We start from the raw sequence: 144,179 nt of genomic DNA, 5'->3' as shown, positions 1-144,179 counted from the left end.
TAAAGGGCATGGAGGTCTGAAAACAATCACATAAAAAGAACACATAAAATGAAGAGAAAATCCTAGGAATAAGGCTATGCTAAAAAAACTGTATATTTGGTGAAATGAAACTTAAAAAAGTAAACTTTTAAACAGTGTGACAGTGTGCTTGATTCATTTGCTCTAATTTAGTGCATGGTGCAAGACCTTAATAGTTTTTTTTATATACATGTCAACACCCTATGATTTTAATGTAAATATCTACTCAGTGTGCTACATCTCAGACATCCCTTAGCTGTTAGTACAGCTACAAGATATAACATTTCTATTAATCAGACAGACGACCGTCTATTCATTAACTTTCATGTCAAATGGCAGTTTTTCTATTTGGGCGATCCTGCTCTTCGTCCAGAGTGGGCAAGGCCTGGTGGGCATCATCAGTACCCGTTATGTCAGTTGTAACCAAACAAGTTTTCAATTGTGTAACTAAATGTCCATTCAATGGGAAATATTATTTTTTTTAATAAGTAACCTTTCACGATCCTGAGAAGTTTGTCAGAATAACGTTCATCACGGAAATTGGGACAAGCATAACGAAGGAGGGACTTGACCAGGGCGACAGCAAAACAAGATCCTAAAATACGTAAATGATTTCCATGTTAACTATCCACTACAGAACTGTATTTAAAGCTAAATTATCTTGTCAGTTCTTTAGTCATAAAAGTGGAGTCATCTGCACAAGGTCTGATATTTATCTAAAGTCTTTTTTGAAGTTTATCAGGTCTGCTGGCACCAACCAGGCCCATTTAATCAGGTAGTGTTGTTCAGAACAGCGAACTTCACCTCTTATATAGTTGAAAAAGTCCCAAATGTTTGACATGTAGCGCACAACTAAACTTTGATAACAATTCACAGTGTGCCAACTTTTTTATGTACAGAACATTTACCTTATTCCTGAAATCCTAAAAGATATGACGGGTTAAAATTGACACCAAAGAAAATAAGAGAAAAATACATAGAAAAGATAAATAGATAAATGTTCCATTGAGGTGAGGTGCAAAATGCTTTGTTCTGGGAAGTGGTCTCTTTGGAAGTGAGTAAATTAACTTGACTGGTCTCCTGGGGGACATCAGAAAAGAAACCGTCACACCACATTTCCTTTCATTTCCTTAACCATCTCATCTTGCTTGTCAAAAAAAAACAAAAAACACTCAATTCTCCTTCTGGCAGAAGACACTGACTAAGGCATTCCTAAGGTCTGTGGAGGTCAGGTCTTTTAAGAAGGACACATATTGAAGTGCACAAAAAAAAAAAAACGAACAATGTACTGTACAAGACGACTACATGACATGTAGGCCTAAATATAAACATTGTCCTTTAGATGAATTCCGGAGCATCATGGCATCTTCTTTTAAAGAAAAAAAACACACGCCCTTGTATAAAATTTGGTTGTCGCCGTCCCGCGGTGACTATTTTTCCTCCTTTCTTTCCTCCCTCAAACAGACCCGTGTTAGATTGGACAGTGCCTTCAGGAGTCCAGTTCGTCAAAACAGAGATGAAGACAAAGGATATAAGAGGAAGTTCCCCCTCACCTCCGTCCTGCTCCACCTCCTCCAGCAATAAACCCCCTATCAAACAGGAGGCTGAGAAGAGCTGCAGTCATGCGCCACCACAGCGGCCCCTGATTCCTTTGGTTTTGTTGATACTGAAAAATCAAACAGAAATAAAGCATTTAGCCATTAGTACAGTCTACAAACTTCAAAAGCAACACAAAGATTTGGTCTTTACTATTGCATTTGGTTTATATTGGGCTGTGAAATGATGCAATTGACAGGAGGCACAGTGAAGTAGGTCAACTAGGAAGACAGAACCAGACACTGGAACAGCGATGATATTTCCACAACAGTCTGCTTTTGTCCCCAACAGCATTTATTACTTGAGCCTTTATTTCTGTGTTGGGTCCACACAAATTCAGGCTTCCTAATAAACATTCCAAGCAATAAACACATGCATCATACAGTCACAGTTTTTTTCTAATCTGTCTGTTTGAGACCGGCAGCCAGCAACCAAAGACGAGACTCTTAGGTCTGCAAGCCAATTGGATTGTGTACGATTAGGGGGGATAATGCTATCTCGCTCATTGAGAACCTGAGATAAGATAATTACACCAAATGGGATTAGGGGGCTCCTGATGAGGGCCAGAGAGTCTCTGAAAGAAAATGCGTCTACATGACAGCTACAGTAGTCCAACAGCTCACCTGCTGATGAAAGACAGACTCTTTTATGGCTGATAATGATGAGACTATTTTCAGTCCATAGTAGTCCAATTAATAAAGCTAAATTTGCTTTAGCTAATAAAATTATGACTAATTTTATGTGGCAGACCAACACTGTGTAGTGTATATTGTGAAGTGGAGAGTCAGTTATATATGGTTTTAAATAAGTCTGAAAAGACTGGCATGCATATCTATTCAGTTCCATTGAGTAAACATTTTTTATAAAAACCTTTTACACTAAATGCAAGTCTAAGTCTTTTCTTAAGGTGTTATTGGCTCTAGTGGCCTTTATTTGATAGTGAATTGACAGGAAAGTGGGTAATGAGAGAAGGGGGAAGACATGCAGCAAAGGTCATCACAGCTGGGAATCGAACCTGTGACAGCCGAGTCAAAGACTAAGGCCTCCATATGTGGGTTGTGCTTAACCCCTGCACCACCACAGCACCCCACAAGTCTAAGTCTTTTGAGATATGCCTCAACCAGCTTTGCACATCTGGAGATTGAAACATTATCCTGAAGATGACATGCCTTACAGTTCCTTTTGGGCATTTATAATTCACAAGTGAAGTCGATACATTGCAAGACTGTTGTTTTTTAAAATAAAGTTGTTGGGGAGGATTGATAGGAGGTGTCATACCACAACAATGCTACACATAAAATCTACATCAGAAGTTTTCCCATGCTACTCTCTTGAAAATAATGGCTGACAAACTTAGTTTAGCGATCTTGTTGCATATGTTTCTAATTTAAATGATAAAACTTGCCTTCTTACTATTCTGCAGCTGTCTGGTCACACACAGCCTAAGTCTCAACTACAATTAACTGGTGACCAGATTCATACTTTTACAAAACCACTGTTGTACCTTAATCGCTGTTAAAGTGTTTTGTAAAAGAGGGTATTTTCTTCCTCTTCTTTTATGCAATGTTTCAAGTCCAGACCGACTGGACTGGATGGAGAGCTCACAAATGACCAGAGCACCTTCTTCCAAATTTTTGCATTTCCCCCTAAATTACTTTTGGTGAACTGCAAATTAAACTTCCTATAAATTTTGGTTTTCACAATGGGGTCTGGAGTGAGCAATTTATATAGTTGTTAGGTGACTTTTCCACCTAACATATGAACCTCTGCAGCTCCAGAGTTACCATGGACCTCTTGATTGCTTCTCTGATGAATGCTTTTCTTCCTTGGCCTGCTTATTGTTTTCCCATTCGCTTAAATTTTGATTAATAGACTGAATAGGTCTCGGTGAGATGTTCAAAGATTAGAATACTGTTTTGTAACAAAAATTTATGCTTTAAACTTGACCTGTCTGCTATGTTCTTTGGTCTTTATGATGATATTTGTTCACTAGTGTTCACTAACAAACCTCTGAGGCTTTCTGAGAACAGCTTTATTAATACTATCATTAATTGCTGGTGTGCAATTAATCACAAATTCTATTAACTAATTAGGAAACCGCTGAAGGTAGTTGGTAGAACTCCATGTTATGTAGGAGTATTAGAGCAAAGAAATGTGGTTACTTTTACACATACCTAATCTTCACATTTTCACACACAATTTTCTTTACACTTGCACAAAAGCTTTTTGGTCTTTCTAGTAAGATCCGAATAAAAACCACTTCAGTTTGAGGTTGTAACGAGACAAAATGTGGACATGTTTGTGCATGATTACTTTTGGAAGGCACTCATCATGATGTCCAGACCTTGAAACAGTTGAAAGACAGGAGCTGCCACTGTGATAAGACTGTTGGGTTTTCTCATTTTCTTATCAATCTGTGGTGAACATTGTATGGTGTTGCGTAAGCTTTACCATGTTCCAGCTAGCATGAGAGAATCTAGCTTTTCCACTCCCATACTCTTACTTGTGCTCCAAAGAAAAAAAATACAAAATAATGAAAAAGGAACAAAATTATGGCAACAGCACTTGGGAAGGTCTCTGTTACACATTGTATCTAAATCTTGCCTGGGGATATTATGATAGTGGAATAAAAGTAACAGAGTGGATTATCTCCTCACAAGCTAAAAGCTTAAACTTGAAAAACCACAAGGTAGATCTTCAGACTTTTTATTTAAAGCTTAATTATATGATTACACTGATAAATTAGATTTATTTGGTTGGCAAATATTGAGTATTTGTTAGCAAATGCAGCAATGCCAATGTGTCATGTTAGGAATTTATCATGTTTCGCTCTAAACTGCAAGAAGAGCAATTGATTTTCATCTCAAAAACAAAATGTTCTTGTGACCTTTTGCACTCACTTCTACCAAGTTAAGTTGCATGCACACAAATAAACAGGGAAAGAGAGTAAGCGTGACAACAAGAGGTGTGCACCAGCCTGTCACAGAGTACTCATGAGTCACGCCAGTAACTGCCAAAAGGCGTCTGCCCCTAAATTTAGCTGGCTGATAGAGCGCAAGAGTCTAGCCAGATTCTCTGTGTCGTCACTCTGACACTACCCTGATATGCTTTATCAGTTTCCAGAGCAGGCTGTCCGTCAGGCCAGCTGCTCAGAAGCACTGTCCTATCGCTTGAGTAAACAAACCGGCCTCCACAGCATGAAACTCTGGATTAGTCGTATCAGTAAAGAGAAAGAGCCCAAAGTAAAATACAAACATGCAACAAAGGTTAGTAGAACAGAAAAATCTTTACAGATTAATAATAAGATACTAGAACTTGTTTAGACATTAATCAAACCCTCTTCCCTCTTTTCTACAAGTGCTGAAAGGAGAGAGTGCAGAGATAAAGCCACAAACACAACATACATGCACACACAGTCACCGCACACACAGCCACATGCACAGACACAGAAGATATTCAACCCTCCTTTCAACACCTCCTATCCAAAGCACTGAGAGTCGTCTCTTAAAAAAACATGGGGATGAAACCTAACTCTGCTCCTTGCCCTGCGCAGGCTGGAGCCGTCTTCCTGCCATTGTGACTGTCATTACTGCCATGTCTCAAATAGCAGACCAGCTAATGTCAGCCATCCTCGGGGGACCTCAGCGTCCCCTCCAGCCCTCTGTGACTGAGGAGCAATTTATCTGTCAACATCCACCAGCACTCCTGCGCTGCCTAATCCCTTGTTTCGCCTGGGGCAAGGAGCTCCCATGGAGAACACTTGCAGCCACACTGCTAAGAAAACCCATCAATGTGATGGCAGTCAGAAGCACTTGAATTGCTCCAAGACAAGTGTCTGCACTGAATAATTGCTTAATAAGTCGGCTGTGGTCCAGAGCAACAGGGCAGAGATGAGATAAAAGTTGTTTGTACAATGGGACCTGAAACATTTATTTAATTTCCCAGAACCTTCTTTCACCCTAGTTGTCAGTTGTGTGTTTCTACTGTGAGTTTCAAAACCAGGCTGTTAAGTGAGCAGGTCTCTCCTACTGCAGGAGGAGAGCTGAAAAATATATCACATTGAAATTCCATCGTTATTTTAAAATGTGCACCACTGAAATCGGAAAGGGCTGTTTGGATGCAATATTTGGAAAATAATATCTTAAATGTCAAGAATTCAAACTCTTATTAGCAATAACCAGACTGGCAATAACCCTGCAGTGGAAACACTAGGAGTCAAATAAAACAGCAACAACACAAAATACAACCCTGGTTCCTTGAAAAGTTTTTGATTGCTGAAATGCATCTAAGCACCAATCGTTGTTATCCAGTGAAAGTTTTTGTCCTGATTCTCACAGAGAAAAAGTGAGAAGAGAGGGATGGCAAACAGCAGAAAAACAAGCATGGGTGTAGCCATGCATGCCGTGTGCATACACACACACAATACAAAAAGCTGCACAAGCAATACCAAAAATAGACACTGCAGAGGCACACACATCTAAGACTGTACATCATTTGTGTGTTTCAGCCTCAAAAACATGCCTCTGTAACAACATAGAAATAAACATAATTGAAAGATAGTTATAATTTATTTGCAAAATTCAGGCATTTCTTTTCCGACTTTAGTTAACTCAGTCATCATGGCAGAAGCACAAAAAAAATTCTCACATTAAGTCATTAGTATCACAATATGTGCATGCAGGATGTGACTGCACAAGGTTCGTTCTCACTCTGACTCTTTTGTTTGCTACAACAGTAAGAAGGGGCAAAAGCCACTTCCTCATCCCCTGACACAGTCCAGCCTAAGTTGTGCGTCAGTACATCCCCGGCCACAACTACACTTAACAGCAAACCTACCGTCTGACTGTCTGGTTCTGTGTGTGTTCTCCAGTGCACATGAGTCATGGTTTGCAGAGGTAGCATAAATAACCTTTACTTGATAAGCTCATGAGAAAATAAGAAACTATCTCACACTTCATTTTGTGAGGTTAAAAATTGGAGGTTTTAGACAGGCAGGACAGGGAGGAGCCCTTTTTCCAAAAGAGCTGAAGATGGTTGTCATCTGCATATTTTGTGGTTTAATTTCCAAACATCCACCCGGTCCCTTTTATGCATCATCATGGATTTAGCCCCCTATTATTCATATTGTGTTTAATTTTTGTTTTCAGTTTGTTGCTGAGTACAGGGGTGACTGAAGACTCCCCAGAACCACAGCTGTTCCCCTCTGGGCTCATTTGTTGAGCTTTGGGTTACAACATGTTTACCTACTTCTGAAACTTCTGCTTTTTTATGCACAGACTAAAATGTGTTTATATTTAATTGCATACGTGTTGTACATCTTGCATTTGACAGAAGTTATATGTATACTGTTCAGGTATGAAGATTTAATGCACCCCATGTAGAAGCAGCACACAAACTTTGTGGACAGGGTGTATTGTTTGAGTCAGGGATCCTTATGCCTCTTGCTTCTACAGCACACTGGGGAAATGCCCTAAAGAAAGGAGAGAGAAATAAACAGGAAGAGGAGGAAGGGTAAGGGACTGGTGTCGGTGGGCTATGTGGGGGATGGGCCATCCTGGGATCTGTGGGCTGAGGGAACAAGAGGCACCGGGCTGAAGTTGTGCCTGAACACAGCCTCTCCAAAACAAACATGGGGCAAACACAATAAACATGAGCAAACTTTTGACTCTACATGAAACTCTGTCTGGTTACATGATTAGGGGATCTTGTAAAATTAGATTCAAAAATTTTTAAATTACTTAGGTGGTGTTACTAATGCGTGGACTTTAGATTATGATAAGACACCTTAATGCATAATGAGTGATAATTTACTATTGGATTCAATTTCACTGCCTGTATCAATGAATATGCCATACATTTTTCTCTTTTTTTGTGTTATAATTCCTTGGAAAAGACAACTGGAAATCTCTAAAAGCCTGATAGGTGCATTTTTAGTTTATGATGTCCTTTCTGTCATATAAAAGTGATATGATGATGCGTTATTGTTGTAAAAGTTTCTGAAATACAGTTAGAATCTTTGAATTATTTTCATCTCTTCTGTTTCTGTGTTTTAACCATGATGGTGTAAAATGCAAAATAAAGTGACTCTTAGCAGTGATGGTGCATCATTCCCTCTCACCTGTTGTAAGTGTTCCCGGTGAAACTGGTCGCCTATCAGCTGAAGTTTCTGCCCGATGGAGGCCTCCAAGCTGAGTGCAGCCGGCTGGTGCAGGGGTAACTGCGCCATCCTGTTCTGCTCCTCTTGTTGCCTCGCGTCAAAATCCCCGACAAGTTCAAAATGCGCTGGGAAGTGCAATCGAAAACCTGCGTTACCTGTTGAGTGTCAAGGCCAATACTTATTATCTTGTAAACAGCCACATGGTCACTGAAGCGATGACACATATCAGACTTCCTTTAGGAAAAGAAACAAAGGTTTGCATAACACTGATCAGTGTCATTTAGCCTTAACACGTTTTTCCAGCTGCGGTTTTATTACACATAATAGTTTTATAAGTTACTCACATGTCAGGGTCAGTCAGTTGTTATGGAGCTACTTTGGAATGGCTGCTGTATATGATGCCTGTGTAACTTTGCTATCATTGATAATCAGTGGTATAAACAGCACAGGTGAACACCTCTGCCACTTCTCTTCAGTCATATTGGCGCCTTTTCAATAGAAAAGCAGCTGGGTAGAGTGCATACAGACCATAAAAGCTGGTGTAATGACGACTATCAGGCGCCAAGGGGTGAGATCAGTGCAGCAACACGGTTAGGCATTTCTCACAGTGAGTTCCACGTGATGATTTTGTGCTTCAGTTTTATAACACCGGTTCTCACACTCAAGGCGCTGTTCCCCTTTTTATTTTAAAATGCAGCATGTCACCAACTTACCGTAGAATAGTCGTCTGGGCTCCTCCACAACACCACAGGGCAGCATGCCGTTGTGTAGTGCCTGGCCAGGACCGGGCGTCTGCGTGCCCCGGTCTTCGCACTTTATCTCCCTGAAGGGTGTGCGCCAGCAGTTGGGATCTGGCTCAAACACATCATCCTCCTCATCCTCCATACGGGGGGCACTAGCAGAGGAGCAGCCTTGAATAGATTGTGAGAAGCCATGATTTAGTGGTGAGTGATATGGACTTTAAATTTTATCACGATACTTTGTGATACTATTGTGATAACAATAAAAGAGACAATAAGAACTATTTATTACTACTTTTGTGGTAAGTTTAGGCTGTGATTGCATGACACGAAAATCATTTCCTCAGTATTGTTATTAAAAAACATTGTATTTGTAATACACTTCTTTAAGGCATCAGTCATGTAAAGAATTGTGATTTGAGTCACAAAACTGCACACTCCATTTAATCAGTGATTCATCAATGATTAAAGAAAAATTAATTGGAATTTACTATGACATAGATGAGTCAAAATCTTTATCATTATAAGAAATGTATGATAGATAGATAGATAGATAGATAGATAGATAGATAGATAGATAGATAGATAGATAGATAGATAGATAGATAGATAGATAGATAGATAGATAGATAGATAGATAGATAGATATTTTTGAGGCTCCTTGATATTTTTGAGGCTGCTCCTAGGTCAGACTATGCTGGCCTAGGATCTATTATTAACATTAACCTGTTAACCCATTTTCTTCAGTCTACTAGAAGAAAATTGAGCCACAAAGGAGTTGGCATCATTTGTGGCTCAGGATTAAATTCAACAAATGACTGTGTTCAACTCACTGATGTAACCACAGTTCACTGCAGTTATCCAATCAGTTGAGGCATGGTTACACAAAATAAAAGTTTAGCGGTCTCTTTCGCTCGCTCTTGCCGGGCTTCTTAATTAACTGCCCTGTAAATAATTTTACTAAGATTCAGAATTTTTTGCACCATTGCACATATAAAGTGACATTTCAGCATGCAGGACCAAACTCTCACTAGAAGAAATTAAGCCAATTTTACCACAAGAGTGTGGAAAGAGTCTCAAAGAAAACTTGGCAACCTCTCCAAAGGCAATGATATGCTGCAAGTCAACCCTGAACCTTAAAGTGGGTCAAAGAGTTATCAAAATATGTCTCAAATTCAAGCCGCCTCTCGAGCAAAACCCAAATCCACAATCAAGTTGTAATACCGGGTTATGATACTACCACAATTCCAAATTAGGGTCCAAAGCAAAAACGTAATGACAGTCCTTGAGGAAAACCCTGAGCCACTTTCCCTGACCTGGTCTCCGCAAGAAGGAGGGGGTTTGATTTCTTCAGCACAAGCAGAAAGTCCTGCCTGTCTGCTGCATGAGCACAGCTTAATGCTTTGTTTTGACAAACACAGAGTAAGAACAGCCTACAAGGGCTTTGTAAAAGAAAAACAAAAATATTAAAAAAACACTTCCAGATGAACTCTATTGTTTTGCTTTGCTCCACTGCCCAGGCAGAGATCCGTGTGTTTCTGTCAAGCAGTGGCTCCCCCTGCTGCAGACACCACAAGTGGAGGCTGGCTGGTGGTCGTAAGCACTGAAGCAGCTCTGTTATTGTCACAGTTTTTATACAACACAGCCTCACATCACCCCACTTCAATTTTATGTAATACTGCACATAAGACCTCAGGAGGTACAGAATGTGAAAGGGGAAAAAAAAGTTTGGAGTTATACAAACAATTTTTAAAACTTCTAATTGCTTATAAATACTGTATAAATACTGTTTAGATTATAAAAGTGTTAACCGCAATCTGAAATTTATCGTTTAGTGTCAAAGCGGAAGTTGACTGATATGAGGGAGTTTCAATAACCCCGATTATTGAAAAAAAAACCCTCATAAATTATAAAATAATGTGTGAAAATGCATTTTAAACATATCAAGCGGGAGATGAATCGCTTCAATGTTAGACATATAAAGTGGAACATGTGCCATTTCACGTTTACAGATGTTTAATATTGTCATTTTAAGACTGCTGAAGCTTTCTGCGGCGCAGAGCTCATTCACCGGCCGGACATGTGTGTGAAAGCCGGGAGAAGCCGGTTTAATTTAACTCCACTAAAACAATGACAGCCTGCGTTATTTAAAGTTCTGCTTTTAACGGAGACGTACCGAAGTGCCTTAACATCCTTCATGTTTCGAGACAAATTAGTTTCTGTTATTCTAACAGCGACGGCGGATTGTTTGTTTGCGTCTTTCTCGGGGTGATCAGCTGGCTGAAAGCGTTATGCAGGTTATACTTGTTTTTCATGTACTTACCGCAAAGCCAGGCTTCGTTTTAATAACTATCTCACCAGCACACAAAAGGGGGCTTGAAAAAAGCGAAGGAAAGTTCAATATCCTGCCAAGATTAAGCGAGTTTAATCCGTTTCACTTCCACGGCTACTTCCATTCTGCGAGAAAGAACTGCTACAAGTCCATTTGACGTCAGTTTTAATATGGGTCCGCCAGCGGGATGTGCACGCAGCCAATGGTTGCATTTGTTTATATCCCGCCCTCTCTGTCGTGTATTCAGACACGTGGATGGGAAATTCCCCCGAGCACAAGACGGCTTTCACGCTACTACTGAAATCATGTGGTTAGAGAGCCTTGTCGAGCTGCTGTCATCTGGAGGGTGTATTTACACACGCATAGCGTATGTAGCCCTGCTTTACACTGACAGATGCGAACGTAATGTGGATGCATTGCCCTCAGAACTGTGCAAAATCTTCAAACCACTTTGCTTCCAAGTAATGAAACTTTGTTACAGTGATCTTAATCAGTATTAAAGTCCTTTAAAACAAAAGTGGAATGACTCAAGACTTAAAAATGCTGTAAATAAAGGTTTCTGAAAGGGTGTGCATAAGACTGACATGACACTTTCATAAATATGACATAATACAGGAACATCATTGAGTCTTCATGAATATTTATAACTTGTCATGAAGTGTCATTTGGTAAATAATGCCACTATAAATACAAAGTTGCATTAGAACTTGCATTAAAAGTCCATTAAAAGTGTCAACTGCATTTTGTTTTTGTAAAAAATGACATTTTAATGCAAAGCTGCATTGAAATTTGCATTAAACATTCACAAAATGTGCCAACTTTGCATTAAGTGTAATTATTTGTTGAATGATACTTCATGAGAACAATCATAAAAATTCATGAAAACTCCTTCATGCTCATGACAGATGTTATGTTTATGACACAGTCATGTCAGTCTTATACACACCCCTTGAAATAAATTGTTACCAACATTTCATTGCATCCTAACATGAAAGGTAAATCCCTTGCAAAAATATTTAAACCCCATTTTCACATTTTTTCACCTTACGATCACAAACCTGTGTGAATATGTTGGTAATTTATGTGATATGCTAACAGAGAGTATATGAAAGGAACAAAAATCAAATTTCCAATAGTTTTCCAAAGAAAGGTCTGAAAAGTGTGGTGTTCATTTGTATTTAGACCCATTTACTCTCATACCTCTAAATAATATTCAGTGTGTGTGTGTTTATGTAATTTAATTTCAATATAACCACAGCTCTTCTGTGTTGTTAGTATTGTCTGGCCAATCCTTTCTCCAGGACCTTTTACATATCCACACTCCAGAACCTGAAGGTCAAATAACTTAACGTTATTTCTGTTTTTCGAGATCTAAATTAAAAAGCAGAGGTGACAATGCATTTGCAGTGGCTACTTCTATTCTGCAAATATCCACAACTTATGAGTAGAAAGGCACCACGGCACCAAACTGTCGTGGAAAAAAAACTATTTCCAAGCACTGCTCAGGTGAAATCACTCAATCCGGTTTATTCATATATTGTGCACAATACAGAGAGCTTTCATCCAGACCTGCTTCATTACTGATTGTCCTACAAGCTCTCTGTATTGTGCACAATATATGAATAAACCGGATTGAGTGATTTCACCTGAGCAGTGCTTGGAAATAGTTTTTTTTCCACGACACTATTTACAAGATAATATGTAGTTGTGCACAAATCCAGGTTTGAGGTTTTTAATTTATGAAACATTATGAAACCAATGTTTCATTGTCACATTAATTTATAATTTTATACACTGAAATATGTGGTGTAACATGACACTGTATTCAATAATCCTTTCTTTTTGTTGCTAGTGAAAATGACCTAAATTAATCTGGGACAGACCTAGATCTTGATCAGTATAAATAGGCACCTGCAGTAGAACTCATATCTGTCACAGGTTTGTGACACAGATACAGGTGATATAAGTTACAGTTTGAGTTATAAGCATGCTGAGGTTTTATAACAACCAATTCAGAAAAGTTGACTGGATCCCAAAAACACTGCAACAAACATCTAACGTATTGCATTACAATAATACATTACTGGCAGGGTAAATGCTGAGGTTCTGTTTTTGTGAATGTTATTAAAACCCATGACAGGTAAATGAAGCATTTGTCATCTTGCTGACACAAGGCTCTGCAGAGAAATCCTTCCTGTAAAGGCAAACCTCTGTTGTCATCATTTGTCATTTAGCAAATCATTTATTTTTGCAAACCGGTCACAACAACGGCAACATCCATCCATCTGCTCAAGAAATAAAGTTTCAGCTTGCACATAAATTAACAAATCACTTATTGGAAAACTACTTTTAACTCTTATAATATATCACAATAATGTATGAGAGTCAAAAAACAGGGAATCTATTCATGTTTCCTCTGCTTGCACACACCCAGATGTTCTTTGTCCACACTGATGAGACAGGTTATGTAGTGCTAAATGTGGAACCTATTTGATATTATGCAATAGTTTTAAAGTTAAGGCTAATTTGTGGATAAAACTAGCATACAATGAGAAACATTTTAGTGTAAGTTAAACTTTACAAACAGTTGGTATGTTTCTTTTAAATACTAAACTGTTTCTTAAAGTTCATGCTGCAATGAGCCCAATGTGAGTTATAGTCCATCCTGGCTTGATTGTAGCAGACATGTTGTTATGGAGTGCAGATGTTGGTAATCTTCCCCTCTGTCAGTGCTGGAGTACTGATCAATAAACCCGAGAACAGCTGGAGCAGAGGCCGTCGACTCTTTTGCATTCTCACACATCAACCCTGCCCCCCAACTGTGCTTTCCTCTCTCCATGTGGTTCAACAGGGAGATGATGTCCCACCATTCAGCTGTGTGACAAGTCAGAGCTCCCTGCCCCCTACTCTTTCACCAGTTAATTAGATGGACAGCTAACTTTGGGCTTTGTCCCACCTGCAGCCTCTTTAAAGACATGGGGATGCACAGTGATAGAAAGACTGATATTCTATAAATTTAAGGTAATTCTATAGAATATCTTGACAAAAGACCAGAGACTAGAGGAGAGCTTCAATTTTCATCAAGACAACAACTTTAAACATGTAGCCAGAGCTACAATGGGATTTAGATGAAATGGCCCAGTCAAAGTCAAGACCAAAATCTCAATCAGAATCTATGACAGTTCTAGAAAATTGACTTTCTCCATACAGTCCAAAAGAGCTTTTATTTCACAAAGAAGGATGGGCATTTCATTATTCATCTCTAGATGCACAGTTGAAGGTTTTAGGATAGACAAATACCCTAAAACCTTCAACTGTCTGAAGTGAGAGGTGGTTCGGCAAAGTGTTGACACTGGGGGCTAGGCTACAAATGCCAGCAACACATTTGAAGATTTTTATTTGTAAAACAAAGCGAGAAATTCAGTTGTCATTTTTCCTCTACTTCCAAAATCTGGTTAGGTCTACAAAAGCTCCATAAAATTCCTTCATGTTTAAGTTGTAATGTGACAAATTTTGAAAACACTATACAAGATATATTCAACATGCAGTTAAAATGTAAAAAAAAAAAAAAAAAAAAAAGGTAGCTTCAGGGAAAAATGGGTGGAATCACTTTCTCTCTCTAGTGCTTGAAACTATAACCATTGATGTGTGTTTGGTCTGTGTAATCAACTGGTCATAAACAAATTCCCAAAGATGCCTGAGAGCCCCAGGAGAGGCAGGCAGACATCGGTTAATGTTACATCAGAAAGCTGTTGCGGCAGACTGATATATGCACACTCCACACAGAAGCAGGCATTCACATACACACCCGGCTGCACAATCACATGCCCTACTTGCTCTGTAACCTCAAAAGCCAAATCCTCCCCTTTGATATCTCCTGCTCAATACAGTTGCTCACGTCACACGCAGATCTCCTTCTACTACACACATACTGTCTGAACACCGGAGCATTCTCTGTGTGTAAACCCTGCCTGGAAACTGGAAAGGAGGGGTTTCATTTGCTCCAACTGGACCTGTTCCATGGCAACTGTGTCCTTATAGCTAAACAGTTAGTGGAGCCTGCATGGCTGGAATCATACTGGAGCACCGACATGTCGACTAATGGAAGATTACTTTAAGAATTTCTTATTTCTGTTTGTAACATGAGTTTAATTCTGAAAATGTTTGTTGATTCTGATTTGGAAATTTTAAAATACATTAAGCAATTTTTAGTCTTTCTACTTTCTTTGAGTTAATAGACAAAACAGTGTCTCCAATATTTAACGTACTGATTCCATGAAGCATTAGCCATCTTTACCCATTTATCAGTTGTTTTTAAGCCATATTTGAAAATAAATATGATCTTCGTCTAGTGTGTGTCGTCTAATAGGTTAGATGAGAACACATTGAATAATGTAGCATTTGTGAGGTGGCGGTGAGGGGTGATTTTGTGCCTCTTTTAGGTATGGTGGAGGAGGGGCTAGTTATGAAGCAATGACATTTGATCTGGCTCTCGTAACTGAGAGTGCAGATACAAATGGCCACCTTTTGTCAGGGTTGTCTGGTAATCATACATCTCTGTCTGTCTGCAGACTGCAGACCAATCTCAGTAAAATATAAAGCCTCCTGTTATTGAGGGTGATTAGAACATTCATGAAATATATTATGTGTAAGACTACCAATATTTAAACATTTCTTTTCTCTTTGTCATCATGTTTTATAGGGCTGGTTTCTCAGGAAACGTAAGTTGAGTGAAGAAGGTTACTGTTTTGCAATTTAAACTATGACTGTGGAGGACAAAAACTGTATATTCTAATAAAAAAAAAAACTTTTGTTTGATCTGATCATTTTGTAATAAAACCCTTGCAAGATTGAATTGCTTATACTGCTAACTGCTTCCTTATGCTTTTACATTCAATCAACGTTAAAAAAAATCTAAATCCAAAATCCATAATTCCTAATTTGCTTTGCTACTTTGGCAGCACGACATGTTTATAGAAAAGGCAACAGTTGAAAACCTGTTTATGCTCATCTTGAATTAATACAGGTAGACAACAGCAGCGTCCCGAGGATAAAAAAAGATGTGAGAGCAAGATGAAATGTTAAAGAAAAGTTAAATACTGTTATCTACTAACAACCTATGTAACAAAACTCTGGATTCAGCATTTAAACTTGAATGTATTTTACTTATATTTTTAGAGTGGAGTAACAGAAAGTAGTGCATAATTGTGAAGAAATTAAATGCAAAAAGGGGTGACTGAAGGAAAAACTAAGCTTGCCCTGCTTTCTGAAAACACCATAAATGTGATGGAGGCAGCATTGTATTTTGGGAATGATCGGAATGGGCTTGGGGTTTGAGAAGTATGAATACTGTACCTCGAGACTAGGCAGACTAAGAATCTTTAGGAAGCTTAATTTCTTCTTCATTTGGAGAAAGATGTTGTAGATCTGTTGTGAAGAGTGCAGTGTCCTCTGTCATCATTTGTTGGGTAGCAACATCCAAACTAGAGCAGTTGAACCAAAACTTTTGAAGATTTTGGTTATAAAACCACAAAAAGGGAAAATGTAGGATACTTTTGTAAGGCACTACAAAGAAAAGGACAATAGTCCACTTTTTCATAATAATTATTATAAAATATTTCAAAAGAAGTCTATCTTATAATACTTTCACCAGAATAAAACATGGTGGTTGAAGAAACAACAAACTGCGGATCTGATCGGAATCAATTTTTTATTTTTACCTAAATCTGTTGTTTAGCAGATTTGGGTTAAATCTAACTAAAATATGGCATAAAACAAGCATTTTAACACAGCTACTGAATTGCTTCTTTTGATTACATTTCAGCCCATTTGTTGCCGCCAGTTTCTCCATACTGAAGAGGTAAAACATGTTTGTGCCTATTAACTAAAAAATCTCTGTGTGTCAATATTAATTTGAGCTGGTGTGTGAAGCTGCTTTATTAACTAAGGAAGATAAGGGCACATGTATAGCAGCTATCGAAACACTCATGCACAAACACGCAGTCTGCAGATAAGACTGTAGAACTGCGTGGGAGAGCAGACTGGTTATCCAGCCTTTACAAAGGCCCCCCTGTTTAATCTGCTGCACACATTAAACCCCGGCAGCTCAAAGCAGACATGTCTTTACAGCTGTGGACATGACTCTCTGAAGTGCACCAGCACAGCGGTGTCCACAGCCTCGCAGCACAGAGGCAGATGATGAAGACCGCTCACCATGAATGAGTCGATCTCACACCAGGGATATGACAATCCAAAGAGCCCTCAAAACCAAACACAGGCCTTGAGGCACTGCACAAAGGGCTTTTCTCCACCATAAAAGGCATCACACTGGTCTTTCAACACTTTGAAATGCTGATATTGTTTTCCACAGGATTTTCATCATGCTTTCAACATGAAATCCCTAAAAAAATAATAGATCAAATAAAAGTAACAAATGGCTTAATATTTAACCACTGTTGATCATTAAACAATTAGAAAAAAGAAACCCTGATTATAATTTCTGCTCCGGCTTTTATGACGCTGAAGGTTCTCTACATTTGTGGCTTGATTTATTCCCTTGCAACTTAATTAACTGTGGATGGCTCAAATCCAACCTGCCACTGCATGGAGGTCTAGCTTAAAGACCTGCAAGCGGCATCTGCAAAAGCAACATTAATGGCATCTATCAGCAGCTACTAATTATGCTGCCTGTGGGCCCTGGATCTGGTTTCAGCTTTGGGCTGCCGCCACCAAACACTTAGCATTCATATTTAATCACACCTCATTATCCAGCAACAATACAGCGAGAAGACAGAAACCTTACCTGATATGCCAGGCAGTCACATACAGACAGGAAAAAAACATCTCCCACACACAACCACTGACATCTGCGAGGACAAACAGCAGCGACATATTATAGCACCCCCTGTCAATGGGAGTTTGAGAGAAGTGCTTGAAGTGGCTCAACCTCTTTGAAGAGAAGTAGCGCCTCATTTCTGTGCTTTCTCAGCAAGTTGGAGCTTTTATGTGAGATCCTCTTTTTCAGCATTTTCTGGTTCAAAGACGAGCAAAAGCAAACAGAAGCTAATCCTTTATCCTCATAACAACCGCTGGTTTGTTGCTGGGTGATCAGCTTAGAGTCATCATGATGTCACACTCCTCAGGTGTAGGTAGTCTGGTGTTGGACATCAAATAGGACTTTAGGCTGCTCAAGACACCTGTCCTTGTTAACTGTAATTCCAGTGAAAGCAAATCTAACAAATCATGTTATTCTTACATCTGTAAGCTCCAGCAGTAAAATTACTTTTGATTTTAATTTATTTTTCAAGTTTGTGGACTTACATTTGTGTTAGTATAATTTATTGGCTCCCTGTGGAGTTCCTGTATTTGATCTGCTTCAACAAGTCTTTTCAAGGGTTTGCACTGCCCAATTTGTACTTAACACTAGTGAAGATAATTATCCAGCACTTGTTTGTCGAGTTCTAGGACTCCCGCCAAGTGAAACACGAGATGCCCCTTAAAAATTCAGGAGCTATTAAAAAACAAAAATAAAACATTGTGATATTTTGTTTCTTCAAGCTGTGAAATCAGCATGATTACGGTTTGATTTACACATTCAAAGTCCTTTATGCTTCTATATAGGACTTTTGTCCTTTTTGTGACATTGTTTTATGCTTATGATCACTGTAAAAATTGTTTTGTATTATAGGAAATCACTGCATTTTGCTGTTTTAACAATCCATTTGAGTAACGTTGTGAAAAAGTATTTTCCCCACATACAAACAAAGAACAATATTTAAATGGCAAAAATCTTAAAGGCAAAAATTTATCCAAAACTACCTGGAATTCTGTGAAAATGCAAGTTCCTTTGTTGCAAAGTTGTAAATTAAATGTGGGCAACCACACCCTCGTCAGGGGGTTGAGTTACATTTTTTACTAAACCAAAGCCATACTTGATTATTGCCTGCTGTGTACAATCAAGAAATCATTCAACTAGAACATGTCTGACTAAAGAAGTAGACTAAAATATCTCAAAAAGCAACACACCATGTCCTAATTTAAATAAATTCAACAATAGATAACAAAGTCACTGGCATAAACCATAAAGTTATTTTGATTGCTTTCTCCATAAATGGAAAAAGCAAAAAGCAGAGGCTAGCCAACCTAAATTAATCTTAGATGGCATCAATAACTTATCCAAGAAGCCAGAACTACAGAAATTTCTTGCCTTTGATAAGGTCAGTGTTCATGTTTTAACAATGAATGATTTAGGAAAAATGACTTCAGTGGCAGAATTCCATGGCAATTCCACTGTTGACCAAAAATAACACAAGATAATTTGAAAATATTGCAATAAATACAATGTTTAGTGCAATATTTTGAAATTATCTCCAACGCTCTATGCCCAGATACATCTGAGAGAAAACTAACATTTCAGAAAAAAAGAACATCATGTCAACATTGTGATGGTAGTGAGATGGACTGGGTCTGGTGTTTCACTGCCTGGATGACTGGCCATAATTGATGGAAACCTCTAGATGGTAAACTAAGAAATATTGGAGTGAGTATCAGTGCTATAATTTACTTATTATAGAAAAATATATGTGAAAACGCATTTTTTATTATTGTATTTTTGTTCTGTTTGTGTGTGTTATGTTGTGCTTGTAGTTTTCAATAAAAGCTATGAATAAAGATGAAATCTTTAAATGTTTTTCTCAATCATTCATTTGTCTTGCATTATATAACATGTTAGAAATAGATCCAGAAATAAAAGTTCAGTTTTTCATAGTTCTGAGAGATCTTCAGGTCTCTCTACATGGTAGAAATGTAAACAAGAAATAAAATGAAGTAATTTGATTCTAAGTGGGGACAGGTAATGACTGTGTGACCTCAGACACTGCTGTCTCCTATTTCTCGTCACAGAGAGAAGACCACGAGAGAAAGCCACTTCAGACACGTACACATGCCTCTCAACCTCCCAGATTAAATATAATAAATGTCAAATAAGCTCCTTTAACTTGCAAATATTCACAATACCACTGACATGGTAAGTCATTAAAACCAAGCCTTTAACTTTTTGAATTTTTACTATTCTGCTATATTGTTTTTAAAAAATCATGTGAAACCTTGTGATGTAACATGTAACATGAGTTAGACGTCTCACAAGCTATTACTCTTAATTATTCATTCAAGAAAAGCAGTGCTTTTGGAAAATCAATTGTTGCGTTTGGATCTTATGGACTTTGTTGAAATATTAGCTGTTGGAAAACATATCAGTCCATGAACAGTCCTTAATGTATATTTCATTAAAAATTTACACTCTGGTCTGAGATTGTGTCATGCATGTGCTCATATATGTTTGTGTGTTTCGTGCAGAGATGTTTGTGTGATTCAATTAAGGGCAGAGTGGTGGTGGTCTCAGTCTGCAGTGCTTCGTGGCCCATCTCTTGGATGGCCTGTGGACAGAGGTGTGTGTAAGGGGGTGACCTCCAGTCAGTGATACGTGAACCCCCTTATGGACCTTGATGAAGTCAGATTGGCTAATCCACGGAAAACAAAGGTGCTGTCAGTCAGACTTAGCAAAACATCAAGAACAGCAGCAGCACCGCCACCAGGCTGGGTTTTTATGCCGGTATTCACCTTTGAGATGTTGATGATAACTGAGTTTGAAAATACTGAAACTAATTGTCTCTAAGCGCTCACTAATATAAATTGACTATGTTTCTGTTTGGATGTATAGAACCTGCTCATTATTGCAACTTCTTGTGTAATGTTGTAGTGAATGTGTCAGACATCAATATACCACTCAACCAATGTACCTGTAGGGACTGGAACTTCATTTGAAACTTTAACATATTAAATGAATTTAGATTTAGATAAATCTTAAATAATTGATATATACAAACTGTCAGATAAATTTACCCCAAGATTTACCTGGATTACCTTCAAGTCCCTTTTCCATTGTCAAGTTTTACCTTAGCCACTTAATGTCTGGTTTGGTTCTAGCCATGTTGGGTGTGTCTCCAGTAGCTGTGTGTTCCTCACTACGTGAACATGAATATGAGCAAGTGTCAACCTCAGCTCCTGAAGTTGACACTCAGATGATGTCATTTGTGATTGTACCCTTGGACTGACCATTTCTCAAAAATCTATTGGTATAGCTGCAGGTTACCCTGCCCAGTAGATGTGATATGCGCTCTTCCCCCAAAATTGTTAAAAAGGTTTTGACCTCAAAGTTTGACCGTAGAAATATTGATTTGCTACTCGGCATCTCAGCGACAACAGGCATATTGTGAAATGAAAATGGTGGTTTAGATTTTGCTTTTGCTCATCCAGTGATGTAAATCCATGGACCAGTCAATGAATGTAGTCCCCGTGGTGGTTTCAAAAGACGACGGAGTACCATATCTGCAAATGGGGACAAATCTGGACGGTACTTACGGGAGAAGAACCAGTTAAAGCCACGCCCATGGAGAAGAGGCTTTATAATGCTCAGAATAAAGTTTGGTACCAATCATTTTTAAGATCAATACAAAGCTCAATAATGGTTACAGCAGAGTTAATAATCAGCCAATAATAATTTGCCAAATAAAATCAGTTGCTCAGCAACACTATTTTTTTTCTTTTAAAAAAATCTACACCTATTCAAAATAAAGTAAACTGAACTGGACAACAGTGAACAGTCACAAATAGCAAAACTACAATATATAACAAAAACACTTCATAAGCAATTACTAGGGGGATAAGAAAGTAAAAGAGCAGTATTTTCAAGAGCATGAATTTGTGCAACAATTTTTTTATACACACACATATAATAAATAAATAATAAATAAATTATATATATATATATATATATATATATATATATATATATATATATATACAAACATACATGGTGTATGGCCAACTGTGCTAGTGCAAATATGCTTATTTGTGTCCAAATGAGTTCTTAACTACTCTGGCTGTGAGGTATTCATTGAGTTCGGCAAAGAGATGGCCTGGAGATAGAAACTGTCTCTGTGTTGGCAAGTTTTTGACATTAGTACTCTGCAGCGCCGACCTGAGAGTAAAGTCCTAAATAACCTCTGTCCGGGATGTGATGGGATGTGTTAGAATATGTTAGCTACCCTTTAGGTGAACCTAGACTTATACAGGTTATGAAAAGAGAGAATGTCCACCCTGATGGTCCTCAACATAATTGTTGATTGCAGTTTGGACTTGTCCTGTTTGGTAGATGAGCCAAACCACACAGAAATGACAAACATATGACAGACTGTATGACGGTACTGTAGAAGATGATCAGCAGCTCATGAGGAAGTCTGAGAGTTATATAATCCTTGTCATTATAAAAGGATAATGTTTACCAACTCCCCAAAAAAGAAAGAAAACAATTAAGCCTTTTCCCCATTTTTTGTTTGTGACTAATGCAGTTTCACTTATGGCTAAGCTTCTAAAAGGGAATTCCCACTCCTCGTGATTTCCATTCACAATATTTTGTATGTATTTCATCCACAGACATCGCTGCATTATGAGGTCATCCTCCACTGTAATCTTCACCCAGAAGATGAGACTGAGCAGACAATGAAGAAAAGCCAGTCCATCAAGCAATACCAGCCAATCCTGTTAGTGGACCTCCATCCCCTTTGCCAGCATGCCCTCCTCCAATCTTGTTTACATCTCGTCCCTCCACTTGAGATGATGTCATTTGAACAGCTTTGTTATTCTTGTGAATATTTAACCGAAACAGGCAGCGTGCAAGCGGGATGAACCAAATATAATCAGTGGTAAATGGGATGTGGAGAGAGATGTGACAGTGAGAGTGAGCTGGAGAAACCACATTCCAGGAGTATGAGGTGACCCAGTGTTGACTGCCCCACGAGGAATTCCTTTGATAGTCCTTCTATCTGTCCAGCAATCAATACACAGTACTGGACTGATAAAACAACACGGCTCACATCAAAGCACACGCCTGCCACAATGAGGAGGATCAGTAATAAAATGTCAATTATTAATAGAGGGGAAGGGTCCCCTTTCAAGTGGAAGGGAATTTAGATAATGAAATTCAAACAGAATGTAAAGTCCTCAGATGCTTTCCTCAAGGCATTAAAATCCTTCATAAAAGGACATTTAATTGCATGTAGACAATGCAGCTTCACCTAAAAAAAGTCAATTTTGACACATCAAAAAAAAAAAGAAAGAAAAAAATCAAAGATGTAGCCTTCCAGTAACCTTCAGACAACTTTTTGCAGCTGCTGTTAGTCTGAACCTATAACCCTTCACCTCTAAATAACCTGCACATCTGTCCCAGCAAAGTACAGATTCACAGATCCATATTCACATGCACCTGAACTCTTCACACCTCACCGTGGCTTTCAATCAATACTTTTCTCCCTTGTTGTTTCATGTTTTGATTCAGACGGCCAGCGTATTTCTTTCTTCTTGTTCGGTTTGGCTCCAGCCCAGCTGACTACAAATTTTATACCTTTTGATGCAGCAGCACGTCTGACACTATGATTTATTAATTAGCATGTCTCTGATAACTATAGTTCTTAGAGAACGCATAGCATTGTGCTCTATAGTTCAATATGTCCATAGTATTAAATATTCATGGGAAGTTGAACATACACACCCATATATACTGTATATATACAGGTATATCTTGTTGGTATTCCCATATGGAAAGAAACATACTGTAAAGCACCAGGATCCTTCAATAAAAAAATCTTTATTGTCTGTTTTTCCTCTCATTTCACCCCCAGGCATCAGGGTGTTTTCTCTTCCCTTTTGTAGTGATCGAACAAGTATAAACACTAATGAACATGTGAGTGTTTCTGAGCTGTTCCTTCCCATGAAGTTCACATAAAAACAGGATTATTGATTTCGCACTCCAGACAAATATATAGTGAAGTTTTCAATCTGTTCCCACCTCAACTCTTATTCTTCTCATCTCTGCTGGATAAAATTTGAGCTCAATGAGGGGTCTGGTTTGTTTGCTTCCATCTGCTTGATCAAAAAAAAATAAAAAGAAGTCCCTTCAGTGAAGATTGCTTTATAAAGGGCTTCCTTTTGTTCTTTGAATATTTATTTCAGTCTCCTAGGGAGATTATAAATCCTGCATACATAATTGAGCGCTTTATTAGTCTGAAAGTTCATTCATTGAAATGCTCTTATAGTCTATGTTGCATATTTAGGTGCATGTGCGTCTCAATAATAGATTAGTTCAACAACGAAAACTTGTATTATAAAGATTCATTTCACAGCACACTAGCTTTCAAGTGTTTTCGTATATTTTAACAGGCTTAGTGTCATGATCCACAGCTGTTTTTGTTTTCTGCTCACTTCTGGGTTTATTATTCTTAGTGAGATCTTGCCATATTCACTTAATCTGTCTGTTGTGCATTACTGTTTTTAGAGTGTTACCATGTAGGTTCATTCATTGGTGTTTAACTTCTTACTTTTTTGGGCTTCTTTCCTCTGTGCATTTTGCTTTATTCTCTTATTTTAGTGTTAGACTTATTTCCATTTTGATATGTGGATTCTTTTATGTCTAAGTTCAGTCTTCTCTGCGTTATCTGTGCTAATTAGTGTCCTTCCTTCAGTCCCCCTGCTTTGTACTCTCCCTTAGCTCTTCATCATTCCCCTAATTACACTCACCTGGTTTTCATGTTACTAATCACACCTCTGTATTTAAGATCCCTGTTTTTTTTTTATTGGATTCTTCTGTTATTCTTACCCCAGTTGGATGTCCTGTTCCCTTTGTGCAATTTCTGTCAACCTTGTTTTTCATTAAACCTTTTGTATTCCATTTCTGCTTTTGGCCTGCCTGTGCTGTAGTTCCAGCCAAGCAACCATGACACATTGGACATTTTCACAAACTGGTTCTACTAGCTGATGTTAGAGACAGTTTTTAAAGGGGAATATTATGTCAAATTTACTTTTTTGAGCTTTATATTATGGTACAATGTTATTCTCTCATCACAAATATATGTAGAGTGTTACTTTGTTTTTGATTTGGTGAAGTATGTTTGAGGAATCCTTTTAATATACCGGTATATATTTTTTAAATATTTTAATTGGTTTTTAAATTATATTTAAATTTTTAGAGTAATTGATTGTTCACTCTTCATATTAAATTTAAGACAAAGGTTTGCTGAAATACACCTGGCATACATTCCTGTGTTTGTAATGAATCTATATAAGTATCATGTTTTGAATTCTATTACTTAAATGATATTTTTGACAATATTTAACTTTATTGAGGTTTTTACCCAAAGTAGTTGGTGTATGTATGATATACACACGTATTAGCAATTTGAATGCAAGGGATTTACAGTTTCAAACTGGTTTGACGAGGAGAGGCAGTAACTCAGTAGGGTATCAGGCATTTTTACCTTTTCCAGCTTTCGTCTTATCTGCTTCTTTTGTTGGGCTAATGTGGTGACTCAGGATACTCCAGTGCTCAGCAGGAAGCTCCTGGCCTCCTGCAGGGCGAAGATGGCCAAGAGTGAAAACACCATGTTTAACAAACAGACCTCTATAAAGTCAAGCTGGGATGTCAATGTGGGTCCCCGAAAAAGAGGACAGAAGCAAAGGAATGACACAAACTATTAGTTTGCATGGCAATCAAGCCATCATCCCTATTACATTTAAATAGAAGTACACCTTTTCACAAATGCCAGAGGGCAAAAAAGTGATGAATGAAAATTAATGTAAAGGGTAAGTACTCCTTTTTTCAGTTGTCAGGCCAGACAGTTTCTTTTTTGAAAGCAAAAAAGAAACTGAACTTGTAATTTTCCATTTGTTGCTCATCTGTAAATCCTGTTGGAGGAGTTCAGGCATCTTCTGTAAAGATCAACTTAAACAAGAAAAGCTTGCTGAAAGGACTCTTACAGCATCACATTTAGGATTTGAACTCTGCCCTTGCTTTTGGTTTAACTTTAGCCTTCTTAAACAACTCTTTGATAGAACAGCTTCCTCTCTTATTTTATTAGAAAGGAAGTGAAAGACTTTAATGTTCCTGCAAAGTCATTGTAATTCAAAATGCTAAATGTTCCACCAGTAACTGAAGCCTCCCTGATTCACAGTGTCAAAAACAGGCCCACACCAAAATACCACCAGTAACACAAAGTCTGTGTGAAAACAGAGCGGTTAAGATTGCTAAATTAAAATCGTTCCATTGCCTTTCAAAGCACTTTTACTCCCTAGAAGGTTGAGCTTTGCCTTGTCCTCCCACAAGATATATAAAATTATATTTTGTATAATGAAAATGTTGAGAAAAAAAATTCCTAATGTCTTCTTATGTTTATCTCAATGTTATTGGCATCTTTTCATGTTAAATGTAGCTCTATTTTGGGTTGAAACATTCATAAGATGAGTCTACATAACACTAGAAACTAAAATAGTGCTTTAGCTTATTTGGTACTAATTTATTCCCATATATAAATTTGGGAGTCTTGGCTTTTAGCTTTGGAAGTATAGTGTTAGTTTTGCCCTTCAAATGAGAAGTATATTGATAATAAATTTAAGTATACTTTTGTTGAAGTACAGATTATTGCTTCAACTAAGCTTTGAGCTGTTATTCATAGTAAACTATGTATGTAGATCTAGTTTAAAGTACATTGCATGACTAAAGTTCTTCCACTTCTTGAACTTTTGTCACATTTGCAGATTTTATTTGTAATAACTCTAGAAAACTATGCACAAATTTCCTTTCACTTTAAAATCCATAATTCACAGTAAATATGTAACACTAACTACTTTGAAGTATGTGGTTGTGATGAAATGTAAAATGTTTCAAGGCTTACAAATACTTTGCCAGGAACTGCAACTCAATATTTCCTGTGCAGGCCTGACAGTCATTGATAATCTTCTGCAATTTTAGTTATACAGTAAGCTTTCATCTACTGTGGGAGTGGTTTCTGTGAAATAACCTTGATATCATAGTCAATAACAACACTTGCTGGTCTCTGTCTATTTAAATTGCCAGGCAGAAATTACAAACAAACAGATTCTCAGATTTATGACAGCAATATCACCAGATTTATACCCCGAGACAAAAGGATGGTGTCATCTTGTGTTTTGCTTGCCAGCAGTGAGATTTGCCAGAGTGTTTCTGACAATTATGATGCAGTTATCTGAACATGCCAACAGAACACAGCACACAAAAAATAAAGGCTTTGTAAAGAAATGTTGTAGCACAAAAAATAAATATATAAATAAATAATAATAATACAAATATTTAGTCCGCTGTATGTAACTGTTTCTTTTTTCAATGAAATTGTCAATTCATGAAGTTGATCTGCGACTTTGCCAAAGTGAGCTCATTCCTTCCTTTCTTGTTCTTCAGATTTACCCCTGGAATTATGTGGTGAAGAGTGCTAGAGCAACTTTGTAAAAGGAGTAAAGAATAGCTTATTTCTTCCATTTATTTTTTTATCTTCATCTTCACCATCCATTTAAAACAAAATTTGTAGTTGTTTCCAACATCCTTTGAGGAGTAGTCAAGAATGTGAGCTCTGATTTTTTTTTTAACATCACACCTTCTTCCTAATTGCAAAGGACTTCACTATGATCCCTTATCATCAGCTGTTTAGCTTAACTTCCATCAACTCTTCCTTTTATTCTCCCACATTTTCTCACAGTAGTGTGACTCATCTTCACAGTTAGGCCTTCATTGTTACATAGGCCCATGGTCTATAATCTGTTTGGTCCTCTGATTCCCACCCAGATTCTTCACACCTCAGTGTGACTCTGTTTCCCCCGCCCCCCACATCTAAAAGCAGAATAACTGACCATTACCACATACTTTGCTCTACACCACTTCCCTTCTCTCACTTTGCTTCACTGTGTCTAGTCAACTTGCATCTGTTTCAAGGTCCAGGATAAGGTTTCTGTTCTGAGGTCAGTGACCCACAAGAAGGACTGAGTTAATGGGTCACAGGAACAAGGGAGACACCCCCCACCTGGCAGCAGGCGCTGATGTCATGGCAGGATGCCTCAGGGATGGGCTGCACGCTGGTGATATCATAGCATGCTTGAATACGTGATGGATGAGTGACAGATTGGAATGGGGGTGTGAATGCATTCAGAGATACATGGATGGCAGCGACATGGTAATGCAATGTGATGAAATTTAGAAACATCCGAGATAATTAGCTTTTATCATGAATATCTTAACATAAAGAAATTTTAAACAAAAGTAGCAAAGATCTTCCCTTTTAATGTAATCTGAGGTGATTGCTTTGTTTTCCTGGGTTTAAAACTCCAGAGTCGACCTCTTAGCTGGTTCTCTGATTAAGACACTCTTGATTTATGGTAAACAAACTATTATTTGAATAGTATCCACATTTTTATTGCTTCTTTAAATACAAAATTCCAAACCAAATAAATGCAAAGAATGGAACTGGTGGGATTACAGGCTGAAACATGCAAATTCAATAAAAACAGGTGCTTTGGACAAGAAGACGCCATCGGAGATCCCACATTCCAACACAAGGCTAAACCTGCTCCTCCTTCTTCTCCTCATATTCTTCATCTGAAACTCTTAAGACTCGCAAACACTTTGATTACAAGATCATTTTACTCTGCCCGGCCAAGAGTGAAACATTACTCTAAGTGACGTCTCTGCTAGATAGTTATAGATTGTGCCTTATGGAGGATGAGGTCATCCAGCAAATGTGTAACTGCAATGCCTCAATGTCACTTTTTTTAATTGGAAAGACTAGCAAGGTCTAATCTCTTGTGTGCTAAGATTGCAATCTCTTCAACAGGATTAGACATGACATTCATACCTAGTTTATATAAATATAGAAATATCTAGCTGATTTTTTGGTGCGTATGTAGTCAAGGCCTGACCTTAGATCAATTGACCTTAGAAATTATAAGTTCAAGGAAAGGGTTAGGGAGCTCGGTTTTAAAGTTTGTGTGCACACAAAACTACTGTGTTCTACCATGAAGTGCCAGAATTTCCACCAGTTGTCTTCTTGGGAATCTCCATGGCTGGAACAGCAGCAGCTGCCGAGCCGCCAGACAAACAACAAAATTCATTGGGGAAGTTTTCCAAAACAAATGCTGACCAGACAGCTCTCCAATGCTCCAGCTTGACAGAAAAAGATCCATTAAAGGACATCAAATATTCATCTGTCATACGGCACAGAGTATGTGGCTTTCTATCCGCAGTGCTTTGTAGCTGCTATATAAAACAACAAAAAAGCCTGAGAACAATAAAATATCTTTGGCTGTGCCTGATATAACCCCTGGAAACAAATGTGTATTTTTTTTATTTAGAAGCAAAAATACACATATTACTCAAATGACTCACAATAACAATCATAGTCTTTATTACCAGGGTAATTCATTAAATATTTTGATTCTTTAATGACAAAAATAACTGCTTAATGGTCAGAAATCTTGATTTTTTCCCCTTGTGTCCACATTAACCCATCAATATTAAGCTCATTGTGAGAAGCTAATGATGAAGACAACAATGACATCACCACATGGCTCACTGACTCCAAACTGTCAATAAAAACTCCATCAATTAATTAAACCTGGACAACTCAGACCATGACCATATCTTAAATTTCTATTTTTCTGCTTGCGAGCTGCTAATTGGCTTTGCAGCCTCCAGGCTCAATCTTAAGACTTGTTCAACTTGTTCACATCAACAAGAAGGTTGTGTTGTTTTAAATGATCAGACACAGTGAGTTTATCTATACTTGATCAGATTTACAATTTCTAATAAATATTGAAACATTTATAATTTCTTAGACCCAAATTTGTCAGACCAACAATAGCCTTTGTAATATTTAAGCCTATGCTGTGTTAAATATTTCATCATCTGTACTGGTAGCACCAGCTGTCAAATCTTCACCAGGAGGCAGCATTAGCACATTTTTCACACTGCAGGTTCATATGAAGTTCATCTTCTGTAATCCACCTCTCCCTGTGCCGACCCTTTCTGCATGTTTATCGAGTGGCCTTGAGGTATAAAACCCATTTCACACTTCTGTCAAAACTGGTCAGTGATACTTCATATATACAAACACCTGCCAATAAGCTAATATGGTCACTGTTGACTGGGAACCTTATGATATTTAACAAAATGAAATAGTCTCCTGAAATCATAAGAAAGAAATGTTATAAAATACACTATTCTTGATTTCAAGATATAAAAGTCTTTTAATTATTACAAACCTTGTAAAAAAAATACATAAAAAGGCTTTTTTCCAACAACTTAAAACAAGAAATTTGACCAGTGATTCACCATGTGACTATATATTTCAAATGTACAGTATAGATTTATTAGAAATACCTGTGCTAATGTATTCACACGGTTTCACCAAGAATCAAAGCCATTGCTGTAAAAGCAAACATATAGCATGAAGGGCCAAAGGGCCGCAGTCCAGTACATTAATAAATAATTTATCTATTTATTCAGTATATGTCATCATTTTAATAAAATATCTCTTACTCTTCAGCAGTCAATCATGATCTGTAATCTGTTTCTTATAAACAGATTACATATTGTTTTAAAGTTATAAAGATTTTTTTCTACTGCAATTCATAACATTTCAAATTAACATCTGATATAGTTATTTTAATTAAGTTCAGTTCAATACTTTATTAATCTCAGAAGGGAATAAAATAACTCATACCATCCAAGCTTCTTTAAAGATTCAATGTAAATGGTGGTTGTGGGCAAGCAAGAAGCATATCCTGTATTTTTCTATTATTTCACATATGAAAAAGCCTCTGACTAAAGATACTCCACTGATGGAATACAGTCTCATTAAGACATAGTCAGTGTTCTCCATTATGTTCTTCATGTTATGAAGCATTCATTTTGGAACAATCATCTCTAGAGGCTTCAGAGCAATCCTTGGAACAGAACCGACCTTTGTCAGCATGTTGGATCTTTTTGGAGTCAGTGACTCTGAGGCTGCTTGTGCTCTCCACAAAAGAAGTTTAGCAGACTTTTTCAAAGATATATAGCAGAGATTTAAGGTTTTAGTCTCCCACTTGAAACACATAAAAAAATAAAATACTTCAGACTTGTCTTAGACTAGTGCTCAAAAGTCTTGGGGCATGACTTGCCTGAGACTTGGGTCTTATTAACTGTCTTTATGGAAGATAGTGTGTGAGCAACAAACTGCTACTGTATGCCATGTAAATGCACTTGATTACTGTCTAGTGATATTGGTAAATTATAGGCTACTAATGGCTCATATAAATCAGTTAATGTTAACTGTAGCCTTATAAAAATGGCAACATCAATGTGTCATGAGTGACAGGTGTTTGTGTTTTCCATTTACTTTTGGGTTTGTCTTTAGTACTTCTGAGTTCCTTATTATTGTACTTTGCATGTGTTAGTATTCTCCCTGGTTCAACACACCTGAATCAAATGATGGCTTGTCCAGGCCCTTTGCAGAACACACGCTGAGGATATTTGGCTCCTTGGTCAAGGAGCCAAATAAAGCTGCTTCACCAATGGCAAATCTCACTAACCGGAGTATGTCTGGTTCAGTTCTCATTTGGAAAAAAATACTTGTAAACATCACTGATATGTAGCACCTGGGTGTGAGTAGTGAAATAGCAAAATTTCTTCAAGGACAGTCTGAACTGTGCTTTCTTACAGTATATGTGGCATCATGGTTCCATCCCCATTACAGTCCGGTGTTTAGGTGAAGCCCGAGGCATCAATACTCCTCTATCCCATCCACTTTGAAATATGAAGTTTCTCATAAAATCTATAGATATCTGCTTTGCTTTGTCAAAATTTAAGATTAAATCATTGTTCTGACACCATGTCACAAAGTGACAGAACTCTGTCTTGTACTGGAGGCTGGAAGGCTAAGATGTATAGAGTGAATAGTGATACTGGGAGGAGATTTCCTCTGGTTCTAATGTGCACAAGCCTTAAGCCTCACAAACTGTTCAGTCATTTGTGCTGTGGTGACGAAAGAGGATGACAACTGCGACACAAATGTGGTAGATACTGGGCTGAGCTGAAACGACCTAACAACACATCAGCATATCACCTAGGAAAAGTAAATATAACTTCACACGCATGCCAAAGTCCTATGCAACCAAGCCCGAAATATTCCACAGAGAAAGACATAAAAGATAAAGTTTCATCTATAATATAGATGGCATGGGTTTTAGAAGGACAACTTTTGATAAATACTTTGGTTTTTAGAATTAACAAGTAATTTAATTATTATTCTGACCTAAAATTAATTTAGACTTTTTAACAAGGTGTGCAATTAGATGAAAATAAATGCACTATATGTTATACAAATAGAATATTTACACAACCAGCTTTTTAAAATTTGGGTTTTTTTTTTTTTTTAGAAATGTTGGAATTTTCTGTGTTTTTTTAATCATTTCCAGTGTACTCCTCATTTGTTAGGAGCACAAATGGACAACTGTCACCATGTTCAGCTATGAATCAAGCCTTTCTCTTTCAAAATACTGTTGAACTTTGGCAGCTATTTGTTTACTTCATTTGCATCACATCGCTCACAGAGATCCGGGGAATGTTTAATCATGTAAAACTATCCGGCACAGTGGACATACTTTTTAGATTTCTGTTACAAAAACAAGTGCGTACATTTAGATTGATTGCAGAGAGGAGTGATGATATTTGTTAGCAACATATTGCTTCATACAACAGCAGTTAAATGCAATGCAGTGAAACAGCATTTCTCCCCCAGATTTCTTGTTTTTTTACTTTTTTGTCACACGTACAGTACAGACCAAAAGTTTGGACACACCTGTCTAATTCAATGGGTTTTCTTTATTTTCATGACTATTTATAAGGCAAGAAATCCCACTTATTAACCTGACAGGGCACAGCTATGAAGTGAAAACCATTTCAGGTGACTACCTCTTGAAGCTCATCAAGAAAATGCAGAGTGTGTGCAAAGCAGTAATCACAACAAAAAGTTGCTACTTTGAAGAAACTAGAATATAAGGGGTATTTTCAGTTGTTTTACACTTTTTTGTTTAGTGCATATTTCCACATGTGTTATTCATAGTTTTGATGCCTTCAGTGTGAATCTACAATGTCAATAGTCATGAAAATAAAGGAAACTCATTGAATTAAAAGGTGTGTCCAAACTTTTGGTCTGTACTGTATATGTCGCAGGACATAAAACCAGACCACTAAGAAATTCAAAACAAGGGGTTTTCAAATTACAATTTCATCTATTGGGGGAAAAAATTTAAACTTATCAGACAATAAGTGAGAAGCAGTTACATTTCAGTCACACTGAAAGTCTTTGGAGCATGAACAGCTGATTCCTGCAATTATGCTAAGTCTTCCAAGTCTTGAAGCATTAAAAGAGCCACCTTTAAAAAAAGATAGAAACACAGGTATTACTTTAATATGTTTTTAAGCATGCCTCTTGTAAAAAGCATGAACTCCAGTACCATTCCAATCGACCTTTTTCAGATATATACAGTATATACAGTATATATATATATATATATATATATATATATATATATATACTGTATATACTGTATATGTGTGTGTGTGTGTGTGTGGGGGGGGGGGGGGGGGGTGTCAAGGAGGGAGTTTAAACAGATGGGGAAACAGGTCATAAAGTTGGGACAAATTATTGTTATTCAGCTGAACTAACATGGCCATGGCACACAGAAATGTGTTTCTATAGTGTAAATCTACTTTAAAAAAAAGAAAAAAGATTCCTTCACTATAAAGAGAAACAAGCTAGAAAAAGATGCTTAGTTCCAATAAAATTTGTTATTAATTCTTGTAAGCAATGTTTAGCCCTGCTAGATTGGCATTACAACGCAAAATTAAAAGCTTGGGCGCTATAATACTCCTTGGAAAACAGATAACTGATAGGTCAAACTAACAGAGGCTGCCTTTCATCTCCACTTTACAAAAATAGGCACCGAAAAAAAAATACTCTTGTGGAACACTGACGCATCATTTGCAAGTGAAATAGTATTTTTATGACACCACATAGGTGTCTACACTTGGTAGAAAAAGGCAATGCACATTTCATCTGAATCATGTAACAAACACAGCTGTTCATTAAAGCAGGACTTAAACTTATATTATCTGCCTTTGACCAAATTAATTTCTTCTGTATTTGACCAAATTAATTTCTTCTGTATGCTCTGAAAATGTCACCACTGGTTGATCAACATCGCTGGATGTTGGTTTTAAAGATATTTATCTTCTTTTTGGGGTTTGTGTTCCAGAACTTCTTTTGCGAAGCCACAGGTAAGTGATGAAAGGATACTGCTGATGGATATGTATTGTTTAGCGTTATTGGTTCATTGATTCAGCTGGTGTTTCTTACAGATGGAAATTGGATCAAAGACATGCTGTTTATCAGCCCTGATACTCCAGCAGAGATATACACCTATCATGCGAGTTTCCCATCAAGTAAGTTTGGCTATACAAATATGAAATTCTGTCCTTCTTAAAGTAAATATAACAAACACAAGCAAATACACTGTGGTTTTGTGTGTGTATGTTTTTTTAAGACGTCATCTTTAAGGAGAAGAATAAAACTAACCTGTGTTTTAACATCCAGGCAAACAAAACATACTCAGGTACAGTTTTCCTGGTCCATTTTGGAAATAACCATGACATTTTTCATCTTGGTGACTAAATGTTTCTGGTTGAATGTATTTTCAGACTGTTGCGAGAATTTCAACTGCAACACAACAGTAATTCGGCACAACAGCACCCATTACCATCTGAAACTATCTGAAACGTCTCTACAAAAGCATGACGTTGTATTGCTGCTGAACACGTCTTACAATTTCTCATGTTTTCCATCAATGTTGTACAATTCAAGAGGCAAGTCATTTGTTTATGAACAGCAGGGCAAGGTTGCCCCCTATTGGTGATAAAGTGTATATTGCTCCTTTCATCATTATGTGAATTCATTTTAAAATAAACCATCTTTATTTCACCTTCAGGTTTAATTCTAAGTCTTCACAAGTGCTTAAAACCAGGTAAGTCTGTCCATCAGCATAAAGTTTGTTAGCAACAATATTGCTCCTAACAAGGTCTTATGTTTTGCTTTAAGGTTTCAAGAATATCAGACTGAGTAATGAGGGCCTTTGTGTACAAAATCTGACCAGTGAAGAAAAACAATGTCACGGTAATGTTTGCATTTATAAGTGAATTTAAAGCAAATTTCTAACACATATTATTAACAAGCTGTGCATGTATGTGTGTGTGTGCGCCTGCAGGTTCAAAAGAGACTGAATATATTGTTAAAATAAAACAATGCACAAAAAATGTAACTTGTACGCTACCAGGGAAGCAGGCAGAGAAAACCTTAAACTTCATTGTTTCAGGCACACCTATAAATGCAGCGAAAGCAGCGTAAGTCAATTTTTAATCTCAATAATGCAAGGATGACAAGCAAACTACAGGCTCTATGTGTCACTACGTCAGGAATATTACTGTCGACTAATGTTAAATTATTATTTTCAGGAATGTCATGAATAATCTTGAATCCACACTGAGTCTGATGGGCAATGCAAGCACAGCAGAGATCAAAATGGGAAATGTCACTGGGGTGATTGCTAAGTTGCCAAAACAGAATCAAACAAGCATGAACTTTGGTTTCACATCAGATGGGAATGTAAATGTAAGTAGTGCTTGTTGACACGAGAAAATAGAGAAATAATCACAAATATATATCTATCATCTGAGTTCTTCTAAACAAGCTCTGCCTGTAACAGATTCTCCAGGAAAATGATGTGGTGATGGGCTTCTCTAGAAGTGTTTACCTTCCTAAAGAAGCCAGTGAAATGGCAGTTGAAAACAATGGATCATTTGCTGGAGTTTTGCTTTTTCCAGATATTCCTGAGGTAAAAACCAAAGATGACCTTGCTTTGCTAAAAGTCAGACATAGTAATTTAATATCAACTACATTTCATTCTCAACAGATTGACCAGAATCGTTCCCTTTTCCAAAACGAAATGATGGGAATTGAAATGGGAGCAAACATATCTAATCTCTCACAAACCATCAACATTCAGTTCACTAATGTGAACACGGTAAATATGTTAACAAGTTTCATACTAACTTTTAGTTAAACAAATTAAGACTGAATTTTTTTTTTTTTACCCTGATGCAGACTGGATTTAATGCCACTTGTGTATCATGGGATGGAGAAAATAATAATGGTAGGTTGATTCAATTTATGCAAATTTAAAAAGTGTCTTATGAAGTTTTGAACTGCAGGCTCAGGAATGGTATTGAAAGATATCAGTTGATTTAACTCAACTTCATTTTAATGTCTCAAAATATGTAGACTGGAGATACTGTAGACTTTAGTTTTACTAGTTGACTTAAGTGAAAAAGAAAATCAGTCCTGTGATCTTTTAATTATAGTCTGAGCTATTTTTTCAATTTGAATGAAAGAAATCTTACCTTTTTACTTAATGCAAAGTTTCATAATGTTTTGTCATTGACTGCTCACTTGCATGTGAATGTAATGGCAGAAGAAATAAAATTTAGGTCAGTGTCAAATTTTATCCCATATTGTTCTCACCTATGAAAATCCAATAATGTCTTTTCTTTGTGTTCCTATTGTCCTTCAGGGACTGAAGCAAACTGGACCACAGAGGGCTGTCTGACAACAGAAGTCAATGGCAGAATTACATGCAACTGCACTCATCTCACATTTTTTGCTATTCTCATGGTAAGAAGATTCTATACAATATTTTAAAGTCACTTTTGACATTTTTGTGATTTATTAAATACACTTCTTTATTTCGAACCAGTCATCGTTACCTGTTGGCAGAGATGGTAATAATTCTAATGGAATTATAAGTTCATCTGACTTGAAAACCCTGACCCAAATCACAAAGGCTGGCTGTGGCATATCCTTGTTCTTCCTGGGCGTGGCTCTCTTCATGCATTTTTTGGTCAGGTAAAAATATCAAAAAGTCTGCTTTTTGATATTAATTATTCCTCTCTGAACCATGTTGTTAACACAAACCAATTCGCTTCACAGGAAAAATAAAGCCAGTGAGGCTGTAAAGATCCTCATGAATCTCTTTGTCGCCCTGTTCCTCCTGAACCTTTGCTTCTTGGTAAATGAGTCAATCGCTAAACTGAAGATCTTAGCAGCTTGTGTGGCGATGGCAGCGACTCTGCACTACAGCATGCTGGCCACATTCACATGGTTCTTCATGCAGGCCTTGCACCTGTACTTCAATCTACGCCAGATCTCCACAGACATCAAATATTACATGTGCAAGATTTGCAGCACAGGATGGGGTAAGAGATCCGAGGATAAAACATCAGCTTGAGTAAACGCTATAAAATCAAGAAGAAAAATATTTGTATTTTTCAGTAATAGATAATATTTGTTCAGTTGTTCCAGCTGTGGTGGTTGTTGGACTTCTCGCTTCGAGCAAATATGATCTCATTGAAGTTTTTGGTGACAATGGAACCTCAGTGTCAATGTAAGGAAACATTAAATATATACTGGATTTTAAATTTGATTGTCTTTCTCTAGAATAATTGCATTTCTGTCATGACTTTCAGGTGCTGGATCCCTGATTCTACAATCCACACAGGAGTGAACATTGGTTTCTATAGCATTGTGTTTGTCTTCACCTTAACAGTTTTTGTAGTAACTGTTGTGCAGATCAAACACTTTTCATCCAAAAAAGCAAAAACCCAAGACATCTCCACCAAGAAAAGATTTTTCTCTCTTCTGGGTCTTTTCTGCCTCTTGGGCATCACCTGGGGATTTGCTTTTTTCAGCTACGGCCCTCTGCTCCTTCCCTCCTACTACATCTTCACCATCCTTAACTCCTTTCAAGGTAGGATGAAACGTGACTATTAATATTTTTGAATTTCACAGTAAATAAAACTGGAAAATGAGTAAAACAACCCATTCTGTGTTTGCAGGATTTTTCCTGTTCGTCTACTACTACTTTTCAAGCAGGGTGATTATAGACGATGCTAAACAATCTAAAAGCAGCAGTGGGACCACCGAAAATGTGTACACATCATCTTCCCATGGATAAGTTACTCAGTCCTTGGTTTCTCTCACTAATATTGACTTATTGTATATAGAAAACTGGAGTTGTCATTTGAAAAGTTAAAGAGAACTTGTTGAGTCAATTGGGATTTAATCACAGTTCTAGAAATAAAACTTCAAAACATTTTCTGCTGGACTTTGGGTGTTGAGTTAAATGCAGTAGATGTGAAGTATCTCCTTTGGTTGCACTTTTAAAATAGCCCAGACTGAAAATCTTTGGGTTGAGCTAAAAAGATCTGTGAGCAAAGATTCTCTCAAAATCTGAGGGGATTTTGGCAAAGGAGAGTGAACAGATATTTCCAGCTCAAGGTGTCCCAATAAACTTTGACCTTAAAGACTCAGAATATTTCTTTGTAAGGGATGTTATCTTGTCTTTCAAGTGAGTTGTACAGGTTGTAAAAAAGGTTGTTTATATGGAACCTCTGAAGACACTAAAAAAGACAAATTAAGCATGCCTAATATTTGTTTAAGTCACCAACAAGTAGTTTGGGAGACAAATAATGGTCTTGAAAATGTATTCACCGGGTTACAGATTGTTGGAATCTAAATGTCATTTTCAATAAACTGCTTACTATATTTGTTTTGTTTCTGGCTTCTATTTTTATTTTAACATTTTAACTATGATCTGCTAGCATGTAATGTCTTTGGATTTTGATTAAGTGTGTAAACATGTAAACATCAGTAATACTTTTATAACAAATTTATGTCAGATCATAATTTCTTGATTAATGTTAAGCTTGTCATAACAAAGATATTTTTGTTTAGGTTAATGACAAGTTGTCATAAAGTACGGGGCAATCCAGGGGACATAGGACATTTTTTTTCTTTTGCATTCCCTTGCAAAACTTTTGCGTTCCCTCGCAATACTTTTGCATTCCCTCGTAATACTTTTGCGTCCCCTCGCAAAAGGTTTTGCGTTCCCTCGCAATAATCTACTGATCAGTTATGCGGCATAATTGAATACTGTAAGCCCTTCTTACAGTGGTCGCCGTACTTTCTGCCTTAATACAAGGTTATGTGAGGTTTTTCCATGTATGTTAATATCTCCTTGTGAAATATCTGACATTTTATATCTTTTTCTTTAGTATAGAAAGGCACCACAAGCCTATGATATAAACAGAAACTTTACGTAGGAAAGAAATAAAAATACATCCAAACTATTTGGACTTCTGAGTTATTATTGAGGGGTAATAAGTCATCTGACAGTTTTAATTGTGTCGCTGTTGTGTTTGTAGTCTGAATGGTTTAAAGGGCTGCTTTCAGTGCCGCTCCATCTTAGACTTAACAGACATAAACATGCAGTAAAAAAATCGATTTTCAATCAGTTTTTTGCACCCAACAGTTAATAATAATAAATAAGTTTTCACTGAGGTTCTGTAAGAGCCATATGAATGAAATAAGTAATTATTGATATGACAGGAGCACGCGACTTTGACATTTGGGTGGTGGGTGTGTCGATGTGGGCGTGGCTGTCATCAAGTATGAATGGGAAGGTTACTGGCGTGCTGGTTTTGTTTTGTATGAGGAAGCGGGTGAGCGGGGTGGTCAGTTCTTGCAAAGTTTGGAGCATGATAATCAAAATGGAATAAATAGATAATTGTGACAGAACAAAGAAGTGGTTTGGAGTTGATTGATACATGGACAGATGAGATTCCCCAAGTTAACCCAGTGCGGCCCTCTACCACCATTAGTTTGCCGTGTTTTATAATAATAAAAATGTTTTATTGCCCCTCAAGGGCTCCGTAACAAAGACATTTTGAATAATGGCAACTTTGTATTAAAAGTGTCATTATTTACTGAATGACACTTTATGACAACAGTTCATGACAGGTGTTATGTCATGCTTATGATGACGGGTCTTATTCACAACTCGTGAAATAAAGTGTTACCGACAGTTGCCTGTTTGTGTTTTGATATCAACTTTTTGGAAAGAGTTGCAAAGTAAAACCAAAAAAAACTATCAAGGACTGGATTATTTTCTGATGTTGGTTAGCTTTATAAGAACAACACATCGCGAGGGCAGCATTTAACTTCCTCTTACTATAGTTCAGTCATTTTAGGAGTATTTTAAGGACTTCAACAGAAGTCCTCTTGTAACACAAAACACAAACAGGCAACTGTTGCCATGTACAGTTATAAATAAAGTCTTTCTGCTCAGCAAGATCCAAATGCAAATAGATGTTAATGCACTGCGGCAACTATATTTGTTTACGCCATTTCATTCACACCACTTTTTAAGGAAGTAGTTAATGCTTGACCAAATGAACCTTTAGCAGCAAAATGGTTGAATTGTATGTTTCGATTGTAAACGCCAGTTCAGGCATTAAAACAACATAAATTATTTATGGTTGTTAATTAAATTAAACAATTACTTTTGATAACTTCCAGATTGCACAGCTTTTTACATGACAGACATGAAACACTCAAAGGTCAAAATGGAAGGAAATGGAAACTGTGGATCATACCTAATTTGCATGTCACTTTTAAAACATACTATAGTTTATTCAGTCTGTAGTTTTCCACTCTGTCATCATGTTTATTTGCATGTTAAATAATACAAAAGGATAATGACGCCACAGAAGATGTGTTGTGGTAGTGATTAACTATTCAGACTCAATATGTGTCATACAACAGAAGCAACCGCAAACTGAGGTGAATTTAAAAATTACATATATTTTCAATTTGTGATTTATCTTCATGCTCCTGCTCATTTTTTTAAAATGTCACCATTGGCTGTAAATCATCGCTGGATGCTTGTTTTGAAGATTTTTGTTCTCTTTGTAATTTTGCTTCTGAACCACTTTTGTAAAGCTTCTGGTAAGTAACAGCAGGTTTTAAAGATTATTCTGTCAGTACTTATGTGTTTGATTTGTAAAGTTATTTTATTTTATTTATTTATTTATTTTACAGGCACCAAAAAAAAACACAGTCTCAAAAACATACTTTTTCTCAGTGTGGAAGAAATTCCAATTGATCCTCATTTTCCATCAGGTGAGATTGGACCCTATGCAAAAAAGGACTGCGGACATAACAATTTCCAAGGAAAAAATTTGTATATCTTATTTTGTTAATGTTTTTTTAGTTGTTTTTTTTTTTTTAATTATTTGTCTGTTCTTTTTTCTGTTTTTCAGATGTTGTCTTTAAAGAAGAAAACGGAACTCACCTTTGTTTTAACATTCAGGCAAACCAGTCTAATGCGGGTACAGTTTTCTTATGTCTGACCTATCATCAGCTTCCTGCAAGTCAGTTTTCCATTTTCACCGGTAAATGATGAGGATTTTTTAAATTTTCTTCAGGTTGTTGTGGCATTGAAGATTTCGTCTGTAGCACCAATATAGTTCGGCTCAATGTCAGCACTTACAGCCTGACTGTCAGTAGAGAAATTCTACTCAAGCACGACATTGTTGTGTTACTGAACCCAATGAGCAATTTTTCATGCATGCTCTCAAAGCTCCACAACTCAACAGGTACAAACGATGGCCTCAGTATCAAAACTAAATCTCCAAGTGATTAAAACTTTAGATGCTCATATTCCCTCATACACTGAGTGCCTCAACTTCTAATCTATTTTGTTTGAATGTTTTACCACTTAGAATTCATTCTCGATCTTCATACTTGTTTGAAGCCAGGTAACTACATCCTGTTGCTACATTCTAAACTTTGTAGTAGAATAGCTCTTAACTTGTTTTTTTCTGATCTCAGGTGGCAGGAACATTAGAATCACTCTGGATCATCTATACCAAAATCAATATAATGATGCACAGACTTGTGAAGGTATTCTAGATTTTAAGTTCCAATAATATTTTAGTAAACATTTTGTTCACAAAATGTGGTCACTTGTGTTTGTGTTTGTGCATGTGCTTTAATTCACAGATAGTGATAAGTACATGTTCAAGTTTGGATCTAAAATAACATCCATTGTGAAAATCATATCTTGTGAAACGTCAGACTCAGCTGGGATTCAGCAGCCGCTGAATCTAACTTTTCCGTACTCAAACAATGTCATGACTCTACAGGAAGCAGTGTAAATATCTCTTATTAATGGGAAAAATGCAAGGATGGCATGCACACTAATGGAGCTGCTTTGCATTAGTGCAAGATAGTTGAGTAATGTGAGAGGTCACTAATCAATTTTGTTTTTTATTACAGAACTATTATGAATAATTTCAGTTTCTACCAGGATCAGATGGGAGCTTTCAGAACAGCTTTCATCAAAATAGGCAATGTCACTGGGGCAATCACTAAACTGCAACCACAAGATCAAAGCCAAACTGCGTTCAACTTTGGCTTCACAGCAAGTGGGGATGTGGAAGTATGCAGCTTCTGTTGATTCAAGAACTGAAAGAGAAAAAACAAGAGTTTATAAGAGTTCTAGTTAATTCTAATGTCTCTTTGGCCAAGATTCTGAAGGAAAGGAACAATGTGGATATGGACCTTGATGTACAGATTCAGTTCTCTAATAATGCCAGTGAAATGGCAGTAAATAAAAATAGCACGTACGTTGGAGTTCTACTTTTTCCAGGAATGACCAATGTAAGAGCAAATTGGTTCTGAGTATGTAATTATTTATTTGAATAGAAATATAAATTTTAAATATTTACTATATTTGTCTTGTAACAGGTGGACCATGATGGATACTTTTTCAATAAAAAAGTGCTTGGAATTGAAATGGGAGCAAACATACTCAAATATTTGCTAAGCATCAACATTCACTTCAACAATGTGAACCTGGTAAATATATATTTGATATTAATAATAAACTTTATTCTGACCAAAAAAAGAAGTTAACTCTCTTTTTATCTTTTCTATTCTCCCTTCATTTTTATCCTTTTCAGAGTGGCACAAACATGTCTTGCATGTCATGGGATGGTAAAGGTAAGAACATTGTTTAGAATTGATTTAGAATTTCACATCAACTGTGTCTAGTGAAAGGACAAAAAAGTAAAGTTATGTCCTTCCCAGCACATCCTGGATTGTGGTAAGCTACAAACCAGTAGCTCAGCAAATGTGTGTGTGAATGGGTAAATGACTGGATGTAGTGTGAAGTGCTTTGGGGTTCTCTGGACATGATAAAGTGCTACACATGCCATATAATGATATAATTAGGTGGATAGAGCAGTGCAAGGCAAATAATGCTTGTTAATGCTGGTGTACCCTCATGTTGTATTGCACGTCATTGTATCTCATGTACAGCTATGGTTTCTATGCAGGCTAACTCATTTGATGAAAAACACAGTTTTACCTTGTATTAAGCTCATTTAGGGCTTAATCTAATATGTGGACTCTGTGGAGTCTTAGTTGTTATATATTTTTTTTGTTTTAAATTTGATCTTTTTCTAATTTCATGGTCATGTATGTGTCTTCAAAAAGTCTACTAACTAACTAACTAACTAACTAGTGCCTTAGCAAAATAACTCAGCTTGTGTGGGTTGTTCACTGTGAAATCAAAGTCTTCTCTGGGTATGACCAATGTCTTTATCAACCCACAAGCTTTGATTAATGCATTTTTAATGGATGGAAACATTGTATGCGCCCCTGTTCTAGAACCTGGGATGAAAATTTGGAAGTTTTAAAGTATAAGTGCCTTGTGAAAAAGTTGTAGTGAAGATTATTTTCAGTATGACATGTTGGCACGGATTGACAACTTTTACACAGCTATCTAGCTTAATAGTGGGATGAAGTCTACTTTTATCTTCTCTTGCTGTTTTATTGCTGTACACCAGGGGATGATCAAATCTGGAGCACAAATAACTGCAGAACAAACCAGGTTAATGGCAGCATCACCTGCCAATGCTCCCATCAAGCATTTTTTGCAATTGGCATGGTAAGGTTTATCTGTAATTTCAGTTTATTGAAGCTACTGTTGTACTGCTGACATTTGGTGCAATGGGATTAATGAAATCTCTTTTTTTGTAAATCAGACAGTTACACTTAAGAAGATGGATACTTTTTCGTGGATCATACCAGAGATAAGCCTTAATGGCACCTTAAGTAGTCCTTTGAACCCAGCGCAAGCAGTGTAAATATCTTTTATTGCTATTGTATAGTTTAGAAAATATACTCTGCATGTAGTATATTTTAGGAATTATACTATATAACTGGATCTGTGATATTGTCATTAAGTGGAAATGTAGGTAATTGAAAATACTTTTGTTTCCATTACAGGACAATAATGAAGAAATTAGACATATACTTTGCAGAGATGAACCAATCCAAGACGGCAAAAGTACAAATAGCCAATATAACTGGAGTGATTGCTAAGCTAGAAGATAATTCAACTGAAATGAAATTTGGTTTCAAGTCAAACGGAGATGTAAATTTACACACCTTCAAATTTAGAAAATATCCAAGAATTATATGTCACTTGAGTTTCTCTGTTTATTTGTTTACTAATGTTTATTTGATATAGATTACAGGTGGTGAAAGCAACGGAAATGATAATGGCGTTATGACAGAAATTCACCTTCCTCAGGAAGCCATTGCAATGGCAATTAAAAACAAAAGAAAATATGTTGGAGTCCTCCGTTTTCCAGAAATGCCTATGGTGAGACCAGATTTCATCTATCTCTTTCTCTCTCTCTCTCTCTCTCTCTCTCTTACATACACACACTTATATATATACTGTATATATACTGTATATATATACTGTATATATATACTGTATATATACTGTATATATATACTGTGTGTATATATATATATATATATATATACTGCGTATATATATATATACACAGTATATACACAGTGTATATATATATATATATATATATACACTGTGTATATATATATATATCACAAGAGTATTTTTCTCTTAACAGAATCAGAATAACACAAATGAACTTTATAATAATGAAGTGATTGGAATTGAAATGGGAGAAAACATAAAAGATCTGAATCAAACCGTCAACATCCACTACAGTAATTTAAAAAAGGTAAATCGAGAAACATTTTTCTGAGATCTGTTAACAATTGTTTTACACAGTTATCAACAATTATTAATAGTTCAGGATTTTTTTGTTGTTGTAAAGTTGTTGCTGAAATTATGACATTGACTATTAACTACTACTATTATTACTCTGACATAATAATATTTAAAAAATATTATTTTTTAAATATTTAATTATTATCATTTTTTAATCCAAAAGGATGGATCTGAAGCTGTTTGTGTATCATGGGATGGCACAAATGAAACAGGTTATAAACTTTTCTGTTTGACTCATTCTAAACCTTTTAGATAATTTTTCTACAGATTTCAAAACCTTGGCCATTTCTTTGGACTGTTAGCTTTTTGCTTTTGCATATTTTAATGGGGACTGTTTAGGATTTATAAGGTGCATAAAGGATGGATCACTTTCCAATCAATTATATTTAGGTAAACATCCAAAGAAATGATTATATGCTGTATGTTTCTTGGAAATAAAATTTATTTAATAGTAAAATATGCTAAAGGTCGAGATTCCAGGAGCAGTTAGAGTTCTAAGGAACAATTTTATTATTAGACCAATGTGGTTGGGCCTGCGGCTTTTATAAGTGTAATTTCAAAACACCAGGCAGTTTTTGTAAAAAAAAAAAAAAAAAAAAAAAGTTGATTTTTGATCATCTTCATGCACCTTGGGAATCAGGAACGTTGTGCCATTAACATCTTAGATTTTAGCAATAAAGTAAAAAGAAATATAAGAACTATTCAATAATTCTACTATATTGATACTGGAGAAAATGAGCTTTGTAAACAAGCAATGAAAATTCATACCTACACTAAGTAAGCTGAAACCTTTACTCAAGATTTATTTGTCTCACAAGAGTTTTAAGAAAGAGGTTTCATTGCTTGAAATTCTGAGTTGTACTTCTGAGCGCTACTTTTAGGAGCAGAGTCTTCAACAGGAATTTTATTCAATAGAAAGACAAATTCATCCATATGATCTTATACCTGTTTGCCCTCACAGTTTAATAATTGAATAGCAAGACAAATTCATATTCAGAATCTGACTTATATTGAGCTTAATATTAAAATCATAGAAACACTAATAAACTGATTTGTACACTATGGGGTATGAAGTTGCTTTGACTATTCTAAAACGGACACTTTGAGGTGATATTGTATAAATGCAGTTGTACAAGAAAAGTCATATTTGAGGTATTTTATGCTACAGCAGAAAGCAGCAGGATGCATCTTTCAAAAAATCCACGCTGTGCCAGTTTGTTGTTTATTGGATGTAATGATGCTATATATCATGTTTACAGGCTAAAATTACATTTGATAATTTTAAAAACAAATTTTTGTCATTACATGGGCACTCCAATTTGTCAAAACAGAGCTATTACTTAGACATGTCTCAGTTATAAATGTCATTAAGTGTGATCGTAAACCTGTGTGTCCCTGCTGTCAACGAGGGAACCATACAGACTGGATCATTGAGGGTTGTAAAACAAAGATCAATAATGGAATCACATGTGAATGCAGTCATCTCACATTCTTTACCTATCGGATGGTAAGATGATTCATGTAGTATCTGTTTTTTTATGAGTAAATGTGACATTTCACACTTTTGACTAAAAATGTTGTATTTGCTCAAAATCAGAAACGTTCAACTGCCAAAAGTACCGATTCAAACAAAGAGGAAGAAAAAACATCAGGAAAAACACCTGAAAAAACCCTATCCTTTCCAGCTCCAGCCAATCCACTGAATTCAGATGAAGCAGCGTAAATATTTAAATTATTAATGCCATTGATGCAAAAATGAGACAAACATCCACAGATACCAGTTCACGTCATTTTAACATGGTTAGTTTTTTTACAGTTTACTGAAAATATGTGTGTTTCCTCCTAAGAAATTTCATGAAGAATCTGAACTCCTTACTGGAACAGATGGGAAATGTCAGCACAGCAGCCATTCAAATGGGCGGCATTTCTGGGGTCATTTCTAAACTGCCACAACAAAACCAGACAAAGATGGACTTTGGCTTCACCTCAGCTGGTGATGTAAAGGTACACAGCTTTCATGCAAGACTGGTGGTAACAAATTTATAAAAGCTACAAATGACTTTATTTTCTCATAATACTTGTTTGTGACAGATTCTCGAGGAAAGCAATAACACTGGCTTTGCTCGGGCAGTTCACTTTCCAAAAGAAGCCAGTGAAAAGGCTGTAAATAGAAATGGATCATTTTCTGGAGTGCTGCTTTTTCCAGATATTCCTGAGGTGAATTCAAAAGTTTATCTTATTATTGTAAAATATAGTTATTATTAATCACACTGTTTTATCTTTCAACAGCTTAACAAAACTAGTTACTTTTTCAACAATGAAATGATGGGGATTGAAATGGGAGTAAACATATCTAACCTCTCTGAAACCATTGACATTCACTTCAGTAATGTGAACACGGTAAAAAAGAAAAGAAAAAGAAAGGTGGTTTCATAATTACCTATAGTTGGATAGAATAAATGTTCTGATTTTTCTGTTTTTCTGTCTTGATGCAGACTGGATTCAATGTTTCTTGTGTATCATGGGATGGGAGAAGTAAAGATGGTATGTTAGTTCAGCTTAAATTAAGTTTATTTTATAAATGCATTTTTAATCTGACTCAGCAAGATGGTGTCAAGAATTCAAGTTCAAAAGTTCAATAAAACATTGTCATTTTGTTGGAACAAGGTCTTAAAATGTTTAAAGAGAAATAGAAATTAATGACCTGTACCTTCCAGGAAAACCTAATCTCCTTTAACTGAACAGCAACCAACTTGCTGTTTTGAAATTGAAGTTACGTTTACACAAGGAAACTGACATTATTTTCAAATATTGATTGGCAAAAAAGACAACTTAGAGTTAACTGCAGCTAACATGCCAGGCCATGCACATGTACTTTTGATGCTTAGCTTCCATTTCACCACCTTACACCTTAATCCATGTCCGTCTCCCATGATCAAAGTGCTCATGTAATACATAACTCATCAGAAATTGTACTAACCAGGTTAAGTAGTACAACACAACACTATACTGTCTTTATTTTTTTGTTGTTAATTGGCTGTGCATGCATAGAATAATCCCAACAGACGGGCATTCTGCACATGTGCTCTTTTACACCTGCAGAATACTCCACACCTCTGCGGGGGTGGTACAGAAAAATTTCACTCTGAGACCTGGTTTCAAAAATTGCCATTATGAGAGACTCCAGTCACTGATGACTAGTGTCAACAAGTGACTGTAATTTTTTTTTTACAAACAAAACTGTTATGGTTTAACTGAAGAATGGCTCTGTGTAATTGGAGCATTCATAAATTGGAGCTTTATGGTTAAACTTTAAGTCTTCCATTGAATACAAACCAGTAAGCACAATCTAGGCATCAAAATATCTGTTTAAAACTACTTTAAAAACTGTGTTTTGCCATATGTGTCATTTGTGTGTAACTAAGTCTAGTCTCATGCTTTGTCTTTTTCTTGTTTATTAGGTGGTATAGCCAAGTGGATCACAGATGGCTGCCTAACAAATGAGGAAAACGGCAGCATCACATGCCAGTGCTCTCATCTTACATTTTTTGCCATTCTCATGGTAAAATAATGAATATGCAACTTCTTCAAAGCAATTTGATATATTTGTGTTTTTTGTTCTTGTGAAGTACAGCTCAAAATCATTCATCTGGCAGATTTTAGCTTTGAGGTTGGAAGGTATCCTTGCCATCACCCTAGTCTTTAGGTTCCTCCATAAAATCTCAATGGATTCAAGTTGGGACTTTGGCAAGGCATTCCAAATGTTAGATTACTTCATGCCAGAAGAATTATGTCTGTCAAATTAAAGAATTCTGAATATTTATATATTATACCAAAATCTGCTTGTGTGAACACAAATTAATGTAATACTTTAGGGCTTAGCTTTACCTCCTGTTTGAAACCAATTATCAGACACCAGTGGTAATACTGACAAAATAAGCTATTCTAATTTAAAAGCACACATTTCTATGCAATTTTTAAGCTATTTTTGACTTGTTTTCCTGTTGAGTAATTATGTTTTCCTGTTTGAAACCAGTCAGGTACCGAGAAGATCAGCTCCTCTGACTTAAAAGCCCTGACCCAAATCACAAAAGCTGGCTGTGGTATATCCTTGTTCTTCCTGGGTGTGGCTCTCTTCATGCATTTTCTGACAAGGTAAAAATATAAAGAGGTCTGCTTTTGATTTGAATACTCCTCCTATGATGTGTGTGTGTTTTACCACAAACCAATATGCCTTACAGGAAAACTAAAGCCAGCCAAGCCATAAAGATCCTCATGAATCTTTTCATAGCCCTTTTTCTCCTGAACCTTTGCTTCTTGGTAAATGAGTCAATTGCTAAACTGAAGATCTTAGCAGCATGCGTGGCGATGGCATCAGTTCTGCACTACAGTATGCTGGCCACATTCACATGGTTTTTCATGCAGGCTTTGCATTTGTACTTCTACGTGTTCAGAATCCCTACAGACACCAAATATTACATGTACAAGATTTGCATCACAGGATGGGGTAAGAGAAATACACATAAAACTTTAATTGGTTTGTCTGTAGATTATTATAACTAAAAGACATATGGTTCAGTTATTCCAGTTGTGGTGGTTGTCGGACTTCTTGCTTCAAGCAAATATGGTTACATTGACATTTCTGATGACAATGGAACATCAGTAACTATGTAAGTAAATATTTAAAATACATTAGATTTTATGTCTGATTATTGTGTGACAAAATAATTGCTTTTCTTTCATAACTTCCAGGTGCTGGATTCCTGATTCTGCAATCTACTTAAGTGTAAACATTGGTTATTATGGCATTGTGTTCATCTTCACTTTACCCATATTTGTGGCAACCATAGTGCAGATCAAACAGTTTGTACCTAAAGAAGCAAAAGCCCAGGAATCTACCAAGAAAAGGTTGTTCTCTCTTCTTGGTCTTTTCTGCCTTTTGGGCATCACCTGGGGATTCGCTTTTTTTAGCTACGGCCCTCTGCTCCTTCCCTCCTACTACATCTTCACCATCCTTAACTCCTTTCAAGGTAGGCCTAAAAGTGACATTTTAGGCTAAATGCCTAAGAAGTAACAGAAACAAAATAACCAATGCATTCTGTGCTTGTAGGATTCTTCCTGTTTGTTTACTACTACTTCTCCAGCAAGGATCCTTCCAGAGGACAGCAAGCAAACCAAGAGCAGTAACCTTGCCACACAGAATGTGTACACATCTCCTTATGGATAAGTTACACGTTATTTCCTCCCTTTCTCCTATTTGCTTTCACCAAAAATAACTTTCATTTACCTATGTTCAATAACTATAGTGAGCTGACAACTTGGACAGTACATGTATTTAATCATATTCCCAAATGAACTTCTAAGTCTTTGCTTGTGGAGCTTTATTACCAAGGCACCATTTCAATGTCTGATATAAGAGACACCATGTTCGGAAGTTGTACGGACATCAGAGGACAGCGTTTCATTTCTGAGGTTGCTAAAATGGTCTAAAGAGTTTTCTCTCTCTGTCAGACTCTTTGCAAAAAGTAAAAATAGCGACTGTTTCCTGTAAGGCAGTTCTTAGTCGCTTCTGAGATTAAATTAGGGTTTTCTTCCTTTGGATACACTCCTGGAAGTTGTCAGTTTGGAAGATTCCATGATTCACAAAAAGCCCTATTTTATATTGTACGTGAAACCTCAAAGCTTCAGTGGAATGCAAAGTGTGACTGATCAGTATGTTAAATGTGACCCTTTTACAACTGGCTGAAAGATGCTAGGATGCAAAGAGGGAATCAAGCTGAAGGTGTGTGCACAGTGTCATTGACCAACCTCAAATCAGTTAGTTTGTTGCATGACTGCAAATAATTAACTTGAGCTGAAAGACAAGAAATTCCTCACCATTACCTGCAGTATAGCTAAGAGAATGTTACATACTTAAAGTTATTCTCCAAAATGCAACTGCTTATTTATTCAGATTTTACTGATAGTAAGTAACATGTTCACATTTAAAATAGGACTCTGGTTTTATGAAACAAAAACATTAGTAATGGGTACAGTGCCTTGTAAAAGTATCCTTACCCCTTGAACTCCTCTACATTTGTCACATTACAACTACAAACTTCAAAAAAGGTTTGTCAAGCAGCAAGAGTATCTACATATTTACATATAAACAATATACATTGTATATTTTTAATACTATTATATTAAAAACAGACAAAGAAAAAGTGGCACAAACTGATGATATTTAGTTTTTTGATAAGCAAATCTCTTAACAATGTAAGTCTGAAAAGTGTGGCATGCATTTCAGACTTGCATCACAGGATGGGGTAAGAGAAATACACATAAAACTTTAATTGGTTTGTCTGTAGATTATTATAACTAAAAGACATGTGGCCTCTTTTACTCTGAAGATCTCTACTAAGAATTTTCTCCTGGCTCTCATTGGTTGTCTGGGAGAAGGTGGAAGAGTCTGATTTTTAATAACAATGTGATGACAGTTTTAACAAATATGTAAAAAAAAAAAAAAAAAACATTTTTTGTAAAATTACACATTCCTGTTTTAACACCAAAGTGTAAGTAAAAACATCTATCATCTAACTATAAATTCAGCTAGACAAATTAGATTATGGCCATGTATTAGATGTATTTATTTCTGCTTGTGGGTTGGTTATTATCTTTGCAGTCTCACAGGCTAAGCTGTAAAAATCCATTGAGGATCTTTAAATGGGCTAAGTCACCCACCAATATATGGTCAAAAGAAGCGTAGTTTAATTAACTTTGATCATGTCACTAAATATTTAAAATAGTTGAAATACAAAGACCATAAAAAACCAAAACAGCACTAGACATTATAATATTCAGTCTGAGACAAATATTGAATCTTACTTGTAGCTGCAGCTCTCAAATTTTCACCAGGAGGCACCATTGGCACATTTTTCACACTTCAGGTTCATGCAAAGCTCATGTTAGGTAATCCTCTCCCTCTGGCAGCACTTTCTGTTTGCAGACTCAGTAGCCCTGAGGGAGAAAACCCATTTTACATTGGTGTTACCTTATGTATGTAAACACCTACTAATGAGTTTATATGGTTGCTGAAAGACTTCTTATATTACAAAAGATTAAACAGCGCTGTAAAATTACTAGACAATTTTAACAAAATACACCAGTCTTGATTCAAATATTCATTGGTTTTAATCATACACTGCCTGGCCAAAAAAAAAGTTGCCACCTGGATTTAACTAAGCAAATAGGTACAAGCCTCCTATTGGATAAGTACTGCATAGGCGATTATCTTTCAGCTGGCAACAAGTTATTTAACCCCAGCTGAAGCAATGAGTAACTCCTCATTTCTTAAACAACCATGGCAAAAGACACATCCTGTGGTTGTGGAAAAGACGTTAGTCTGTTTAAGAAGGGTCAAATCATTGGCATGCATCAAGCAGAGAAAACATCTAAGGAGATTGCAGAAACTACTAGAATTGGGTTAAGAACTGTCCAACGCATCATTAAAAACTGGAAGGATGGTGGGGAACCATCGTCTTCCAGGAAGAAATGTGGTCGGAAAAAAATCCTGAATGATCGTGATCGGCGATTACTTAAACGTTTGGTCAAATCAAATCGAAGAAAAACAACAGCAGAACTCAGGAGTATGTTTAATTGTGAACGCAAAAGCATTTCCACATGCACAATGCGAAGGGAACTCAAGGGGTTGGGATTGAACAGCTGTGTAGCCGTAAGAAAACCTCTAATCAGTAAGGCTAACCAGAAAAAAAGGCTTCAGTTTGCTAGGGAGCATAAAGATTGGACTCTGGAGGAATGGAAGAGGGTCATGTGGTCTGATGAGTCCAGATTTACCCTGTTCCAGAGTGATGGGCGCATCAGGGTAAGAAGAGAGGCAGGCGAAGTGATGCACCCATCATGCCTAGTGCCTACTGTACAAGCCTGTGGGGGCAGTGCTATGATCTGGGGTTGCTGCAGTTGGTCAGGTCTAGGTTCAGCAACATTGTGTGCCCAAAGAATGAGGTCAGCTGACTACCTGAATATACTGAATGACCAGGTTATTCCATCAGTGGATTTTGTCTTCCCAAATGGAACGGGCATATTCCAAGATGACAATGCCAGGATTCATCGGGCTCACATTGTGAAAGAGTGGTTCAGGGAGCATGAGACATCTTTTTCACACATGGATTGGCCACCACAGAGTCCAGACCTTAACCCCATTGAGAATCTTTGGGATGTGCTGGAGAAGGCTTTGCGCAGTGGTCAGACTCTCCCATCATCAATACAAGATCTTGGTGAAAGATTAATGCAACACTGGATGGAAATAAATCTTGTGACACTGCAGAAGCTTATTGAAACAATGCCACAGCGAATGCGGGCTGTAATCAAAGCTAAAGGCGGTCCAACAAAATATTAGAGAGTGTGACCATTTTTTGGTGGCGACTTTTTTTTTGGCCAGGCAGTGTATTATATAAATTCTGACCACAAACAATATACTTTGGGATTTCTGTTTTAGACATGCACGGTAGGTGTATTAGAAATACTTGCCTTAATGTCTTTTTCCACATCCAACCAGCATCAAAAATTGTTTTTTTGAGGAGCATAATTGTTAATAGTTCATCTCTTTTTTATTAAAAAGATCAAAGAACCAATAATATGGTAGTAAAAATGGATGCAGGAGATGCTTGTAACAACAGAGTGCCAGGTAAACTGCTTTTGCTACCATTTCTACTACAGTATTAACAAAATACATTACTACAGTATTTTATTAATACTGTAGTAATGTAAGGATAATATTACCCAAACATATTACCCTTTGCAGGTAAAACAGGTAAAGTTGTAAGCCACACCCTTTTGGTTTCATAATTCCAGCTATCTGTTCTGAAAGCGCTCAAGGCTCAGGATCTCAGTGGAGTGGATGAACTTGTACAATGTGAAATGACGAAGGGATATACGATAGGAGAGTTTGTTTTTGCATGTTTGTTGCACAATTAACATCTGTAAGAGGCTCACCACTTGCATACATTTTAGCCCACCTGTTTACTTCCTATGTTTTGTTACCTGTATGCATTTCTTTATTTAAATGTATTTATAGATTTGAATTTAAATTTTTATTACACACTACTTGTATAGACCAGTTTGTGAATGCAATGTTTGACAGAAGCCAATGTAAATTAATGGGCTGCATTTTGTTTGTATCTGTGCTTTCAGTTTCACCCTGTCTAAACAAATAAATGGATAAAAAAAATTCCTGTCCTCAGCTACTGATTGGAGATAGGTGTTATCCTTCATATGTAGAAAAAAAGACAAAAGTCAAACATGTGAAGAGAAAAAAATCCTCAGACCATCGACTGTCAATATGAGTTAAGTTTAGTAGCATTCATCTGATCAGGGCACATAGGTTTTGTGTATTCAGCGGGGTACCAGTGCTACAGACTGCAAAATGGAGGCATCATTGTTGAAAGGTATGTAACTTGTAGTTGCCAATAGAGTTACAGTCAAGAAGAGACAAAAACACAGGACATCAGTTCTCTGAAGAGGGAGGAATCATGTCAAAAGGAAGTGGTAGCCAAGTTAGACCAGAAAGTTTAGGATTACAAATTTGCTTTCAGGGAGCAGATGTAAATTAAGTGGCCACATTTTGATTGGGCTTTTTGTTAGCTCCTGTGTCATGTACTTTTCCAAATAAAAAAAAAAAAACTGCAGAAAGTTTCCACAAACATCCAACTGTAGCTGTTGTTGGGAGTCAGAATTATGGAAACCAAAACTGCTGTAGCAACCTCACATGTTGACATAAAAATGATTGGGAATCAGATCTCATGGAATTATAATTAATAATAATTGTAATCAATAATTTACTATGAATTAAATTATTACTAAAATTTAAATTATTTAGTTTAACCAGGGCACCAATTCCAGTATCTCTTAGGCAGGGAAGGGTTACACTGGTTTTAAGGTACAGATAGAGCCATTAACCCCATATGATAAAACAAACAACAAATAAACACAACAGTGGTGAACCTATCTAGTTTGATGCTTTATGTCTAATTTCCCAAATAAATGTCCAGCCACCAGTTTATAACCCTTAGCTCTAGTGAACTCTGTTCTATGGCAGAACAATAATCTAAAGCTTACCAGCAAGTCCACCTCTAAATGGCTCAGAAAAGAAAAAAAAAAGAAAGCTTTGTTGTTCAGTGAATGCCCAAACTTAAATCCATTGAGATGCTACTGCACATCCTTAAAAACACTGTATAAAGAAATCTAAAATGTCGGTGAATAAAAACATTTTTCAAAAAAGAGAGGGACAAAATTAATCTACTGCAATGGTATTGACTGATTGATAGTTATCACAACTTTGTGATGGCAGTTGTTACTGCCTACAATGGCACAGCCAGATTTATGGCCCACTTACTTTTTCCACTTAGTGCCAGACTGGATTGGAAAGTTTTATTGCCTTAATAAATGCAACCAGAATTTACTCAGGGCATCGTTTCCTGATGTAAAGAAATGTTTCATTATCTGAAACATTGAAATGTGACCACCTTTTAAAAAAAATGGGCAAATAACTATGGCAATGTGAATTATATGCATGTCATGAGTGAATATACCGTTAATGCATTTATCATGCTTTTTAGCAGGTCAGGGAGACATTGCTGTTTTCACAACTGATTCCACTGTAATTCACATGTTACTCCAAACACAACTGTCCTCTTGTTCAATTATGAATTAAGCCTTTCTCTGCAGCGAGATCCAAAATGCAAACAGGTGCTCTCAAACTTTGGCAGAAATTTGCTTACTTCATTTGCATTGCACCACATCTAAGGAAACTCGGAAAATGTGATCACGCAAGGCTCAAGCTGTGGCATGGATGTGCTGAGTAGATTTATTCTGTCAATGAAAGTTAGTAAATTCAGATCACCTGCAGTGGGTTAAATGGATCTCTAACAAGTGGATTTGTTAGAGATCAATTACTTTTAATATAATGTGCAAGGTAGATGGCATTATTATATAAATGAAACAAAAAATGCCATCTATGTGCTAAAAAAATACATGTTTGACTTGTATTACTCATCACATCGTTTTTTAGAAAACAGCATATTTTGGCAGTCCAATCTTTATATTCAAATCTTAAAATATGTTTGTGCCCTACAGAAACGGGGGTTCTGCCAGATTCCTAGATCAGCAGAATAAATGATGAATGGGTAATGCAATTATATTTATTGCCAGTGCAAGGATGTGAACAATGCTTTTATTTTAATATAAAAATAAGGCCACCTATTAAAGCCCAAGGATAGAAAGATTGGATGGCAATTCAAGCTTAATCAATTTAGAGACCACTTCCATAAAATGTACATGTTTGTGGTAAGAAAAAAGAGCTTATACAAACTTCTCTTGCGGTACGACAACTTCCAAAGTATTTATGGCATGGTTGGCTTTAATATATATGCAGATTGGTACAATGCAATAAAAACAATTTAAGTGACCATTGTGCAACCATCAAAGCAATGTCTTTTTCTGCTAGATTTATTAATGCTCCATCACAACCCCAGTGCAAATTTACATAGAGTATAGACCTGTCTACTGTGGAAATCTATTTCTTTTAAAAAAGCTTATTTTACTATGACAAGGAACAGATAAGGAACATAAGCAGCACTACAAACAATTATGTGCAATAGAAAAACTGGATTTGTTAGAGGCGGATCCTAGGATAAAAGAAATGAAATGAGGTCCTTGATGATGGATCCAAAACATTTGCATTGCAATCCTGGCATCTGCGAGACACAAAAAAAAACCCAAAAACAGACAACAGACACTCTGTAGTCATGCTTAAATTTGCAAATTAAAACAGACTGAATGGCAATGATGCCACAACAGGTTTCTGTTTTGATAACGCCAGACAATCCATATTTGATCTAAGCCATGTCGCAGAAGCAGCTACACACTTAAGTGGGACTTAAAATATATAAAGTCAAGCTGTAGTCAAGTTATTTGTTAATGCAATCTTGCCTACTTACTTTGAATTATGACAGAGTTGGCTGTAAACACTCGATGGATGTTTGCTGTTGTGAAACTTTCTCTACTTTATGCAACTTTGCTCCAGGACTATTTTTGTGAAGCTTCATGTAAGTAATAAAAGTTGAATTGAGATCATATAATTTTTTTACATTTACAATTATTTTCTTTCAACAGATACTTTTTAATTACTAATTAATTAAAAAGTTTAATTAATTACTAATTAAAAAGTATTTGGTACTATGTTTTTAAGTGTTGTTTCTTTGCAGGCACCAATACAGGAACCAGGATGAAAAACATACTGTTTATTTCTCCTCAAAATATTACGCTCAATACTACTTTCCCAACAGGTGAGCTTGGATTTACAGTGACAATAGTGTTTACAAGAACAGTTACGGTGAAAAACCAAATTAAATGTTTTGCACTTGGTATTTTTCTATATTGCAGATGCTGTCTATATAAATGAGAATGGAAATAGGCTGTGTTTCAACCTCCAGCAAAATAATACAGGTGCAGTAGCCGAATATTATTATTTTCTTCAATGTGATCATGAATGTATCCATCTTCTTAAATAAGTGTTTGTGTCTGTCCATGTTGTTGAATGTCTTCATGAATTGAGATAACGTTTTTTGAGAACTAGTTGATGATGGTTTTACAGTGCCAACTTTGAATTTAGGAACTGGAGATTGCTTGTCCCCTTGCATTAAACTAAACTCTAGTGTCATCAGCCCGGCTTTAATACAGTACAATAATACAAGTTGAGAAGCTGTAGATATGTATTTGTATATACCAGAATGTCGTGGTGGCGAGTTATCAACTTGAGCCAATCCATTTTAACTGGATAAACCTAATTCAGTTTCTGGTCAGCAATTAGCAGGCACAGCATTGCTGACAGATATGTTATTGTATTTTCAGGTTGTTGTTTAAGTAAAGATTTCGACTGCAGTCCCAAAATAAGTTTGGCTGGTGATTGTTACAGACTAACGCTGAGTGAAGCAGCATTACGCAACCAAGATGTTGTTGTGTTACAGAATCCAACATATAATTTTTCATGTATGCCATCAACGTTCTACAACTCAAAAGGTACTGTTTATGAAGTTCTTTTTGAACTAAAGCAGGGAGAGTGTCCCTTGAAAATAATTACATGTCTTTGCTGTTTTCAATGTCAATGTTCTCTCTTTATGCAAAGGGTCTTTCTTATACTTTGTTTCAGGTTTAATGCTGAACATTCACAACTGCTTAAAAATGGGTAAAGTTACGAACACAGATTTGGCACAAACAATGCTTGAAGTATCCATACCCCTTGAACTATCAAAAATGTTTGTTACCACCATAAACCTTTTCTATTTTACTAAGCTGCAAATTAAAATTGTATTTTACTGAGATTTTGTGTGGTAAGCCACAGGAAGTATACAACTGTTGGAATAAAGTGATGCGGTTTTCAATTTTATTTAAACAAAAATTTAAAAAGTCTGCTTTGACTGCAATTATAGTGAAAAAAATTGCATTCTGGATTTTGATCAGTATATTCCTACATATGAATATGATCGGACCTTGATTCCATGTTTAGGGCTGTTGTTCTGCTGAAAGGTGAACCTCTGTCCCAGAGGTTGCATTCTTACCACGAATTTAAGAAGGCATTCTTAAAGTCGCATTCTTACCACAACTTTACAGATTAGAATACTTTACAGATGGTTGCATTGTTTTCCTCAATAAAAGAACTTAAATATTTTTGAATCCTGGTCTCCCTGCACTTTTGCTATTGTTAAAATCTTCATTTTTTTAGCTGTGCCATACTATATCTTCACATGACATAACATCGCTGAACAATGCTCTGTGAAATTTTCAAAGTCTGAGGTTCTATTTTAGACTTAATAATGCTTTTAAACTTCTCTGCTACTTTTACTTTGACCTGTCTATCTGCTTTGTTCTATGGTCTCTGAGAAGAAGTTTGTCCATCAGCATTTTTGTTTTTCTGAGGCCTTCACATAACAATTGGATTTATGCTAAGATACATGGGTGGACACTTTTTACTAATTAGGTAAATGTCAGGTTCTGTGTTTTCTGTGTGTATTTAGAGTTCTCTGTGTCCTTAAGTCTCTTCGTTGTCCTGTCCTCCCCTTGATTGTTCCCAGGTGTGTCTCGTTCTGTGATTACCCTCCCGTGTATTTAACTCCACCTGTGTTCCTTGTTCCTCGTCGGGTCCTCGTCAATGTTAGCTTCTGTGTCGTCAGTGTTTCCATGTGCCTGCTGTTCGTAGTTTTGCCTGGTTTTCTTCATTAAATCTTCATATTCTTCATACCTGGGTCTGCTGCCTCTGCCTCACCACCAACGCCGCATCGTTTCATGACAGAAGGACCCGACCAGACCGAAAGGTGAGGCTACTATGATGGACCCAGCTGGAGTGAGGTTACCGCCTAAACGGCAGAGCGGCCCGTGGCGGAGGTCCGGCAGGGAGGACAGGGAGCTGGCGGAGGCTCTCGCCGACTTGCAGCGGGAGCTTTTCCGGGGGACGAGACTGGTGTTGGCACCCCCCGGATACGGCCCCCGTCGATTCCTCCGTCCGGGAGGTCAGCGACGTGAGCCGCCGGCAGATCCGGCCCCTCGTCGCTTTCCTGAACCGCCACCTCCGCGACCAGCTCACAGACGGCGACGTGAGCCGCCGGCAGATCCGGCCCCTCGTCACTTTCCTGAGCCGCCACCTCCGCTACCAGCTCACAGACGGCGACGTGAGCCGCCGGCAGATCCGGCCCCTCGTCACTTTCCTGAGCCGCCACCTCCGCTACCAGCTCACAGACGGCGACGTGAGCCGCCGGCAGATCCGGCCCCTCGTCACTTTCCTGAGCCGCCACCTCCGCTGCCCGCTCGGAGACAGCGACGTGAGCCGCCGGTGCACCCGGCCCCTCGTCGCCTTCCGGAGCCGCAGCCGGTCCCAAGGCTTCGCTCCGGCTCGCCTCCGCAGCCGGTTCCCAGGCTTCGCTGCGGCTCGCCTCCGCAGCCGGTTCCAAGGCTTCGCTGCGGCTCGCCCCCGCAGCCGGTTCCAAGGCTTCGCTGCGGCTCGCCCCCGCAGCCGGTTCCAAGGCTTCGCTGCGGCTGGCCTCCGCAGCCGGTTCCAAGGCTTCGCTGCGGCTCGCCTCCGCAGCCGGTTCCAAGGCTTCGCTGCGGCTCGCCCCCGCAGCCGGTTCCAAGGCTTCGCTGCGGCTCGCCCCCGCAGCCGGTTCCAAGGCTTCGCTGCGGCTCGCCCCCGCAGCCGGTTCCAAGGCTTCGCTGCGGCTGGCCTCCGCAGCCGGTTCCAAGGCTTCGCTGCGGCTCGCCTCCGCAGCCGGTTCCAAGGCTTCGCTGCGGCTCGCCCCCGCAGCCGGTTCCAAGGCTTCGCTGCGGCTCGCCCCCGCAGCCGGTTCCAAGGCTTCGCTGCGGCTGGCCTCCGCAGCCGGTTCCAAGGCTTCGCTGCGGCTCGCCCCCGCAGCCGGTTCCAAGGCTTCGCTGCGGCTGGCCTCCGCAGCCGGTTCCAAGGCTTCGCTGCGGCTCGCCTCCGCAGCCGGTTCCAAGGCTTCGCTCCGGCGCACCCGAGGCCGAATCAGCCGGCGTTCCAGCCGGCGCACCGGAGGCCGAATCAGCCGGCGTTCCAGCCGGCGCACCAGAGGCCGAATCAGCCGGCGTTCCAGCCGGCGTTCCTTCCGAGACTCCCAGTGTTCCTTCCGAGACTCCCAGTGTTCCTTCCGAGACTCCCAGCGTTCCGACTCTGACCCTCTGCGTTCCTCCTGAGACCCTGGCCCTCTGCGTTCCTCCCGAGACCCTGACCCTCTGCGTTCCACCCGAGACCCTGACCCTCTGCATTCCACCCGAGACCGAGACCCTCTGCGTTCCACCCGAGACCGAGACCCCCAGTGTTCCACCCGAGACCGAGACCCCCAGTGTTCCGACCGAGACCCCCTGTGCTCCGACCGAGACCCCCTGCGCTCCAACCGAGACCCCCTGCGCTCCGACCGAGACCCAGTCCCTATCTGTTCCTCCCGAGACCCAGATCCCCTGTGTTCCAACTGAGACCCCCTGTTCTCCACCAGAGACCCTGCCTCGGGGGGCTCGTCGTCGCCGTCTGTGGGCGGCCCCCGGAGCCCCTCGTCGCCACCTCCAGCGCCGCGGACGGCCGCCGGACCTCCTCCGGGGTTCCCGCCCCCAGCGTCGCGGACGGCCGCCGGACCGCCTCCGTGGTTCCCGCCCCCAGCGCCGCGGACGGCCGCCGGACCGCCTCCGTGGTTCCCGCCTCCGGGGTTCCCGCCTCCAGCGCCGCGGACGGCCGCCGGACCGCCTCCGTGGTTCCCGCCGCCGCGGACGACCGCCAGACCACCTCCGTGGTTCCCGCCTCCTTTGCCTCCGCCCACCCTGTGGGTAGTTTTTTGTTTGTTTATGGACTCTTGGCCCTTCTTGTGTTTCCGCCCACGATGGTGGGTTGTTTTTTGTTTTTCTGGACTCTGGCCCCCCGTCCAGCGCCCCTCCGCCCCCCCTTGTTGTGTTTTTTTTTTGTGGGCGTCTGGTAGCCGCCCTTGAGGGGGGGGTACTGTCAGGTTCTGTGTTTTCTGTGTTTATTTAGAGTTCTCTGTGTCCTTAAGTCTCTTCGTTGTCCTGTCCTCCCCTTGATTGTTCCCAGGTGTGTCTCGTTCTGTGATTACCCTCCCGTGTATTTAACTCCACCTGTGTTCCTTGTTCCTCGTCGGGTCCTCGTCAATGTTAGCTTCTGTGTCGTCAGTGTTTCCATGTGCCTGCTGTTCGTAGTTTTGCCTGGTTTTCTTCATTAAATCTTCATATTCTTCATACCTGGGTCTGCTGCCTCTGCCTCACCACCAACGCCGCACCATTTCATGACAGTAAAGCCATTTGAACTGTACAGGACTTTATTTAAGAATATTATAGTGAAGGGGGATGCATGTGCAAACAGCACTTTGGATTTCATTATTTATCAAGTTTATAAACCACACATCATTTTTGTCCACTTTAACAACCCAGTAAACTTACATTTGGGTCTGAAGAGAGAGAATTTTCAAGGGGTATGAAGACTTATATGCAAGGCACTTTCTCTTCATGTACATTTGCATGCAAAGTTACTTTACATATACTGTATTTTGTAAAGTTTATAACTTTATTTTTTCTTGCATTTTTAAGGTGGACCGACCATTAGACTTGGCCTGGATCAGCTGTTTGGAAATTCAACATCTGAGAAACCGTTATGTGAAGGTATTTTATATCAATGCCTTTGAAGAATTCTCTAGTAAGCCTTTGATAAATGTTTACTAGAAACATTTATTAATGTTTTCATATAAATAGATACATGGCCAAGATTCAGGATCAAATCTTGTCGAAACAACAAGGAAACTACTACTGCATCTTGGAGCACCATAAGCAATTTGGTTTCTCTAACAACTAATGTGGTAAGATGACCTTGGTCATTTTTATTTCTAGAAGACAACTAGTATTTCACACATAAAATTATTTTTAAAAATAAGTATAAAAAATTTTTTATACTCTAGAGCAGGGGTGGGCAATCCTGGTCCTCGAGGGCCGGTGTCCTGCAACTCTTAGATGTCTCCCTGGTCCAACACACCTGAATCCAACAGCTGAATCACCTCCTAAGTGCAGTCAAGTTCTCCAGAGTCCTGCTAACGACTTCATTATTTGACTCAGGTGTGTTGAAGTAGAGATGCATCTAAAAGTTGCAGGACACCGGCCCTCGAGGACCAGGAGTGCCCACCCCTGCTCTACAGTCTAGACATTACCACCTACAAACAATAGCACTTCATCAGGAATTGCACAACCGGAAAGTTCTAACACAACCTCAAATTTCAGCACCTCAAGAAGTTCAGTTTCTCAAACAAGTGATATGGAAAGATTTTGATAATTTTTATTTTTGAAAGAACTAGTATTTCACACATCAAAGTATAAGTATAGAAAAACTTTTATACTTAGATATTACCACCTACAAACAATAGCACTTCATCAGGGACTACACAACCAGAAAGTGCTAACACAACCTCAAATTTCAGCACCTCAAGCAGTTCAGTTTCTCAAATCAGTGATATGGTAAGATTCTGATCATTTTTATTTTTGAAAGAACTAATATTTCACAGATCAAAAACAAATACAATATGGTAGGGGTGCATGGTATAACTGTATTAACATCAGCATTGACTGATATTCGTTATTTTTAAACATAGTGGTATAAAACTGGAACAATATCAATAACTGATATTCATTTCCAACTTGTTTCCATATGTTTCTGGAATGGAGGAGGTTAGTTATGTGGTATTCCTTTGGTCAAGGGATAGTGATGGAGCGAAGGATTGTGGAAAGTTATGCTGAAGTAGAGAACAATGGTGAGGTAAACATTGTGGTCGTGTTTTCAAGGTGTCGAAATGGGACTAAAATACACATAATATATCTAATATCAATAAATATTAATTATCAGCAATACCAACAATAGTTGTATCGAATATTGGCTCAAATTCTTATATTGGTGCATTTCTACAATCTTTTATAGTCAATCATCTACGACAACTGCATTTCATCAGGAACTACAGGACAAAATAGTTTGTTTACAACCTAGACTTTTATTTTATTTTTAAGTTATTTGGTACATCAACCTCTGTCATTTTAATATTGAGAAAAATTACTAAAATTTCACAAATTAAGTATAAATACAATCTTTATGAACGAGGCTTATAAAACTACAAATGACAGCTATCCATCAGGGAACGCGGAGACAGAAAGTTTATTTGCAAGAACAACTTTCAGCCACTTGAGCAGTTATTTTTCTCCAACAAGTAATTTATTTAGGCTGATCTCTGAAACTGTTATGTTTGGAAGATACAGGTAATAATTAACCAATAAAAAAGATGAATAAGATCTTTTATACACTAGACATTGACACCTAGAGACAACAGCACTTCAACAGGGACTGTACAGACAGAAAGACCACAAACAATCCTAAATTTCAGCAATTCAAACAGATCTGTTTTTACAACAAGAAATTTGATAAGTTAGCCTCTGTAATTTTTATTTTTGAAAGACAATACTTCACAAATCAAAACTAAATACAATCTTTTATGAACTAGGCTTTCATTCATACAAACAACACCACTTCATCAGGGAGTTCAACCCATAAGACTTTGTTTACAATTTCAAATTTCAGGAACTCAACGATTTCTGTTTCTTAAAAAATGTATTTGGTAAGAAGATGTCAAGAATTTTAATGTTTTCAAAGACAATTAATGATTCACACATGAAAAATTTAATTTTTTTTATAAAGTAGACATCATTACATTTAAATGATAGCATTTCATGAGAAACAACACAGAAATAGTATGTTTAGAACCTCAAATTTCAGTGTGCCAAGAAGTTTTGTGTCTCATAAATAGTTGGTAAGGTGATTTCTATTTTATGTTGAAAACTAAGAAATATTACACACATCAAAATTAATAACTCGTTTTATACACTAGACATCATCACCTACAAACAACAGCATTTCAATGGGGATTGCACAGTCAGAAAGTCAAGAAACAAGCCCCAATATCAGCACCTTCAGCAGTTCTTTTGCACAAACAACTCACATGGTAAGTTTTCCTCTATGATTCTTATTTTTGAAAGACAATCAACAAAATAAATAATAAATGTGATCTCTGATGAACTAGGCTTCCAAAAGTACAAGCAACAGCACTTTTCCAAGAACAATAGACAATGACAGTTGGCTTACAACCTCGAATTTAAACTCATCAAGCAGCTCAGTTTCTCAAAAAAGTTATTTGGTAAGGTCATATGAGTACTATTCATGTTTGCTGGACAACTAAAGTTTCACATTACAAATTTAAACAATCTTTTCTGAACTAGACGTCACAACCTACAAATGAAAGCACTTCATCAGGTGCAACAGACCAAGAAACTTTGTTTACAACCCCAAAATTCAACACCTCCAGCAGTTCCGATTCTCAAACAAGTAATGAGGTATAAGAATCTATGTAACTCTTATTTTGAAAGACAATTAATACTTCACAAATCAATTTTAAACATACTCTTTTATGAACCAGGCTTCAAAAATGTCAGAAAACATCACTTCATCAGAGACTTCAGACCACAATGGTTTGTCTACAAGCCCGACTTTCAGTAGCTCTAGCAGTTCTGGTCTTCAAACAGGTTATCTGGTAAGGCGATTTCCATATTTTTCTTGTTTGGTACAAAATTAGTATTTCATAAACTTGAAAATACAATTTTTTGTGAACTAGGCTTCAGAAAGTACAAACAGCATCAATTCATCAGGGAATATAGACAAAAATGGTTTGTCTACAAGCCCAACTTTCAACAGCTCCAGTAGTTCTGTTTCTCAAACAAGTTACTTGGTAAAGTGTTTTTTCTACTTTTCATGTTTGGTAAATAACTAATGTTTCACACATGAAAAATTTAAAAAATCTATTATGAACTAGACGTTGCCACCTGAAAGCACTTCAACAACTGCAACAGACCAATATGGTTTTACAGGCCAAAATATCAGCACCTCCATCAAATCCGTTTCTCCAACAAGTAATGAGGTAAATTGATCTCTATGATTTTTATTTCTGAAAGACAATAATTCACACATCAAACTGAGGTTGCTCTTTTATGAACAAGGCTTCCAATCGTACAAATGACACCACATCATCGGTGAGTGCAAGTCAAAATATTTTGCTTACAACTTCAAACTCAAACAGTTCTGTTTCTCATAAGTTATTTTGATAAGATGATATGTGCAATTGTTTTTCTTCAAAAACAATTATTGTTTCAATCAAAAAAACTTACTTTAATCTTTTATGACCTAGGCGTCACCACCTTCAAATGAAAGAACTTCACTAGGAACAACAAATGCAGATCAGTTGTTTACAACCTCCAATTTCAGTGATTCAACAAGTTCTGTGTCACAAAAATATTTGGTAAGGTGATTTCTATTTTATGTTGAAAACTAAGAAATATTACACACATCAAAATTAATAACTCGTTTTATACACTAGACATCATCACCAACAAACAACAGCATTTCAATGGGGATTGCACAGTCAGAAAGTCAAGAAACAAGCCCCAATATCAGCACCTTCAGCAGTTCTTTTGCACAAACAACTCACATGGTAAGTTTTCCTCTATAATTCTTATTTTTGAAAGACAATCAACAAAATAAATAATAAATGTGATCTCTGATGAACTAGGCTTCCAAAAGTACAAGCAACAGCACTTTTCCAAGAACAATAGACAATGACAGTTGGCTTACAACCTCGAATTTAAACTCATCAAGCAGCTCAGTTTCTCAAAAAAGTTATTTGGTAAGGTCATATGAGTACTATTCATGTTTGCTGGACAACTAAAGTTTCACATTACAAATTTAAACAATCTTTTCTGAACTAGACGTCACAACCTACAAATGAAAGCACTTCATCAGGTGCAACAGACCAAGAAACTTTGTTTACAACCCCAAAATTCAACACCTCCAGCAGTTCCGATTCTCAAACAAGTAATGAGGTATAAGAATCTATGTAACTCTTATTTTGAAAGGCAATTAATACTTCACAAATCAAACGCAAACATACTCTTTTTTGAACCAGGCTTCAAAAATGTCAAAAAACATCACTTCATCAGAGACTTCAGACCACAATGGTTTGTCTACAAGCCCGACTTTCAGTAGCTCTAGCAGTTCTGGTCTTCAAACAGGTTATTTGGTAAGGCGATTTCCATAATTTTCTTGTTTGGTACAAAATTAGTATTTCATAAACTTGAAAAAACAATCTTTTGTGAACTAGGCTTCAGAAAGTACAAACAGCATCAATTCATCAGGGAACATAGACAAAAATGGTTTGTCTACAAGCCCAACTTTCAACAGCTCCAGTAGTTCTGTTTCTCAAACAAGTTACTTGGTAAAGTGTTTTTTCTACTTTTCATGTTTGGTAAATAACTAATGTTTCACACGTGAAAAATTTAAATAATCTATTATGAACTAGACGTTGCCACCTGAAAGCACTTCAACAACTGCAACAGACCAACATGGTTTTACAGGCCAAAATATCAGCACCTCCAGCAAATCCGTTTCTCCAACAAGTAATGAGGTAAATTGATCTCTATGATTTTTATTTCTGAAAGACAATAATTCACACATCAAACTGAGGTTGCTCTTTTATGAACAAGGCTTCCAATCGTACAAATGACACCACATCATCGGTGAGTGCAAGTCAAAATATTTTGCTTACAACTTAAACTCAAACAGTTCTGTTTCTCATAAGTTATTTTGATAAGATGATATGTGCAATTGTTTTTCTTCAAAAACAATTATTGTTTCAATCAAAAAAACTTACTTTAATCTTTTATGACCTAGGCGTCACCACCTTCAAATGAAAGCACTTCATCAGGAACAACAAATGCAGATCAATTGTTTACAACCTCCAATTTCAGTGACTCAACAAGTTCTGTGTTACAAAAATATTTGGTAAGGTGATTTCTATTTTATGTTGAAAACTAAGAAATATTACACACATCAAAATTAATAACTCGTTTTATACACTAGACATCATCACCAACAAACAACAGCATTTCAATGGGGATTGCACAGTCAGAAAGTCAAGAAACAAGCCCCAATATCAGCACCTTCAGCAGTTCTTTTGCACAAACAACTCACATGGTAAGTTTTCCTCTATAATTCTTATTTTTGAAAGACAATCAACAAAATAAATAATAAATGTGATCTCTGATGAACTAGGCTTCCAAAAGTACAAGCAACAGCACTTTTCCAAGAACAATAGACAATGACAGTTGGCTTACAACCTCGAATTTAAACTCATCAAGCAGCTCAGTTTCTCAAAAAAGTTATTTGGTAAGGTCATATGAGTACTATTCATGTTTGCTGGACAACTAAAGTTTCACATTACAAATTTAAACAATCTTTTCTGAACTAGACGTCACAACCTACAAATGAAAGCACTTCATCAGGTGCAACAGACCAAGAAACTTTGTTTACAACCCCAAAATTCAACACCTCCAGCAGTTCCGATTCTCAAACAAGTAATGAGGTATAAGAATCTATGTAACTCTTATTTTGAAAGACAATTAATACTTCACAAATCAATTTTAAACATACTCTTTTATGAACCAGGCTTCAAAAATGTCAGAAAACATCACTTCATCAGAGACTTCAGACCACAATGGTTTGTCTACAAGCCCGACTTTCAGTAGCTCTAGCAGTTCTGGTCTTCAAACAGGTTATCTGGTAAGGCGATTTCCATATTTTTCTTGTTTGGTACAAAATTAGTATTTCATAAACTTGAAAATACAATTTTTTGTGAACTAGGCTTCAGAAAGTACAAACAGCATCAATTCATCAGGGAATATAGACAAAAATGGTTTGTCTACAAGCCCAACTTTCAACAGCTCCAGTAGTTCTGTTTCTCAAACAAGTTACTTGGTAAAGTGGTTTTTCTACTTTTCATGTTTGGTAAATAACTAATGTTTCACACATGAAAAATTTAAAAAATCTATTATGAACTAGACGTTGCCACCTGAAAGCACTTCAACAACTGCAACAGACCAACATGGTTTTACAGGCCAAAATATCAGCACCTCCAGCAAATCCGTTTCTCCAACAAGTAATGAGGTAAATTGATCTCTATGATTTTTATTTCTGAAAGACAATAATTCACACATCAAACTGAGGTTGCTCTTTTATGAACAAGGCTTCCAATCGTACAAATGACACCACATCATCGGTGAGTGCAAGTCAAAATATTTTGCTTACAACTTCAAACTCAAACAGTTCTGTTTCTCATAAGTTATTTTGATAAGATGATATGTGCAATTGTTTTTCTTCAAAAACAATTATTGTTTCAATCAAAAAAACTTACTTTAATCTTTTATGACCTAGGCGTCACCACCTTCAAATGAAAGAACTTCACTAGGAACAACAAATGCAGATCAGTTGTTTACAACCTCCAATTTCAGTGATTCAACAAGTTCTGTGTCACAAAAATATTTGGTAAGGTGATTTCTATTTTATGTTGAAAACTAAGAAATATTACACACATCAAAATTAATAACTCGTTTTATACACTAGACATCATCACCAACAAACAACAGCATTTCAATGGGGATTGCACAGTCAGAAAGTCAAGAAACAAGCCCCAATATCAGCACCTTCAGCAGTTCTTTTGCACAAACAACTCACATGGTAAGTTTTCCTCTATAATTCTTATTTTTGAAAGACAATCAACAAAATAAATAATAAATGTGATCTCTGATGAACTAGGCTTCCAAAAGTACAAGCAACAGCACTTTTCCAAGAACAACAGACAATGACAGTTGGCTTACAACCTCGAATTTAAACTCATCAAGCAGCTCACAGTGATTCTTGAGAATAGGGACAAAACAGGTCCCATGGATAAAGTACAAAATTTGAATAAAATATACACCAAATATATATTTTTTAAATATCTGACTAAACTAACCTGGGTCATCTGAGCACAACAATGTATGTTTTCCTGGTGTTTGCTGAATATTTTTTTATTTTAAACATTGTAGTAGGTGAATGGTGTCTGTAAAAGCCCTTGTCCTGGTGTAGAACTCAATACATTATCATAGTTTAAAAGAACTAAAATAATTATATTTAGTTGTCATAATATATTATTTTATAAGTATTCAAACAACTAACTTCATAACTATCAATGAATGCAATTAAAAGTCATTTAATGTATTTTCAAATTCAATTGAAATTGTGTCCTCAGTTTTTGTCAACACCGTCAGACATAGAAAGAATGTGAAAAAAATCAGGCATTATTGAAGGGCACCAGAAATTCTGAGGACCCCATGACCACTTCCTTTCTCTTCCTGTGCTTGGGGGGATAAGCAGCTCTGGTTAGCTTATATTATCCTTTTGTTTTTTCTTCTTTTTTATTCCTAAGTTGTTTGTCACAACCATAAAGTGTCAACACCATAAGTAACATTTTTCAAAATTTTGATGAAATTTTGTTAAATAAATGCTTAATTTTAGTATATTTTAAGGATTTAAAAGAACTGATGAGCTACAATATGGCCTCCTTCAGAATATCATCATATAAATGAAGTTAGCATGGCGTTTTGTCAACTCCGTCAGATGTCAACTCCATCAGATTTTTTAACTGACGGTGTTGACTCTCTTAGTGATGGTGTTGACAAATGTCACTTAAGTGTGCAGTTAATTCATTTTACTGTATTTTACATAATTGACAGCACTTCACATTCATCATGTATTTCTTTTTAAAAATGTTTCTGATTATTTTCAGCAACTTGTAAAGTTTAATGGTTTAAATTTAATACAATTTTATTAGTCCTTTAAAATTAATAAGATGTAGTTTATTTTGTAAGGGAAGGGTATGTTTATCCCATGACAAGCAGTGTACTGATGATAATTGCCTATATTTCAGGCTACAATGGCCAGAGAAAAGCTGTCAGTGGAGGAGCGCAAGAGAAGGAACAGGGAGTATCAGAAAAGAAGGAGAGAAAAAATAAATAGCCAGCCTGAGCTGAAGGAAGAGTTTTTAAGAAAGGAAAGGAAAAGATGGAGACAGAGAGTGGAAGAGGGAAAAATAAAACATATCAATAGTCTGGGTGAAAGAGATAAGAGACATAAGAGAAGACTTTGGAAGCAAAAACAAAAGGAGGCAAGAGAACGCAGAAACAGAGCAAAGGAAGGCCAGAAAAGTGTAGATACCCCACCGCAGAGTCCTGTAGATTTAAATTTTGAAGAACCAAGGAGCACTAGGCAGCGGGCAGCAGGGGAAAGGGAAAGATCTAAAATGAGGAAAAGGCATTCAAGACAGGTCAAAGAACTAAAAGACAAAATTCACAAGTTATCAAAAGAGAGAAGCACTCTAAAAAAGCGACTTGTACGCATAAAAGAAAAAAACAGACGTAAAAAGAAAAAAACAAAAGACTCACCTCAGACTAAGACCGAAAAGATGCTTCAAGGGAGCAAACTAAGGAATCCATTAATCAAAAGATCATTAGTTTTCCACCATGCCTTGACTGCAGAGTTGAAAAGCAATGCCCATCATATTCCCAGAAGAAGCAAACTTGTAGCAAAGCACGCACAACTTTCTTTGTCTGGTAGAATTCTCAAGAAATATCGGCTACTTCATCGGGTTCATGAGTTTGGCTTGACTTACAAAACACTGAGAGAAAAAATGCAAAAACAAAGGAAGCCTAGCTTTCTCCAGCGCATCTCCCGCAGTGTGCACATGTTTTTGGAAAACAATTCAAGGGTGACGACTGACAAGCAAGACACCATCACCAGAAATAAAGTAAAACGTCAAAGAATGATTCTAACTAATACTATGCAAAACCTTCATGGTGTATTTCTTCAACAAAACCCAAATATTAAGCTTAGTTACTCATCATTCTGTGCCTTGCGTCCTTTCCACATCACACCTATCAGAGCCTCAGATCGAAAAACCTGTCTGTGTCAGTACCATGAGAATGCCATGTTGATGCTTGAGGTCTTGAAATCATTCAATGCTGTGGCAACCAGCAACCTTGAAGAGAGTTTCAAACTTATCTGTTGTTCTCCAGCAAGTGAGTCTTGTCTTTTGCGTGCTTGCTCCCGCTGTTTAAACAAATGCTCAAGTCTTTCTCCAGAAAAAGGGACAACACCAGTAAAATGGTCACAGTGGAAACGCGTAGCGGAGCAAACAGAAGTTGGAACTCACTTTCACACCAAACTGCAGGAATACACTGGCACCTTGTCAGAGCTTATGTGTCTCTACCAAGACAAATTAAAAAATGAGACAACCACTCATGTCCACTTGGTTCGAAATCAAACCAAGGAGTATCGGAATATGATAGCAAATTGTGATGAAAATACAGCCATTGTTCATGTTGACTTTTCTGAGGCCTGGAAATGTAAATTCAGCTCAGAAGTACAATCCTGTCACTATGGACAAAATCTCCCGCAGATCACACTTCACACAGGCATGTTCTACACTGGGCAACAAAAAGCAGGATTCTGCACAATCTCGGAGTCAAAGCGTCAGGATGCTGCAGCCATATGGACCTATATGGATCAAATCCTCACAGATATTCACATCAGATATCCGGCTATAAACACTATCCACTTTTGGTCTGATGGTCCAAGCAAACAATATAAAAATAAGAAGAACTTCTTTCTCCTCTGTGTTGTCCCGCAACGTCTGGGATTTGAGAAAGCTACATGGAATTTCTTCCCAACATCACATGGCAAAGGCGCTCCAGATGGCATTGGGGCGACGGTGAAGAGATGTGCTGACAGTATTGTGCTGAGAGGTCAGGATATCATAGATGGCAAATTATTCTTTGACAAGGTGTCCAACAGCTTAAGTGGTGTCAAGCTGCAATTTGTGACAAATGAAGATTTTCAGTCTTATGACTCTCTCCTCCTGCAAACCCTGAAATCAATTCCAGGAACAAGAAACATTCACCAAGTGCTAGCTCAGGGGAATGTCATCCATTGTAGGTTCCTTTCATGTTTTTGCGGAGAGCCACAGATTTGCAAGTGCTTCAGTCCCACCATTCACTCTTTTGGCAACACAACACAGGACCCAGATGTCCATGAAAGTTCAACCACTGCTAAAGTTCAAAATCCTCTGGAAATGCTGATGGAGGAAATGGAGAAGGAGCCGAGCAAGACACCTAAAGGAACAACAACCCTGATAGATCCTTGTGATGTCCAAAGTGAAGACTGGCTTGTTGTGATGTATGATGGAAAATGGTGGCTGGCTAAAGCCTTACAAATTGACAAAGAGCACGAAGATGTACAAGTGGAATTTTTTCATCCTCATGGACCAACTCTTAGCTTCAAGCAAAAACAAGGTCGTCGGGATATCTGCTTTGTGCCATTTTCGGATGTCCTAGTTAGGCTGAGAAAACCATCCTCACCAGTCCGCACAAGCAGCACCAGGGGTGTATACCGCATTTCACCAGCTGTTATGGATTTTATTGAAGGAGAATATGTGACACGTCTATTGCCTGGGGATTAAATATTCTGACTTTTAAGCGATTTAGAAAGATATGAATTAGTTCACAATATATTTCAAAAAGTTCTGTCGTGTATATTTTTGTTTGTATTCATCTTTTACATTTTGATTGAAAATCGTCCTGGTTGATGACTTTAGTGACAAAGGTACATTCTCAAAAATTTAGATGTTCCTTGAAATCTAAATATGGTTATTTCACATTTTTTCTTCATATCTTCACATTCTACAACATTTCAGCATTTAATTCTTCTTAAATGTCATTTCAAGTTCAGTGTTTTCTTTTTACTTACTAGTTTGTCACCACCATCAGTTTTGTGTCAACACCGTCATGTGCCGTCAACTCTGTCAGATGTAGTTTATGTTGCATTTTGTTTAAAATAATATTTATTTTGTTTCTTGATAGGCATTTGTTTGTGAAATGTCTGAATTCATGTATTTGGTGCATATGTGTTTTTTACTAATAAATGACACTGTTCATTGTGGTGATTACTTTCAAAATTGTTTTTTGTATCAATTGAACTGGAGTAATTAAATACAGACTAAATAAATGTTTAAATTGTGGTATGATTAATTTAAAAAACATGGACATAATTAAAATAATTAAGACACCACAGAGAGTAAAAATATCAGTCATAAGTTCATTAAAAAATAATTTTATACCAATTTATTTTTGTCTGATGGTGTTGACAAATTTCTCAGTCAGATCCAGTAAAAATGTAATTTAAAAGAAAATGCTGCAGCTGGGAGCCTGCACCTTAACATATTTACATTCCCAAAACATTATTTGTCATGTATGAATACATAACTTCAGGAATAAATAACATTTTTGGTGGAAGAATTTTAAAACCATTTTGTCCCTTATCTCAAGAATCACTGCTCAGTTTCTCAAAAAAGTTATTTGGTAAGGTCATATGAGTACTATTCATGTTTGCTGGACAACTAAAGTTTCACATTACAAATTTAAACAATCTTTTCTGAACTAGACGTCACAACCTACAAATGAAAGCACTTCATCAGGTGCAACAGACCAAGAAACTTTGTTTACAACCCCAAAATTCAACACCTCCAGCAGTTCCGATTCTCAAACAAGTAATGAGGTATAAGAATCTATGTAACTCTTATTTTGAAAGGCAATTAATACTTCACAAATCAAACGCAAACATACTCTTTTTTGAACCAGGCTTCAAAAATGTCAAAAAACATCACTTCATCAGAGACTTCAGACCACAATGGTTTGTCTACAAGCCCGACTTTCAGTAGCTCTAGCAGTTCTGGTCTTCAAACATGTTATTTGGTAAGGCGATTTCCATATTTTTCTTGTTTGGTACAAAATTAGTATTTCATAAACTTGAAAAAACAATCTTTTGTGAACTAGGCTTCAGAAAGTACAAACAGCATCAATTCATCAGGGAACATAGACAAAAATGGTTTGTCTACAAGCCCAACTTTCAACAGCTCCAGTAGTTCTGTTTCTCAAACAAGTTACTTGGTAAAGTGTTTTTTCTACTTTTCATGTTTGGTAAATAACTAATGTTTCACACGTGAAAAATTTAAATAATCTATTATGAACTAGACGTTGCCACCTGAAAGCACTTCAACAACTGCAACAGACCAACATGGTTTTACAGGCCAAAATATCAGCACCTCCAGCAAATCCGTTTCTCCAACAAGTAATGAGGTAAATTGATCTCTATGATTTTTATTTCTGAAAGACAATAATTCACACATCAAACTGAGGTTGCTCTTTTATGAACAAGGCTTCCAATCGTACAAATGACACCACATCATCGGTGAGTGCAAGTCAAAATATTTTGCTTACAACTTCAAACTCAAACAGTTCTGTTTCTCATAAGTTATTTTGATAAGATGATATGTGCAATTGTTTTTCTTCAAAAACAATTATTGTTTCAATCAAAAAAACTTACTTTAATCTTTTATGACCTAGGCGTCACCACCTTCAAATGAAAGCACTTCATCAGGAACAACAAATGCAAATCAGTTGTTTACAACCTCCAATTTCAGTGATTCAACAAGTTCTGTGTCACAAAAATATTTGGTAAGGTGATTTCTATTTTATGTTGAAAACTAAGAAATATTACACACATCAAAATTAATAACTCGTTTTATACACTAGACATCATCACCAACAAACAACAGCATTTCAATGGGGATTGCACAGTCAGAAAGTCAAGAAACAAGCCCCAATATCAGCACCTTCAGCAGTTCTTTTGCACAAACAACTCACATGGTAAGTTTTCCTCTATAATTCTTATTTTTGAAAGACAATCAACAAAATAAATAATAAATGTGATCTCTGATGAACTAGGCTTCCAAAAGTACAAGCAACAGCACTTTTCCAAGAACAATAGACAATGACAGTTGGCTTACAACCTCGAATTTAAACTCATCAAGCAGCTCAGTTTCTCAAAAAAGTTATTTGGTAAGGTCATATGAGTACTATTCATGTTTGCTGGACAACTAAAGTTTCACATTAAAAATTTAAACAATCTTTTCTGAACTAGACGTCACAACCGACAAATGAAAGCACTTCATCAGGTGCAACAGACCAAGCAACTTTGTTTACAACCCCAAAATTCAACACCTCCAGCAGTTCCGATTCTCAAACAAGTAATGAGGTATAAGAATCTATGTAACTCTTATTTTGAAAGACAATTAATACTTCACAAATCAAACGCAAACATACTCTTTTATGAACCAGGCTTCAAAAATGTCAGAAAACATCACTTCATCAGAGACTTCAGACCACAATGGTTTGTCTACAAGCCCGACTTTCAACAGCTCCAGTAGTTCTGTTTCTCAATCAAGTTACTTGGTAAAGTGGTTTTTCTACTTTTCATGTTTGGTAAATAACTAATGTTTCACACATGAAAAATTTAAATAATCTATTATGAACTAGACGTTGCCACCTGAAAGCACTTCAACAACTGCAACAGACCAACATGGTTTTACAGGCCAAAATATCAGCACCTCCAGCAAATCCGCTTCTCCAACAAGTAATGAGGTAAATTGATCTCTATGATTTTTATTTCTGAAAGACAATAATTCACACATCAAAGTGAATATGCGCTTTTATGAACAAGGCTTCCAATCGTATAAATGACACCACATCATCGGTGAGTGCAAGTCAAAATATTTTGCTTACTGTCATGGTGAGATCTAATTTTCTTAACCACATGCAGAACACCACTGGAGAACAGAGATCAGCAAAATATAGTTTATTAATGTGAACACAGATTCGGTGGATAGAACGACGAACTGTCAGGGGAGGGCTTCTGGGGGAGGCCAGCACACTGAGAAGTAGCAGAGGGAATGGTAAGTTCAGGGGTAATCGGAAATGGGAGCTGTGAGAGTAGTAGCCGATCTTACTTGGGAAAATGATGATGACAGTCCTGGAGGCACTCCGGTGGATACCGGGTCTTGGCTTACAGTATGTTCGAGTGGCGTCCAGGAGGATCGGAGGAGGCTGCGGCAGAGAGCGGGCCAGTGTTTTCTGTGGTGGAGGACAGGCGAGGAGCGAATCCACAATCCGCCGAATAATCCAGAAGAGGCTTTGAGATCCGGCCGAAGGAACGGAAACGGGGCTCGGGCAACCCGTGGGTAGGTGGTGTCTCGAGGTGAGTCAAACCAGGAAGGATTCTTCAAGGAGGCCGCTTGGCGTCACGAAGGAATAGCTGTAGGAGGAAAAACAACGAGAGGGATATTCAGAGGATCTTTCTGGAAAGGCTCGGAGGTAGCTCTCTAGGGGCTTAGAGTACCATATAGGCTAACACTCAAGCGACGAAGTACTGGTAGTCCGCTCCTCTTAAGCTCCATGACTGAAGAGGTGATTAAACACCGGTGCGCTGAACCAAGGCCAGTCCCTCCAGAGAAACCTCCGCCTGTAGACGCCATCTGGTGGATAAGGAATGAAACAGCAGCAAAAAGGAAACCCCCCAAAACCCCGATTCCCAACAGTACCCCCCCCCTCAACGGTCGCCACCTGGCGGCCGGGAAGAACAAGAAGCCCGATAATCCCTAATGAGAGACGGGTCCAAAATAAAAGAGCCAGGGACCCAAGAACGATCCTCCGGACCGTAGCCCTCCCAGTCGACGAGGTACTGCCACCCACGACCTCGCCGACGGGAGTCCACGATCCGGCGGACAGAATAAGCTGGGTGACCATCTATGTCTCGGGCGGGAGGAGGGGGCTCGGAAGGAAGGCAAAGCGTGCTGGTTTGGACGGGTTTTATCTGTGAAACATGAAAAGAAGGATGGACGCGCAGAGAGGCTGGGAGGCGTAGACGAACAGCTGATGGATTGATAATGGACTCTATTTCAAAGGGGCCGATAAATCTGGGAGAAAGCTTCTTGGACATAGACTTCAACGGGATATCACGGGAGGATAGCCAAACCTTCTGACCAGGAGCGTAGGAAGGAGCAGGAGTTCGTTTGCGATCGGCCAGCCGCTTGTTCTGTTCGGCCGTGTTGTGGAGGGCGTGTATTGTGTTCCTCCAGATGTTCTGGCAGCGACGGATGTGGTGTCGAATGGAAGTGACAGCGATGTCGTCTTCCTCGGATGAGAGTAATGGTGGCTGGTAACCTAGAGAAATTTCAAATGGAGACAGACCAGTAGCGGCAGAGACATGGCTATTGTGGGCATATTCCACCCATGAAATGAATTGACTCCAGTCAGAGGGATTAGTTGAGGTGTAACAGCGGAGTGTTGACTCTAATTCCTGGTTCATACGTTCAGATTGGCCATTAGTCTGTGGGTGGAATCCCGAGGATAAAGAAACTTTAGCATTGAGCGCCCTACAGAAATTTTTCCAGACTTGAGAAATAAACTGAGGTCCTCTGTCAGATAGTATTTCCTGAGGAATGCCATGCAAACGGAAAACATGCTTCACTAGAAGTTGAGCCGTCTGAAATGCGGTTGGCAGTTTACGAAGAGGGATTAAGTGACAGGCCTTAGAAAAACGATCAATAATTGTAAGAATAGTGGTCATGCCATTAGACGGAGGTAGGCCAGAGACAAAATCGACAGAAATATGAGCCCATGGACGTTTAGGAACGGGTAACGGTTGAAGAAGCCCTGATGGAGGTTGATGGGAAGCTTTATTTCTAGCACATACTGGGCATGCCAGAACATATTCTTTAACGTCTTTGTGAATAGATGACCACCAGAACTTACGGTTTATAAGCGATATAGTGCGGCTAACCCCTGGATGTCCAGAAAACTTGGACGCATGGATCCAATTAATAAACCTGGCCCGGACCGCAGCAGGTACATAGATCCTATTAGAGGGGCAAGAGACAGGAGCTGGTTCTGATTGTTGGGCTTGTCTGATGAGATCCTCAATTTCCCACGTTACTGCTGCAACCGTGCAACTGGGGGGCAGAATAGTGGCTGGAATCTTCTCCGAGTCATCCGAAGAATGCAGGCGAGACAGAGCATCAGGTTTGACATTTCGAGTTCCTGGCCGGTATGAAATAGAGAGGTTAAATCTAGAAAAGAATAAAGACCATCGGGATTGCCGGGGATTTAGCCTTTTAGCTGATTTAAGATATGATAGATTTTTATGGTCAGTCCAAACCAGCACAGGATGTTCGGCCCCCTCCAGCCAATGCCGCCACTCCTCCAGGGCCAACTTAATTGCCAGAAGTTCACGATCGCCCACATCATAATTGCGTTCCGGGGAAGATAATCTGCGTGAGAGAAAAGCACAAGGATGAGTCTTGTTATCTAACTCGGAAACTTGTGAGAGTACAGCTCCAACTCCGGTATCAGATGCATCAACCTCGACGATAAACTGTTTTGTTGGGTCTGGTTGGATGAGTACGGGCGCACTGGCAAAAAGGGTCTTAAGTTGTCTGAAAGCCGCATCTGCCTCTGGGGTCCAACAGAAAGAGGTCTTGGTTGATGTAAGGGCAGTTAATGGCAAGGCGGTTTGGCTGTAGTTTCGAATAAATCGGCGATAAAAATTGGCAAACCCGAGAAATCTTTGTAGTTGCTTACGTGTCTCGGGAATGGGCCACGCCAAAACAGCCTTTATTTTCTCCTCCGTAGGTCTGATTCTCCCACCTTCAAGAACAAAACCAAGAAATGAAACTGATGCTTTATGAAATTCACATTTTTCAGCCTTTACAAACAGTTTGTTTTCTAAGAGTCGTTGTAAGACCAGACGGACATGTTTCTTGTGTTCTGCGAGGGACTTAGAATAGATCAGGATATCGTCCAAATACACAAAAACAAATACATTTAGGAAATCTCTCAGGACATCGTTAACGAGTGCTTGGAAGAAAGCCGGGGCATTAGATAATCCAAAAGGCATAACCAGATATTCATAATGACCAATGGGTGTTTTAAATGCTATCTTCCATTCATCCCCTTGGCGGATTCGGAGTAAGTGGTATGCGTTTCTGAGATCCAATTTTGAAAAAATAGTGGCACCATGAACCGGTTCGAAGGCGGATGACAACAGGGGCAGAGGGTACTTGTTTTTCACAGTTATCTGATTCAGTCCTCTATAATCAATGCAGGGTCGAAGCGAGCCGTCCTTCTTGCCAACAAAGAAAAAACCTGCGCCCAAGGGAGAGGAGGATGGACGAATTATGCCTGCGGCTAATGAGTCCCTAATGTAACTTTCCATTGTCTCTCGTTCTGGTCGAGAGATGTTATACAGGCGGCTGGTGGGTAGTGGGGCACCTGGGAGAAGATCAATAGCGCAGTCATACGGGCGGGTGCGGCGGTAGAGAAAGAGCTTTTTTCTTACTGAAAACTGGTGCTAAATCGAGGTATTCAGGAGGAATGGATGACAGGTCTGGAGGGTCTGCTTCGGGTGGTTCTGCTGGTGTCTGAACTGGAGAAACTGCTGAACGGAGGCAAGATGAATGACAGAACGTGGACCAGGATTCAATATGTTTGTCCAGCCAGTTTATGTGTGGATTATGTTGTTGTAACCAGTCAAATCCTAGAATTATGGGGGAATTAGCGGTGGGAAAAACAAAAAATGAGATTAGTTCGCTATGATTTCCTGAAATAGTTAACTTCAACGGTTTAGTTTGGTGTGTAATTTGCGGTAAGGCTTTGCCATTTAGCGCAGAGACTCGGAGGGGAACCTGAAGTGACACTGTTTCGATCGCCATCTGCTGGACGAATGACAGATCTATCAGATTTTGTTCGCAGCCGGAATCAACGAGAACAGACAATGGGACTGGCTGATCTTTGTAGATCAGAGTAGCTGGAAATAAAAGGCGAGGAGAATCCTCCCTCCGAGCTTGGTCCGCCAGCCTCCTCACAACTACTGGCGGACCTGGGAGTTTAACCGGACGGGGCAGTGAGCGATGAAATGACCCGGAGACCCGCAGTATAGACAGAGACGGGAGGTCATCCTTTTATGTCGTTCCTCCGGCGTGAGCCGAGTATGACCGATCTGCATCGGCTCGGGCTCCGTTGGAATCTGTGGAGGTGTTACAGAATGAGTCGGAGCGGGAACTGAATATGCTCTAGCTTGCGGTTCTCTTCGGTTTCTTTCTTTAGTTCGAGAGCGGATCCTATTGTCGAGGCGAATGGTAAGACTTATTAGCTCTTCTAAAGTCTCCGGTTCATCTAAGGTGGTCAATTCATCCTTGATTTGTTCATTTAAAGCGTGGAAATAGGCACTCTTTAACGAAGCCGCATTCCAGTCTGATGCTGCGGCCTTTATTCTGAAGTCGATTGCGAAATCCGCTACGGTTCGCTGCCCCTGTTTCATTTTCCACAACTCCCGTGAAATAAACGTCTTGTCCGACTCTTGACTGAAAATTAGTTTGAATTCCCTTAGAAATTCAGCAAAAGTGCACCCATAGTTGTCGGGGATGGGAAATCTGGCTTCAGCCCAACTTAAAGCTCGACCTGACAGTAACGAAAGGACATAGGCAATCTTCGCGCTATCCTGTTCAAAACTTTGGGGAGCATGATTAAACATTATCGAGCACTGTAAGATGAAACCCCTACACTTGTCTAAATCACCAGAAAATCTTTCTGGTGTAGGTGGTCGGACCTCGGAAAACGTGGGGCGGACCGCCTGAACCGGATCGGGAGCTGGTGCAGGAGTAGAGGGTGGAGTTTGTGGAACGGAGTTCTGCAAGAAGTTTGTTAGATCTAATAAGTGCTGGTTGGTTTCGGCCTGACGGGTGCACAGCTCACGTAGGGCGGATTCATGAGATTGAAGTAGGGCCTGTTGTTCTGACAATGTTCTCCTAATGGCATCTGCAGGGTTTGACGGTTGGCTTGAGTGTTCTGTCATGGTGAGATCTAATTTTCTTAACCACATGCAGAACACCACTGGAGAACAGAGATCAGCAAAATATAGTTTATTAATGTGAACACAGATTCGGTGGATAGAACGACGAACTGTCAGGGGAGGGCTTCTGGGGGAGGCCGGCACACTGAGAAGTAGCAGAGGGAATGGTAAGTTCAGGGGTAATCGGAAATGGGAGCTGTGAGAGTAGTAGCCGATCTTACTTGGGAAAATGATGATGACAGTCCTGGAGGCACTCCGGTGGATACCGGGTCTTGGCTTACAGTATGTTCGAGTGGCGTCCAGGAGGATCGGAGGAGGCTGCGGCAGAGAGCGGGCCAGTGTTTTCTGTGGTGGAGGACAGGCGAGGAGCGGATCCACAATCCGCCGAATAATCCGGAAGAGGCTTTGAGATCCGGCCGAAGGAACGGAAACGGGGCTCGGGCAACCCGTGGGTAGGTGGTGTCTCGAGGTGAGTCAAACCAGGAAGGATTCTTAAAGGAGGCCGCTTGGCGTCACGAAGGAATAGCTGTAGGAGGAAAAACAACGAGAGGGATATTCAGAGGATCTTTCTGGAAAGGCTCGGAGGTAGCTCTCTAGGGGCTTAGAGTACCACATAGGCTAACACTCAAGCGACGAAGTACTGGTAGTCCGCTCCTCTTAAGCTCCATGACTGAAGAGGTGATTAAACACCGGTGCGCTGAACCAAGGCCCGTCCCTCCAGAGAAACCTCCGCCTGTAGACGCCATCTGGTGGATAAGGAATGAAACAGCAGCAAAAAGGAAACCCCCCCAAAACCCCGATTCCCAACACTTACAACTTCAAACTCAAACAGTTCTTTTGCTCATAAAAGTTATTTTTGTAAGATGATATGTGCAATTGTTTTTCTTCAAAAACAATTATTGTTTCAATCATAAAAACTTACTTTAATCTTTTATGACCTAGACGTCACCACCTTCAAATGAAAGAACTTCACCAGAAACAACAAATGCAGATCAATTGTTCACAACCTCCAATTTCAGTGACTCAACAAGTTCTGTGTCACAAAAATATTTGGTAAGGTGATTTCTATTTTATGTTGAAAACTAAGAAATATTACACACATCAAAATTAATAACTCGTTTTATACACTAGACATCATCACCTACAAATAACAGCATTTCAATGGGGATTGCACAGTCAGAAAGTCAAGTAACAAGCCCCAATATCAGCACCTTCAGCAGTTCTTTTGCACAAACAACTCACTTGGTAAGTTGACCTCTATAATTCTTATTTTTGAAAGACAATCAACAAAATAAATAATAAATGTGATCTCTGATGAACTAGGCTTCCAAAAGTACAAGCAACAGCACTTTTCCAAGAACAACAGACAATGACAGTTGGCTTACAACCTCAAATTTAAACTCATCAAGCAGCTCAGTTTCTCAAAAAGGTTATTTGGTAAGGTCATATGAGTACTATTCATGTTTGCTGGACAACTAAAGTTTCACATTACAAATTTAAACAATCTTTTCTGAACTAGACGTCACAACCTACAAATGAAAGCACTTCATCAGGTGCAACAGACCAAGAAACTTTGTTTACAACCCCAAAATTCAACACCTCCAGCAGTTCCGATTCTCAAACAAGTAATGAGGTATAAGAATCTATGTAACTCTTATTTTGAAAGACAATTAATACTTCACAAATCAAACGCAAACATACTCTTTTATGAACCAGGCTTCAAAAATGTCAGAAAACATCACTTCATCAGAGACTTCAGACCACAATGGTTTGTCTACAAACCCGACTTTCAGTAGCTCTAGCAGTTCTGGTCTTCAAACAGGTTATTTGGTAAGGCGATTTCCATATTTTTCTTTTGTTGTACACAATTAGTATTTCATAAACTTGAAAATACAATCTTTTGTGAACTAGGCTTCAGAAAGTACAAACAGCATCAATTCATCAGGGAATATAGACAAAAATGGTTTTACAAGCCCAACTTTCAACAGCTCCAGTAGTTCTGTTTCTCAGACAAGTTATTTCGTAAGTTGATCTATTTCATTCATATTTCTGAAAGTCCAACTATATTTATTTTAAAATTAACATGATATTTTACAAACTTGGCATCAAAAGGTACAAACAATAGCACCTCATTAGACCAAAATGGTTCTTTAAAAACTTTGAAATTCAGCAGCTCAAGCTGTTTTGTTTCTAATTTAAGTTATTGGGGCCTGCCATGCAAAGCAATGGCAGGAACCTATTACTATTGTCGGAGAAAGTGTTTCTTTATTCTTTATTTTTCTTCCGTAACCGTTAATGCGGCTCATACTGCTGGGTGCACACCTACAAATGAGGTATCAAAACGTGCAGAAAATTCACGCCATTCCAGCTATTACTTTTGGTGGGATTTGGGCTTAACGTGGCGACATAATTCGCAAAAAACTACGAAAAAAACCCCATTATAAGTCAATGGGAAAAATCCTAGAAATACCCTATTTTTGAGGATTTTCTGTGTCGTCACAAATTCACCTAGAAATGCCATTCAAATTTCATTTTGTAGATACGTCTGTGATCTCTTCGAAAGTGAAGACGGCTCGTCGATACCAGTTACGGTTTGTCCACAATTTGCCTCTAAGCGACCCAAAGTTTCTCATTTTTCCTAAAGTTAGAGTGCGTCTCTGGCTGCTTAGAGTGAGAGATGAAGACAACTTTTTCAGCCCAAATCATTTTTGAAATCGCCATCACGCCCACAAATATCGCACGATTAGTATCAAAATCGGTCCTGACATTGATACGCCTGTCTGCTCCGGTAAAATGTTTTCGAAATTTATCTAGACCGTACGGTTTTCTGTCACGGTGCTTCAGAGCAAAGTCATGCGACAGGATTTTCTGAGGCTGTCTGAGGCTCTCTCCCATGTATTTGAATAGAATTTCAGATCTGGGCACAACATTTCTTTCTCTCATCGCTGTAAATGCTCTGAGTGAGGTACAGATATGAATCTCGGGACTATCGCAGAAGACACATTGACCTCTCATACGCTTTAAACGCTTTTCGAATATGTATTACGGTTCCCCAACAGGAAGGATTTGTTTCCAATGCTTTTTGTCAGTAAAACGTGTTTGCTCAAACACACAATTGTGTGTTTGACAGCTCAGAGCTCAGAGCTCACACCCTGCTGAGACCATTATTTGCCATAGCAACGGATCTCAAGAGGCTATTGGCTGCTGGTTTGGACTACAAATACGCATCGCTGTAGTTCTATCTATAGTGGACCGCTCAGTTGAAACAGATCAGGACTGAACTGGCCTTTAGAACTAATTGCTGCTATGGGCTGTATATAACTGATTTAACTCAGTAACTGTTACACATGGGATTAGTTTTAAACTTTAAAATTAAGCATATTGAAAATTTCACAATAAAAGCCTTGAATATTTTTACATCATGTAATTGCTCTTTTTGGCTTTATTTGACTTTTTCATCCAAAGCACTGTTACACATGGTATTAGTTTGGCCCTTTGAAATGAAGCATACTGAAAATTTCAAAATAAAAGCCTTGAATATTTTTACATCATGTAATTGCTCTTTTTGGCTTTATTTGACTTTTTCATGCAAAGCACTGTTACACATGGGATTCGTTCGGAACTTTGAAATTAAGCATACTGAAAATTTCAAAATAAAAGCCTTGAATATTTTTACATCAACTACTTGCGTTTTCAGCATTATATAACTGATTTAACCCAATGACTATTACACATGGGATTAAAATAGACTGTTTTGCATGAGCAGCAGATAGATCCTCTATTGCACATGTGTCAAACTCAAGGCCCGCGGGCCACATGTGGCCGGCTACGTCGTTTTATGTGGCCCTCTCCCCCCTACCACCGTTTGACAGCCCCGTTGATTGACTTAAAATAGGTTTTGAGCACGAATTGACTACAAACTACATATCCCATAATGCCTTCCGATTCTTACCAACCAACATTACGGCTTCTCGCCACTAGAGTGCAGCAGAGTCACCTCAAGCTGATTATTAATTTTCCCAGCGAATAAAACTGAAACATCGACAAGCTAACAAGCTAAAGAGCGAAGTCCCGTGATGTTTCAATCGAGGACTTTTACCGTCTACTGCCCCCTGATTTGATGCCACAGCTTCGACTCCATGCAGCTCGTGTTTTGTCCACGTTTGGAAGCACCTATCTGTGCGAACAGATGTTTTCAATAATGACTTTAAACAAGGCCAAGCACAGATCGCGCATTACTGACGAAAACCTACACGCCGTTTTGCGGATTGCCACAGAATAGAACTAAAACCAGACATGGACGAACTGACCAGGGGAAAACGGTGCCTGACATCCGGCCAGAAAACATTGGTAAGCACGAACAAACTACATTTAAATAGAATGAATGTAAAACCAAAACTCAGTATACTGGAATATGCATATAGTTTATTGATTTTGCTTGTGTTTTGTTTATTTACAGAACACAACACAATGAGGATGTGTGTGAGTTGGTGACAGGGTGAAGAGGGATCAGCGTTGTGTTCAAGGACAGTTCGTTGCGTAATAAATAACGAAAAAGTTTTGTGAATGAAGTTGAGAGTTAATATCAAAACTTGTTTTTTATTATTTGTCTGCTTATCTTCAAAGCAGACAAAGAATAATTTTCCCAGCGAATAAAACTGAAACATCGACAAGCTAACGAGCTAAAGAGCGAAGTTTAGCTGAGCAGTTTAAAAATACTGAGCATATTTTTAAACTGTAATTTTACATCCATGCAAACTCAAATGTAATATTTAAAACTTGAATACATAAAATCAGTTATTTAACAATATGAGGTGTTGTTTAAAAATAAAAAAGATAGCAATTTCTTTTTATTGCAGAGACATTAGATTCTTAAATTTATGGTATTCTTTAAATGTTGTAATTTTGGTTCATTGTAAACTTTACCTGTAAAAAGTTTGTAGAAATCTTTAACATAAGGTCAATATATATTTTTAAACTGTAATATGTTGTGTGTGTGTGCGTTATTGAAAATTTATATTTGTGACAATCATTAGGTAAATGCTAATGAACTGCCTTCCTGCAGTTTATGAGCATTGAACTGTTACTAAACAGTTCAATGCAAGGTTCATTAGCGTTAGCATTTTAGCTTCAATAAGCTATTAGCTATTTATTTTACTTTTTAGCAATGTTTAGTATACTGAATGGAGTAAATCAATTACAGAAAATATCCTAGTGATTTCCCACATACTGATGAAAGCAATGACGCTAACATTAGCGTTTCTGCTGATTTTAGCTGATATACTTACTTTATAATACTGAATGGTGCACGTCCGCCTCACTTAACGTTCTTGCGATTCTCCGCGTGCCACTGATTACGTTGCGGCGTTCTTTAGCGTCGACGCCGATTTGTAGCGTGACGACGCCGGGCCCATGCCCGACGGGCGCGCCTTGGCAGGCCCCGGCTAAATTTCTTCCGAAATTTTCTAGTTTGGTAAGATGATCTCTACATTTCATTTTTATTATACAACTAATGCTTAAGTATTTTAATAAATACAAATCTTTACGCACTAGACATTGTTACCTAAAAATAACAGCACTTCATCAGGGACTGCACAGTCAGAAAATCCCAAAACAGCACAAAATTTCAGCACATCAAGCCGTTTGATTTCCCTAACAAGTAATATGGTAAGTTATTCTCTATAACTGTTGTTTTTGAAAGACAATTAATACTTCCCCAATCAAAAACAAGTACAATCTTTGAACTAGACTTCAAACATGACAAACAACAGCCCTTCATCTGGGACTACAGACCAAAATGTTTTGCCTGCAAGCCCGACTTTCAGGAATTCAAACAGTTCTGTTCCTCAAACAAGTAATTTGGTAAGATAATTTCCATACTTTTTATGTTTTGTAGACAAATATTTCACATGCGAAAAATTTAAACAATCTTTTATGAACTAGACTTCAACATCTACAAACGACAGCTCTTCATCACATACAACAGTCCAAGGCAGTTTGTTTACAACTCCAAATTTAGGCACCTCAGTTTCTCAAACAAGTCATGTGGTAAGGTATTTTCTTTTATATATGTTTTTGAAAGACCACTAATGTTTCACAAATTTGATAGTTATTTTAAGAGACATCATTTTTCACAAGTCAAAGTAAACTATCTTTTATGAACTAGACTAAAAAAAGTACAATAAGCAGCACCTCATAATCAACCACAGACCAAAACCGTTTGTCTACAAGGGTACTTTTCAGCAGCTCAAGCAGTTCGAAGAGGGTTTCTTTCATTTATATTTTTGAAAGTCCACTAATATTTTTTTTTAATGTGATCTTTTACAAACTTGTCATCAAAAAGTACAAACAACAGCTCTTTGTTAATGCATACAGACCAAAATGGTTCATTTACAACATTGAAATTCAGCAACTTAAGCTGTTTTGTTTCTCATTTAAGTTATTTGGTAAGATAATCTCAATACTTTTCATTTTGTCGTAGACAACTAATGCTTAAGTCATTTAATAATAAATACAACCTTTTATGCACTAGACATTGTCATCAAAAAACAACAGCACTTCATCAGAGACCGCACAGTCAGAAAGTCCAAAAGCAACCCATAATTTCAACACCTCAAGCAGTTTGGTTTCTCAAACAAGTAATCTGGTAAATTAATCCCAGTAATTGTTATTTTTGAAAGACTACTAATACTCCACAAATCAAAAATAAATACAATTTCGAGGAATTAGGCCTCCAAAAGTACAAGCAACACTTCTTCAGGGACTAATGACGAAAAGGTTGTAACTACACGCTCAACTTTCAGCAACTCAGGCAATTCTGTTTCTCAAACAAGTTTTGTGGTAAACTAATTTCAGTCATTTTAGTTTTTTAAAGAAACAAATATTTCTGACATTAAAAAATAAATGCAATCTCTTATTTAATAGAAATTGGCACTTACGAACAACAGCACTTCATCAGGAGCTGCACAGTCATTAAGTTCAACAACAACACTGAATATTAGTAACTTAAGCAGTTCTTTTTCTCAAACAAGTAATGTGGTAACTTGCCCTTGGTTACTTGAATTATTGAAATACACTTAATACTTAACACATCAAAAGTAAATGCAATACTTAATTAACTAGGCTTCAAGAAACAAACTTAACATCACTTGATCGGGTTCTACAGACCAAAATGGTTTGTTTACAAGCCTCACTTCCAGGAGCTCAAGCAGTTATGTTTCTCAAACAAGCTACAAAAGTATAAACATAAACTCAAATCAGTATGAAAGGTCTGCACAAAAAAGCAGGAACAAGGCTAACCTAATCAAAATAAGAAACTAACACAAAATTATAATGAAACTGGAATCAAAGCAAACTACAAAACAACTCAAGAACCTGGGATCCAAACAGTTTTCAACAATTCATACTGATATTTCACACATATAAAAAAACAACCTTTGTTTCATACTAGAACTCTACACCTGCAACATCAGGCACTACAACATCAAGCAAAACTTCTGCTTTGGTAAGTGGATATCTGTAATTTCTTTTCAAAGAAATAACTGACATATTACACATATAAAAACATTTGTTTCAAACTAGCCCTCTCAACCTGCAACATCGGGCACTATAACACCAAGCCCAACTTCTGCTTTGGTAAGATGACTTCTGTAATTTCTTTGTAAAGAAATAACTGACATATTACACATATAAATACATTTGTTTCAAACTAGCCCTCTCAACCTGCAACATCGGGCACTACAACATCTAGCCCAACTTCTGCTTTGGTAAGATGACTTCTGTAATTTCTTTGTAAAGAAATAACTGACATATTACACATATAAAAACATTTGTTTCAAACTAGCCCTTTCAACCTGCAACATCGGGGACTACAACATCAAGCCCAACTTCTGCTTTGGTAAGATGACTTCTGTAATTTCTTTGTAAAGAAATAACTGACATATTACACATATAAAAACATTTGTTTCAAACTAGCCCTCTCAACCTGCAACATCGGGCACTACAACATCAAGCCCAACTTCTGCTTTGGTAAGATGACTTCTGTAATTTCTTTGTAAAGAAATAACTGACATATTACACATATAAAAACATTTGTTTCAAACTAGCCCTTTCAACCTGCAACATCGGGCACTATAACACCAAGCCCAACTTCTGCTTTGGTAAGTTGATTTCTATAATTTCTTTGTAAAGAAATAACTGACATATTACACATATAAAAACATCTGTTTCAAACTAGCCCTCTCAACCTGCAACATCGGGGACTACAACATCAAGCAAAACTTCTGCTTTGGTAAGTGGATATCTGTAATTTCTTTTCAAAGAAATAACTGACATATTACACATATAAAAACATTTGTTTCAAACTAGCCCTCTCAACCTGCAACATCGGGGACTACAACATCAAGCCCAACTTCTGCTTTGGTAAGATGACTTCTGTAATTTCTTTGTAAATAAATTACTGACATATTACACACATAAAAACATTTGTTTCAAACTAGCCCTCTCAACCTGCAACATCGGGGACTACAACATCAAGCCCAACTTCTGCTTTGGTAAGATGACTTCTGTAATTTCTTTGTAAAGAAATAACTGACATATTACACATATAAAAACATTTGTTTCAAACTAGCCCTCTCAACCTGCAACATCGGGGACTACAACATCAAGCCCAACTTCTGCTTTGGTAAGATGACTTCTGTAATTTCTTTTAAAGAAATAACTGACATATTACACATATAAAAACATTTGTTTCAAACTAGCCCTTTCAACCTGCAACATCGGGCACTACAACATCAAGCCCAACTTCTGCTTTGGTAAGTTGATTTCTATAATTTCTTTGTAAAGAAATAACTGACATATTACACATATAAAAACATTTGTTTCAAACTAGCCCTCTCAACCTGCAACATCGGGCACTACAACATCAAGCCCAACTTCTGCTTTGGTAAGATGACTTCTGTAATTTCTTTGTAAATAAATAACTGACATATTACACATATAAAAACATTTGTTTCAAACTAGCCCTCTCAACCTGCAACATCGGGGACTACAACATCAAGCCCAACTTCTGCTTTGGTAAGATGACTTCTGTAATTTCTTTGTAAATAAATAACTGACATATTACACATATAAAAACATTTGTTTCAAACTAGCCCTCTCAACCTGCAACATCGGGCACTACAACATCAAGCCCAACTTCTGCTTTGGTAAGTTGATTTCTATAATTTCTTTGTGAAGAAATAACTGACATATTACACATATAAAAACATTTGTTTCAAACTAGCCCTCTCAACCTGCAACATCGGGCACTACAACATCAAGCCCAACTTCTGCTTTGGTAAGATGACTTCTGTAATTTCTTTGTAAATAAATAACTGACATATTACACATATAAAAACATTTGTTTCAAACTAGCCCTCTCAACCTGCAACATCGGGCACTATAACACCAAGCCCAACTTCTGCTTTGGTAAGATGACATCTGAAATTTCTTTGTAAAGAAATAACTGACATATTGCACATATAAAAAACCTTTGTTTCAAACTAGCCCTTTCAACCTGCAACATCGGGCACTACAACATCAAGCCCAACTACTGCTGCATCAAGCACTACCACTTCTTCAACATCTTTGTCCAGTATGTCGCTAGATAATAACCCGAACTTTAGTACTAAGGAACAGAATCAAACTGAGAACGCTGAGAATGCAGCGTAAGTATATCTGTCAATAAATTCAATGACCTAAGAATATCATAATCAGTAGTAGAAGCTGCATTACAAGGAGTGTTAAATTGTCAGGACATATAATTATGTTTTGATGAAAATCTCTTTTTATGTTACAGAAATACCATGAGTAAAATTAATATTATTGCGGAGTTAATGGGCAATAGGACCACAGCAAGCATCACAATTGGTAAAATTCAAGGAGTGTTTGCTAAACTGACACAAGAAAATCAGAATAACAAGAACTTTGTCTTCGCATCAAATGGAGATGTAAAGGTACACAGCCTTATTTATACAAGAAAAAAAAACATCATCAGACATGATACAGTACACATGTATTTGTAATAATCTGTTTGTAATAGATTTTATCAGAAAGCAACAATTTGGCGACAGACTACACTCTATCAGTTCATCTTCCAAAAGAAGCCAGTGAAATGGCCGTAAAGAAAAATGGCTCCTATATTGGAATTTTGCTTTTTCCAGAAATTCCTAAGGTAAAACAAAGGATCAGCTATTTAAATAAAATAGCTGAGATAACTGCTGGTTCTGACGGAACCAGCAGTTTTTTCATCAGTCCATTCATAACAGTGTTTTACACTTAACAGATCAACGCAACAAGTTATTTTTTTAATAATCAAATCCTGGGGATTGAGATGGGAGTGAACATATTTAACCTTTCAGAGACCATCAATATTCAGTTCAGTAACGTGAATACGGTAAGAGATGCTAAACACTTTCAGAATAACCTTTTGTTGGACACAATAAGAGTTCAGATGTTTCTTCGTCTGTCCCACTACAGACTGGACGGAGTGTTTCTTGCGTTTCATGGGATGGGAGAAGTAACCAGCCAGGTTGGTTTAAGAATCTTATTGAGTTTCTAAGCAGAGGCTCACAAATGCCATTTCTAGATTTTAGCTTATTTGACTCACCAAGAAGGTGTTTATCCATCCATCCATATATGCTTGTCTCAGGGATGAAAGGTTGAATTTAATGTCTCAGGAAATTAAATTCAACATTTTAATGGAACCTTTCCTTTTCTTCTTTTGTCAGATGTTTTAATGTAAAAGGGCATGTGATATTAAAGAAATATTAGTCTGGTTAGTTGGCTTCCTTCTATTTATCAGCCAACACTGTACTTATATATATATATATATATAGTATATATGTGTGTGTGTGTGGGGGGGGGGGGGGGGGGGGGGGGTGTATGTATGTATATTATATAACAATATAACATGATGTTTTTTGGTTGTTGTTGAGATGTTCAGATGTGTTTTATATGCATCATGTCTTCCCAGTTTAAGATAGTGCAAGATGAATTTTTACATGTGCATTTTCTTTGGTGCATTGGTCCCAAACCTTCATGCACTGTGGGATCTAGACACACTGCCTCTGCTTTGTGACTCCTCTCCCTCCTACAGAGAGGGTTGTTACTTTAAAGACAGATGAGAAAGACAGGAGTGAGCAAAAGTTTGATTTATTTTAAATTATATTGTCAATACAGTACTTAATGATAATATTGCCATTGATTTTCTTATATTGTGTAGTCTAATACATGCAACTAGAGACTTATATTGTTACACCTGCTTTTTATTAGTGAGTGGCCACTGCATTATTCTTATATGCACAACAACTCAGACATGTCAGGCAGTGCTGAATTTTCTCCCACACCTTTCTCACCTATCTGGTACATTTCAGTCATATCTAATTACTTTGATCCCTACTGGCCACCAGGTGGCGCACACAACTGGATTACAGATGGCTGCAAAACAATAGAAGTCAACAGCAGCCTCATATGCCAATGCTCTCACCTTACCTTCTTTGCTCTTATTATGGTGAGTCATTTTTATGCATTTTTTAAGAACACCACGTATATTTTTCATGTTTACTAAGCAAATATTGTTGTTTAAACCAGTCACCAGGGAATAAAAATATTAGTTATTCTGACTTGAAAACCCTGACCCAAATCACAAAAGCTGGCTGTGGCATATCCTTGTTCTTCCTGGGTGTGATTCTCTTCATGCATTTTCTCGTAAGGTAAAAAAAAAAAAGAAAAAAAGGTCTGCTTTTGATTTAAATTCTACTTATAGAAGGGTATTGTTAACACAAACCAATTTGCTTCACAGGAAAAATAAAGCCAGTGAGGCTGTAAAGATCCTCATGAATCTCTTTGTCGCCCTGTTCCTCTTGAACCTTTGCTTCTTGATAAATGAGTCAATCGCGAAATTGAAGGTCTTAGCAGCTTGTGTGGCGATGGCAGCGACTCTGCACTACAGCATGCTGGCCACATTCACATGGTTCTTCATGCAGGCCTTGCACCTGTACTTCAATCTACACCAGATCTCCACAGACATCAAATATTACATATACAAGATTTGCATCGCGGGATGGGGTGAGAGCTCCAAATAGTTCAAATTTACTGTGATTTTTCAAATGTCTTCCAATTCCAGTGTTAAATGTTCTTTAGAATTTAAAGTTATTGATATTTGAGAATATTTTCTTGCATTATTATGTAGCTACCATTATGCTACTTGTCTGCAGATTATAATCACTAAAAGAAAATGTGTTTTCTCTCTGTTTAGTCATTCCCGCTCTGATTGTGATTGGACTTCTTGCCTCTAGTAACTATGGTAACGTGGAAATTTCTGATAATAATGGGACTTCAGTAAACATGTAAGGATCTTATGAAGATACTTTAAGTTACATATTTATGCTTCAGATTATAAAATAATCAAATCTCTCTCATGACTTCCAGGTGTTGGATCCCTGACTCTACATTACACTTAGGAGTGAACATTGGTTACTATGGAATTGTGTTCATCTTCACTCTAACCGTATTCCTTGTAACTGTAGTGCAGATCACTAAATTTGCATCTAAAGCAGACAACAGGGACAAAATCTCTACCAAGAAAAGGTTTTTCTCTCTTCTGGGTCTTTTCTGCCTTTTGGGCATCAGCTGGGGATTTGCTTTTTTCAGCTACGGCCCTCTGCTCCTTCCCTCCTACTACATCTTTACCATCCTCAACTCCTTTCAAGGTAAGCCTAGAACTGAAAGTGAACCTCTTCAATTTCAGACTAAATGTCTGAAAAGAAAAAATAACCAATACATTATGTGCTTGTAGGATTCTTCTTGTTCGTTTACTACTACTTCTCCAGCAGAATTCGTCCAGAGGACAGAAAACTGTCCAAGAACAGCAGCCGCGCCACAGAGAATGTATACATCCCATTTCCTTAAGCATAAGCTCCTAATTTTTCAAAGTTTTGTTTCTCTCACCAACGTGGACATGGAAATGTATTATGGCAAAACTGAAATCTAATACCAAAAGTACTTCAGTTCAGGTTTTTTTTAGTTAAAAACCAGTTGAATATATTATTTTTATTTTCTGCTGATACCAATATTTTTCAATCCATAGAACTTTTCTGTAAACATAACGGATATTTTAATTCTCTGTGAACATAAATATACCACAAGGACATTATCACTTAATATGCTATATTTTGTACACTGGTCTTCAGTTATGCTAATACCAGCACCATGGTTATTTGACTTCAAAATCGATTTTTATTTTTCAAAGCCACATGTTGGAAGTGAGCACATACAAACCCACACAAATTCAGCTGCAGCGCTCCTTTCAATCTATCAATGACCACAGAGGTTGTGATCGTTTAAATTGTGTAGCTTTGAATATTCCCCTTTTGTCTCTACAGACTGTTGAAAGTAGAAGTTTATTTATTTTCTGCTAAGGCTAAAATATCAGACTTAGACAAGTTTAAAATGAGATGATTGAATTAGAAGTCTGAAAAAAATGACAACGCTTTCCACTCTCCCTCCTCATCACTCTGATGCCGGGGATACATTTTTAACCTTTTACCTGCGGCGGAAACAAAGTGGGGCAAATAACTGCTCTGGAAAACTATCCTGGTTCCAGGAAAATGTCCTAGTGCACCTTCAAACACCTTTTTGGTTATATAAGATTTGTGAGATTGTTTGGACACTAGAGGGTAGCATTTTACTGTTGAGACAACTTTCTCTGCTTTGCATGCAACATAAAAAGTCTTTGGTCCTCAGCTGCTGCTGATCTGGTTTATCTGCCCTCAGATGAAGAGATGGAGAACTCTTCTGCAAGTCATTAGTCTGGATGACTCCATGTTTCAATGAAAGTCTTGCCTTACTTTCTATATGAACCCCAAAGCTTCAGTGGAATACAAAGTGAGAATGATTAGTAAGATAAATATGACCATTTTACAACTGGTGAGCATGTCAAATGAGAGGAAGATGGTAAAGCACAAGGTTGGGGGGTGAGGGAAGCTGGAGGGGTGTGCATAGAGTCGGGAGGCCAACCTCAAATCGGTTAGTCTGTTGCGTGCCTGCAGATAATTACCTTGAGCCGACAGAGCAGCTTCCACTGGCTGACAAGAAATGACCTCATCGTTACCTGCAGGAACAACATCCCTTAGAGGACGTTATTCACTTGAAACCATTTGCCAAAATTTAACTCTGTTAGGTGAATCCATCTTTAAGCAATATTTGAATACTGAAACTGGATCCTTTTAAACCAGAACATTTACATAAAATGGCAACAAAAACAAGAAAGAAAAATAGAACTAGAGGCATCGGGTTATTTATCTCATCTTTGTTAAAATGTTTTTTTATTTGCTGTCAATGTAACAATAGCTAAATTTATACTATATATATATATATTCTTCAGCAAAACCTTTGCATATTGCAGCAGGTAATGCATAATTTGCACTTTTCTTCAAGAGATTCAAAACAGTTTGTATTGCCACAAAGATACGCACATCCAAAAATTCACTATAGTGGGTTATGGGCCAAAGATGTCAAAAGTGGAAATAAGAGAGATAGAACTTCACATCAAGTAAAGCTCCAATGTTAATATATTATATTTCACTTTGGTGACAACTTACATGTATTTATATTATTTTTCTGCTGCTGTAATTGTTGGATCATGTATTGTCATTATTAAGTTAGATTGATTTTTACTTTTTTAAGACTCAATCAGAAAGGTGTAACTCAGATATTCAAGGATGGTGTTTATAATGCTTTATTGTCCGACCATCTTCTTTGTTTTTACATTAATTATGTATGCATGCAGTTGTGATATATATTTTGACTTAATGTCCTTTTTGTTTTTATTTGTAAAGATGTACTTTTTGTAAAAATTGATTAGATTTTCTCTCTTTTTCACAGGACAAAGTCTCAGATTTTATATATTTTACATTTATGTCAAATCTTTTATAAACACACACTATGCAGAATAAATGTCATGTAATAAAATGTGATTTCCTTAAGTAGGAAATTGCACTTTTAAGTTGTATTCAATGTGTAGGAGAGACATTCATGAAAGATTTATTTATCTATGACTGGTTAATCTTGTAAATGACCATGGCGTGTCAGAGAAAAACTAGGGTAATTACTGCCATGCACATGTGATTTGTGCTGCTCTAAATGAGGCTTTAGAGAGAGCACAGCAGGCGTCTGTGGTGTACCTGCGTGTGTCCATACGTCGAGACCTCGGCTGTAAACCGAGGCTGCCGTGCAAGCTTAGATTACAAATCAAAGCCCTGTGGTAAAACATATATGTCAACAAATGCATCAATATCAGAAGAAGCAGAAGGTTGACGTGGCAAAAAAGAAATGAACTGCTTTTCACTCAGCCTAGAAATCAGTAAAAGTTCTCACACACATTTGGAATGTGGTTTTATTGGGGGGTTTTCAGATCAATTCATCTCTAAGAAAAATCTGAAAGGGCGCCCGCATCTGGGAACGTCAGTTTAGATGATTTCATAATAAGGCTAGTGAGGAATGTACAATATTCACGCAAGGCCATAAAAGTTTTACAAGAGTGAAAATGTGGCTGCGAGAATGAAGTTTTAGCATGTGTAGATGAGTTTCCCTTAGTGGAGCGAAACTGAGCAAACACTTATAATTACTCTAAGTCCCAAACCACAGACGTAGTTTTGAGAAAACTTGTACGCATCTCCAGATTTTATGACACGCCAAGAAAGACACACACGGTAAAAGAACAGTGTCTCGTAAAACTATTGACACCTCACATATTTCATAAGAATTGTGTGTGATAGAGCAATATAAAACTGCACAATTATGAAATGGAAGGGAAATTATTCCACACTTTAGTTGTTCCAAATAAAAATTTAAGATGTGATCTGCATTTGTGTTTTCCCCTTTTAACAAAATATCCCTTAATAAAATGAATTGTAGCCCTTTAAAATCACCTCCCCCTCTCCTTTATTATGACACTGCAATGCACAGTTTTATGCTTTCAATTATATAAGGCACTTTGAATTGTCTTATTGTTAAAATTTATTATACAAATAAACATCTATTGCCTAAATAGAGTCCACTTGTATGTAATCTAATCTCAGTATGAATGTAGCTGTTCTAAAAAATCCTCAGAGATTTGGTGACTCTGGAGGAACTGCAGCTCAGGTGGGAGAATCTGTTGAGATGATCGCTTGTCTTTACAAATTCAGACTTCAAAAAAAAATGTCAAGATGTTAAAATAACTAAATAACAGCCGGTTCTGTGTTCAGAGTGGAAGGTGCTCAATTTGCAGGTCAGATGGTAAAAAACTTTTAGGCCTTGTTGAAGAGCACTGTGGAGGAAAACTAGTAAAACCAGTATAACCTTAAATATACTGTCTGACTGTGACATGATGGTGGCAGAATCATGCTATGGTGAAATTTTTTCTTAGCAGAGAAAAAGAAGCTGGTCAGAGATGATGGGATGACAGATGGCGATAAATACAAAGCGATGCCAGTAGAAACCCAGTTATTGGCTAAAAACATTTGAGATTGAGATGGAGAATCACCTTCCAGTTGGACAACAACACAAACATATAGGTAGAATCACAATAGAATGGCTTTGGTCAAAATGTATTTACATGTGACATGGCTCAGTCAAAGTCCAGACCAAACTTTAATGGCCAAACTTAAAATTCTTTGTTCACAGATGCTCTCCTACCAGCTTGACTAAACTTCAACTATTGCAAAAATGAATTGGTAGAAATTTGAGTCTATAGATGTGCAAAACAGAAAGTACTGATTTAGGGGTTCGGTATTTTATTCTGAAAATTAATACCACACATCCTTTACTCTCTACTTAACAATGTGCTGTTTTGAGTTTGGACTATCACATATTTCTCCAAAGGACATTCAATTTGATGGTTGTAATGTGACTAAACACGAAAAAGTTAAATTTGAATGAAAACTTTTGCGAGGCACTGTAAAGGCAAAAGGGAAGCAAAGGTGCTGGAGGTGACAAGATCATGAGGCAATTACTGTACACTGTACATGTCTTCAGTAGAGAGAGCAGTTAACTTCCACACAATGTCAATAAATCTACAATGAATCTGTTCCAGTTTCCCTGTAACGAGAGACAATTAGTTTTAAAAGAAACATGAAATAAGATCATTTCAAGTCACAGCTCTGAGTTTGGACAGAAAAAAAGACATTGTGTGAGGGTGTGTGGACGTGGGTGTGGGTGTGGGTGTGTGTGTGTGTGTGTGTGTGTATGTGTTTTATTAAACAAAGTCTGAGGCTGAATCCTGGAGCATAAAACAAACTTGTAAATCTCAAATGACCTATAAAGCTTGTTACTCTGTTCCTGGAAGCTTGCGTGTCAAGAGAAAATATGATTAGTTCAATACAGCGAGCATATCTTGACAGCTATTTTCAATTATACTCAAAAACTGACATTTATAAAACAAACAAAAACAAAAATCTCTTGTCAGCAAATATATAGGAATTCAAAACAACTTAAAACTGGACTTTTTTCTTCCTATGTTTCCCTATTTCGATATTATCGGCGGATCAAGGCATTACTTTAACTGAGACCTCCTCCTTCTCGCTCCGTTTCAAAATGATTTATGTCTTTGTAACCCTGTTCGAGAAATTAATGTGGACTTTGTAGCGTCTGGTTTCCCCCGCAAGCTGCAGTAAAATCAGATGGAGAGCCAGGAGAGGGGCAGCGTTTGCGTGACTGCAGAGTGGGGGAGCAGGCGGCTGCGAGCCTCAGCCAAGGGGCACCTGTGAGCTTCCCCCTCCACCTACACGCATGTTATGATGTGGCCCCAACATTTAAAGCTCTCAGGCTGATAGGTTTGAGGGCCCATGTTTAAGTGTGCAGATTTATGAGGGGTGACTTCAGCATATTGGAGAACCTGTGCTACTTTTGCAGGAAGGACTAAATGAGGCTCGTGAATTTCAGAGCTGAGAAAGAAATGTTAAAGTGCCTTCGGGTTACGGTCATAATCTGGAGAAACTCTCAAACGGCGCACTGATTTTTTTGTTGTTGATGCCTGAAAAGCACTTGACTGTGATGAACTGTCTCGCGTGAGACCTAGAATCTGGTTTTGACCTCTTTTGTTGCAGTTCATCAACATCTTTCATCAATTTGGGAGACGTGGAGGACGCCGAAAGCGGAGGGGTCAGGAAAGGGGAGTAGGAGACGAAGTGAGGGGGTGACTGGGTGAAAATATTCAGGCAGATAAGTTGACCTCTGGGTTTTAACCTTTCTCTTCCTACAGTTTCCTGTCTGTTCTTTGCACGTCATGTGCAACAGCAGGAAGGATCATACCCTCTTCACTGTCACGAAATGGGCCTCTCTTCATCCCTCCCACCCTGCAGCCTCAGCTGCTCTTCATCAGCCCCATCAATCACTCACCACCTTGTTAAGCATAAGCCCTGATACACAACAAGGAGGGGATCCAGAGGATCTCACACACAGTCAGAGCTGCCTATCAAATGTAGCAATTAAATGTTAAATAGTCGCTCTATGATGACATTCAGACTTACAAATTCCGATTTTTTATTTCAGGATTCAGTTTTGTGAGATAATTTATTTTTTAGCTAGCACAAGAAATGTGACCAAAAAAGGAAACCTAAAGGTTTTTCTATGCGGAACAGCTTTTATCACTTCTTGCAGCTGCTTCTGCAACTACCATTTTTCCTTTGAATAAAAACTTTTGTGTCTTGCTTTTTTCTACTGTTTAGGAAATTTATCCTAATCCTGATCTGTTTGTTCCAATTTATGTATGTTCTTATGCAGACTTTGATGAGTAAATCAGGACATCCTGGAACATAGACATTGTCTGGTTGGATCACCTCATAAAACTAAAATCTCCTTAAGTTTTCCCTAAAAAGGAATGCCAGTAATAGGCCAACAAGTTTTAAAATAGCGCATGTTACCATTAAGAATGTTCCAAAACCAGCAACCTTCAATAATGGTCTTCTATGTAACATTAAACTGCCTCAAAAAATGCTAATTTAATTTTATACATAAAATATTCAACATTTACTTTAAAAATTTGTTTGATTCTTGCTGAATTTTAACTAACTTTATTCACAGTTCCATTCTTTTTTGTTATTTTAATCATTTTTAACATTTTTTTTCTATCCCTTACAATTTTTTGTAAGGGCTTGTCCTTTCTTTCTTCCAGGACTAAAGTAAAGCTATTTGGACCCCCTATTTTTGCAGATAAATTAACAATTTGTCTCTGGGAATGACATATTTTTGGCTTATGAGTAATTAAGTTTTAGTTACTTTGTTTAAAAAAAACCCCATCTAGATCAGCATTTGCCCTTTTTTTACCACTTTTCCCAGTTGACTTCCATTTAAAATATGTAAATAATTAATAATTTATTCCAAATCTAAACCTTATGAAATGTTTAATGTTGAAGTCCTGTGGGAAGGTAAATCTTCACTCTAATCTTGAGTGTTTTTCAGGCTTTAAGAGTTTTGTTTCACAGGATTTTTCTTTATTTATCTCCATCTTTCTACTGTTCTGGCTGAAGAAAAACGTCCCTGAAACATGATGCTGCAGTCGCCATGTTTCACAGAGGGGATGGTATATCCAAGGAGCTACACATAGTGTTATTTTTTTCTCCTCTGATACATATTTGCATCTACAATAAAAAGTTCAGTATTGGTAATGAAATGACATTAAATGACAATTTATTGCAGTGGATTATTACGGTGGTTTTATCTTGTAGATGGACACCATCCTTTCAAATTTTTGTTTGAAAAAAAAGTTTATTATTTCTCTACACATTTCTGTTAGTCTATCGCATGAAATCTCAAGAACTACAACAAGTTTGTGGTAATATGACAAAATGCTTGTTTTTGCGAAAGCATTCTCCGAAACCTCACTCATGACACCACAGTCAAAATAACTTTTTCCTAATAGGTTATAATTGTCAGGAAGCACTGATAATGTTGGTAATGTATCATGATAAACTCTTTCATGAAGATAAATTTACAATAAGAAATGTTCAGGCTTCCAGCCCTTCAATTTTTTTTCTCCCCACAACCATCCAGCGGTAAAAGCTGCTGTCAGCACCATAAGTGATCTCACTAGTTGTCTCTTTATTTAAACATTTGTTGGACATTGCAGTGTTGAAATCTTTAGTAACATGCAGCCACACTTATGATTGCTTGGCTTTAAGCAGTTTTGCTGTGTTCCAGCAGCAGACAGCTGTCTGTTGGCGCCAAGAGGGGGATGTTGACAAGTCGGATACTTTTGCAGCTTTCTAACATCTTCTTTGGTGCATTAGATGAAAAGCTTTTCAGTCTTCAGGTTAAACCCAGAAGTGGCACCAACTTGAGGCTCTGAAACATGCGCTCCCTTTTAGGGAAGTGGTACTACTGGTTAGCGCCAAATCTTGTTGTGTTCTCATAGCTATCCTTCTTTGTACAGGCATATAAAGAAAATAATAATAACAGAAGGCAGCTCAAAGCATATTGTTTATTGTTATACACTATGAAAATGAAACCACAACTGAAACTTTTAAACAGCTGTGTATAATGTAATTTGTGATTTCTAAAGCATTTTAAGAAGAGCCTTTATAAATAACGAGTTGTCAAAAATTGCCTCCTTATATCTATTGAAATTTATGCATTCCAGTATTTTTTTTTTCATTAAATCATCTTTTGTTTTAAGCAGCAGCTGACAGAAATATTTCTTTTTGATGGAAGATTTAAACAGACCTCATAACTTGCAATTGGATCCCACACCACGGGAGATGAAAGCTAAGAATGTAAAGCTGTCTGGATTCACTCACACTGCACTTTGTTTGCTTGCATCGACTGAGCTGTTCGAGCCTTTCAACTTCACACTCATTTTCCTCACAGAAATGATGCAGACTTTCCCACAATGATAAAGAGTTTCTTGCTTGTTGACATGATGAAGCAAAATACGATAAAATCATGGCCCTTGTTTTATTATGTAAGTAGTGTGCACAAAAGCAATATTTATGAAGCATTTAGGCTTATTAGGACAACAGCCATTTTATCGACTGGTAATGGAGCTGGGCACTGATAAAATATTTTATAATTCGCAATCATTTAAAATAATTTGGGTAGTTTAAAATCGAATCTACTTTTATGTAACTATCAAAAACATTTTCCTCTCATTTCTTATTTCATAAAATAATAATAATCAAAGAAGGACTTGGTTTGAGATTAGGGCTTGAAATGTGATCAAAATGGTAAAAAATTTTCCTATGTTTTTAAAAGATGTTATTTAAGCTATTTTCCCTTACAACCATGATTTGCTGTCCATGGATCAAAATACTTCTCAAACAGCAGTATTTTTAGGGATAAAAGCATGTGTAGCAGGACAGCACAGCAGTTTATCCGTCACTTTCTTTGCTTCACCACAGAAAAATGCTTCAAATAATCCCAATGTTTCAGAACTGCATATCCAGCCGGCTGACTTTATATAACTTTGTTTCTGATGTGTTGTTGGAAACAACGTTTGCTATTATATGCACCTTTGCTAAAAGGATGTGACATCAGTGCATTTTTGATCCACTGGCAAGAAAGGCTCAGTATTAAGACGTTCCACTTGCTTGCAAGTTTACTTTAGCATTATTGCTGCTAAACTGTTTAAACCAAGTAAATGCTAAATTCTTCATTTAACAAAGAAGTGTTCTCATCTATAAGTCATAGGACAGTTCTTAACTTTTGCTATGTTGAGATATTATTTCATAATTTACCCTATTCAAACATATTACTCTTACCATTTTCCTGAGTAAAAAAGTATCTTTAATTTTTCACATGAGCAGAAAATAATCCATTCATGATTTAAGAACTACTTGCATGTCTTTTGTCTGGTGGCAATATGTCCATAATGTATTTAAGTCAAAACCTAAGCCCTCAGAGGTTTCATTTCATGTCAGCTATTCTTTTGCGCAAACATATTAAATTTCTTCTGTCTTTTTTCAACTTGGACCCTGTAATGATCCAACAGTGATTCTCATTACACAACCAAGGGCGAGAGTATATTATGTAAATAAATGAACTAAGATCACACAAGGAGATAAATACGGAAAGCATCCAGTCTCGTGCCAGTCCCAATCAGCTCTTGTTTGCGTTTGTGTGTTTGCATTTAAGTTAGTGGCAGTTTAATGTGAGGGACCACCGGAATAGTTTGTTTCCCGGAACTGTTGTTTCTTTTATTTTATTTTTTTTCATCCTCTACAAGACTAATTTTTTTAATGTCTCTTATTTGTCATTTAAGGCAATCTCAGTGCATAAGGATGTGGCGTTTCGAAGTAATTGTACAGTCACAGTATGCGGTCCAGGTCTTTTACAAAATGCCTTGTACAAACCACAGGATTAAAGCTTGATGAGTGTTCATTTAAAGCAAATAAATCTTCAGAACATGCTTCTTTGAAATTTGCGTTTTCATTGCATTCAATCTCAGATGCATTTTATCCCATGAAGCAATGTGGGATAAAATGCCATGAATGCCATGATATGAAGCAATTTAATCAATTACTTTTATATTATATGAAAAATTCACTTCTCTATGCTCAGAATCCAGGTTGGGGGTGTTCCTTTTTTCGGAAACTCCCTGTTGAACCTAGTGTTTCTGTTTACAAGATCTAAAGCATGACTTCCAGCTTCCAGAGCCAAACTGCTTCAAGTGATTCCATGTCAGGAGAGGTACTGACTGAAGTCATGTCAAAGGTTAATCTGGAACATACTTTTGATTATATGGAGTTGTGTTATTCTGCTTTCCTAACACTCTGATTTATGGGCCTCATCTTGCTGCTGGTCGCTGTAGCTGCTGCAGCTGAATCAGATGCTTCTCAATGTGCAACTGGGACTTTAACTGGTGCACGTGTTAAAAATGACCCAGGAAAATAATAATGAGGAAAGAAAACTTGCATGTGAATGCACTAAGCTGTCTCACTTGGGAATTAGCTACTCGGATGGTAATAATTACACTCTTTTTTTTCAAGGTGTAGGACCCTGAGTTAAAACTAAAACTTCAAATTTAAAGATTTATTCTAATTATCTGCACCACTGCAAAAACACAAAGTCTGAACAAATATTTGTTCTCTAGTTTCCAGTACAAATAAGACAAAACTATCTGACACATAACTTTTCATCAAGAAATGTGAGCTTCTTTTAGGCCAGTTATTTAAGAATGTTTTTTATTGGTATGCAATAGTCTAATCTTAAATGTCTTCTTGTTATTAGCTGTAAGTAGAAAATAACAAGAAACAGAATGAAACCATTAAAACAACGGTTTGTGTTTCACATAGTGAATTCAGTCCCTGAAAAATAAATTACCTTTTCAATAATGTTCATATATTGTTGATGATAACTGTATGATGAACAACATTTTGAATGTGCTGGACAGCCCAGTAAATTCTAAGGACTGCACCCTGCTTTGTGAAAGCATTTTTTATTTATTTTATTTATTTTTTTTTTCAGAACGGTTGACACTTTTTCTCCCATTACCTTTTGTAAACCAGATCAAAACGCAATTGGGGAAATTTGCCATGATGTGCGGTGATGTCAGTATTTGTGTGAGAATTTGTTGAATAACATCAGTCTGAACAAGTGACCTCTCCAAACACTGGCACAATCCTCTTGCACCTCTTTCTCCAGTGCGGTTTGAGATACAATAAACTCTGAATGACCCATCTTTAGATCCCGATCCGCAGCAATTACAGTTGGGCATGCTCGACTTCACTTTATGTCAGCCACGTATTCAAAGTGTCCCCATTCTTTCACTTCTAGACACCAGCTAACTCTGCTATGCACTTTTGCCATTACTGCATCTGAAGATCGCCCCGTTAGCAGTGCAGTAAAATTTGCCTTTCACACAGGCAGCTGGCCAAAGCAAATAAACCAGCCACATGCCAGTAAACGAGGGCATGAATGGGGTCAGAGGGGGCCTTGTCGAGAGGTGCCAGAAGTGACAGAGGGAGGGATATGGTCACGCAAAGAAAACAAGCTCAGCAAGAGCGAGGGCAGCTTTCTCACGCAGGGGCCCAGACATGTGTCTTGTCATGCAACAGCCACCCCGTCAACCCAAATTAGGGCTGATGGAGATAATAAACCGAGGGGGGGAAAGGAAAGGAGGGTTTCCCTGCGTGTCTTTCGAGAAAATAAAAATAAGAGGAAGGATGTGGTGGTCACCTTTTAGAGGGCTCATTACCCTCATTACAACACTGATGACCTCAGTATGCCACAGATTATCATGCTCTTTGTAAGGTGAAACCAAATCTTCAGCTCATGCTGCCTAAAAACCTAAGAGCTTCTGATGATTTTTGGTGTAAAGTATTATAGAGGCAAATAAATCCACAAATAAATAAAATACAAAAGTCTTATGTAAGCATAAATACAACAATAAAAATGTAATTAATTTAAATGAATTTCCAGTTGATAGATATAAAAGCTCATGTCCACCCTACTCTTGACATTTTTGCTGTTGGATTAATCTGTTTCAGCCAGCTAAATCAGGTGATGCAAAAATTAACTAAATTTCTTAATGACACGGAAATGTGCCCACAAAAACTGTGGAGGTTCCTGACATCTGCAACATGGCTCAACAACCAGGGTGCCATTTTGCGGCGCCCCAAATTACTTTTCTATTGATTTTCTAGTTCTCTATTTTTAGTTTACTATGAATTGGACACCATCATATGCTTAGCATAGCTTAGGTAAGTGGTTCCCAAAGATTTTCTGGGCTCCCCTGTGGATTACAATAAAATCCCCCCCAAAAAATAAAAAATAAAAATCAACTGGGCACACACATTGTTCAACCAGACATAAACCTATACACATTTTATTTTTTTTTCAAACTCCACTGAAGTTTATTTCACACTTCAGGTTGCAACAAAACACACTACAAACCATCTTTACAGTGAAACACTTTTCTGTAACTTTATTTTTCATTCATCCATACCACTTCCTGCGCCCCCCCCTTGCAATGGCACTGCGCCCCCCCTACAGGCCGCGCTCCACACTTTGGGAACCACTGGCTTAGGCTTTGGCAGAAAACAATTAAGCTACATAGGCTATTAAATGAAGTTAGTTTCCAGTTAGCTGCTCCTGATTTGGTGCTAAACTAAAGGGCTACTTTACTGTTTTTAAGAACCTTGGACAGTCTTTTTTAATTTTCTCTAGTTTAAAATCTAAATGCTTAAAGATCTATTGCATATATGTAATCTGCATGGATCATATATTCTTTAAAGCACATGTTAGTAATAATTATATTAGATTTACCATGTTAAATAAAAATATCTTAAAGTTTTATTCACCTAACCTGTAGTGTAAAGTTAATGTTTTTTTGTGTGTGTAAACTTGCTCTGTTCACTGTGGAACCTTTTGCTTACATCCCCCAATTTTTATTCTCTTATGCAACTTACAGACATTTACAGATGGGCTACAACCTCCAGTATTCATTTCATAATCTTTACCTAATTAATCAAGTGAGCTAATAAAGAATATGACATTTACCCCATTGAAAGCTATGTTAGATCAAGAGATTCACAGTATTTTTGTGATCTGGGATTAAAAGACGAAAATAAATGATAGATACTCGATAAGGACATAATGTCAGTTTAGACATTCCTTCTTGCTGCTTGGCTTACAACTTTGTGTTTAACTTGTTCCCAAAATAACTATAGAACGCCAAGGAACGTACCTTATATAGACAAAACCCTCTGAGAGCAGCATTCAAGCAGTGCCAAGATTAAAATTACAGCACATTCATTTTCCTAACGTGACATGCCTTGTTGGCCCACCGTACACTGAAGGAGAAGCATGATGATAAGCCACTCAGTCAGACGGACAGAGCTCGTTATTTCTGTGATTGACAGCCTTAAAGCATCCTTATGTCTGCTTACTTTGCAACTAAAGAACCAGTATACACGAGAATGTTGGACTTGTCAAACAGATGGATTGTTTTTGGTTATTTCCACATTTGTTCAGCCTGACAGAGAGGATGAGGCTAAACCCAGAACAGCTGGGCCCTGCACATATGCCAAAGTGAAATAAAGTCTGGAAACTAAAAGATAATTTGTAAGAAATGATGTTACATGATTAGCTTTTAATGAGTGAACAGTTCTCTTCTCTGGCTCAGACTTGCACTTATTCTGTCCAATATTAATATTCAGATGTCAGTCCTTATTTCTCCTCATGAGTTAAACAAAGTGGCAAAAAATATCTGAGTGGAGACTTCAAGGTTGTAACAATGATGTCAACTTTACCTCTAGACTGATTTCCAAATGCCTGCAAGAGAGGCACCAAAACAGGGCAGAGTAGTGAAAGCAATGTGGATTCATTTGTTTGAAAAGAGCAAGATTGGGTTTAGAAGTATATGTAGTCAACATGCGGGAATCACACAGAACTGTTTCATGAAACTAATAGGTGAACATCTGCAAGAGTGAGGACACTATTGTGATCTGTCTCCTTCAGGGTACAATGCGGATCTTTGTATTATTCATTAGCAGAATAATACAATCAGTCAAAACCACAAAGTCCATCTCCAGCCAGCTCCAAGGTGAGCCAGGCTAAGACAAAAATAATTAGACTACAAATAAATAACATCTTGTGAGAAGATAAAATTACTGTACATTCATTTTCCTAAGGCAGGGGTGTCAAACTCCAGTCCTCAAGGGCCGGTGTCCTGCAACTTTTAGATGTGCCTCTGCTGCACCACACCTGAATGGAATAATTAGGTCATTAGCATTCAACTTGTGTAGATCAGTTCTCTAGTTCTCTAGAACTGATCTACACAAGGAGGAGGTAATTAAGCCATTTCATTCCAGTGTTTTGTACCTGTGGCACATCTAAAAACTGCATGACACCGGCCCTTGACTGGAGGACTGGAGTTTGACACCTGTGTCCTAAGGTGATATTCCAACACAAACTGGAAGAAAGATTCTACACTGGTTGTAAATTTCAACCACATAAAATTCAGACAAAAGCTCAAGCTGATCAGGGAGACTGAATGCAGACTCTAAAAGGTTTACTGCAGGATTGGCCCTTTTTTTTAGCTGAATCTACCTTCCTCCTCTTCCACTCCTTCTTAAAAACCATACCCACAGCATGATACTGTCACCACCATGTTTCACCAAGGACTCAGTGTACTCAGGCAACACATGACGTTTTGTGTGTACTGGCCTCATATGATCAGATCTGCTTCTCTAACATAGTAACATGTTTGCTATGTTACTTTTTAATGAATTTTGGCAAGACATAGGGGATTTATTTTATTTTATTTAAAGAATAGTTTTGTTTCTTCAACAGGTCGTTGAAAAGATCACAAAAGAGAAAAATTTCAATGTTACAATTTCAACTGACTTTTGATTACTGGCTCATTATTCAATGTTTTCTGAAAAACTGGTGTTATTCTTTTTTGAATTTTCTTCACATACAATTTATAAAATAATTAGTGAAAACAAATGAAAAGAATGAGGGTTTCCTTTGATCTGAATACAGAAGCATTTTAAAGCTTTGAGGCATTTGTTAATGTTAATGAAAAACACATTCCAAAAGCACAAAGACGAGGCCTTGATGTCAACAGAACGTTTCTGTGAAAGAAGTCCCGACAGAAAAGGAATGCCAGCAGTCACGATTTTAAGGAAGTCAAGTGAATTCACAGCTCATGCTGAAGTTTCTGCTTGACAGTAATTACTTCAGCCATTTACAACCCCAGATACACAGAGCTGTGGTGTACAAATTGTGTGAGTGGTCTCAGGGCCACCCACAATCACATAATTAACTCAAAGCTTTGCATGCTCAGACTTTCAATTCATTTGTAAATATCTTCATCATTCTTGTATATCCTGTTCTACTTTCACTTCACCGTATATGGTAGCAAACAAGATGGGCATACATTAATATTTTTCTCTTTTCTGAAAAGTTTCCAAGTCTTACAGGTCCCAGCTTGATCTCATCTGCACAAATGATGGAACAATATGTCACTTAGCCTCATCTTCAGGATTCTCAAAATACAATAGGCAGCCCAAGTAAAGTCTCAAACACAGAAAAGTGCTGCAAATTCACACAATGAGAAATATCCATACTACATGTATTCTGTGAGCTGGTCGCTGTCTTGGATGATAATAATAATATAGTTTAAATGTAACTGTTGAGGCTGTGGGTGTTGTTACATAAGATTTGAAAAAGAAAAAAGCTAAATTAATCAGAGTGGGGCACATAATCCTAGACAAATTAGTGCATGTCTTTGCTAAATCCTACTCATTTAAATAATTGGAACAATATGTAAAAAGTAACCACTACATCTCAAATAGACTCAGAATGAAAACTTACTTTGTCAATTCTAAACACATTTTTTTAATAGATACCATGCAAAATATGCAATTTATTAGACAACTCCTGTTCTACTCATCGAGTTGTTCACATTCAGCTTCACGCCAAACTGTTCTGTTCATTACTTTTACCATATTTGAATTACTCTGCTAAGGCTTCGATTCAACACTGATAAATGCTCTTTATCTTCATCATGTGCCGATAACAGAGAACATATAAATTCATGATTTTAAAACATAAAAATCTTGAACTAACCAATAAGTTGATCTTTGCACATCATAAATAATGTAGCAAAGCTATAGAAACAGCTGTGTGTATCTGCTGTTTGTCAAATAAAAATAAACTATTGGGTTTACATTTTGCCGTATTTTCTGCAATACTAGAGAAAGTTCAGAAAACAATCATTAGCTGTTGTCAGGAAACCTTTCCATCTGATAGGATTTATTATTTGAAACAAAGTCCCACCAATTTCCATCAAATGAATCAAGTCAAAATCTATTTTCAAGTCGGATAGTAGCTACTGATAGTTGTTTTGAAACAATTCCATTGTAACCAGTGAGGATTGTTAACTATGTGTATATGTGTATTGTCCAATTAATGTTGGGGTAAATTTGATTTATACAATCTAATTTGCTGAATTTATTTTTGTTTTACTAATATACGTATATATATATATATATACTGTCTAGAAAAACTACTCTGGGTTTTGGTCTTCAGTTACATGAAATGAACAACAGAAAAATGTCCAAATGAGGAACGTTAACCATCTTGTAGTAAAGTTGGGTTTACTTGAGGCAGGCAGATAAATATGCTAAAGCAGTTCTTATAAGGAGGTGGGAAATGTGCAACGAACCATGTCTTTAACCATGTCTTTAGCCTGTCATTGCTAAGCTCACAAATCCTGGCTCATATGGAAGTTATTTGGACTTGTGCGTTCCCCCTCGTCTCATTTTAATCACTCCCTGCAGCCTCACACCTCCTCCTCCCACCCCCTGTCCCTGCTCAACAGGGAAGCCAGAGTTCAGTGACCAACCTCCGTGCACGCTATGCCGGCATGGCACGCAAGCTCATCACCACACTGCTCCCCCTCTTGCACACGGAGTCTAATGGATTATAAATAAAATCCTTTTGCTGTACAATTTACAGTGCTCTTGTTCTGGAGCCAGTATACAATAACGATCTGTTGGTTAACCTTAAAGAATGGAGAAATAGTCCAATTAGCATAGAGTGCTTTAAAAGAAGAAAAAGATTATATACAATTTCCAAATTAAACATTTTTAATAATTTACAGAATTTACTTTATGAGTTATGATGCAAAACTAAACACCTAAAATAAGTACTTAAAGAGCACTGCTGATTAAAACTATACTTATTTTAAGTCTCATAATGCCTTTCTGCTGATTACTTATTCTGACTAAGGCATATTTAGACAATTACTACTGCTGAAATTAAATTAATGTGCCACTATGGAAGGAATTTCAATACATTTTTAATCAGCCACTAGTCAAGTGTTTAAAACTATTCAAAATAAGATCCAATAAAAACCATTACCTTAGAAAGTCTTCTGTTAAGGCTAAGCACTTTAAAACATGTTCCAGAAAACCAGTATCCAAATATTGCCCATGCAAGTCATATTTGGACATGCTGGACACGTTGAACGATATAAAACAGTGGACATTTTTTAAATTGTAACTAATGTCAAGAAGTTAAAAGTAAACCAATCAAATGCTCCTAACAGTGGTTGTAAATGGCATAATGGAGAAACACTGTCATGACATACTGAACGTAAAGTGTCGCAAAGAGTAGGAGCTATTTAAAGAGACAGAAGCATTAAACACAAAGTCAAATTTAAAATTTTTGTTATATATAACAACTGAAGGTAACATTAATACATTAATATGTCCATGGAAAGTACATCTCACCCCTTTAATAGTTTCTTGTTCCTCTATTGATATAATTATTCACATTCATTCACCAACACATCTTTTGCATTGCTCTACTGTCAACTAATTAAAATACTTATATCTTTCTAAAGCAGTAAATTTAGAAAACCACTGACATCTATAACGACTACCTAATTAAAAGCTGCATGAATGCAATAGAAAATTGTACTTTCAGTCCAGGTTATCATTAAGTCTTTGAAAACGTAAAAAAAGACAGCAAAAAGCAATTTATTTTCTCCTGATCCATCAATATAGTGTAAATATAGCATGATAAATCCCAATACATACTGTATATTATATATAAAACTTATGTGCCATCCAGCACATATTTCATGTGGTATGAAGTATGTTTTGAACATGATTTTTAGTGCCCTGTAAGGCACGCCATAATGAACAACAACAAAAAAAACAAAAACAAGAAAGAGTAAAGAAATAATCAACCCCAACTTAGATAATATGTCTGAGGCATTCGGCCGAATTATTTTATTCTTCTGTGTACTGTGTGCTCCTACTGAGCCACTCAAACCGCATGTCTCACAGGGACTTCCGTTGGCATGTCAGTACAGAAATTAATTCTGACTTTGTTGTTGTTTTTTCTCAAACTGTTTACACGCGAACAACAAGCAACTCAGACGGTGACAATTTTCAAGTATCTCTATTTCCTCATCCTGTGGTCTGGCGCGAGAAAATGCTGTCTCTGAAACATTGCTGTCTCTAACTAGCTATGTCCGGTGGTTACCCCCCTGGCAGCTTGGGATGGAGATAGCTGAGGGGATGTTTTTGTTGGTGTGTTAACTGGTATATCTAAATTGTTCTTCGCTGCTGAAATTTTTCAGGTTCAGATCACCTTTGCTTTCTATATTCTAAAACATCCACTTCGCTTCTCTTTCTAAGTTCCAGTCGTTTCCCAATTGCCTTTTCGACCCCTGGCTTTCCTCTTCCCACTGCCTTACTTTACGTCCATAAACTCCAAACTTTAAACCCCACTCCCCCTTTCTGCCTCCCTCTTGGTGCTGTGCGTGACAGTAGCTCACTGAGAAGTGGAAATGAGACTAGTAAACAATGATTAGCTCCAGAGACGGGGCAGGCTGGTCTGCCATTGGTCCTGTCTCCACACAGTGAGCTCGCCCACCCGCCAGCACATGACATAAGGGCCTCATCTCTCATCCCCCCACCTCCCCCACAACCCCCTTCACCTCCCTACCCTCCCGCTCAGTCAGAGTCAACACAGGGTCAGGGCTAACCTTTCACAGCCAGGTTATGGGGGGTAATCACAGGCAAACACGGCAACCACACGCAAACTGCACACACGACACTCCCAACATCAATCCCATATGCACATACACACACAGACTTCCACCTTGCCACCCAAGTACCCCCTTCCTTTCCCACAAACCTGGCTCGAATTAGCATGACGGGGATGCAAGTAGCCACATGTGCATGATGAGGATTTGGTGGTGAGGCTTGTGGAGGTGGGGGTGATACTCGCTACAGAAACAAGGGAGAAATGAACAGTGATACATAGTGTAGCAGTGCATTCAGAGACATTACTATGTGTCTGGTTAACCAAGAAATCATTCTAGGGGCTTTGCTTCTCTGCCACATCGCATTGCTCAAGACAAACAGCTCTGGGGCAGAGCTTTGAAAAGCCTCAACATCTGTGAAGGGCTGATTTGGAGCTATTGTTAAGAAAGAAAAGCACACAACATGCAATTTAGTTGTGCCTTTATTATTTTAAACCTTATATTTTTGGGGGGCTTTTTTACAGTTTATTTGACCTAATAATGGCACTCATCAAAATGTAATGTTTGTTACTGGTGGGTGATTGTATGATGTTTTTTATGACTTTGTATTTTTTGTTTTTATTATGTAAAGCACTTTGAGCTGCCTTGTTGCTGAAATGTGGTGTACAAATAAACTATGCAAATAAACTTGATTGATTGATGATATATAAAAAAGTATGCCATAGATGGTAAATATGAAATAAATGTGCTGCATAAATACTGAAGTGGTGGGATAGTATGCACACATATCGTGTCATGCTATTATTCCAAACCCATTGTCTTTGTCATATTAGTCATGCTACAACCGCCAACATTAATGCATTTCGTCATAATTGTATGTGACATTGCAACACAAAGTAGAAACAAATGCATGTTTTTCTTTGTCTAGTAAAATAATGAAAATTGTTCACTCTGATATAAAGTCAAATGCAACTAAATGTGTTCAGAATATATTTAATTAGTAAAAAAAAAGATCCATTTGTGTGCAAATTACTCTTGCTGAAAAAAATTTGATTTGTCTAATTTTAAGTGTACAAAGATATTTTCACTAGAAATCTTTCCTTTAGGAGGACATTGATTCCTTTCAGAATTGGTCAAACCAGAAGGTGGATGGAGTTAACTACAAGGAAGTCCTTTAATAGAATCTGTTAATGGATACAAAAAGAAATAGACTGGATTAAAGTTCACCTTCTAACAAAACAATTAGACTAAACATAAGCCCGAGTTACAATAGAATGGCTTAGATTAAAACATATTTGTATGATAGAATGGCCCAGGCAAAATCCATACCTATAGCCACCTGAGATTATGTTGCAAGAGTTGAAAAGGAACATTCACAGATAGTTAATTTATGCAAGTCACTGTTATCCATCATACATATGTAAATAGGGTCACATTCTTTTTGTCCAGGCAGGTCAAACTGATTGAAGGCCAGAGCTAGAGAGACCTGAGTGGTCTGGGAGATTAATACAACAGCAGACCTTTAATTCATTGTGGTGATAAGCCTATACTGTTGTTAAATACTAACAATAGATTTTAAAGTCTAGTCTCTGAGCTACAGGGACCCAGTGTAAATATTCTAGGACTGAGGGGATGTGCTCTCTCTTCCTGGCTTTAGTGAGGATGCGAACAGCAGCGTTCTGGATCAGCTGCAGCTGAAGCATTGATTTTTGTTAGGCAGACCTGTGAGGACACTGTTGCAGTAATCAATGCAACTAAATGTAAACGTATGAGTTTGGATAAGTTTCTTTTTTTTAACAGTGGGTTTCCCTAATTTTTCTCTGTCTTTTTTGCTTTCATTCTAAGATCAAAAGTTGTTTCACATCACTTTGATAAGATCTAATATCTGCTGCTACAAAAGTTTCCCACATATCAAGAGTTTTTTGTCCCATCTGAATTCTAACTTTCAACTTCGGAAATGTCTCACTGCCTTAAATTAGGGTCATTACCTCCTTGAAAAAATAAACCTTACAGTTGGTGGGAAAACAAGAACTACTTTTGTCATTTGCTGCAGGATAAAGAAAGTGTCATTGAATTGATGGGATTTTTGTTGATCTTAAGTTAGGATGAACAATAAAAATACATACTGACAAAAATCTGAACTATGCATTTGTGTATGACAAAAACAGTTGAAGTGAAGGAAGATTTTTTTTTTCTCATCAGAGTTGGAAATGGGGAACCTAAAGTTTGTTTTGAGCAGTGATGTAATGCTGAGCTTCCTGCAGTACCACAGTTTATTTGTTGGCAAAAACAACATACAAGTATCAATAATTGATGGTTTGTCTGCTCTGAAGTATTTGTTACATAAACGTTCAGTCAACATAGTCTGGATTTTTTTTTCTTAGGAAAATTGAATAAGGGTATTGAGTGGAAGAAGAAGAGGGAAATGGAAAAAGAGATATAAATTCATATTTCTGAAAGTTCCCTGGAAGAGAATATTATCCATCCATCCATCCATCCCACCTCATTCATCCAAGGCTGGTGACTGTTTCAAGAAATGCTGGACAGGTTGTTAGCCCATAACAGTGCAGGGATTATTATGAAGAAAAAAATTCTAAAATTTTAATAGGTGAATTATGTTGGGGGAAAATACAAACATACAAAATGCTTTAGTGTATGCATTCATAGGAATGCCAATATATCAATAAAGGCATATCAATGAACCTTGATCTGGCCAAGGCCATTATAACTGGGAACCACTAAAGGCCCCCTAGAACACAAAGCATTTCAAGAATTTATTGCAGTGGATCCCAAACATTTTAGCCTCTGACCCATAAAAATAGAGAAATAGAGAAACAAAGAGCATTGAGGCCCATTGAGCACCTCTGGCAAGTTTGAATTACTTTCCTTAAACCCAAAACATTTTCTGATGGGAATGTAAAATAAGTATATATTTTGAAATAATAAAAAAAATTATATAGTTTTTCTTAAAACCAAGCCAAAAACCAAACATACATGTATTCTCTTCTGTATGGAAAAATCTATTCGAACCTTGCTGCAATATATATATATATATATATATATATATATATATATATATATATATATATATATATATATATATATATATATATTCAAAGTCTCATTCTACCTCGGCTGGTCTTACAAATAATAATAATTACTACAACCGTTATATACTGCAACACAAAGCTGAATGGGAATTTTCTGTCTAAATATATCAGACTGAAAAATCTTGACATATTCATATTTAAAGTAACTTAAATTACAATCAATTTAAAGTGTATTAATTTTTGAAAAAAAGCATAAAAAATCTTACTAAAATCTCTTGTGAGTGACTCAAACCTTTTCCAAATAGATAGAAATGTATTTATTCTGTGGTAAAAGACGCCCGCTGCGTCTTCTGTAGCCAGGAAATCAATCATTTTATACGGATTTTAAATGTTCAAATTCTGCTAATCCTCCGTTTACGTGGATAAATTCACCCGACAGGACTGCATCTCAGTCTGCCACCGGCCCCTGAGAGTTTTTTCTCCCTCTCTGTGTAGCGCTGACGGCGGTCGGTCACGCTCCTCGCTCACAGAGTCCCCCGACGCTCCGTACTGCGCGCCTCTCTGAGCGACCAACAGCAGAGAGATAATGCGCTGCAGCGGTGTCTACACTGCTACCACAATGGGAGGAGTGTGAAAGTTATCCCGAGCCCTGCCCACTTACTGTACAGCATTTAAGAAGCTGGAGAGCAGCAAAACAGGCACTTAAGCCTTAAATCTTTATGATAGACTATCTGATTAGCAAAAAAAAAAAAAAAACTGTGATGTTTGTTTTACTGGACTTTGATTAGCAGTTTCATACTTGATATGGATCCATAGGGTGTTTTTTCTTCACAAACAAACATTAAAAAAAGACTTTGTTAAAAGGAAAAGAGACAGCTGATACCTTGAAACAATGGCAATTGACAGTGAGTTTGGTGTGAAGAGCAGCAGCATCATCAAGGAATGGAGCGGACAGGTCCACCCTGCCCTGGTTGCCTCTTTCGTTTTCCTCTTCTTCCTGGAAGCCTGCCTGTGGGTCAGAAACCTCAGGCTCAAGAGAAGACTGCCAGGACCCTTCGCCTGGCCTGTGGTGGGCAACGCCATGCAGCTGGGTCAGATGCCTCACATCACTCTGGCCAAGCTTGCCAAGAAGTACGGCAATGTGTACCAGATAAGACTGGGCTGCAGCGACGTGGTGGTCCTCAACGGAGACCAGGCGATACATCAGGCACTGATTCAACACAGCACAGAGTTCGCAGGCAGACCAAACTTTGTTTCTTTCCAGATGATCTCTGGAGGCAGGAGCTTGACGTTCACTAATTACAGCAAACAGTGGAAAGCACACAGGAAAGTTGCCCAGTCGACTCTCAGAGCGTTTTCTTCTGCAAACAGTCAGACCAAAAAAGCCTTTGAGCAGCATGTGCTGGCAGAGGCCACAGAACTGGTGCAGACATTCCTACGTCAGAGCACTAATGGACAGTGTTTTTATCCAGCTTATGAGTTTACAGTAGCTGCTGCTAACATTATGTGTGCTCTTTGCTTTGGAAAGAGGTATGGACATGATGACCAAGAGTTCAGAACCTTGTTGCAGAGAGTAGACAAGTTTGGGGAGACAGTTGGGGCAGGTAGCTTGGTAGATGTCATGCCCTGGCTGCAGTCCTTCCCTAATCCAGTCAGAAATGTCTATGAAACCTTTAAAGTCATAAACAGTGAGTTTTTTTCTTATGTTAAAGATAAAGTCGTACAGCACAGAGAGTCCTTTAACCCTGAGGTGACCAGGGACATGAGTGATGCCATCATTAAAGCAATTGAGCACAGAGAGGAGAGCAAGTTGGAAAGGGAGTTTGTTGAAGCAACTGTCACTGATCTGATTGGAGCAGGCCAAGATACTATGTCGACAGTCATGCAATGGATTCTTCTCTTGCTGGTCAAATACCCAGACTACCAAGCTAAACTGCAGCAGCTCATTGACAAAGTGGTAGGCCAAGACCGGCTGCCGTCAGTCGAGGACAGAAGCAATCTGGCTCTCCTGGACGCCTTCATCTATGAGACTATGCGCTTCACCAGCTTTGTCCCCTTCACAATCCCACACTCGACTACAGCGGATGTCACCATCGAAAGCCTCCACATCCCCAAGGACACGGTTGTCTTCATCAATCAGTGGTCGGTCAACCATGACCCCCAGAAATGGAAGGACCCCCATGTGTTTGATCCCAAGCGTTTCATAGACGAGAATGGAGCCCTCGACAGAGACAGAACCAGTAGCGTGATGATTTTCTCAACAGGTAAGAGACGCTGCATCGGCTCTCAGATTGCCAAAGTGCAGGTGTTTCTGTTTGCAGCGGTCCTGCTGCATCAGCTCACCTTTGAGAGTGATTCATCCACGTCTCCTACTCTGGACTGCGCCTACGGCCTCACGCTGAAGCCCCTTCACTTTAATGTGAGAGCGAAGCTCAGGGGAAAGTTGCTTGGTGTGGTTTCTCCAGCATAAACACAATGTCCTGAGGCCGTGACTGTTAAACACATTTTTTCACCAGTGACATTCATTAGTGAGTATAATTATACTTGCACAAAATTGTTTTGATATATAACAAGAATATTTAATTCATGTATTAGATTTGCTGTTAATGCCTAACTAAAACAGTAATTTCAAAGATGTCTCCAGCAAATGAAACAAATTCATGAACTGTTAAGATAAATGAAATATCTGCTTCTCTGAATGCTCTACACTTAACAAGATCTATCTTAGAAATATGTGCTTATTTGTTATCTATGGAGCATTAATATGTGTGCAGAAGTGACATTTAAACTACAGATGTATATTAAATACTTGTGAATCTTATGACACTTGAAGGCCCACTGTTCTCAACTGTTGTATGCAAAAATGTATTGTAACTTTGCCACATAATTCATATTTAATGCAAAAATTGTTTAAATGTAATCACTATCTACTGTATTTAAAGCATAAAAGCGAAACATAAAAGGGCAATGAGCTTGTCTGAGAAATCAGACGTGAGAAAGGAATCTTTCATCTGGAAGGATCCACAGCTTTTACGAGGAGATGGATGAGACATCACTGGGGACCGCAAGCAATAACAGACTGTCTGCATCAAAGCTTCACTTTCACTGTACAAGCACTGCAGCTACAACTATGCCAAGCCCCCCTTTTTTCCCTAGTACAACAAAACACATGTGCAAGACATGTCTCTCACTCGTGAGGCATTCTTAAAACCATGTTTGTTTATGGTACAGTTTTTCAAAGCTACACGAATGTCAGGTTCCCTTTAAGCCTCTGTGTTCAAGAACTGATGTCGTAATGCCCGACAGACACTTTCTGCCTGTGTCAAGGTAAAAAATTAACACCGGTCGGCCTCACATGATGAAGCTTCCAATCTGGTACTGCTCTGACTTTTGAGGCCTACTGAGCCTTTATATATTGGAAAAAATAAGCTGTATTTAAAATAAATCAAGTGAATTGTAAATTGTTGGTGTGCCTGACTTATTTGACCTTAAATGGAAGGATGGAAGAAAGCATCTCAGTACAAAACTTGGCAAAAGAAAGGGTACTTCTCTGACTGCAACATAAAACCACCAAAAAAAATAAAAATAAAGCCTGTTAATAGTTCCAGATTAATGAGATTAGTGGATTATTTGATTAATTAAAAACATTTTTATGTCACACAAGCATATTGACAGGCACAAATATTTTCTGAATTCTGCTGAATTTAAATGAAAGCAGTAGAAGTGAGTCTGAGATGGGACATTTTTTCTGCAGGAACACTTCATTTATGCAGTTAAAGGAGCAAACAAATGATTTTTTTTTCTTAGAGTTTAGATATCAAAATCAATTGTTAAAAACAAATAAATTGCATAACAAATTTAACACCAAATGTTTTCACATTTTGTCACATAATTACAAACGTCAATATATTTATTGTGTAGGGAATATTTAATAAAAACAACATGAATCATCATTAAATTGTGTTGGAATATTGCAGTGCAGTTAATTGCTTTTTCCTTGAAAATAAAAAGCTCCCTTTTCATTGTGTATAATACATTTTACATAAATCTTATTTGTACTTGGTACTAAGGATAAAGTTATCACTAGTGATTCTGTAATACATATTTTTCATATATCACATGTTATATTAACTTTCATAGACTCTGGAGCTCTACATTTGCTATTTTGTGACACAATGAGTAATTTAGCTCCCTGCTCTGCGTTCCTTTTCCCACGCTTAACAAACACTGCTAGAGGGACTAAGGTCAGCAGGCAAAGGTCAAAATAGGAGTGGGCAGATAGAGAAAGAGTCCCTAACCACTCCCATGAAACTGACACATATAAGTGAGGTGTTATGTGTTGAATATGTGTCTCTATAATGAGGTGAAGACAAAAGCTGCAATACTGCAGTCTTTTTAAGAAACTGGTTCTTTTTTACCAGTTTCTGAGGAGAAACGGTGGGAGAACTTCGAGCACTGCTTGGAGAGCTTTTTTTGTAGCATTCTAATTTGATATATTAATGAATAAATATATTTCAATCAGCTAAAGAGTATATTTTTACTTCACTAAGCATAATGCAGAGTTTGATTTAAAGAGCAGTGGCATCATCAGGCTTTGCAGCGGACATGTCCAGCATGCTCTCATCGCCTCAGTTGTTTTATCTTCTCTGTCTGGAAGCCTGTCTCTGGGTCAGGAACCTTAAAATCAAGAGGAGACTGCCGGGACCTTTTGCCTGGCCAGTGGTCGGTAACGCCTTGCAGCTGGGCCAGATGCCTCATATCGCCTTCACCTAGCTTGCTAAGAAATACAGGGATGTGTATAAGATCCGCCTGGGCTGCAGCAATATCGTGGTCCTGAACGGAGCCTATGTGATCCGAGAGGCCCTGATACAGCACAGAACAGTCTGCAGGGAGGCCAATCTTTGTGTCCTTTTAGGCTGTATCAGGGGGGAAGAGTCTGACTTTCACTAATTACAGCAAACAGTGGAGGATACACAGGAAAATAGATCAAACCACAATCAGTGCATTCCCATCTTCCGACAGTCATACCAAAAAAGCTTTTGAGCATCAAATTGTGGCTGAGGCCGCAGAACTTGTAGAAATTTTCCTCAAACTCAGCACTCAGGACAAGTATTTCAACCTGAGTTGACTATAGCTGCTGCTGATGTGATTTGTGCCCAGTGCTTTAGAAAACGTCACGAACATGATGACGTGGAGTTTAGATCCTTGTTGCATCACATAGATTAGTTTGGGCAGACGGTGGGGGCTGGAAGTTTGGTTGATGTCATGCCGTGGCTTCAGTCTTTCTAATCTTCTCAGCAGGGAAGAGGAGATGTATCGGGGATCAGGTTGCAAAGGATGAGATCTTTTTGTTTTTTGCAATTTTGCTTCATCAATGTAGCTTCGAAAGATGCCCAAATGTGGATTTTTCACTCAAGTGCAGGTTTAACACTGAAGCCTTCAGATTATAAAATCACTGCCAAACTTAGAGAATTACTAAAAAAAAACAAGTAAAAATTCTTTTAAAAAAATATGTAAACTTTGTTTTTAGAATAACGTTTTACAAACTTCGCTTTAACTAACCTTCTGAAATTAAACAGTTAAAACTGCTAGTTTATTGACAGCGAATTTAGATTATGTGTGAACAAATTAAACAATTTAATACTCAACTCTGGAGTTAAATGTAAGTTCTAGAAAATTTCTAAAAACTCGTGTTTTCCAAATTTAATTCATGTAACTTGTGAAAAAGCCTCTAGTTAGTGAATTCTTCAACTCTTCCTTTTTAATAATGTTATTATAGCATATTGAACAAATAACTGGTCAACAGAGCTACTAAATATTTGTAATAAAAGCCCTAAAAAAGAGTGAGAAAATCTAAATGTGCTGTGATAAACATGATTCATTGTTTATTATCATCTTTTGTCAGCAGCAGCGACTAAATTAATATTTTGGCCTATGTTTTTGTAATTGTTTTTAAACAAATGACCACTGTGTACTCAGTTACTGTACTTTCTTTTTTTTCAATAAATCTAACAATGTAAATTGTTTTTTTTAATGTCTTGGGCCTTTGAAGAATACCCCAAGAACAAAGGACATTATTCTTTATTCTTTTATGAAAGGTAGGAAGAACAAGACTAAAGTTTTTGTTGGCCAGAACATTTCATACTTCATAAGAACTGGAGGGCAGAACTTGTTGGAAGTCTCCACATGTCCCTTTCTCTTCAGCAAACCAGAGTTGCAAAAGTAGAAATATTTCAGTTTTGTTCTTGCAATCCCTCTGAGAAAGAATACATTCTCTCTTCTTGTAGAACATGTATCCACCTTTATTCTATAGAAACAGTCTGAACTAAAGTATGTAAAGAGCTAAGTAAAAATCAACAAATCTGCAAATTTCTTAATTTAAAAAAAAAAAAATTGTAACAAAATTTGGTACACATTTCAGTGAAAATTCTAAGAAACCCTTTTACTAACACAGTGACTATTGTGTTTATTAAAGCTCACAAATACATACTGTATGTATTTAAAATATTATTTCGAAACTCTTAATTTGAGCTTCTTTAATAAACATCGTCTGTTCTGACTGGTCAGGAAGTGAACGTTATTTTCTGCTAAATAAAGATAAAAAACTGAATGAAAGCCAATCTTTCTGGCCTGAATAGCTTTTTTTTATTATTTAGACATAAATCATCTGGATTTACAGTTTCGGATACATAAAACAGGATTCTAAAGAGATGCTCAGGGTTTTTGAAGTGTGGTTTGGTTAAAAGATTATAAGCAGTTAATATAATCACTACTATAGATAACTTTCTTGCTATATTCATTCAATAAAAATGAAGGTTAGTTGGTTCCAGAGGCTGAAGCCAATGGACTGAGAGGGGCCAAGAACAAAATGGAGTTTCGCCATTTTAAAACAACTCTAATATATAAACAATGGTAGCAGTTTATGCAAAAGTTACTTTATGAGCCTTTAAACCATCATCCCATTTGTATTGGAGAGTTTTCTTTTCTAAGAACGCTATTTATGATTCACATGAGGTATGGAAGTGGGAAATAATATTCCCATGTGTAACATAAGCTGAGCATTTCTGGTCAAAGTTACTGTCCTATGTAAAAGTAAAATGGTACAAAACATTTATACAATATTGGTCACTTAAACTGCTGAAACATTTTATATATATTTTTTTTTATTTTCACGTCAGTTTACTTTGTATTAGTCACCCAATCTGGGAAGGTTTTTACATGTGCATGGAACATGCAAAGCTATGTTTCACACTAGAATATCACTGGTGGTGCACCACAACCTACATTTATTTCCTGTGTAAATAATAAATACATTCTGTTTAAATAGCCATCCACTACAAACATCATAGCAGCTAAAAGATTCATAATCTGGCATTCACATAAGCCACCATTGCGCTGGATCACCTCAACTTATTTGTTTATTTGTTCCTTTATTAAGAAAACCTGATGCTGTTCTACAAGTATGGCTAATAAATATTAGTTAAAGTGTTATAAAGTGTAAATCCTCCTACTCCATTTCCTATGGGACCATTCCTTCTATGAGTGGTTTGGGTATATCTGTGTTGTATTCTCACAGGAGCAATGATGTAGGTAGCCTTAACATTTACTTGGCTTAGAACTAAGCAGAGTGAAGACATTTAGTACTTTTACTGGCTCTGACGCACAGACCCCAGAGGATGGACTGAGCTTCCTGACCTCCCCCGTTTCCAGAAATGCTTCCCAAAAAGTCCATGAAATGTCTGCAACTAAAAGACTCCCTTTTTACCCCCAACTCACCCACACTGCTTGACCTGAGGAGTTTTACTACTGAAAGGAAAACAAAAAAGTGTCTGTTCAACAATTTTTTGGCTCTGAGAATGTTCACATTTTGCACGTACGTGCCTCTGTAGGGTCATGTCTAAGCATTGGTTGAGTCAGACAAAATTCCAATAAAACTCAATAATACCAGAACTTTATCCAACAGTGCCTTGGAAATGAATCCCTACACTTTGGATTTTATTTAAAAAGGAATAATTGTTCAGTGGAAGGATTAGGAAGTATGATTTTTTTTTTCCATATATTTTTTACTAATAAAAATCTGAATTGTATTTGTTTTCAGCCCACTTGAATCTATTCTGTGCCAAATAACTCAAACTCAGTAGAGTTTCTGTGAACAGCAACTTTCTCAGTTTTTCCACAAATGTTTGATTGAACAGAAATTTGATCTTTGACTGGGCCATCCTAACCTTTCCACTGTAGCTCTCAGTGAAGGCTTACAAATTTTCTTTCAGGATCCCATTGCATTTTGCTCCATCCATCTACTCCTCGACTGTCGTGAAAAAAGCATCTTCCTGGCATGATGCTGCAAACACCATGTTGTAGTGGTTTATAATATGCAGTGATAGGTTAGGCGGACGGCCATGTCCTGATGGGTTTGCAGCTGTGCAAAAACCCTTCTATTTTTGATGATGATTAAACAATGCTCTTAAAGATGTTCAGAGGTTTTCCTTGGTTTTTATTGTGTTATTTTTGGGGGTCAGGGTTTATCAATATTCCCCACCAAACCTTTAGGTCTTCACATTACTGTAATTATCTTATATTATTTGAGATTAACTCTGTGTACTAATTAGGTAACTTCTGAAGTCCAGAACGATCCATTTTAGGGATATCAGAGTAAAGGAATGGATGCAAATGTAATGCAATGTAATACAATGAATCTTATTTTTGAAAATCTTTGGAAAACCCTTTGTCATTTTACTTCAACTTCAAAATTATGCCCTGTCAAATCCTTCTAAAATACCTACAAGTTTGTGGCAGCATGACAAAGTGGTTGAAATTACATAAAAAGTAATTAAGCTGCAATTAAAAGTAGCTCAGAAACAACTTAGTAACACTGTTACAACACAAATCCAATCACAGCTGGGCATTGATTCTCTGTTTACAAAAGCTTCAATGCTTTTACTACAACTTTCCTAGCTGTTTTCTAAACCAACCCTCAGCTCATTCCTGAATTGCTTTATTAGAATAAGAGCCTGTGTTTTATTCAATGGTTTTGCTTCAGGTTTGGAAAGCTTTTCCATTATTTGGAATCTCCGGACGGAATAATTTCATCAGTATAAACACTGAGCAGAACATATAATGATGTTCCATTTAGAATTCAGTTTGTGTCACCTTTACATTACACACCCTGCCAAAGGCACAATTTTTTTAACAGACCATAGAAAAAAAAACAACTAACAATTAGTGACTGTTCTCTGTTGTGTCATGCAACAATTAAAGAGACATGTGAAGCAATGCATTTTGGTAAACATTTGCCCAATTCCCTTTTATAGGGTGGGATAGCTGGCTCTTCGACCCTTGTGCGCATCGTGTTTTTTGGAACAGTGGCAAGGAAAGGACCTTTGATACAAAATACGACAGGAGTTCCATTTGTGTACACCGTTTGTTGTCCATATAACAATTATTTTCAGGGAGTGCAGGAGGAGGTGATCTGCACTGGTCGGGGTGAACAAACGACTGTTTTTTGTTAATAGAGGGGAGTTCACGCTAAGGTCCGAAGCGCGCAGTCCTATTTTATGTGGAAACTGCACAACCCAGTCAGCCAAAACACTTTTCAAAAGCTGTTAATGAAGAAAAGAACATGAGAAGTTTTTGCTGGACTTCATGCAGCTATAGTATATGAGGTCAACTCATCCCATTTTTACAGCTTATATTTTTTAAAATGTCTTAACAGTTATTATTTATTTATATATATATATATTTGCTTTTGATGAAGGTCAATTGATTTTGGCAACATTTCACTAAAACACACCAAGAAATTCTTCCTGAATTTGCCAAACCTCGAAAGCAAATAACCACAAAAAGTCAGAAGTCTTGTTAATCTCCTGATGAATCAGTGCTAGTTTGTAATCAGATTAGGTGTCTGAGATTTCCAGGGAGGTCCAGCATCTACAATGGGCCATCAATCAACTGCAATGTCAGAGACAGCAGTCTCTGCTACAAACTACTGGCACCAACCATTATTGTGCAACTGAGACTGAAACGCTGCTCAAGAGAAGCACATGGAAGTGTCTCACAGAGGCAGACGTATCTGATTTGCTTTGAAAAGGAAAATAAAACAGATTATTGCTGTGTGTATTTTTTCAAGTAACACGAGAACATTGGAAAGGCTTGACTTGGTGATATCTCATGGATGGGTAGGAGTGAAGCCCTGGAGGATAAATGGAAGACATGCAGATAAGTGCTTGTTAAAAGATGTTTAAACAGAAAAGACTTTGACAAATTTAGCCTGTTATAAAGAGCAAATACGGTTAGGGGGAAATAATGTTGGAAAAAACTCAACCTAAGCACATTCTCCCTGCTTTTGTTCAGTAGCTATTTTTTTCTTCAAAGTAACAAAGAAAGTAACTAAGTTACCAGCTGTTAAGTTCAGTTCTGCTAAATATGGGAAATACAATGCATAAACTTAAATGCATTTAATAAGAGTTTTCATGTAAAAATGGACAGGAAATAATGTGTTCAGTTCAAAAAATTGTCTTCATGCATCACCTAATTGGTAAAGAGAATTCAGCTGTGTAAGCAAATCTCTGTATAAATACAGCTGTTCTGGGAAGGCCTCAGAGGTTTTCAGAGAACATTACTGAAAAAAAAAAACAAATTAAACAATAAACAGCATTATGAAGATCACTGAATATAGAAAACAGGCCAGGGATTTAGTTGTGGAAGAGTTTAAATTAGTGTTAAGGCAGGCAAAAAACAATTTAAAATTTTGAACAATTGAATCCATCATACAAAATGCTAAGAGCATAGCACAACTAATCTACCAAGACATGGGAGTCCATTAAAACTGACGGGTTGGGTGATTAGAGCCTTGGTTGGAAAAGCAGGTTGAAAGACTCTTGATAACTCTGGAGGAGCTGCAAAGATTCACATCTCAGGTGGGAGTATTTGTGGACAGGCTTACTATTAGTTTTGCACCAAATGAATACATTTCTTACAGAACAGTGAAAATAAGGAAGCCATTGTTGAATGAAAACTATTAAAAGTCCAATTGGCAGTTTGCCATAAGCTTTTACTGTACATAGCAACATAATGGAAAAAGGCTCTTGCCAAATGATGAACTTTTTTTTTTTAGCTCACTAACATCCAAGTAGCTAATTGTCATGTAGATAGTGGTTGTCAGTGACCCCAAGATGTCACTCTTTTCAGCAGCTCCCTAAAAAAATGGTGAAAAACATTCACAATGTTTGTTTGTTTATTTGTTTTCCCCTGAGATTCTGCCCACCATTTCTTTTCCACAGTTCCAGTTGTCCAAAAGTTTGAATTATTGCATTGACTGTTAATACAAGCAAGTTTAGGGGAGTAGCTATTTTCTGGTACCTTAATGGCATCTTATCTAATCTTTCTAAATATAAGCAACTAAAAAAGTATGTTTCTGTGACACATCATGTTTATGTTGCAATGAAGAAAACGTCCTGGATTAATAATTAAATGTTACAAGAAACTGATGTACAAAAGCAACTTAAAATATATTTATATAAGCTCTTCAGTCATATTTATTATATGGAAATTGTTAGAAAGCTGCTTTTTATATTGAGGGATTTTGAGTACAAGAGAAAAAAAACACATGAAATTAAATAAGATCTTAAAATGAAATAACTAAAAACTGTTACGACGCTATGAATACAGATCAATATTAGAGCCAAAACAAAATGAAATGCAAAAATGATATCTGCATAGTTAGTCCAAGTACACAAGTACTTGTGTGGTCACAAGTACACATAAATTGCGCCCAGTAACACAATTATTCTTATTTATATGCGATAGATTTCTCATTTTTGACCCAAGTGAGAAAAAGTCAACACTTCCTGACCAAAGTACCCTAATAACACACTGCAGATGTCATAAAGCGTGGTGATGGATGTGGTGAGTCAGCAGGCAGTAGACCCAGGATGAGATAAATAAATGACTTTAATGCAGAATGTCCAGAGAAACTCAGTCCAACATAGTCCAGAACACTGGGCAGCACGGCCAGCGGAAGCCAGGGCTCGACGCCGGCAGCAACCGGTTACACAAAAGACGAGACGACAGACTGGGCACACAGAACGACAGAGACTAGATGCCGAATGAGACGAGGGCCCGACGAAGACACAGAGACACAGGTGATATTAAATACACAGGAGGTAATCAGGGAATGAGACACACCTGGGAACAATCGAGGGGAAAACAGGACAGCACATCGACTCAAAGACACAGAAACTCAAAATAAACACACAAAGAACTCAAATCAAAACAGCAGAGGCAACACAGCCAGAGCCCTACAAAGAGGTCTTGATGCAAAATGTATTTGGACTATGATTTATGCTTGCAGAAAAAAAACAAACAGTTACTCCGGAAGGCTTTCACTTCAATGAACAATAAAATGTTTTACACCAGAAAGCAGGCTGGATGAACCCACATGCTGAGGTAACACATAAAAAAACAGCATATCCTATCTTTGAATGTGGAGTTTTACAGTTTTCTCCTAAGCAAAAGTATTAGAAACTTAGGAATAAGACAACTAGTAAAAATGCTCCTAGAGAATTACACACTAACTTTACAGCCAATATTTAGAAAATACTTTCATTGTTGTTTTAATGTGTCCATTTAACATTTTAATATCAAAATATGCTGATAATTTGGGTTTATTGTCCCTCCAACAATTTAACTTACTGGAAGGATAATAGTGGATAAACATGTTTCTGGAACCGAAATTAAGAAAAACATTTTTATCAGGGTCAGGACAATTCCACATGCATAATAACTACCCACAGATGGCTTGCAGTGACAAACACTAGAATCAGTAATTCTCAGACAGGCACAGAGCAGTCGTTAGAAGACTTCACAACACGTATTAGGCTGCATGAAGAATTGGTGTTTTTGAAGGGTAAGGAGAAGAAGTACAGGAAGACAATTTGAACTGGAGCGGCAGTCTGGATCACAAGGAATAACAGAGTGGGGATAAAAAGCGCTTATGGAAATGCTGGGGCTAAGTGAGGTTCCGGAGACACGGTTTACACAGCCTGCCAGCATTAGTGGACTTGGCTTCTTTCCCTCCTGCAACACACATAACTGTGATTTTCAGTCCTGCTAAGGAGACACTGCTTATGTAGTGACATAGCTTTCACACAGTATAATTGAGAAAAAAAATTTATCTCAGATCTTCCTCAAATTGATTGGCAATATGTCAGATATGATAGAAACAGGACAGTTTTCTGCATCATCGCTAGGTCACACGTCATATTCAGAGAAAGCTGTGAAGTTTACAGGAGTGTGAAGACACACATAGTGACTTATTACAACAAACACAGTATTAAATATTTGTTGGATGATGATCTCATAGTCTTATGTAAGACAGCTGGGCCCTGCCAGATCATGAGACAGAGAGCAGAGGAGGCATTCAGGTACATGCAGCTAAGCACGCAGTTTCTCTCGTCCCAAACCCTTACTTGGAAATAGCTGGTTGAACTCCAGTAACCACCACCCTAATTCAAGCACTTTAAAGATGCAGGCTGCAAAAATGCTTTTAAAGAATGGAGATCTTTCACGTGTACAATATAGCATATAGAAAATGCGAGACGTATTACTAACATTTCTTGAACCTCTAGAATGTTATGTAATCATAGCAGGAACAATACACTAATGCAGCTGCAGTGGGCTGCCTCTGTGTGAACCACACAGTTCTGTGGTTGTGGGGTCTCTCAGCTTTCAACTGCAATTATGTTTGCGTGCAAATTATGCCTTTCTGCCACAAGCTGATTCTTGGTAAAATAAGTTCAGAAATTGGCAATCCTAATGATATGTTTTGAGATTTTTTTTCTAATTTTTGTGGGGGGATTTTTTTCTAATCGTAAAATAGCATGCATCCAATGACAAATGGGATTTTCTTGCCCAAGAATATTTGGAGTAGTTGTTGAAGAATGTTGGCTACTATTTTTTATCATACTATTTTTGAGGTTTAAAGACCTTTCAATTAGATGCAAGAGGTAGTATCAGAGTTTTCTTCAGCTATATGGAGCCCATTGGCACACAACAATGACTCTCCCCCCACTTGTTGCTGCACGATTAATAACCCACAAAACCAAAAAGTACTACATTCATATTATTTCAACGACTGAATGAAAAAGAGAGGAAAGTGAATATTTGGAGGAGTTGCAACAGTTTTATCAATATGAATACATTCTTGTTTCTGTTTCATAGTGACCATTTTTTATTGTGTGTTTCACTTAATCACTCAAAAAATTGTACAAAAACTGGTACCATGACACTGCGGCATTGTTACGCCCCATGCCTAACTGAGAAACTAAAAGTAGTCACTATATTGCCTGCAGTAGCTAACACTTTTGAAGTTCTTTATTATGAATCTAGGTTAGTTGGTCCTGGAGGTGGAAGCTAACAGCAAAAGCAAAATGGGCCAAGACCAAAGCAAACTTCTGTAAAACAGCTCAGACCTCACAAATTTATCTACTACATGTCAGACATTAATTGCTTACAACCTTTTAACATGATACAAAAAAAATCGCTGATTCAAGAGCTCTTTAAAACTATCTTAAAAAACTATCTAGTACACACCCTTGGAATTCCTTTGTTATTTCAGAGGAAATATTTTCAGAGTAACCTGATGACTCAGAAGAAGAGAGAGTTTTAGCATAAATGACTCAGGCTGAAGTGTGTCTGCACAGGTGCATTTAATTGTGTTGCTGAGTTCCTATTCTGTGACTGAAATGCACAGAAATATCTGCAACGTCTCACGTTATGCCTCACCACTGGTGCAGGGGAGTCAAGATTCAGAGTGTCTGATCCAATCCCCCAAACTGAGATCACTCAGTTGAGGAGAATCCATTAGGCAAGTCTGGACTTTGGATGACTCTCCAGCAGCATGGACCCCTCATCATATAGCCACCCACCCGCCCATCACTCCCAGCCATGCTTTTTCTTGTCTCCTCTCTTTCTCTCCCCTCCTATCCAACCCTTCACCCCGACCCCCACCAGCTCAGCTGCCAGGAACTGGGATGCTTAGTCCTCTGCTGAAAGCTGCCTCCAAGGTAGCACTTCTCTTAACTGCCAGCAAAAATAAGACATTCTGCTCTCTTGCTGACTCCAACTCCCACCTCCCCTCATCCTATTCTTTGCCAGGAGCTGCAGCCAACAGCTACAATCTGCTACTCTCCCATTTTACCCCTCTGGTTTGAAAAGAAGATTGCTTCACCGAAGACAATGCATATAGATACCGACATGTCAGAAATTCAAGATGGAATCCAAAAAGTATGGTGTAAATTTGCGTTCAGCCCTTTTTACTTGGATTCCTCTAAATAAAATTCAGTGCAACCAACTACCATTAAGGATCACTTAATTATTCATCAGAATCCACCTGGGTGTTTTGGTTAGGAACAAGGGAACAAAGCAGAAGATCACAGATAAAGGTGTGGAAAAATTTAAAGCAGGATTGGGTTGTAAAAGAAGATCCCAATCTTTGAACATCTCATAAAAGAACTGTTCAATCCATCAGCTGAAAATAAAAAGAATACAAGACAACTGCAAAGCTACCAAGACATGTCCATCCACCTAAACTAATGGACAAGCAAATCACCATTAGAAGTGCATTCTACAAATCTGGACTTTATGGTGACTTTATGGTGGCAAAGTAATTGTTGAACCATTTAGGTTTTGCCACATTAGCCACATAGGCACTTAACAAACAGAAGCTGCTTTGGTCAGATGAGACCAGAACTTAACTTTTAGTCAAACTGAATGGCAGAAAAATAACACTACATGTCACCTTGAACACACCATCGTGCGTTGGGGATGCTGAGTTTATAATAAGATGCAGGAATTATCCTGTATTTAGCTTCATCCATTTGACAATGAACTGTAACTGGTTTTCCTCCGTGCTGAACAAATGTGTCACCACAAAGCATCATGATGGTGGCATCTTCATGAAGTGAACAAGCTTTTCTTCAGTAAGGGCAGGGAAACTGGCCCAATCTAGTCCTAAAATGGATGGAGCTAAACCCTAGAAGAAATCCTTTTGTATGCCTTAAAAGATCCCAAACAAGGATTTAAGAGCGCTTACAATCAGACTGAATTTGAGATATCTTGGAAAGATTTAATGGCAAAAATGTCTGTGAAAAGCTACAGCTCTGATGGCATGCACCTGATTCTTAATGGTTCTGCTTAGAAAGAAAGTTCAGGATGTCCTGCAATCCAAATAGTTTACCCAAATTGTTAAATTACCATGACAACCTGAACTAACCCATAATTAACTCAGCATTATGTCATTAAAAATGTCTGCAGATTTTAATAGGGATAGTTTTAGTGCAATGTTCAAGTGCACTTACGAATTAAACAACTTCTATGTCTTCAGAGCAAGCTAAAAAGAAAAGCAGTGCTGACTATCACGCATGTAATAATATTTGACATCTGTCTTTGCACTTGTGGCAAGTCACCAATACTGGAGCATGAATGTCCACTGACATCATGGATACATCTGCAATTTAGGTCCAGAGCAAACAGTTTAATGGACATGTCAGAGCAAAGAGACGGCTGACTGTATCCTCCTGAGTGGGCAGCTGGGAAAACATGACACTCTCCTCAACTTTAAAAACCTGCCCCCCCAAGAAAAAAAATCCCAAAGTTCACATCCCACAGCAGCCATCTGGCGAGTCTTCTGGTCGACATCACACCTTTTAATTACATAATGCGTTGCGAGGCAACCATGAAGAACATATCAGTCAAATTTAAACTCCAAATTTGGAAAAGTCCAAGGTAAAACAAATTACAACACTTCTTATATTTAAAATTTAAAACACATTCCAAAAACAAAGCTGGAACAAGGTAATTTATTGTTTTCATATTGTTTTAAGGGAATATAAACAGGTAAAGATGATGTGGTACGAAAAGTCTTTTGCATTCAATTTTAACTGTCAAACGTAATATTTGAACATTTGCTGCACACTCTTTGTAACCTTAGAAGTTACCTTTCATCCATACATTTTGGATTAGTTATTTAGCCAGTTTTTTATTGGAATTGTAAAATAAAATAAAAATAGTTTTAGTTGCGCCTGCTTGAGTCAATATTTTGTAGACGCAGCCGTCCATTCATTTAGTACACTGGGTTACAAAAAATATTTTTTGGAAGTCGTCAATGTTTTTTCAACTGAATTAGGACTATTTTGAACCGCTGAATCCAAAAATGACATCCATTTTTCTCAATCGGGTCAAGTTTTTATTCTAATTTGATTTAGAGAAATCCGATCTTCTGACTAAATTGATTCAATTTGTGTGACATTAAAAGTTCATTTCTGTTAACACTTCTCATCCAAAAAAAGTTTTAGGGGGAAAATAAATTTCTAACAGAGTGCACTAATTAAATGTTACAAACTTAGATTTCTGTAAATTGAATAATAAACACTGAAACAGTTGAAAACCCCAGACAATTTTTGGATGTTATCTAACACGTTTGTCCTTGCAGGGTCACAAGTGGGGCTGGTGCCTTCCTCCTTTCAGGGGGCGAGGTACATCCTGGACAGGCAGCCAGTCCATGTAGAAGCACCTTTTGCTGCATCTACAGCAGTATGTCTCTACCAGCTTTGTACCTCCAGATTACATTTTTTCCCATTCTTCTTTGCAAAATTGATCTGGATCAGTTAGACCAGATGGTTTTGTTGAGGACCAATTTTTAAGTTTTGCCCCTTGAAGGCCTTGATCTTCACTAGGCCATTTTAGCACACTTATGCTTTGGCCTACACATTTCCACTGTTGCTCTGACTGTATGTTTAAGATTGCTGTTCTGGGCGTGTCGTGGTGGCGTAGGAGATAGCGCGACCCATGTTTGGAGGCCCTGAGTCCTCGACGCGGCCGTCGCGGGTTCGACTCCCGGACCCGACGATATTTGCCGCATGTCTTCTCCCTTCTCCTTCCCCCTTTCCTGTCAGCCTACTTTTATATAAGGGACACGAGAGCCCACAAAAAGACCCCCTGGAGGGGTAAAAAAAAAAAAGATTGCTGTTCTGTTTTTTCTCACAATATTGACCTTCTTTTGTCTCCATCCATCGTCCCTTTGAATCTTATCAGCTTCCTGCACTGTGCTAAAGGGAAGCATCCCCACAGCATGATGCTACCACCACATTTCACAGTCAGAATGGCAAGTTCAATGTGAACTTTGGCCATAAAGCTCAGTTTTGGACTCATCTGAGCAGAGAATCTCCTTCCATATGCACATTTTCTTTCAACAATGGCTGTTATCTCATGAAAAAAACAAATTTGTGAAAAATACGAGTGGCAGTTGAGAGATTCTTTCATCTGAGCTGTGGATCTCTGCAGCTCCTCCAGAGTTACCATGGGTCCAATGACTGATTCCTTTGCCATGTGTGTCTGTTTTTGTGGGTTTTCTGTTGTACCATACCATGTGTTTCATTGTTCTGATGATGGATTGAACAATCCTGCATAGGATGTTTACTGATTAGCTCTAACATGAGTTTGTCACAGAGTAGATGTATTTATACTGAAGTTATGCTACATTTAGGTGGACTCTAATCACTCATCAAATTTGTCCTGAAGGCAATTGGTTGTGCTACATTATATTAAGTTATCACAATTAAACAGGGAACAATACAAATTCATGTCACATTTTTAAGATTTTCATTTGGAAATCATAAACCTTGTATAATTTTCCTTGTAATTTACAAGTAGGCACTACTTTGTTTCAGTCTACTGATAAAAGGTATTGAAGTTTATGCTTTTAACACTTCAAAATCTGGAAAAGTTTCTTTGGAAAAGCCTTGTAAAGGCTTTAGCAAAGAGCAGGATTAAATGAGGAATCAATCAGGAAAACACAAATATCCAGGACAGAAGAGAATAACTATTGTTGAGGTTGGACAAGGATTGTTAATTTGTCAGTGCACTAATGAAATGTGAGCAAACCTTGATGGTCAGGATGCCAGCTATAATACATGAGAAACGGTACGATCATCGCGAGGAAATAACCGAACAGGAAAATTTGAATTCCGCAAAAGCCGAAGGTATCTAACACCGGATTTAGAAACAACTAACATAAGCCGCAGCTTAGTGCCAGAACCCTGTGCAGCCAAACCACTGTTTAATAAATCAGCAGGAGCTCGTGGAATAAAATTCATTGTGGAAAAAGAACATCCTGAGGCATATCTTGGACCTAGTCTCAGTAACACAAGAACTGAGAATTAGTATTGAGTTTGGAAACAAACATCTTTTTTTTTCTGGAGTATTTAACATGCCCAATAATGTCTTTATAGAGCTCGACATGCAAAAATCAGTCTTGGGTGTTATTATCTGATGTCTTAAAGAGAAAAGAAAATACAGCCAGTTCTTGAGAAAATTACTTCATGTGTCACTGATGTGGGATGGGAGGGGAGGAGGCAGAGCATCAGTTCTTACCAAATTTTTTTGATAAGCCTTGTGACAACTCTGTTAGATAAGTGGTGGAAGGAAACAGAAAAAGCTTTCCATGTGGTATTTTCTTTTTCTGGCTCATTCCTTTGCCCGGCTGCCAGAGACGTATCTTTAATGGATGTACACAGAGGACAAGGAGTGAGGGAGGAATGAAGGGTGAAGCACTCAACATGCATGAGGGAAAATAGTCCTCCCAAATGGTTTTGATGGTTGGGGACCACAAGGCATATTAATCTGGGCCAGCAGCCAAGCTAAACAACCCAATGGGGCAAAGGGAAAGCTGTAATTAGGAAAGGGGACTTTTAAGTGAAGTATCTGGGGTTGGGATAAAACAAGGCGAGACAAATGCCATTTCAGTGTACAAATAAAAATCTGAGAAGCCAAGAGGCAACCTGGGAGTTGTAGAAGCATTTCCTCTGAACAGGGGTTGCACATTGATGTGAAGCCACCTGTTTAATGATGCCGAACATAGACATACAGCACACCCCTCATGAGAAAACATTCTCTAGTCTACACTCTGCACACCCTGTCACCTTTCTCTTCTGCCTGTACAGTAGACACACACTGAATGAATTCCTGAGTATGTTCTGCCGAGTCACACGGCTTGTGGAGCACGACAGTCCACAAACCAGATGGAGATGATACGTGACAAGGAGCAGGTTACGCGTTTAAGAGTGTGGGCGCATGCAGGCGTGTGTATGTGTGTGTGGTTAGAAGAGTCTATGTGGCTCTTTATTAACACAGGAAACTTGCTTATAGGTGTAACTTAAAATAGTAAGATTTGAAGGTTGCAAATGAGTGATTTTCTTGAAATAGAAAAAAAAGAAAAGAACATTGAAATAATAAAAAAATATTTTATATACATGTTTTAATTTCCTTAATGCCCTTTCAGTCCAGCTTGTGGTTTCAGTTGGATTAAAGGAGCTGCCAGTAAAATGACTATAACATTAGCTTTCACTGTGCAAGCTAACGTGTACAATCCCTTGCAGAAAAAGTCCTACCTATTGAACTTTTACACATTATATCCTGCTACAACCATAAATGTCGAACAGTTTTATTAAGATTTTATGTGAAAGAACAACACAAAGCTGTGCATAACTGCAAAGTGGAAGGAAAAATAATGCCTTTAATAATGCCTTATTTATTTAATGTTCATAAAAATCCAGCATTTCTGTAAAGGCCTCAGAGGTTTATAAGGGAACATTAAAGAACAATTTAGCTTGATGAGGACAAAGGAACACAGCAGAAAAGTCAGGGATAAAGCTGTGAAGAGCTATGTTATAATATCCAAGCTTTGAACATCACATGTGGTGCTATTCAATGCATTATCCAAACATACAAACACAATGCCAAAGGTGCAAAAGTGCACATGGTAGAATCAGTTGTGAGATTCTACAAATCTGAAATTCATATAAAAATAACAACAGGCAAGGTGTTTAATCAATCAATCAATCAATCTGTGGTAAGACTACATCCAGTGTTTGAGCTTGAGATATTTTGCAAAACAGAATAGCCAAAAGCTTCAAATTGTAGAAGTTCAAAACTGCAAGAAGCATATCCCTGTAATTGCGGTGAAAGAGGATTTTACAAATTATTGACTTTACCACTGAGGAGAAATCAATATGCACACTTTTGAGATCATTATTCATAAAACATTTTAAAAACCATGTATTATTTTCATTTCACCTTGCAATAATGCCTTACTTTATGATGACCTATCACATGGAGTCCTAATAAATTAATTTAGGGTCTGTAATTGTAATGTGAAAAAACATTGGAAGGGTATGAATACACTGCATATGTTGGTGAGTTTGCTCACTGTGGCTGGAGAACAGAAAGGAGGGCATGTGAGATGCGTGCTGCATCGATTGTTCTCCCAGAACTCTGAAAGTGATTTTCTCACTATATCTCACAGGAAATGATTCATTAGGCTGCAGCCCAGTTGGGATCCGTCTGACAGGGAATAAGAAACAGCTCCTCACCCCAGGCGGCTACATTTGGAGTGCGCGTTGAGACACAAAGGGGGAAGATAGAAAGCAGCCCACAAAGCCACCGACATAGGAGGAAGGAGTGGATTTAATATGGCAGTGAAGGACACAAGCAGAAGGTTAGAGGATGGAGATGGAGGAGGGTGAGGATGTAATAAAGGAGGGAGGGGAAAAAGCTGGAGAGGGGTACAAAGAGGGAGTCTCTGTGGCTTTGAGTAAACGGAACAACATCTCCCAGACAAACTCAGCTTTCCTGGAAGGAACACAAATGGGCGGCCCCATAGGAAACCAGAAAAACGCAATGTTCTAATCCTTCTGAGGTCTTCTACATGCTGCTACTCTCACTGCTCTGTCTCACCCACTGTCACACTAGGGAGACGAAAACCAAAAATGAATCATTAAGTGGTCCAAATGAAAGAAGGTCACACAAGAATTACAGCGTGAAAAGGGCTATGTTACATATTTTCCAGCCATGTAGTGCCACTTTATAGCACAGTCAAGTAACTATGTACCTTCTATTCTTATACAAATGCTGTATTTGTATCAACTAGAAATTTGATTTCACAATTGGAAATTGGTCCCTGTCTCTTATAGAGGATCTTGCTCTTTCTGACACTTTGCCTTCAGCACATCCTTACAGTGCCTTTCCATGATGCTGTTTACAACCATTCTTTTGGAGTTTTGGACTGAAAAGTAGTTTATTTGATGAGATCAGCAGACTTGCAGTCCCACCAGGTGTTTACTAATTGCTGCTGTCGCTAGTCTGATGGAGCTGATTGGTGAAGGAGCGGGAAAGGGGAGCTCTGTGTGGCAGAAGTTCAGCAACTCAAAAGAAGAGCTTTGAGTAAAGAAGCGGCATTTTGTAGGCAGATTCAAATTGACGGCACAGCAAATTCAAGGGTTTCTCAAACATGCATGAAAGAATCAAATAGTATAAAACTGAAAAAAGTCAATTTTACATAAGCCTCCCATCCCTTCAAGAAGAACCTAAGGTATAACTTTTCCCATTAATGTAAAACCACAGGTCTGCACACAGTTATGCTTTTTTTATACACTTGCAACTTTATACACTCGTCTCATGTTTTAATGACCATCCAGCTACCAATAGCAAATGAATATACTTTAAAAAAAGACAAATGTCAGTTGGATAGACATAAACTTTGAATTCTGGCATTTAAAGCTCATTGGTATTGTTACTAAGCTCTTATAGCAGTAATCTCAAGAATTTTGGTGTACAATAAACATCCATGAGATGCTAAGCAGTTGTGCTTCATGACCCAGTTACTGTCAAAGATTGAAGTATGAGTAAGTATGATTATACATACTTTTCATTATTGTTATAAACCAAACTTAAATCAGTAGATCCCTTCTACTGTGTCACATCTAGACGGCCATTAGTCTAGCAGTGAACTTGCCTGAACTTTGATCCTGCATCCAAAATTCCTCTCTTTACTAATCCACTACACCCTTTCCGTTAAACACAAAACACTTCATCTAAGCGGGCTGCAAATAGAGCGTTCAAATGCTTACATGTCAAGATGTCGGCATGCTGACCTGAGCGGTTACATTTTGTAATTGTGTCAACTCTTTCCACTGTAATACATTCATTTGTTAACTCAGAGTTTACACTTTTATATAAAATATGTTCATCCTTGCAGGACTCCACCTACATGAGTGATGGTAAAAAGATAAAGAGGATCTTCAAGAGGGAAGGCAGTAAAGTTAAAGTGACCAGAGCAGAGCAGGAGATAAACCAGACCTGAAACGGAGAACAGTGGGGTGAAGGAAGAAGAACAGAGAAGAAACAAAGCTAAAAGACACCTGGGCTGGATCCTAACATTTATTGCTGAACCTCCAAACCAGTTTGACAAAGTTAGAAACTGAGAAATATATCAAACATGCAACAATAAAGCGTTCACAGAATATAACTATGCATCTAGTGTGAATATATGCATGTGTTTATGCAGAGCTCCATGTGTGAGCTCACGCTTCAGTTGAAGCTTCACAATAAAGCAGCATATTATGAATAAGTGTCAGTAAACTGTTGGTCTGGGAACACAGCGACCACCGGCAACCACATTACATTTCAAAAATGAGACTCCTCTCCCTCATCTTCATCTATCATCTCATAAAAAACAAAACAGCATTTGTGTGTGAATACAAGGCAGTGCTCCAAGAATTTGCTCTAAGTTGCTCACAGCAGTCAGGCAATCTGTCAACGCAGTCTGAAAGCCAGAAAACGTGTAAACCATGCAAACTCTGGATGCATTTTCTTGAGCGATTTAAAACCAAGATGATAATTTTCATGTCTTCTGTCACAAAAAGTCAATAAAATCTTACATTACATTGATAATTTACTGCCCCCCTGCACTGAAGTGGTGTTCTTTGATGAATCTGGTCAGGGTTATCATTTCTCCAATTTCTCTTTCAGACATGTTTGTGTTTGTATGTTTATGTAACCCGGTACAGGAATATCCAACAAAGCAAAACAATTTAGTATAAAATTTCCTCTTTTATGTCAATAAACATGAGAGTTAGGGATATAAACTTAAAGTGGGGGTTTTGCAGCTGGTCAACAATTCCTATTCTGTGGTCAATAGCTACCAGAACAAAGTTCAGAAATACAGATTCATAAGTGTCAAGAAATTAACTAAACAAATTCAAATACAATAAATACAAAATAAAATTTCCTCAATGTAATTTTTGGTTTATGACTTAAAGCATAGTCACTTTACTTTTGAAAACCTTGTCATTCTGATTAAATGTAGTGGGGATAAATTTAAGAAGATTTTATTTTACAAAAATATTTGTTGCATTGCTTTCAATTAAACATATGAGCTGCTTCTTTTTGTTAAAATACTTATAGAAAAAGGACAGGCTGAAGAGCTTTACCAAAAATATCAAAATTAATATTCTGCCATATTGTTGTACAATGGCAATGGTTTTGCATGAACCACTGTAAATTTCAGTCCTTGAAGAACTTCTTCTGTTTGACTAAATTCAGGTTTCTACAGCAGCTTTCTACTGCTTTTAAGACACTGACTGCTAATTGCTACATCACAGAACCCCAATACAAAGCAAGCAAAGAGTTAAAACTTTAAATAGTGATGTGTGTCTCACACTCCATGGTCGTTTCTCAGTTTGGTGCTTAGAAGACTATTATTGAAGAATCTATTGGCTGCTAAAGGTGAATTAAACATAGATTTAATACTTCACTCTACAAAGTAGAAATATTTATAAGGTAATTTTGTAGACCCCATAAACTCCCAGCACAGGCATCCATTTTTTGTGTGTGTTTCTAGAATCAAACACTTAAACAGCCACTTCCCAGACCGTCATCACAACACACATCACATTATGCTCCACATCTGCTTAGACGATGTTTTGGTAAAACAAAGAAAGCCCCATGTGCAATGAAGACCAACCTAGGGAAGCTTTTGTGCCTCTTCTCTGCTTTTGTCATGCCTTTAACAAAGTCAAGCTGTCCCTTTGCTTCTGCCAAGCTTTGTGCTGCAGCCATTTTCCCAAAAAGAAGCCATCTCTTGGGCAAAGATGCTGTGCTGATATTCAGAGCAGATTACCTCTGCTGGACATGTTCATAAACAGCAACCACATGGTGCAACAAATAATGAGAGCCATGATGACAACCACAGGCCTGATGAGAATCTTAATTTGACTCAGTCCTATGGCAGTGGACATTCATGTCATTCCTCCCTCTCCTTCCCATGATCCACCTCTCTAAAGTCCTCTCAGTCCTTATATCTTTCTTTACAGACATGCAGTAATATTGTATTGGAGTGAAGGATGTGAAATTTTAAATCTGCTACTGTCTCAAAAATGAGTAAATTACTTGTTTCTATGGTGACACTGTCTTGTTTATTGTTTTCAGTAATGACCTGATAGCAAAATTATTTTCGACCCCCAAATGTCATCCTTCTGACCCGACTAAGGAGGTTGCCACAGATTCATAACAACTAGGAGTATAAAACAGGACTGTGGAAATAATATGATGATTCATCACTATTCTCAAAACATATTTGAGGTTCATATTTGGGAGAGTTTGTTTTACTAATTTCTCTAACTTAAGGAAATAGCAAAACAAACTTGTGTCTGAAGTTATCAGACACGAACATGTATTTCAGAGAAGTCAAATCAAAAGTAAAATCCAACTACTGCATTTGTTGTCAGGGGGAAAAGAGATTGTCAGCATGACTAAGTTTTGCTATTCCAGGAATTTGTGCTGTACAAATTCTGCATCTGTACAAAAAGTTCACAATGAATCATTCTGGGAAAAGAGGAAATGGTCCATTAAGGCACCTGATTTTCAAATTATACAGTTCAGAGCCACTGAGTTATTAAAATCCTAAAAGATTTCCATCTCTGACAACTGTTACAGGAATTTTGGGGCTCAGCAAATTTAGTTCCAGGTTGATATGACTCACATTGAACAAAGAGAATGGTTATTCTCTTTATTTAAAGCCGCCTTAGTCCGTTACTGAAAATGTGCTGTCATTACATGCCAATTATTGTGACAAATCTACAGAATGCAGCCGAAAGCAAGCAGGGAATGCAGAGAAGCAGCCCATGTTTTAAAGCTGTCACATTAAAGCTTTACTGAAAACTCTCCTCTGCCTCTGTTTATCTCACATTTTGCTGATTTCCTGTTACTAATAGACCAGCCACGCCGGATTGTGGTATCCGATGGGGATGTTCTCTGTGCACAAACTTAAGATCCCAACTGACGTGACGAGAGAAAAGACGCAGTGGGTAAGTGAATGTCATTCCAAATATGTAATGACATTATTCTTAATCACTGTCTCCCCAAACAAATCTCCTTTCCAACTTGTGGAACCGCTGAAACCACATCCTGGTGTTTTTCAACAAAATGCTAACCTGGTGACAGCTCTCGAAATGTTTCGTGGCATTATATACCACTGTGATATGTTGAGCAATTGCTAAGCCCGGCGGTATCGTCTGTCTGTCAGTAAGCACAGCACGATAGAGTGCAGGAGGCAAGACGAAGTAACCAAGAAAGAAAAGCGGAGGGAGGGAGGCATCTCTACTTTGAGACACTTTATGTAATCTAGACAATGGAAAACAGGAAAAAAGGTCATGGGTATGTCTCCTCGCAAAAGACGAGTGCAAAACTCTTCAGATGGGAGTCACACTGCACACCCAGATGCAGACATACTGTAGGTATGAATTCACAAGCATAAAAAGTCAGCAGAAGGATTGTGAGCAACGACAGAGATCCATCAGCGTTGAACCCATGTAAACCTATATGCTGTGTAACCCTAACACCAGATCTATCACAGAGCTGCCTGCTGTCTGTGCTCTCTCACTGTCTAAAACCCACCAACTGAATACTGCAAGACCTTTCCAAAACACCTACAGTAAATCACTGACTACACAAACAGGCCTGCTGTATAATTTATGCCTATTCAGCTCCTACTTTTGTGATTTAAAGCGATTGCTTCAGCAGAGCAGCCTCCAGGTGCATCTCTTCTCCCACGCATTTTCACAGCAAGTAAATCCATCGCATACACACTGATCACAGGAAGCGTGATGTTGGGTGTCAGGATATCTGACACACCGGGAATTAGACTTTAGGAGACATAACGTTTTGATAATTTTTATGTGGCAAATGGCATGTGGAGGGCAGTTTTTCTCTTTTCCCTCCTGAAACTTTCACTTCAGCAGAATTTTCTGTTTCTGTATGTTCAGTTGGAGCTGCAGTCAAAACTCTTCTTATGGTTCAGCAATTAATATGATAGAAATCTACTGATTTTGGAAAACATAATTGTGCTGGAGGAAGGGACATTACAGTTGAACAAAATAGGTTTTGTCTAATCTTGAATTGAAAAAGTATTCATTCGCCATCAACTTTCTCACATTTAGTCCAGCCACAAACTTCAATTCATTGTAATGTCAATGTTTATGCAGTAATGGATTGGTTATATATATTTTTTTCATAAATAACAACCTAATATGTTTGTTGTACACTTGAATTCAAACACACAAAATACGCCTTTCGTAGAATCACCTTCTAGGGCCACTTTAACTGTAAGTTTGTTCCCATGTCTCTACCAAATTTATATATCTAGATTTATATATCTAGATCAAATGTATATATCTAGATTTGAAATTTCCAACCATCTTTTTGTTGTTCTTGAAAGCTCTCTGGAGCTCTATCCAAGCTCAATGAGATTGGATAGAGAGCATCAGTGATCATTTACCTTCAAGTCAGATTCTGCATTCAGACTGGGTCAATTCAATCGACTGAACATGCTTTGATCTAGACCATCAATACTCTGACAGGATGTTTAGGGTTGTTCTGCTTGAAGCCCAACCTCTTTTTTTGCAGGGTTTCCCTTTATTAAGCTCCAAATGTTCCGCAGCCTCCTCCAGAATTTCATTGTGCCTCTTTCTTGGCTGCTTCTCTAATTTTTTTTTTTTTTTGTGGGGGGGGGGTTCAGGTAGATGGCTATGTCTTGAAGTTGTGCCGTGCTAAATTTTCAAAAGATGGATTGAACAGTGCTCTCTGGGATGTTTAGTGCCTGGGATATTGATTTATAACCTAATGACGCTTTAAACCGCTCCATAATTTTCCAGTTACTGTGTCTGCTGTGTTCCTTGGCCTTGATGATGCAGTTTGCTCACTAATGTTCCCTAATAAACCTCTGAGGCCTTCACAGATAAATTGGGGGGAAAAGATTGCCCACATAACAATCAGATGACTTTTGAAGAAATCTGGTTGTGTTGAACACTATGACGATGTTTTCACAGCAGATGGGCCTTAATTTATTCCACAATTTTTATATCCTTATTTGCAAAATAAAAAATGTTTGAAGATCATTCATGATTTTTCTCCTACTTCACAATTCAACAAGTCAACAGAATGAAAAGAAATACAACTAAAGCAGCAATATGACCTCTTTTCTAAGCCTCAATTTTTATTTGATAACAAAAATTGCTCTTCTTGGTAAAGAAGAAATTGTATTTATGT

General features: G+C 37.8%; 6 protein-coding genes, 2 long non-coding RNA genes and 1 pseudogene across 47 annotated transcripts in view; 6 read left to right on the top strand and 3 right to left on the bottom strand.

Annotated features, from left to right (window-relative positions):
• The window catches only part of bmf1 (BCL2 modifying factor 1), a 13,744-nt gene extending 2,718 nt beyond the window's left edge, over positions 1-11,026 (bottom strand). Inside the window, exons 1-4 of one of the 2 annotated variants that reach the window (XM_032547877.1) lie at positions 10,835-11,026; positions 8,485-8,682; positions 7,733-7,896; positions 1-1,684 (exon numbers count right to left, since the gene is read on the bottom strand). The exon at positions 1-1,684 is cut by the window's left edge and continues 2,718 nt beyond it. In XM_032547877.1, the coding sequence (XP_032403768.1) occupies positions 1,568-1,684; positions 7,733-7,896; positions 8,485-8,656 (453 nt within the window). In that variant the 5' untranslated portion in view covers positions 8,657-8,682; positions 10,835-11,026 and the 3' untranslated portion in view covers positions 1-1,567. Of the gene's footprint in view, positions 1,685-7,732; positions 7,927-8,484; positions 8,683-10,834 lie in introns of both variants that reach the window. The other variant, XM_032547876.1, reaches the window with a different exon arrangement.
• A 22,814-nt stretch (positions 11,027-33,840) lies between these two features.
• Positions 33,841-38,454, top strand: LOC116708406 (adhesion G-protein coupled receptor G5). The gene is made up of 17 exons (XM_032546250.1): positions 33,841-34,076; positions 34,158-34,241; positions 34,343-34,411; positions 34,497-34,661; positions 34,784-34,819; positions 34,894-34,968; positions 35,060-35,195; positions 35,307-35,463; positions 35,558-35,686; positions 35,765-35,875; positions 35,956-36,004; positions 36,422-36,522; positions 36,605-36,753; positions 36,838-37,103; positions 37,201-37,291; positions 37,374-37,654; positions 37,743-38,454. The coding sequence occupies exons 1-17, from the start codon at positions 33,977-33,979 to the stop codon at positions 37,859-37,861; spliced, it is 2,118 nt and encodes a 705-aa protein (XP_032402141.1). The 5' UTR covers positions 33,841-33,976; the 3' UTR covers positions 37,862-38,454.
• Positions 38,455-40,482: 2,028 nt separating this feature from the next.
• Positions 40,483-52,033, top strand: LOC116709664 (uncharacterized). Of its 2 annotated transcripts, none has more exons than XM_032548326.1 (29): positions 40,483-40,692; positions 40,786-40,866; positions 41,007-41,075; positions 41,172-41,342; positions 41,469-41,504; positions 41,578-41,649; positions 41,749-41,899; positions 42,025-42,187; positions 42,277-42,408; positions 42,496-42,606; positions 42,711-42,750; positions 43,599-43,699; positions 43,797-43,894; positions 44,041-44,188; positions 44,285-44,419; positions 44,697-44,810; positions 45,024-45,072; positions 46,282-46,367; positions 46,458-46,579; positions 46,708-46,864; positions 46,952-47,077; positions 47,150-47,260; positions 47,356-47,404; positions 48,322-48,422; positions 48,897-49,015; positions 49,102-49,367; positions 49,440-49,530; positions 49,613-49,890; positions 49,971-52,033. In XM_032548326.1, exons 1-29 carry the CDS (start codon positions 40,596-40,598, stop codon positions 50,045-50,047), a joined length of 3,351 nt encoding a protein of 1,116 aa, XP_032404217.1. In that variant the 5' UTR covers positions 40,483-40,595; the 3' UTR covers positions 50,048-52,033. The 2 variants fall into 2 exon arrangements, with proteins under 2 accessions (XP_032404217.1, XP_032404216.1); XM_032548325.1 differs by having other exon boundaries at positions 46,270-46,367.
• Positions 52,034-56,720: 4,687 nt separating this feature from the next.
• On the top strand, positions 56,721-97,137 carry LOC116709098 (serine-rich adhesin for platelets-like). 36 transcript variants are annotated; one of them, XM_032547411.1, is made up of 73 exons: positions 56,722-56,961; positions 57,121-57,201; positions 57,299-57,361; positions 57,767-57,934; positions 58,065-58,100; positions 62,012-62,083; positions 62,174-62,277; positions 64,342-64,455; positions 64,534-64,647; positions 64,730-64,843; positions 64,927-65,040; positions 65,122-65,235; positions 65,320-65,424; positions 65,504-65,536; positions 65,692-65,802; positions 65,881-65,994; positions 66,073-66,186; positions 66,269-66,382; positions 66,466-66,579; positions 66,661-66,774; positions 66,859-66,963; positions 67,043-67,075; positions 67,230-67,340; positions 67,419-67,532; positions 67,611-67,724; positions 67,807-67,920; positions 68,004-68,117; positions 68,199-68,312; positions 68,397-68,501; positions 68,581-68,613; positions 68,769-68,879; positions 68,958-69,071; positions 73,869-73,982; positions 74,066-74,179; positions 74,261-74,374; positions 74,459-74,563; positions 74,643-74,675; positions 74,831-74,941; positions 75,020-75,133; positions 75,212-75,325; positions 75,408-75,521; positions 75,605-75,718; positions 75,803-75,907; positions 75,987-76,019; positions 82,113-82,223; positions 82,302-82,415; positions 88,621-88,674; positions 88,752-88,805; positions 88,883-88,936; positions 89,014-89,067; positions 89,145-89,198; positions 89,276-89,329; positions 89,407-89,460; positions 89,538-89,591; positions 89,669-89,722; positions 89,800-89,853; positions 89,930-89,983; positions 90,061-90,114; positions 90,192-90,245; positions 90,323-90,376; positions 90,454-90,507; positions 90,585-90,638; positions 90,717-90,877; positions 91,009-91,165; positions 91,252-91,383; positions 91,495-91,605; positions 91,689-91,740; positions 92,621-92,721; positions 92,802-92,923; positions 93,013-93,278; positions 93,469-93,559; positions 93,642-93,922; positions 94,009-97,137. In XM_032547411.1, exons 1-73 carry the CDS (start codon positions 56,862-56,864, stop codon positions 94,119-94,121), a joined length of 7,056 nt encoding a protein of 2,351 aa, XP_032403302.1. In that variant the 5' UTR covers positions 56,722-56,861; the 3' UTR covers positions 94,122-97,137. The 36 variants fall into 36 exon arrangements, with proteins under 36 accessions (XP_032403324.1, XP_032403302.1, XP_032403312.1 ...); XM_032547403.1 differs by lacking the exon at positions 88,621-88,674 and adding an exon at positions 82,494-82,607 and having other exon boundaries at positions 56,724-56,961; XM_032547421.1 differs by lacking the exons at positions 64,534-64,647; positions 88,621-88,674 and adding an exon at positions 82,494-82,607.
• On the bottom strand, positions 64,729-65,235 carry LOC116709103 (uncharacterized). The gene is made up of 2 exons (XR_004336818.1): positions 65,119-65,235; positions 64,729-65,037 (listed from the first exon to the last, which is right to left on the bottom strand). It is a non-coding gene; the product is annotated as an uncharacterized LOC116709103 (long non-coding RNA).
• Positions 67,806-68,312, bottom strand: LOC116709102 (uncharacterized). Its single transcript, XR_004336817.1, has 2 exons — positions 68,196-68,312; positions 67,806-68,114 (listed from the first exon to the last, which is right to left on the bottom strand). It is a non-coding gene; the product is annotated as an uncharacterized LOC116709102 (long non-coding RNA).
• Positions 69,248-73,441, top strand: LOC116709101 (uncharacterized). Of its 3 annotated transcripts, XM_032547444.1 has the most exons (4): positions 69,248-69,754; positions 70,303-70,572; positions 71,879-71,884; positions 72,196-73,441. In XM_032547444.1, exons 2-4 carry the CDS (start codon positions 70,309-70,311, stop codon positions 72,886-72,888), a joined length of 963 nt encoding a protein of 320 aa, XP_032403335.1. In that variant the 5' UTR covers positions 69,248-69,754; positions 70,303-70,308; the 3' UTR covers positions 72,889-73,441. The 3 variants fall into 3 exon arrangements, with proteins under 3 accessions (XP_032403335.1, XP_032403333.1, XP_032403334.1); XM_032547442.1 differs by lacking the exon at positions 69,248-69,754 and having other exon boundaries at positions 69,777-70,550; positions 71,789-73,441; XM_032547443.1 differs by lacking the exon at positions 69,248-69,754 and having other exon boundaries at positions 69,777-70,555; positions 71,794-73,441.
• A 19,308-nt stretch (positions 97,138-116,445) lies between the features above and the next one.
• On the top strand, positions 116,446-119,203 carry LOC116709302 (cytochrome P450 1B1-like). The gene has a single exon (XM_032547738.1). It carries the CDS (start codon positions 116,635-116,637, stop codon positions 118,210-118,212), a length of 1,578 nt encoding a protein of 525 aa, XP_032403629.1. The 5' UTR covers positions 116,446-116,634; the 3' UTR covers positions 118,213-119,203.
• Positions 118,710-121,031, top strand: LOC116709228 (cytochrome P450 1B1-like; annotated as a pseudogene).
• The last annotated feature ends 23,148 nt before the right edge of the window (positions 121,032-144,179 follow it).

Source organism: Xiphophorus hellerii, chromosome 19 (assembly GCF_003331165.1).
Source record: "Xiphophorus hellerii strain 12219 chromosome 19, Xiphophorus_hellerii-4.1, whole genome shotgun sequence".
In the NCBI taxonomy this organism is placed as follows: Eukaryota; Metazoa; Chordata; class Actinopteri; order Cyprinodontiformes; family Poeciliidae; genus Xiphophorus; species Xiphophorus hellerii.
Note: the sequence above shows the minus strand (reverse complement) of the source record. Positions and strands in the feature narration are given on the sequence as shown.

Excerpts from the sequence above, each read along its gene's own strand:
- LOC116708406 (XM_032546250.1), top strand. The coding sequence starts at position 33,977 with ATGTCACCACTGGTTGATCAACATCGCTGGATGTTGGTTTTAAAGATA. Across the intron at positions 34,242-34,342 it reads TCATGCGAGTTTCCCATCAA|ACGTCATCTTTAAGGAGAAG; the intron begins GTAAGTTTGGCT and ends TGTTTTTTTAAG. Across the intron at positions 34,969-35,059 it reads TGAAGAAAAACAATGTCACG|GTTCAAAAGAGACTGAATAT; the intron begins GTAATGTTTGCA and ends GTGCGCCTGCAG.
- LOC116709664 (XM_032548325.1), top strand. The coding sequence starts at position 40,596 with ATGTCACCATTGGCTGTAAATCATCGCTGGATGCTTGTTTTGAAGATT. Across the intron at positions 45,073-46,269 it reads GGATGGCACAAATGAAACAG|GGAACCATACAGACTGGATC; the intron begins GTTATAAACTTT and ends GCTGTCAACGAG. Across the intron at positions 49,531-49,612 it reads AATGGAACATCAGTAACTAT|GTGCTGGATTCCTGATTCTG; the intron begins GTAAGTAAATAT and ends CATAACTTCCAG.
- LOC116709098 (XM_032547403.1), top strand. The coding sequence starts at position 56,862 with ATGACAGAGTTGGCTGTAAACACTCGATGGATGTTTGCTGTTGTGAAA. Across the intron at positions 67,725-67,806 it reads TTTCTCAAAAAAGTTATTTG|ACGTCACAACCTACAAATGA; the intron begins GTAAGGTCATAT and ends TTTCTGAACTAG. Across the intron at positions 74,676-74,830 it reads CAAATGACACCACATCATCG|GCGTCACCACCTTCAAATGA; the intron begins GTGAGTGCAAGT and ends TTTATGACCTAG.
- LOC116709101 (XM_032547442.1), top strand. The coding sequence starts at position 71,848 with ATGTTCTACACTGGGCAACAAAAAGCAGGATTCTGCACAATCTCGGAG.
- LOC116709302 (XM_032547738.1), top strand. The coding sequence starts at position 116,635 with ATGGCAATTGACAGTGAGTTTGGTGTGAAGAGCAGCAGCATCATCAAG.